The following is a 122379-nucleotide window of genomic DNA, read 5'->3' as shown; positions in this document are numbered from 1 at the left end:
AAAGATTGGCAGCTAAGGATGGTAAATACCCCATGACAATAAAAAGTGCTGTATATATAAAGACTGATATATAAAGACTGGTCTCTGATTTCAAATAAACGGTGAGAACATAAACCCTTGTGGTGCAAACGTCTCCAAATTGAAACTCCACCTGGCTTCTTGCTTAAGTAATGTGCAATCCCAGTCGCTGCCTCTTGGTCCAAGATGTATATGGTCTGCGCCCCTGAAATGAAGGACTTTGGGATCCCCATTATGCGCATGTCTGGTTACCGGGGGGTGTAGGTTGTTTCGTTCCGCCCCAATGTGTTCTAGTATCCGCCTACGGAATTGTCTTTTTGTTTCCCTATATATTTCTTATGACGGGCGCATAAAACCACGAATAGTGTATTCCTGGGAATTGTTCCAATTGTAGAAGTATTTTGATACGTTCATGGACTCACATGCGTTGCACTTAGTGCACTGAAAAGTGCCCCGTGTTTTGGCGGTAGTATTATTACCATTAAAATGAAAGATTTGTTTTTAGAACTTACAATTTATCATTGTGTATACGGGGTCTCGTGGCTGCTCTATTCCTCCGGCCCCCCCCCCCCTCGCTCTAGGATAGTAATATGATATTTTGTATGAATATAATCTCCAGTGAGCAGAACATGCGACAAACAAGACGTACGTCTCCCTGAGACGGCAAAGCAGGTCTCACGTGGTTCTTTCCTAAATGTGTTTATTTTCTGCATACAAAAAACAGAGAACAGAGAACAGTGTACTTGTGCTAGCGTTTGTTGGGGTGCGGTCACACACTGCAGGATTGTGGTAAAAACATTGCACAGTTCTTAGTTGATGTGGAAATTGACGCTTCTCAGTCGTGTAGGTTTTAGCCAACGTCTGTCCCCGTGAAATTCGATCCTGATAAATTAAGTGCCTTTTTTTTTTTGAATACTAAAAGGCACAAACTATTTAAACACTGCACTGACCGTAAACAATATTGGTGTATTATAAAAGCAAAGGTATTCCCAATAACCAACAGAAACATCTCTGTATGATACAAAAGCTATATAATATCATTTGAAAATACAACCAAATGGAATCTTTGTAGCATATTGAGGCAGTTACATCAATACATTCATTAAAGACCTTTTAGTCCCAGAAAACAACTCCACTCAAATGGAAAATAATTTGTATTCTAAGTCTGATGTTTTCACGTCTTATTGGTAATTGCTTTTTTCTATTAGTTGAGACAAAGGTCACATAATACATACATGTAAATATAACATTACATAATACATACATGTAAATATAACATTACATAATACATACATGTAAATATAACATTACATAATACATACATGTAAATATAACATTACATAATACATACATGTAAATATAACATTACATAATACATACATGTAAATATAACATTACATAATACATACATGTAAATATAACATTACATAATACATACATGTAAATATAACATTACATAATTAATGTAATAGGTTCACTAATATGTGACACATGTAGAAGCAGGGCTGCCCCCGGCAGCCCCCTATCCCACGGTGCATGGGGGTCTCTGAGGGGGCAGAGAAGGTATGGGCGTAGGGGGATATGTATGGGTCTGGGTGAGAGGTCACTAGTCATTATTGGGTTGCCGGCAGGGGCTCTGGGCCCCTTGACTTGCCACTCCTAGCGCAGTAAATGTAATTGAGGGCTTGTAACGAGTCTCATCGCTGCTATGTCTCTATAGTGAATATTCCACAATGCGTCGTTAGGAACTGATCTAATATTTCCAGGGGGATTTATTACATTCATTAGAACTCGGCTCGGCCTGAGAGAAGGAAGCAGAATAACACGGGACGAGGGACAGAGCCGCTAGCTTTGCTGCAATGTAACCACGGCATGTATATTGTTTTCATGGACTGTACCTGTTGCTAGCGGCTAATTGCAGCGCACACGCTGAGCAGCCTGTGAGCGCCCTGCATAGCGCGGTGTCATAGATTTAATCATAACGTGTTACCCGGAAGTAACAGTGCGAGTTACCTCTCGTTCTCACGCATGTCCTGGGCACAGAGTTATAACGTGTTACAGGCAGTAATACAGTGAGAGTTACCGCTCGCTCTCACGCATGTCCTGGGCACAGAGTTATAACGTGTGTTACAGGAAGTAATACAGTGAGAGTTACCTCTCGTTCTCACGCATGTCCTGGGCACAGAGTTATAACGTGTTACAGGCAGTAATACAGTGAGAGTTACCTCTCGCTCTCACGCATGTCCTGGGCACAGAGTTATAATGTGTTATAGGTAGTAATACAGTGAGAGTTACCTCTCGTTCTCACGCATGTCCTGGGCACAGAGTTATAACGTGTTACAGGGAGTAATACAGTGAGAGTTACCTCTCGTTCTCACGCATGTCCTGGGCACAGAGTTATAACGTGTTACAGGGAGTAATACAGTGAGAGTTACCTCTCGTTCTCACGCATGTCCTGGGCACAGAGTTATAACGTGTGTTACAGGCAGTAATACAGTGAGAGTTACCTCTCGTCACGCATGTCCTGGGCACAGAGATATAACGTGTTACAGGAAGTAATACAGTGAGAGTTACCTCTCGTCACGCATGTCCTGGGCACAGAGTTATAAGAGGGTTACAGGCAGTAATACAGTGAGAGTTACCTCTCGTTCTCACGCATGTCCTGGGCACAGAGTTATAACATGTGTTACAGGCAGTAATACAGTGAGAGTTACCTCTCGTTCTCACGTACGTCCTGGGCACAGAGTTATAATGTGTTACAGGCAGTAATACAGTGAGAGTTACCTCTCGTTCTCACGCATGTCCTGGGCACAGAGTTATAACGTGTGTTACAGGCAGTAATACAGTGAGAGTTACCTCTCGTTCTCACGCATGTCCTGGGCACAGAGTTATAACGTGTGTTACAGGCAGTAATACAGTGAGAGTTACCTCTCGTTCTCACGCATGTCCTGGGCACAGAGTTATAACGTGTGTTACAGGCAGTAATACAGTGAGAGTTACCTCTCGTTCTCACGCATGTGCTGGGCACAGAGTTATAACGTGTTACAGGCAGTAATACAGTGAGAGTTACCTCTCGTTCTCACGCATGTCCTGGGCACAGAGTTATAATGTGTTACAGGCAGTAATACAGTGAGAGTTACCTCTCGTTCTCACGCATGTGCTGGGCACAGAGTTATAACGTGTTACAGGCAGTAATACAGTGAGAGTTACCTCTCGTTCTCACGCATGTGCTGGGCACAGAGTTATAACGTGTTACAGGCAGTAATACAGTGAGAGTTACCTCTCGTTCTCACGCATGTCCTGGGCACAGAGTTATAATGTGTTATAGGCAGTAATACAGTGAGAGTTACCTCTCGTTCTCACGCATGTCCTGGGCACAGAGTTATAACGTGTTACAGGCAGTAATACAGTGAGAGTTACCTCTCGTTCTCACGCATGTCCTGGGCACAGAGTTATAATGTGTTATAGGCAGTAATACAGTGAGAGTTACCTCTCGTTCTCACGCATGTGCTGGGCACAGAGTTATAACATGTGTTACAGGCAGTAATACAGTGAGAGTTACCTCTCGTTCTCACGCATGTGCTGGGCACAGAGTTATGAGGAGAAATACATGGTTACATTAAATGAGCAGGGATATACATTAAATATAAAGGCATTGCATAAGAACAGTGAAAGATAATCTATTATAGGCGTATGTAACAGTTCCAGCCTCTCTCTCTCCGCATCTCCATATACTGACATAGCAAAGCATTTTAGATTTAAAAAAATGGCTAGCCAAAAAACAAGGGCTTAATTTCCCAATTATTCTTCACCGATAAAGGCATTGTATTGATTAAAGCTCTTATTTCCGACCGGTCCTTGGCTTACATGACATCTCAAATAAGGCACCCAGAAAAACCATTGGCCCAGATTAATCTGAGGGGGAGCATGAGCTCCGCAGATATTGTGCACTGGCCCAGATTAATCTGAGGGGGAGCGCGAGCCCCGCAGATATTGTGCACTGGCCCAGATTAATCTGAGGGGGAGCGCGAGCCCGCAGATATTGTGCACTGGCCCAGATTAATATGAGGGGGAGCGCGAGCCCGCAGATATTGTGCACTGGCCCAGATTAATATGAGGGGGGGCGCGAGCCCGCAGATATTGTGCACTGGCCCAGATTAATATGAGGGGGGCGCGAGCCGCAGATATTGTGCACTGGCCCAGATTAATATGAGGGGGAGCATGAGCCGCAGATATTGTGCATTGTACTTGAGCAGCTGGTTTCTCTTTCTGTCAATGAGCTTGTGCAGCAGGGACCCTTTAACAGGAGGGACCTGTGTATAGTACTATGGGTTTCCGGGCTCTCTAATTACGCAGGGGGGTCATTTATACTTTGCTTGAGCTTTCAGTTAATTCTGCAGAGCAATTGAGTGCTGCAAAGTGTGCGCACGTTCCCTTCTCCCAGCCTCCCCGGATCCGCACAAGCTGCCGATCCACACACGGCACAAGCAGGGCAACTTTAGCCAAGATAATTGCAAAAGGCACAAGTAGTGTAAGAGTAAAGGTCGGAGGCAGATAAAACTTGTACATTGTTCCATCAAAAGCTCGTTTCCACCCAAACGTGAGCGTGTGCAGCGTGCTGATCACCAGCGCAGCAAATCCAAGCTTCGACTGCAAGTACAAACAGAGTTAGGGTTTAAACCGGACACACTCCCATTGTGAGGACAAACAGCTGCGATCACGCCACGTTATCTCTCAGCAATGTCTCGTTACAAAGTGTCGGATAACATGTATATATAAATAGTATGAAACAATCCGGGGTTTTGGTGATCGGTAAAGATGGGAATTAAGTTGTCGCAGTTTTCACAGAATTGGCTTTTTCAGCCTTGAGAGGAATAAGAAGGTAATTGGAGTAGGATTTTATAGGAATTGCAGAGTAATGCTGAGTGACCCCGTGCCCCGTGTGATGCAGAGTGACCCCGTGTGATGCAGTGACCCCGTGTGATGCAGAGTGACCCCGTGCGATGCAGAGTGACCCCGTGCGATGCAGAGTGACCCCGTGCGATGCAGAGTGACCCCGTGCGATGCAGAGTGACCCCGTGCGATGCAGAGTGACCCCGTGCGATGCAGAGTGACCCCGTGCGATGCAGAGTGACCCCGTGCGATGCAGAGTGACCCCGTGCGATGCAGAGTGACCCCGTGCGATGCAGAGTGACCCCGTGCGATTCAGTGTGACCCCGTGCGATGCAGTGACCCCGTGCGATGCAGAGTGACCCCGTGCGATGCAGAGTGACCCCGTGCGATGCAGAGTGACCCCGTGCGATGCAGAGTGACCCCGTGCGATGCAGAGTGACCCCGTGCGATGCAGAGTGACCCCGTGCGATACTGGAGCGCATTTGTAAATCCTCCTAACGTTACATAGTACAGAGGGGATGTAAGTCAGTCTCACTGCGAGCGGAAATGTGACTTTCAGCAAAACGGAAGTAATACTAAAAAAGGAAGGGGGTTTGTGGCCATACGGGGTCACACTGCATCACGCGGGGTCAACCTGCATCACACGGGGTCACTCTGCATCACATGGGGTCACTCTGCATCACATGGGGTCACTCTGCATCGCACGGGGTCACTGCATCGCACGGGGTCACTCTGCATCGCACGGGGTCACACTGCATCGCACGGGGTCACTCTGCATCGCACGGGGTCACTCTGCATCGCACGGGGTCACTCTGCATCGCACGGGTCACTCTGCATCACACGGGGCACGGGGTCACTGCATCACACGGGGTCACTGCATCACACGGGGCACGGGGTCACTGCATCGCACGGGGTCACTGCATCGCACGGGGTCACTGCATCACACGGGGCACGGGGTCACTGCATGGCACGGGGTCACTGCATGGCACGGGGTCACTGCATGGCACGGGGCACGGGGTCACTCTGCATCACACGGGGTCACTCTGCATCACACGGGGCACGGGGTCACTGCATCGCACGGGGTCACTCTGCATCGCACGGGGTCACTCTGCATCGCACGGGGTCACTCTGCATCACACGGGGTCACACTGCATCGCACGGGGTCACTGCATCGCACGGGGTCACTCTGCATCGCACGGGGTCACTCTGCATCGCACGGGGTCACACTGCATCCCACGGGGTCACTGCATCGCACGGGGTCACTCTGCATCGCACGGGGTCACTCTGCATCGCACGGGTCACTCTGCATCACACGGGGCACAGGGTCACTGCATCACACGGGGTCACTGCATCACACGGGGCACGGGGTCACTGCATCGCACGGGGTCACTGCATTGCACGGGGTCACTCTGCATCACACGGGGCACGGGGTCACTGCATGGCACGGGGTCACTGCATCACACGGGGCACGGGTCACTCTGCATCACACGGGGTCACTCTGCATCACACGGGGCACGGGGTCACTGCATCGCACGAGGTCACTGCATCACACGGGGCACGGGGTCACTCTGCATCAGACGGGGTCACTCTGCATCACACGGGGCACGGGGTCACTGCATCGCACGGGGTCACTGCATCACACGGGGCACGGGGTCACTGCATGGCACGGGGTCACTGCATCGCACGGGGTCACTGCATCACACGGGGCACGGGGTCACTCTGCATGGCACGGGGTCACTCTGCATCACACGGGGTCACTGCATGGCACGGGGTCACTGCATCGCATGGGGTCACTGCATCGCATGGGGTCACTCTGCATCACACGGGGCACGGGGTCACTCTGCATCACACGGGGTCACTCTGCATCACACGGGGCACGGGGTCACTCTGCATCGCACGGGGTCACTCTGCATCACACGCAGTAACATTGCACATTCATATTTCTTCCCAGCATCGGTCTCAGACTCGGTGGAAATTCACACTAACGGAAGAAGTGCGCGGTTTTGGCGATGTGCGCGGTTTTGGCGACGTGCGCGGTTTTGGCGATGTGCGCGGTTTTGGCGATGTGCGCGGTTTTGGCGATGTGCGCGGTTTTGGCGATGTGCGCGGTTTTGGCGATGTGCGCGGTTTTGGCGATGTGCGCGGTTTTGGCGATGTGCGCGGTTTTGGCGATGTGCGCAGCATCAGAGGAGAAGGTTTTACATGCTGCAGCTGAGATGAAAATCCGTGTAGTTACATCTGATGGGAAAAGCTACAGAGAAAGTGAGGCCGGTTTTGGGGGGGTTACGGATTTTTTGGGGTGACACAAATGAACCTCACGGCAGATTTGACGTCTAAGGCCGCGTCCACGGATAGCACGATCAAAACGATGTGCCTCTATGAGGCTGTCCTTAGAGCGCGCGGCCGCAAGCGAGGGTGATGTGCGACGGCTGTTTCATGTGAGCGGTTCGCCCAGTGAGATCTTTGACATCACGGACACGCCCACGACACGCCCCCTCGTCACATCCAATTAGAGGGCACAAAACGCTCAATCTAGAAGCAAACGTGAAGCTACCAGCACGGACGCGCGCCCGCAGCCGCCACGGGCTCGGCCAAAGAGGGGATATGATAACTATATACAGATATATTCGGGGACAATACAAGGAGCTTTCAAAAGAACTATTCATCCCACGGGCAGTACTAAGGACTCGGGGCCATCGCTTAAGGTTGGAGGAAAGGAGATTTCACCAGCAACAAAGGAAAGGGTTCTTTACAGTAAGGGCAGTTAAAATGTGGAATTCATTACCCATGGAGACTGTGATGGCAGATACAATAGATTTGTTCATAAAAAGGTTGGACATCTTTTTAGATGGGAAAGGTACACAGGGATATACCAAATAAGTATACATGGGAAGGATGTTGATCCAGGGATTAATCCGATTGCCAATTCTTGGAGTCAGGAAGGAATTTATTTTCCCCTTATGAGATATATCATTTAATGATGACGCTGCCCGTGAGAGGCCGCGCGCAGGCGCTGCCCGTGAGAGGCCGCGCGCAGGCGCTGCCCGTGAGAGGCCGCGCAGGCGCTGCCCGTGAGAGGCCGCGCAGGCGCTGCCCGTGAGAGGCCGCGCAGGCGCTGCCCGTGAGAGGCCGCGCAGGCGCTGCCCGTGAGAGGCCGCGCAGGCGCTGCCCGTGAGAGGCCGCGCAGGCGCTGCCCGTGAGAGGCCGCGCAGGAGCTGTCCGTGAGAGGCCGCGCAGGCGCTGTCCGTGAGAGGCCGCGCAGGAGCTGTCCGTGAGAGGCCGCGCAGGCGCTGTCCGTGAGAGGCCGCGCAGGAGCTGTCCGTGAGAGGCCGCGCAGGCGCGGTCCGTGAGAGGCCGCGCAGGAGCTGTCCGTGAGAGGCCGCGCAGGCGCTGTCCGTGAGAGGCCGCGCAGGAGCTGTCCGTGAGAGGCCGCGCAGGCGCTGTCCGTGAGAGGCCGCGCAGGAGCTGTCCGTGAGAGGCCGCGCAGGAGCTGTCCGTGAGAGGCCGCGCGCAGGCGCTGCCCGTGAGAGGCCGCGCGCAGGCGCTGCCCGTGAGAGGCCGCGCAGGAGCTGTCCGTGAGAGGCCGCGCAGGAGCTGTCCGTGAGAGGCCGTGCAGGAGCTGTCCGTGAGAGGCCGCGCAGGCGCTGTCCGTGAGAGGCCGCGCAGGAGCTGTCCGTGAGAGGCCGCGCAGGAGCTGTCCGTGAGAGGCCGCGCAGGCGCTGTCCGTGAGAGGCCGCGCAGGAGCTGTCCGTGAGAGGCCGCGCAGGCGCTGCGGAAGCGGAACTCACCTGAATGAAACCGAACTCTCTCCAGTTCAGGGCATTTCCGATGGACGGTAAGGAAGTGACCGCGAGCAGCGAGAGGAATCCAAGCGCCAGAATGCCGAGAGAAACGTATATCTCCATCCTCCAAACTTCCTCCTCAACCCAAGCGTTTGTCACACCGTCTGAGACCTGCACACAGGAAACACACAGGGCGCTCAGAAAACACCCAACGCGCGGCACTGCCGGACCCAACGCACGGCACCGCCGGACCCAACGCCCGGCACTGCCGGACCCAACGCCCGGCACCGCCGGACCCAACGCACGGCACTGCCGGACCCAACGCACGGCACTGCCGGACCCAACGCCCGGCACTGCCAGACCCAACGCCCGGCACCGCCGGACCCAACGCACGGCACCGCCGGACCCAACGCACGGCACCAACGCACGGCACCGCCGGACCCAACGCCCGGCACTGCCGGACCCAACGCCCGGCACTGCCGGACCCAACGCCCGGCACTGCCGGACCCAACGCCCGGCACTGCCGGACCCAACGCCCGGCACTGCCGGACCCAACGCGCGGCACTGCCGGACCCAACGCGCGGCACTGCCGGACCCAACGCGCGGCACTGCCGGACCCAACGCGCGGCACTGCCGGACCCAACGCGCGGCACTGCCGGACCCAACGCGCGGCACTGCCGGACCCAACGCGCGGCACTGCCGGACCCAACGCGCGGCACTGCCGGACCCAACGCGCGGCACTGCCGGACCCAACGCGCGGCACTGCCGGACCCAACGCGCGGCACTGCCGGACCCAACGCGCGGCCCGCGGATGTATATAGGGCCCGCGGATGTATATAGAGCCCGCGGATGTATATAGGGCCTGCGGATGCCAGCCCGTGGTACCTGTTTAGCAGCAGCGTTGAGGAGCAGGTAGCGGCTGGACCTGCGCATTGGAAGACACAGGCTGTACACGGCGTGCAGGGCGGCACAGAAGAAGCTGACCAGTCCAATCTGCTTCCTGTGCAGCAGCCACTGGTCCAGCCAGTCTGGGAAGCGTCGGTACTTTGTGCCGTAGTGCAGCTGGTAAAACGCGGCTAGGATTCCCGGCAGGTAAACCAGAGACAGGAGGACGTAGGCGACACAGGGGATGGTAACGTTCACCAGCTCGATGGGAAGCTTGTAGAACTTGTTCTTCTTCTCCACCAGGTACGGGTGCAGGACCTGGCGCACAAAGTTATACAAGTAAAAGAAAAGGAAGAGGCAGAGAGCCAGAACTACCGGAACCTTCCAGAAGGGCAGCAACCGCAGCGGGACGCTCTCAATCTCCCGCGCAGAGCTCAGGGTTCCCATATCCACCGGAATAAAACCCATGCGGTGGGCAATGGATGCAACATACCTCCTGGCATGGGGGCTGTCAGAACAGAGCAGGACCTGCAATACAGACAATGGCACTGTGTGAGACGGGGCTGTGTGAGAGATGGGGCTGTGTGTGTGAGACAGGGCTGTGTGTGAGAGACGGGGCTGTGTGTGAGAGACGGGGCTGTGTGTGAGAGACGGGGCTGTGTGTGTGTGACGGGGCTGTGTGTGTGAGACGGGGCAGTGTGAATGTACAATTCCCTTTTAATAAAGACGTGCAGTAAAAGAATGTAGACAATCAAGCTTATAAAAATCAATCTAACTACAAGTGTCCATTTATTTAATGAAAAAATAATAATAAATGAGCCTACATTTAGCCTATAATAGAAATAATCCCCTCAGAACAGGGCATTACTGGCCAATAATGCCCTGGCTGGGTTACCTCGGCTTCGCCTCGGGCCTTCAACTCTTCCAGCCAGGGCATTATTGGCCAGTAATGCCCTGTTCTTCGGGATTATTACTTAATTATATTTACTAGTGTATCAGGGTGTGTCTATTCTGCCTGTCTTTCCCCCTGTTATGCAAGTTCCTGCTAGCTGCAGGCTATGACAGGTTAATTCTGTGGGCTTGTGACCCCCCACCTACATGCTCCTCTCTGATGGACAAGAGTGTGGTGGTGACTCATGGCCTGTGTAAGCCTATCAGGGATAGGTATAGACCATGAGCCCGCCCCTTCTGGTTCCTGATGAGGGTGCAGTGCCAAATGTATTCAGTCCTGCTCTGGAAGAGGAAAAGAGCAGTAGGGCTATGAGTCTCTCCCATCGCGGGAACATTTGATTAGACCAACAGATGCCCTGTACTATCTGGGGCAAGCATCATCCAGAGGCCTGGAACCTCTGAGATCCTGCACCGCTGTATGGAGAACATCTGCAGTGATTGCCAATAAAGACCCTTGTTCATTATACTCCTGTCCAAGTGTCCGTCCCTGGGCAGGAAGGAAGAAGTATGCAATAGTGGGGACGGATCTCCCAACATCCTGGAGCCCACTACGGCTGGAGGCGCTAAGCACCCTGAGAAGCAGCTCAGAGAAAGAACCTAAGCCAGTCCTGATCTCCATTCCACTGCAGATCGGCTCAGCTCTCCTGGCCCTAACAGGTACTCGCACCACACCCCAGGTAGCAGAAGCTGTGTATCTCCCACTGGGGGGGAACAGTGCTACATTTCATTTCCCTACACATGCATTATATGTGTGTATTGTATTGTATTGTATTGTATTGTATGTCTTTATTTATATAGCGCCATTAATGTACATAGCGCTTCACAGCAGTAATACACGTGGTAATCAAATAAATAACAGATAATATAAATAACAGGTCATGTGAGTAAGTGCTACAGGCATAAAAGTAACATTAAGGAAGAGGAGTCCCTGCCCCGAGGAGCTTACAGTCGAATTGGTAGGTAGGAGAACGTATAGAGACAGTAGGAGGGAGTTCTGGTAAGTGCGTCTGCAGGGGGCCAAGCTTTATGTATCGTGTTCAGAATATCCACAGTGCTATTCATATGCTTCTTTAAGCAAATGTGTCTTAAGGTGGGTCTTAAAGGTGGATAGAGAGGGTGCTAGTCGGGTATTGAGGGGAAGGGCATTCCAGAGGTGTGGGGCAGTCAGTGAAAAATGTTTAAGGCGGGAGAGGGCTTTAGATAAAAAGGGGGTAGAGGGAAGACATCCTTGAGCAGAACGCAAGAGTCGGGATGGTGCATAGCGAGAAATTAGGGATGAGATGTAAGGTATGTATGAGCACATGCACTATTATATATAGTTGTCTCACATACACATGCACAGATTTAGTGGTATATACTTTCACATTCGAATCCTCACTTTATTCATATTATAATAATATAATTACATTTGTATTCAATGATATTCATGTATTATACTGTACATATATTTGTACACCTATTCTTTGTATTATTAATAGCGTCCTAACATTTGTTTTAATTCAATTGTAGCTATATATATTTTTTAATAATATAATATTTATATTTTTAATACATTTTTTTTTAAAATCTTTGTGCTTTTTAATACCATTAATATTAAAACTTTTTTCAGTATAGATGGTATTGCAAAACTTGGTGCTGTCTGCAGATTAACTAATCTCTCTCCCCTGTTCTATTTCAGATTGTTGATAGTATGTTATATCTTCTGCAAGTAAGATCATCGAGTAATTTGCATAATTGCTATTACTGATATTAGTTATATTTATATAACAGTGTCATTGTTCCTCGTCCCTCCATATTCAAATGCAATTTCTACGTTGTCATTTAATTGTCACAAATTGTATTACACATTTGGTCTCTGTTTAGGCCATCGCTTAGTGTCCCGAACAGTTGTATAAATTTGTATTCATGCAACCGTCTCTCTTTCGGTGTTCTAAGATTACCTTTGAGTACGGCCACCACCAGATCGTAAATCTTGTGTCCAGAGTCAGAGAAATGCTCGTCGACAGGACTGAAAATTATGGTGATGAGTAAAGTATTCAACAGTACAACTGAATGCGGGACAAGACCATGCCAGGACGCAAGATGCAAAACCTGCGCAATGCTCCACACAGGGGGCACAATAAAAATACCACACAGGAATCGGGAATCCAAAATCAGAGGAAGGTTCACCTGTTCCTCCAGCAATGTCGTGTACCTCATCATGTGCATGAAATGCCCAGGGGGCTGCTACTACATAGGTGAGAGGGGACAGGGGCTTAACAAGAGAATGAATCTGCATCACACGCGGAACAAGAGACAGTCCCGTCGGCGAACATTTCTCTGACTCTGGCCATAAGAACGCATACTGCACAGGGGGGAGGGATAGACTTCAATCACAGATCAAATTCCAGGATGCACTGTTTTAAAGTAAAAACCTTTCTTTGGCTTCATTCATTGTAACACCGCCGGAAGAAGAGATCAGCGTAACACCGCCGGAAGAAGAGATCAGCGTAACACCGCGGGAAGAAGAGATCAGCGTAACACCGCGGGAAGAAGAGATCAGCGTAACACCGCCGGAAGAAGAGATCAGTGTAACATCGCCGGAAGAACAGATCAGCGTAACATCGCCGGAAGAAGAGATCAGCGTAACATCGCCGGAAGAAGAGATCAGTGTAACATCGCCGGAAGAAGAGATCAGTGTAACACCGCGGGAAGAAGAGATCAGTGTAACACCGCGGGAAGAAGAGGTCAGTGTAACATCGCCGGAAGAAGAGATCAGTGTAACACCGCGGGAAGAAGAGATCAGTGTAACACCGCGGGAAGAAGAGGTCAGTGTAACACCGCGGGAAGAAGAGGTCAGCGTAACACCGCGGGAAGAAGAGATCAGCGTAACACCGCGGGAAGAAGAGATCAGCGTAACACCGCGGGAAGAAGAGATCAGCGTAACACCGCCGGAAGAAGAGATCAGCGTAACACCGCCGGAAGAAGAGATCAGCATAACACCGCCGGAAGAGATCAGCGTAACACCGCCGGAAGAAGAGATCAGCGTAACACTGCCGGAAGAAGAGATCAGCGTAACACCGCCGGAAGAAGAGATCAGCGTAACACCGCCGGAAGAGATCAGCGTAACACCGCCGGAAGAAGAGATCAGCGTAACACCGCCGGAAGAAGAGATCAGCGTAACACCGCGGGAAGAAGAGATCAGCGTAACACCGCCGGAAGAAGAGATCAGCGTAACACCGCCGGAAGAAGAGATCAGCGTAACATCGCCAGAAGAAGAGATCAGTGTAACACCGCCGGAAGAAGAGATCAGCGTAACACCGCGGGAAGAAGAGATCAGCGTAACACCGCCGGAAGAAGAGGTCAGTGTAACACCGCCGGAAGAAGAGATCAGCGTAACACTGCGGGAAGAAGAGATCAGCGTAACACCGCCGGAAGAAGAGATCAGCGTAACACCGCCGGAAGAAGAGATCAGCGTAACACCGCCAGAAGAAGAGATCAGTTTAACACCGCGGGAAGAAGAGATCAGCGTAACACCGCGGGAAGAAGAGATCAGCGTAACACCGCCGGAAGAAGAGGTCAGTGTAACACCGCCGGAAGAAGAGATCAGCGTAACACCGCCGGAAGAAGAGATCAGTTTAACACCGCTGGAAGAAGAGATCAGCGTAACACCGCCGGAAGAAGAGATCAGTTTAACACCGCTGGAAGAAGAGATCAGTGTAACACCGCCGGAAGAAGAGATCAGCGTAACACCGCGGGAAGAAGAGATCAGCGTAACACCGCGGGAAGAAGAGATCAGCGTAACCCCGCCGGAAGAAGAGATCAGTGTAACACCGCGGGAAGAAGAGATCAGCGTAACACCGCCGGAAGAAGAGAAGAGATCAGCGTAACACCGCGGGAAGAAGAGATCAGTGTAACACCGCCGGAAGAAGAGATCAGCGTAACACCGCCGGAAGAAGAGATCAGCGTAACACCGCCGGAAGAAGAGATCAGCGTAACACCGCCGGAAGAAGAGATCAGCGTAACACCGCCGGAAGAAGAGATCAGTTTAACACCGCCGGAAGAAGAGATCAGCGTAACACCGCGGGAAGAAGAGATCAGCGTAACACCGCGGGAAGAAGAGATCAGCGTAACACCGCCGGAAGAAGAGATCAGTGTATCTCGAAAGCTCGCACAAATAAAAGCATTTCGTTAGCCACAGAACGGTATCGTCTATTCATTTTTGATTATTAAAGCTCGGCTAACACGGTACCGATACCTCTACATACATACATACATACATACATACATACATACATACATACATACTGTACATACATACATACAAATTCCCATGCAGGACCTTTATGGTTATATTTCAACATGCTCTCATCATTTTGTATTAGGTTTCACTAATTGTACCATCTGATTATGAGCGTGCTAGAACTATATGCAGCATGCCAGGCTAACTCACCATTTCTCGTGTAGTGTTGTGCTTTGTATGTGTGTTGCCAGTCTATGTCTTTTCCCATGGCTTATGGTACATATGGTACATGCAGTGGTATAGTTCTTTTATGATACATATGATCATTGTTCAGGTTCATTGCTATTTGCAATATGTTTAGATGACTGGCCGGTCTTGAGATAATTGGGCACTTTTGTTCCCAAATAATTCTCAGCCACACTGTGCCTGATCGACACTGTTCTTTACCCTGTATCTGTATATTTTGTCCTTATTTAATTCAGGAGGTGTAGAAGCAGTGTGTGTGATTGTTTCATTATTTGTTTAATTGTGCATGTGTCCTATGTAGACGTGTTCTAATTAAACATTATTTTTTATATTTTCTATTATATGTTTGCTTTATCATTATTAATATCTGAGTGCTTTTTTGGGATCTGTTTTCTTTGTGTGATATATTTAATATACCTAGCACCTACATTGCATTGTTTCATTAAGATTATGCTCAACCTAACCGGCCCCCTCCCCGGCCCCCTCCCCGGCCCGGCTCCCTCCCCGGCCCGGCTCCCTCCCCGGCCCGGCTCCCTCCCCGGCCCGGCTCCCTCCCCGGCCCGGCCCCCTCCCCGGCCCGGCTCCCTCCCCGGCCCGGCCCCCTCCCCGGCTCGGTCCCCTCCCCGGCCCGGCTCCCTCCCCGGCCCGGCCCCCTCCCCGGCCCGGCTCCCTCCCCGGCCCGGCTCCCTCCCCGGCCCGGTCCCCTCCCCGGTCCCCTCCCCCTGAACCAGGTCAAGCGGTTACTTTACTTTCTTGTGCATCTAAATCACACCCAGAAATGACCGAGCAGAAGGAAAGGGAGGAGGTCAGTGATTTACACCTTCACCTCTACATGGTCCTGAGATACGTTACTAAGAGACAACCTGACCTCAGGACCGGAGCTCATGTACAAAGAGACGACCGGAACTCAGGACCGGAGCTCATGTACAGAGAGACGACCTGACCTCAGGACCGAAGCTCATGTACAGAGAGACGACCTGACCTCAGGACCGGAGCTCATGTACAGAGAGACGACCTGACCTCAGGACCGGAGCTCATGTACAGAGAGACGACCTGACCTCAGGACCGGAGCTCATGTACAGAGAGACAACCTGACCTCAGGACCGGAGCTCATGTACAGAGAGACGACCTGACCTCAGGACCGGAGCTCATGTACAGAGAGACGACCTGACCTCAGGACCGGAGCTCATGTACAGAGAGACGACCTGACCTCAGGACCGGAGCTCATGTACAGAGAGACGACCTGACCTCAGGACCGGAGCTCATGTACAGAGAGACGACCTGACCTCAGGACCGGAGCTCATGTACAGAGAGACGACCTGACCTCAGGACCGGAGCTCATGTACAGAGAGACGACCGGAGCTCATGTACAAAGAGTCGACCTGACTTCCGGACCTCAGCTCATGTACAGAGAGACGACCAGAGCTCAGGACCGGAGCTCATGTACAGAGAGACGACCTGATGTTATCCTCCTTAGTGCAGCTAAAGGTCTCTGGGCCTGGCCCAGATTCTAAAGGACTTTACCAGGACACACAACAAGCAAAGTGCCACAAGTATCTCTTATTATTATTAGCTGGACACGGTCTCATAAAGCACATACGTGCTGCAGGTGGTAGGGGTGAGGAGCTTGTTCGTCTATCTGAACAAGCTCCTCACCCCTACCACATGCAGCACTTATCATCTGAGATCAGACTCCAAAAGACTGTTCATGGTCCCAAGGCTCAACAAAGTATCCGGCCGCTCCTCCTTCCCTTACCGTGCACCCCAAAACTGGAACAACCTACCAGAGACTCTCACATCCACCACCAGTCTAAGTTATTTCAAAACCAAAGCTGTCTCACATTTTAATCTGGTCTGTAACTGTTACATACGCTCATAATATAAATGATCTTTAACTGTGCATGCAATGTCTTGTATATAATGTATACTCTGCTCATTTATGTAACTGTATTTGTAACCATGTATTATTTGTCTTACTCTGTGCCCAGGACATACCTGAAAACGAGAGGTAACTCTCACTGTATTACTCCCTGGTAACACATTTGATAAATAAATAAATACAGGGTTCATCTCTAAGTAATAAATCTGAACACATTGATCAGAAGTTAAATATAGTGTGATGACATCACCGTATGACATCACCGTATGACATCCTGCACGTACCTGCTTATTACCGTCTTTGGGACCACACTGCAGAGCCCACGCTGATACCACATTAAACCCTTTGACCACAGTGCATTGTGGGAAGAGAGAAGCTAGATACTCTGCATTAGATTCTCCGTGGCTGTTGATCTCGCGGTTATTGCTGACGTCCACCAGGATTTTGTCCTGGAGCGCCCCGGCCAGCTCGCCCAGTGTAGGGTAGTGCTCTCTGAACAGCGCCAGAAAGAGCAGCTTCGCCTGCTTTACCGCGTCCTCCTGAAACGTCACCTGGACCGTCGCTGGGAACAGCCCCGCGCTGCGCTTCGGGTTCCGACTTCCAACCACCACCTTGAACCCCGAACACACCAGGCGCGTGGCCAGGGAGCGGGCGAAGTCGCCGGTGCCCAGAATCCCGAGGGTGTCCCCAAGGGATAGGGCGCATGGTCCGTCGGTGTCACCATGGTTACGTCCCAGCAGAGGTTTGTTCATGTCTGACTCGGACATACCTTGTTAGAGAAACACAGGGGGAAGGATTGTTATTACACGGTATGTCGTACTGCTCAGAAAGGTCCCCAGGACCCGGGCACTCAGCATTGTATGTTTTATATCAAAGTCTCATTTATTCAAAGTGCCGAAAAGCAAGAGAAAACGCAGCAAAGATCAGGAGGGAACCTGAGCAGAGAGGATTCTGGGAAGGAATAGTAACAATCACAGGATTATACACCGCCGTGTTTAGCACTTAATGCACAATCTATTTATAACATATACAGACATGTAGTGGCCTTACTAATAATACCCCTTACCTGTGCCTGGTATCTCTGCTCCGAGTCAGGGAGGGGGGTGGTATAGAGGAGTCAGTGAGGGGGTGTTATAGAAGAGTCAGGGGGAGGGGTGTTATAGAAGAGTCAGTAAGGGGGTGGTATAGAAGAGTCAGTGAGAGGGGGCGGTATAGAAGAGTCAGGGAGAGGGGGTGGTATAGAAGAGTCAGGGAGAGGGGGTGGTATAGAAGAGTCAGGGAGAGGGGGTGGTATAGAAGGGTCAAGGAGAGGGGTGTTATACAAGGGTCAGGGAGAGGGGTGTGTTATAGAAGAGTCAGTGAGGGGTGTTATAGAAGTCAGTGAGAGGGGGGTGTTATAGAAGAGTCAGTGAGGGGGGTGGTATAGAAGAGTCGGGGAGAGGGGGTGGTATAGACGAGTCGGGGAGAGGGGGTGGTATAGAAGGGTCAGGGAGAGGGGTGTGGTATAGAAAAGCCAGTGAGAGGGGGTGGTATAGAAGAGTCAGTAAGAGGGGGTGGTATAGAAGGGTCAGGGAAGGGGGGGGGGGTGGTATAGAAGGGTCAGGGAGAGGGGGTGGTATAGAAGAGTCAGTTAGAGGGGGTGGTATAGAAGAGTCAGGGAGAGGGGGGGTGGTATAGAAGAGTCAGGGAGAGGGGGGTGGTATAGAAGGGTCAAGGAGAGGGGTGTTATAGAAGGGTCAGGGAGAGGGGTGTTATAGAAGGGTCAGGGAGAGGGGGGTGGTATAGAAGAGTCAGGGAGAGGGGGTGGTATAGAAGGGTCAGGGAGAGGGGGGTGGTATAGAAGGGTCAGGGAGGGGGGTGGTATAGAAGGGTCAGGGAGAGGGGTGTTATAGAAGGGTCAGGGAGGGGGGTGGTATAGAAGAGTCACAGGGGTGTGGTATAGAAGAGTCGGAGAGGGATGTTATAGAAGGGTCAGGGAAAGGGGCGTGGTATAGAAGGGTCAGGGAGAGGGGGGTGGTATAGAAGGGTCAGGGAGAGGGGGGTGGTATAGAAGGGTCAGGGAGAGGGGGGTGTTATAGAAGAGTCAGTGAGGGGTGTTGTAAAAGGGTCAGGGAGAGGGGGGTGGTATAGAAGGGTCAGGGAGAGGGAGGTGGTATAGAAGGGTCAGGGAGAGGGGGGTGGTATAGAAGGGTCAGGGAGAGGGGTGGTATAGAAGAGTCAGGGAGAGGGGTGTTATAGAAGGGTCAGGGAGAGGGGGGTGGTATAGAAGGGTCAGGGAGAGGGGGGTGGTATAGAAGGGTCAGGGAGAGGGGGGTGGTATAGAAGGGTCAGGGAGAGGGGGGTGGTATAGAAGGGTCAGGGAGAGGGGTGGTATAGAAGGGTCAGGGAGAGGGGGGTGGTATAGAAGGGTCAGGGAGAGGGGTGTTATAGAAGGGTCAGGGAGAGGGGGGTGGTATAGAAGGGTCAGGGAGAGGGGTGTTATAGAAGGGTCAGGGAGAGGGGGTGGTATAGAAGGGTCAGGGAGAGGGGGGTGGTATAGAAGAGTCAGGGAGAGGGGTGGTATAGAAGAGTCAGGGAGAGGGGTGTTATAGAAGGGTCAGGGAGAGGGGGGTGGTGTAGAAGGGAGAGGGGGTGGTATAGAAGGGTCAGGGAGAGGGGGGTGGTATAGAAGGGTCAGGGAGAGGGGGTGGTATAGAAGGGTCAGGGAGAGGGGGTGGTATAGAAGGGTCAGGGAGAGGGGGTGGTATAGAAGGGTCAGGGAGAGGGGGTGGTATAGAAGAGTCAGGGAGAGGGGTGGTATAGAAGAGTCAGGGAGAGGGGTGTTATAGAAGGGTCAGGGAGAGGGGGGTGGTATAGAAGGGTCAGGGAGAGGGGGTGGTATAGAAGGGTCAGGGAGAGGGGGTGGTATAGAAGGGTCAGGGAGAGGGGGGTGGTATAGAAGGGTCAGGGAGAGGGGGGTGGTATAGAAGGGTCAGGGAGAGGGGGGTGTTATAGAAGAGTCAGTGAGGGGTGTTGTAAAAGGGTCAGGGAGAGGGGGGTGGTATAGAAGGGTCAGGGAGAGGGGGGTGGTATAGAAGGGTCAGGGAGAGGGGTGGTATAGAAGAGTCAGGGAGAGGGGTGTTATAGAAGGGTCAGGGAGAGGGGGGTGGTATAGAAGGGTCAGGGAGAGGGGGTGGTATAGAAGGGTCAGGGAGAGTGGGGTGGTATAGAAGGGTCAGGGAGAGGGGGGTGGTATAGAAGGGTCAGGGAGAGGGGGGTGGTATAGAAGGGTCAGGGAGAGGGGTGGTATAGAAGGGTCAGGGAGAGGGGGGTGGTATAGAAGAGTCAGGGAGAGGGGTGTTATAGAAGGGTCAGGGAGAGGGGGGTGGTATAGAAGGGTCAGGGAGAGGGGGTGGTATAGAAGGGTCAGGGAGAGGGGGGTGGTATAGAAGGGTCAGGGAGAGGGGGGTGGTATAGAAGGGTCAGGGAGAGGGGGGTGGTATAGAAGGGTCAGGGAGAGGGGTGGTATAGAAGGGTCAGGGAGAGGGGGGTGGTATAGAAGAGTCAGGGAGAGGGGGTGTTATAGAAGGGTCAGGGAGAGGGGGGTGGTATAGAAGGGTCAGGGAGAGGGGGTGGTATAGAAGGGTCAGGGAGAGGGGGTGGTATAGAAGGGTCAGGGAGAGGGGGGTGGTATAGAAGGGTCAGGGAGAGGGGGGTGGTATAGAAGGGTCAGGGAGAGGGGGGGTGTTATAAGAGAGCAGACACCTCTGTGAGGAAGGCCTCAGGTTTCTGATGCTGCGATTCTGTGTCCGGTTACAAACTGTAATTAGCGGCTAAAGATTCAGAAATCTGATGTCTGTCTGTGACCTTCAAGCGGCGTCCCAAGGTCACAGGACAAGTTCAACACAGAGAACAAGCAACCCACCCCCCCAGGCCAGGATACTAACACCCTCCCCCCCATCTGTGCCGGGATACTAACACCCCCCCGTGCCAGGATACTAACACCCCCCTGTGCCAGGATACTAACACCCCCCCCTGTGCCAGGATACTAACACCCCCCTGTGCCAGGATACTAACACCCCCCCCCCCCCAGGCCAGGATACTAACACCCCCCCCTGTGCCAGGATACTAACACCCCCCTGTGCCAGGATACTAACACCCCCCCCCCTGTGCCAGGATACTAACACCCCCCTGTGCCAGGATACTAACACCCCCCCCCCTGTGCCAGGATACTAACACCCCCCCTGTGCCAGGATACTAACACCCCCCCCCCTGTGCCAGGATACTAACACCCCCCCCTGTGCCAGGATACTAACACCCCCCCTGTACCAGGATACTAACCCCCCCCTGTGCCAGGATACTAACACCCCTGTGCCAGGATACTAACCCCCCCCTGTGCCAGGATACTAACACTCCCCTGTGCCAGGATACTAACACCCCCCCCCCCAGGCCAGGATACCAACACCCGCCCCCTGTGCCAGGATACTAACACCCCCCTGTGCCAGGATACTAACACCACCCCCTGTGCCAGGATACTAACACCCCCCTGTGCCAGGATACTAACACCCCCCCTCTGCCAGGATACTAACACCCCCCCTGTGCCAGGATACTAACCCCCCCCCCTGTGCCAGGATACTAACACCCCCCTGTGCCAGGATACTAACCCCCTCTGTGCCAGGATACTACCACCCCCCCTGTGCCAGGATACTAACACCCCCCTGTGCCAGGATACTAACACCCCCCTGTGCCAGGATACTAACACCCCCCCCTGTGCCAGGATACTAACACAACCCTGTGCCAGGATACTAACACACCCCCCCCCCAGGCCAGGATACTAACACCCCCTCCCATGTGCCAGGATACTAACACCCCTCTGTGCCAGGATACTAACACCCCCCCCGTGCCAGGATACGAACACCCCCCCCCCTGTGCCAGGATACTAACACCCCCCTGTGCCAGGATACTAACACCCCCCTGTGCCAGGATACTAACACCCCCCTGTGCCAGGATACTAACACCCCCCTGTGCCAGGATACTAACACCCCCCCCTGTGCCAGGATACTAACACCCCCCCCTGTGCCAGGATACTAACACCCCCCTGTGCCAGGATACTAACACCCCCCCCCCCCTGTGCCAGGATACTAACACCCCCCCCCCTGTGCCAGGATACTAACACCCCCCCCCCCTGTGCCAGGATACTAACACCCCCCCCCCCTGTGCCAGGATACTAACCCCCCCCCGTGCCAGGATACTAACACCCTCCCCCCCTGTGCCAGGATACTAACACCCCCCCCCCTGTGCCAGGATACTAACACCCCCCCCCCCTGTGCCAGGATACTAACACAATCCCCCCCCCTGTGCCAGGATACTAACACCCCCCCCTCTGTGCCAGGATACTAACACCCCCCCCCCCCCTGTGCCAGGATACTAACACCCCCCCCCCTGTGCCAGGATACTAACACCCCCCCCTCTGTGCCAGGATACTAACACCCCCCCCGTGCCAGGATACTAACACCCCCCCCCCTGTGCCAGGATACTAACACCCCCCCCCTGTGCCAGGATACTAACACCCTCCCCCCCGTGCCAGGATACTAACACCCCCTGTGCCAGGATACTAACACCCCCCTGTGCCAGGATACTAACACCCCCCTGTGCCAGGATAGTAACACCCCCCTGTGCCAGGATACTAACACCCCCCCCCCTCGTCCCAAGATACTAACACCCCCCCCTGTGCCAGGATACTAACACCCCCCCCCCCCCCGTGCCAGGATACTAACACCCCACCCCCCCTGTGCCAGGATACTAACACCCCCCCCTCCTGTGCCAGGATACTAACACCCCCCCACCCCCGTGCCAGGATACTAACACCCCCACCCTCGTCCCAAGATACTAACACCCCCCATGCCAGGATACTAACACCCCCCCTGTGCCAGGATACTAACCCCCCCCCCCCCCATGCCAGGATACTAACACACAAACATATTCAAACTGTCTGTCTGTCCTGATATCCTCCCCTGCTGTGTATTTAGTTCTATTTAGGTAAAAACATATTTCAAATTGTCTGTCTGTAATTCATCCCCCGCTGTCTTAATTTAATTCAGCTTTCACACTTGTGCAAGACAACACCCTTCTTAGAAAAACCATTTGCTTTAACGTCCCGCACATGTGCTAATAAGTTGGTTGGGCCAGCCAGGTGACTTTGTAAAAGTATATAAGTAAACTCATAGCAGCCTGTCATGGAACAAGAACTGCATTTCTGATTTACACCCTCCCTTGCAGCATCTGCCTGTCATTTCTTATTTTCAGCTGCATGGAGTCTGCACACACATACTGTGCCTGTGTGACATGTAACAATGTTGCATTTCTTGCCTCTGGGCATGTAATTAGTGAACTGCTACTGCAGCCTCTCCAGTCCTCCCAGGTAATGGGCTTTCCCATTTTCTCCCCTGTCCTTGCTGACAGTTAGTATAGTCTCACTTCCCATCTAGTGTGACCTTTACCCCTCACTTCCTTTTCACCCTGGACTCTGAGTGAGTAACTGCCTGCTATTTGCCCCAGCAAGGCCTTTTTGTTTTACACTGTCATCATTGATACACTGCACATCAGACAGAGAAGCACTCTCTATCTACATTACATCTACAAGCACCTATCTCCCTGTGATTTCCCTCAATAAAACCAAGAAAGAAAGAGAAAAGGACTTGTTTGTGCTTTGGAAGAGGTGAGACATGAGTTAAGCTACCTGGAGTCATTCATACATCATTCGTGACCCTGGCTTCAGGATAGTAAAACAAAGACCTGTGTTAGGGAATCACACAGGAGCTACTACTCAAAGACTTATACTATACAGAATAGTCTCTGCACCCCAGGACAAGCAGCAGCTTTACTCTGCCAGACAGGGCAGCAAGCTTTATACAGCAAACTGCACACAGCCTGCAAACTTACAGATAAGCAAGCAGATTTACACTGGACACAGCCAGCACCAACACTGCACCTAAGGCAGCAGCTTTGCAGACTGACAGTGCACCTTACACACAAACCTAATTGCCTTTCTCTGTCTGAGTTCACCCCCTGCACAGCCCCATAGTGAGGAGCCACCATCTCACCTACCCCTGCGCACTTCCCCACGGCAAGCGCCATCAAGGGCCACGCTACCGACACCTGCCAGAACACGGGTCAGAGCCACCGGACACCTGTGAGTACAGCTACCCCTACGCTGCAGGACACCGCTCGGCATCATCTGAGGCAGACGCCCACCGCTGACACAGGTAAAAGACCGCATGCCACACGCACTGGCTAAAGGCCTACACACACCTACATCATGGCAGAACTCAGAGCCTCACCAGACATCACGCAGGAGAGCGATCACTCAGACACGGAGACCGCTGCGCAACTGCAATAGGCGCAGGCAGAGGCAAGGCCCAAATGGACAGTCACACTGACACAAAAGGCCCGCGAAAAATATGAGACTGACATTGAAGTGCACCACGCTAAATTAGAGTTGGCCTGGGAAACAACCACACTTGGGATACGCAATGTCGCCGGCGCTGGCAATTCTGTACAACAGCTCGAGCAGACGATAACTCAATTAAAGATAGATCACGCACGCTACCAAGAGCTGTCAGAGGCATACGTCACTTACTTGGCCAGGGCTAACACCGGCGAAAGCCTGCAAGAAAGGGACTTACAGAGTAACATTGACTTGACACGTGACAGCCGCATGCGAACCACTATCACGGAGGCTGAGAGTAGGAGAAAGGACCTTTTGCTGGAAACCGCATCGCAGCACTCAAGCACATCCAGGCATTCTTCAAGGTCAGCAAGATCAGCGCAATCTCACGCGTCAAGCGCCACCAAGGCGCGAGCCACCGCAGAAGCCGCACGCGCCAGGGCCGCATACGCTCAGAAAGAGGCAGTCATGAAACTAGAAAGGGCCCGCTTGGAAGAGGAGGAGAAGACAGCCGCTGCCACCGCCGCTGCAGCCACTGCCACTGCTGCACGGAAAAAAGGCAGAGGTGGACGTCAACCTAGAGACCCTAAACCAAGAGAAGGAAGCCGCCGCCGCCATAGCCCAAGCTGAAGTCCATGAAGCAGCCGCGAGACAGGATGGCGGGGAGCAACTGTACAGACGGATAGCCTCAGAGTATCCAGCCCAACGCACTGAAGACTACGTAAGGAGCCTCTTCAGTGTAAATACCAGCGCACCATCTCAACATCTCAACACAGATGGAGCGACTCCACAGACACCGAAGACTTGCTAGGCCCACGAGGAGAAGACGCTGTTCCTTCAATGGTACATGCTGCCTGGGATAGCCACAGCCGCAACAGTGATCCACACGCCAGCGCGCACACGGATGCACCACAACAGGCTCGCAATCAAGGTACACCCACACGGGAAAACACAGCCCCTCACACCAACCAGCAGTCATCACGCGTCCACGCCAAGGAAGAGGCGACCGCACAGACCCTCCCAACAACTACCTCAGAACGGGACAAACACGCCGATGCCTCAAGCCTGACAGACATAGCCAAGTACATGATCCGGCGTGACCTGGTGCAAGCAGGACTCATCAGCTTCGACGACCGCCCTGAGAACTACCGGACGTGGAAGTTCACATTCAAAGACGCAATCAACAGCTTGGACTTCTCAGCAAGGGAAGAGCTCAACCTGCTATCCAAATGGCTGGGAAACGAATCCAGGGAGCACGCGAGGAGGCTTCAAACAGCAAACGCGAACCACCCCCAAGTAGGCCTTGACCTAGTGTGGGAAAGGCTAGAAGAGTGCTACGGTAGCCCCGAAGCAGTCAAGGATTCGCTCCTCAAAAGAATCGACAGCTTTCCCAAGATCACAACTAGAGACTACTCGAAGCTACGAGAGCTCGGAGACCTGCTGCAAGAGCTGGAGGTTGCAAGAAAAGACCATTCCTTAACAGGTCTCAACGTCCTAGACTCAGCTCGTGGAGTGAGACCCATCCTGGAGAAGCTACCCTTCAACCTCCAAGAAAGGTGGATTTCACAAGGTTCCAAATACAAAAGGGAGAAACAAGTCGTCTACCCCCCATTCTCATTCTTCTTGAGCTTCATCCGCGAAGCGGCAAGGACAAGGAACGATCCCAGTTTCATCTTGGGTGCGCAAACCACATACAGTGCAAGCAGCCTGAGGAATGAGAGACCAGTGACGAGATACGGTAACACCCAAACACCCATCTCGGTCCGCAGGACGGACTTGCCTCCCATGACCCAAACTACTCCCGATCATTCGGTCACCGGAGGCAAGGAACCAAGGGACCCAAACAGGGAATGTCCCATACACAAGAAGCCACACCCACTCAACAAGTGCTTTGGGTTCAGGATGAAGTCCCTAGAGGAACGCAAGAGGTTACTTGGAGAATTCAGAGTTTGCTTCAGGTGCTGCGGTTCCACGACTCACCTAGCCAGGGACTGTAAAGAAGAGATCAAATGCACAGTGTGCGAAAGTGACAAGCACGTGACATCGTTACACCCAGAGGCGCTGACACTCCACCAACTCAACAACCCATCCTCCGTAGCGGAGCATGGCGGGGAGAAAGAAGAAGGAGAGTCAACATCCATCACATCTCAGCGCACTGAGGTTTGCGGAAAAGAAGGTGACAAAATGTCCTGCTCCAAAATATGCCTTGTCGCAGGGCACCCCCAGGGACAACCTGAGAAGGCTATTCGGATGTACGCAATCCTCGACGACCAGAGCAACCGATCGCTGGTCAGGTCAGAGTTCTTCAACATGTTTAACATACAAGACAGTGCTTCTCCTTACACTCTCAGAACGTGTGCAGGGCGAATGGAGACCACAGGGAGAAGAGTGAATGGCTACACCATATGCTCAATAGACGGCAAAGTGAACATGCCCCTTCCCACACTCATTGAGTGCAGCCACATGGCCACAAACGGGGACGAGATTCCCACACCAGACATGGCACGCCATTACCCGCACCTCAAGGGAATAGCCAACTACATCCTGCCGGTAGAACAAGGCGCCAAGATCTTGCTGCTGCTCGGCAGGGACATCATGAGGGTACATAAAGTCCGTAAACAGCATAACGGACCCCACAACGCGCCATACGCCCAAAGACTTGACCTAGGATGGGTGATAGTGGGCAACGCGTGCACCAACAAAGAGCACGGGCAAGACTATGTCGACGCCCGCAGAACGGTAGTAACAGAATGTGGACACACATCTCTCTCTCTGAACCATGTCTTGGCCATCTCCAAGTGACCGAAGGGCCAAGTGAAGAGAAAAGACAAGGTCACAGCCCTGAGGTCAACAAAAACATCCTTGCATCGGGGGGACGTGACAATGACCTAGGATGCTTAGCGGTTCAGATAACCAAGGATGACGATTCGACTCCACTGAAGGAAGAAAGTAACCTCCCAAAGGTGACCGACAAAGGGGTCATCCAAAGACAATAAACAATCGGACGATCTTCTCGCGAGCAATGGCACGGCTAGGACGTACAGTCGTTCCTCTCCACAGAGTATCCAGCGATAAAGCAGCCAGCTGTCATGGCTGGCATAACCGCAAAAGATTGCGCCCTACATGTGAAGCCACAGTGTCAAAAAGACTGTCCTCTCACACGTCTAAAAAAAGACAATCACAGAGACATCTCATAAAGGGATTTACTAGGGCAAAAGAGACTGTTTTTCGTCATGTCCAAGGGGAGAACAACCAAAATACGTGGAAACGTTCTCTTGCAAGAGGAATGCACCAATGACTTAGGGTACACAGCGTTCCAGACCACAAAGGACGACGACAAGCAAACACCATTGATGGGAGATGGAGAATTCCTGATGTCAACGGTCAAGGAGCTCGTCAGAAACGGACCTGGCAGTTGGGCGAACCCGCTACCATTCCGTTCACCAAGAAGGGGCTTCCCAAACAATGGAGAACATGCCATCTCTAGGTTCACTTCGCACCTCTGCGACCTACAAAGGGAACCAGAGACCAAAAACAACTTTGTGGCCTTAATCCAGAAGATATTCCTTACCGGCCACGCAAAGCCAGCACCTCCAATGAAGGAAGGCGAAGAATGCCGGTACCTCCAATCATCTGGGGCCTACCACCCTCAGGAACCCGATCAAATCCGGATAGTGTTCAGCCCCAGCGCTCAGCTCCAGGGAGTCTCCCTGAACGACGCCCTCTTTACTGGACTAGACTCGACAACCAGTCTTCCAGGAGTGTTGTTCCGCTACCACAAGGAGCCAAAAGCCATCTCCTTCTGCCAAACGCCAAGTGATAGAGCGACAGGCTACCATGACTGGCATACCTACAAGGGGATGCACCCTGTGGGTAAAACTACAGAGACAAAAGGACTGTTCTCTCACAAGGCTAAAAGGAAACAGTGCCAGAGACTTTTACACAAAGACATTGTGGTGCAACCAGCAAACCTGGAGCTGTGCATCCACCCTGCATCCTTTGCCAAAGAACCTTGGCCAAGGGACCTTGATACCAGTGATACCGGCCGGTGTCACATCGCTATGTGGACATGGTCTCTTGCATTGTTTGAGAATGTGATGTTATTTTTGTTATGCATTGCACATATGTTCCACATATTCAAATTATATAGTGGTATCTCCAGATAGCAGATGGGGAGTGTCATGGAACAAGAACTGCATTTCTGATTCACCCCCCTCTCTCCTTTGCAGCATCTGCCTGTCAGTTCTTATTTTCAGCTGCATGGAGTTTGCACACATACTGTGCCCGTGTCATATGTAACAATGTTGCATTTCTTGCCTCTGGGCATGTAATCAGTGAACTGCTACTGCAGCCTCTCCAGTCCTCCCAGGTAATGGGCTTTCCCATTTTCTCCTCTGTCCTTGCTGACAGTTAGTATAGTCTCACTTCCCATCTAGTGTGACCCTTACTCCTCACTTCCTTTTCACTCTGGACTCTGAGTGAGTAACTGCCTGCTATTTACCCCAGCAAAGCCTTTTTGTTTTACACTGTTTCATCATTGATACACTGCACATCAGACAGAGAAGCACTCTCTATCTACATTACATCTACAAGCACCTATCTCCCTGTGATTTTCCCTCAATAAAACCAAGAAAGAGAAAAGGACTTGTTTGTGCTTTGGAAGAGGTGAGACATGAGTTAAGCTAACTGGAGTCATTCCTACACCATTCGTGACCCTGGCTTCAGGATACAGCCAATGCTCCTAAGTAGATATGTTTAAAGTAGAAATTAAGTTCAAAAAGAAGTGGAAAAGTGGACAACACCTACTGCTTCTGATTCCTACATTTGATCTACGTTGGAAAGGAGAACATCATCTATCCCAGACTGCACATCTCAGCACTTAACTATTGCTGTGATGCCGCCTTTACTTTTTATATTTGCTGTAACCTCACTTATTTTCAAATTATGCACTTCCTTCCACCAGTCTCCTTATGTCTCTAACTCTATTCATATATCTCCATCTCTCCTTTCTTCCCCACTTCTCAGTTCACATGAACTCCTTTCTTACCTGCGCCCTCTGTCACCCCCACAGCTATATCCCCTGCACTAAAACACACCCCTACAAATCATCCTCACACATCCTCTTTCTTTCCATGCTTCTCCTCGCTTCTGGGGATATCTCTCCCAATCCTGGTCCCTGCCTTATTTCTACATGCTCTCGTCCTCGCCTCCCACATGCAACTTCTACTCCTTCTGGTGTTAACCCCTCCAACCTCATACCCATCCCCTGTCACCCTCCCTCCTCTCTCCCTTTCTCCTGTGCCCTTTGGAATGCTCGCTCCCTCTCTAACAAGTTCCTCTCTGTGCATGACTTCTTTCTCTCTCACTCCCTGCTTCTTTTTGCTATAACGGAGACCTGGCTCACTCAGTCTGACTCTGCTCTGGAAGCTGCCCTCTCTTATGGTGGCCTTTCCTTCTCCCACACTCCGCGCCCTGATGGCAGGGGTGGAGGCGTGGGGCTCCTGCTCTCCTCTCTCTGCCGTTACTGAACCCTTCCTATTCCCCCCTCTCTTGCTTTTCCCTCCTTTGAGGTTCACACTGTCCAGATCTTCTCTCCTATCCCTGTCCATGTGGCGGTCATCTATCGCCCACCTACCTCTACTCATCCCCCTTCTGCCTTTCTCTCTCACTTTGAATCCTGGCTCTCTTTCTTTCTCTCCTCAGACTCCCCTGTTCTTCTCCTTGGGGACTTCAATTGCCACATTGATGACCCCTCTCTCCCTTGGGCTTCCCGCTTTCTTTCTCTAACCTCTTCTTTTGGCCTTCAACAGTGGACTGCAGCCAGCACCCACAAGGATGGCCACTACTTGGTTTTCACTAAAAACTTCTCGCTCTCCGAGTTCTCCATTTCCCATTTTCCTCTCTCTGACCATCACCTCATCTCATTCTCTCTATCTCGCTTCTCCCCTTCTCCACCTCCATCTACACCCCGGTTCTGCAGAAACCTGTGCTCTATTCACTTACCTGACTTTGAGTCCACTTTACGCTCCTCCCTCTCTCTCAGCTCTGCTACAGACCCTGACAACCTGGTCAAGAACTACAACTCTGCCTTGTCCTCCTCTCTTGATCTACATGCCCCACTTTCTCTCTGCCGCACTCGCCCTTCTAACCCTAGACCCTGGCTAAATTCCCACACGCGCATTCTGCGTTCCTCCACTCGTTCCTCTGAACGCCTCTGGAGGAAATCTCATACTCTCGCAGACTTCCTTCACTACAAATTTATGCAGTCCTGTTTCAACTCTGCCCTCTCGCAAGCTAAACAAGCCTACTTTTCTTCACTAATCAACATGCACAAGTCTAACCCATGCCGACTGTTCTCTGTCTTTGATACTCTACTCAAACCACCCTCAGCTGCCTCTCCTTCCTCCATCTCCACTCAGGACTTTGCTGACTATTTTAAGGAAAAGGTGGAATCCATACGTCAGAACATCCCCTCTGTTTCTTCCTCCCATCCTACACCTCTTCCTAACTCTCCTCCTGCCTCCCTTGACTCTTTTTCCACTGTCTCAGAGGAGGATGTGTCGCTGTTGATTGCCTCTTCTCCCTCTACCACTTGCCCTCTTGACCCCAATCCCTCCCATCTCCTAAAACCTCTTGCTCCTACTATAATCCCTACGCTCACACACATTTTTAACTCATCCCTCTGCTCTGGAACCTTTCCATCCTCCTTCAAACATGCAACAGTCATACCATTACTCAAAAACAGCAAGCTTGACCCTACCTGTCTTTCTAACTATCGACCTGTCTCCCTCCTGCCTTTTGCCTCTAAACTCATTGAACGTCTTGTATTCTCTCGCTTGCTCCATTTTCTCAACACCTATTCTCTCCTAGACCCTCTACAATCTGGCTTCCGCACTGCTCACTCCACGGAAACAGCCCTCACTAAAATAACTGACGACCTCCATGCTGCCAAAGATAGAGGTCGTTACACTCTGCTCATATTACTTGACCTCTCTGCAGCATTTGACACCGTGGACCACCCTCTTCTCCTTCACATTCTCCATACTCTTGGTATTCGGAACAAAGCTCTATCCTGGATCTCATCCTACCTCTCCCATCGTACTTTCAGTGTCTCTTCTGCTAACACCTCCTCCTGCTCTACCTATCTCTCTGTGGGGGTACCCCAGGGCTCTGTCCTGGGACCTCTTCTCTTTTCTCTGTACACACTCTCTCTAGGTGACCTAATAACATCTTTTGGGTTTAATTATCACCTCTATGCTGACGACACACAAATATACTTTTCAACACCCGACCTTACACCTGCTGTACAAACCAAAGTTTCTGAATGTCTCTGCTATATCATCCTGGATGGCCCTCCGCCGCCTTAAACTCAACATGGCTAAAACAGAGCTCCTCATACTTCCTCCCAAACCTGGCCCTACTACCTCCTTCCACATTACTGTTGGAACTACGATCATTCACCCAGTAGCCCAAGCACGCTGCCTAGGGGTCACACTTGATTCCTCTCTCACATTCGCCCCTCACATTCAAAACATTTCTAAAAACCTGTCGCTTTTTCCTCCGCAATATAACAAAGATACGCCGTTTCCTCTGTTACTCGTCTGCTAAAACTCTGACTCAGGCCCTCATTCTCTCCCGTCTTGATTACTGTAACCTCCTGCTGTCCGGCCTTCCTGCCTCTCACCTGTCTCCCCTACAATCTATCCTAAACGCTGCTGCCAGAATCACTCTACTCTTTCCTAGATCTGTCTCAGCATCTCCCCTCATGAAATCCCTGTCCTGGCTTCCAATCAAATCCCGCATCTCACACTCCATTCTTCTCCTCACTTTTAAAGCTTTACACTCTTCTGCCCCTCCTTACATCTCAGCCCTAATTTCTCGCTATGCACCACCCCGACTCTTGCGTTCTGCTCAAGGATGTCTTCTTTCCACCCCCTTTGTATCTAAAGCCCTCTCCCGCCTTAAACCTTTCTCACTGACTGCCCCACACCTCTGGAATGCCCTTCCCCTCAGTACCCGACTAGCACCCTCTCCATCCAACTTTAAGACCCACCTTAAGACACATTTGCTTAAAGAAGCATATGAATAGCACTGTGGATAATACTGAACACATGATACTGTACATAAAGCTTGGCCCCCTGCAGACGCACTTACCAGAACTCCCTCCTACTGTCTCTGTACGTTCTCCCTACCTACCAATAAGACTGTAAGCTCCTCGGGGCAGGGACTCCTCTTCCTTAATGTTACTTTTATGTTTGAAGCACTTATTTCCATGATCTGTTATTTATATTATCTGTTATTTATTTGATTACCACATGTATTACTGCTGTGAAGCGCTATGTACATTAATGGCGCTATATAAATAAAGACATACAATACAATACCCCCCCTCGTCCCAGGATACTAACACCCCCCCCTCGTCCCAGGATACTAACACCGCCCCCCCTCGTGCCAGGATATTACACCCACCCATGCCAGGATACTACCCCCCCCCCCATGCCAGGATACTAACACCCTCCCACCCCCCGTGCCAGGATACTAACACCCCCGTGCTAGGATACTAACCCCCCCCACGCCAGGATACTAACCCCCCCCCGAGCCAGGATACTAACACCCCCCCCCCGTGCTAGGATACTAACAACCCCTCACACGTGCAAGGATACTACCAACCCCCCCCTGTGCTAGGATACTAACACCCCCACTAACATTATACCGCTGCGTATTATACTGCTGTTTTATTGCGCTGTGTTAGCGCGCTGTTTTATTGCGCTGTGTTATCGCGCTGTTTTATTGCGCTATTTTATTGCGCTGTGTTATCGCGCTGTGTTATTGCGCTGTGTTTTATCGCGCTGTGTATTATCGCGCTGTGTATTATCGTGCTGTGTATTATCGCGCTGTGTTATCGCGCGGTGTATTATCGCGCTGTGTTATCGCGCGGTGTATTATCGCGCTGTGTTATCGCGCGGTGTATTATCGCGCTGTGTTATCGCGCGGTGTATTATCGCGCTGTGTTATCGCGCTGTGTTATCGCTGTGTATTATCACGCTGTGTGTTATCGCTGTGTGTTATCGCGCTGTGTTTTATCGCGCTGTGTGTTATCGCGCTCTGTATTATCGCGCTGTGTTATCGCGCTGTGTATTATCGCGCTGTGTATTATCACACTGTGTTATCGTGCTGTATTATCGCGCGCTGTATTATCGCGCGGTGTATTATCGCGCGGTGTATTATCGCGCTGTGTGTTATCGCGCTCTGTATTATCGCGCTGTGTTATCGCGCTGTGTATTATCGCACTGTGTATTATCACACTGTGTATTATCACACTGTGTTATCGCGCTGTGTGTTATCGCGCTGTGTATTATCGCGCTGTGTATTATCGCGCTGTGTTATCGTGCTGTGTATTATCGCGCTCTGTATTATCGCGCTGTGTTATCGCGCTGTGTGTTATCGCGCTGTGTATTATCGCGCTGTGTATTATCGCGCTGTGTATTATCGCGCTCTGTATTATCGCGCTGTGTTATCGCGCTGTGTATTATCACACTGTGTTATCGTGCTGTATTATCGCGCGCTGTATTATCGCGCGGTGTATTATCGCGCGGTGTATTATCGCGCTGTGTGTTATCGCGCTGTGTGTTATCGCGCTGTGTTATCGCGCTGTGTGTTATCGTGGTGTGTGTTATCGCGCTGTGTGTTATCGCGCTGTGTGTTATCGCGCTGTGTGTTATCGCGCTGTGTATTATCGCGCTGTGTATTATCGCGCTGTGTTATCGCGCTGTGTATTATCGCGCTGTGTGTTATCGCGCTGTGTGTTATCGCGCTGTGTGTTATCGCGCTGTGTGTTATCGCGCTGTGTGTTATCGCGCTGTGTGTTATCGCGCTGTGTTATCGATCTGTGTATTATTGTGCTGTGTATTATCACACTGTGTTATCGTGCTGTATTATCGCGCTGTGTATTATCGCGCTGTGTTATCTCGCTGTGTGTTATCGCGCTGTGTGTTATCGCGCTGTGTGTTATCGCGCTGTGTGTTATCGCGCTGTGTATTATCGCGCTGTGTGTTATCGTGCTGTATTATCGCGCGGTGTATTATCGCGCTGTGTTATCTCGCTGTGTTATCGCGCTGTGTGTTATCGCGCTGTGTGTTATCGCGCTGTGTGTTATCGCGCTGTGTGTTATCGCGCTGTGTTATCGCTGTGTATTATCGCGCTGTGTATTATCACGCTGTGTGTTATCGCTGTGTGTTATCGCGCTGTGTGTTATCGCGCTGTGTGTTATCGCGCTGTGTGTTATCGCGCTCTGTATTATCGCGCTGTGTTATCGCGCTGTGTATTATCGCGCTGTGTATTATCACACTGTGTTATCGTGCTGTATTATCGCGCGGTGTATTATCGCGCTGTGTATTATCGCGCTGTGTTATCGCGCTGTGTATTATCACACTGTGTTATCGCGCGGTGTATTATCGCGCGGTGTATTATCGCTCTGTGTGTTATCGCGCTGTGTGTTATCGCGCTGTGTGTTATCGCGCTGTGTGTTATCGCGCTGTGTGTTATCGCGCTGTGTGTTATCGCGCTGTGTGTTATCGCGCTGTGTGTTATCGCGCTGTGTGTTATCGCGCTGTGTATTATCGCGCTGTGTATTATCGCGCTGTGTTATCGCGCTGTGTTATCGTGCTGTGTATTATCGCGCTGTGTGTTATCGCGCTGTGTGTTATCGCGCTGTGTGTTATCGCGCTGTGTGTTATCGCGCTGTCTTATCGCTCTGTGTATTATTGTGCTGTGTATTATCACACTGTGTTATCGTGCTGTATTATCGCGCTGTGTATTATCGCGCTGTGTATTATCGCGCTGTGTTATCGCGCTGTGTGTTATCGCGCTGTGTGTTATCGCGCTGTGTGTTATCGCGCTGTGTGTTATCGCGCTGTGTGTTATCGCGCTGTGTGTTATCGCGCTGTGTATTATCGCGCTGTGTGTTATCGTGCTGTATTATCGCGCTGTGTATTATCGCGCTGTGTTATCTCGCTGTGTGTTATCGCGCTGTGTGTTATCGCGCTGTGTGTTATCGCGCTGTGTATTATTGTGCTGTGTATTATCACACTGTGTTATCGCGCTGTATTATCGCGCTGTGTATTATCGCGCTGTGTTATCTCACTGTGTTATCGCTCTGTGTATTATTGTGCTGTGTATTATCACACTGTGTTATCGCGCTGTGTATTATCACACTGTGTTATCGCTCTGTGTATTATTGTGCTGTGTATTATCGCGCTGTGTTATCGCGCTGTGTGTTATCGCGCTGTGTGTTATCGCGCTGTGTGTTATCGCGCTGTGTGTTATCGCGCTGTGTATTATTGTGCTGTGTATTATCACACTGTGTTATCGTGCTGTATTATCGCGCTGTGTATTATCGCGCTGTGTTATCTCGCTGTGTTATCGCTCTGTGTATTATTGTGCTGTGTATTATCACACTGTGTTATCGTGCTGTATTATCGCGCTGTGTATTATCGCGCTGTGTTATCTCGCTGTGTTATCGCTCTGTATTATTGTGCTGTGTATTATCGCGCTGTGTTATCTCGCTGTGTTATCGCTCTGTGTATTATTGTGCTGTGTGTTATCGCGCTGTATTATCGCGCTGTGTATTATCGCGCTGTGTTATCTCGCTGTGTTATCGCTCTGTGTATTATTGTGCTGTGTATTATCACGCTGTGTTATCGCGCTGTATTATCGCGCTGTGTATTATCGCGCTGTGTTATCTCGCTGTGTTATCGCTGTGTATTATTGTGCTGTGTGTTATCGCGCTGTATTATCGCTCTGTGTGTTATCGCGCTGTGTGTTATCGCGCTGTGTATTATTGTGCTGTGTATTATCACACTGTGTTATCGTGCTGTATTATCGCGCTGTGTATTATCGCGCTGTGTGTTATCGCGCTCTGTATTATCGCGCTGTGTATTATTGTGCTGTGTTATCACGCTGTGTATTATCGCGCTGTGTATTATCGCGCTGTGTGTTATCGCGCTCTGTATTATCGCGCTGTGTATTATCGCGCTGTGTGTTATCGCGCTCTGTATTATCGCGCTGTGTATTATTGTGCTGTGTTATCACGCTGTGTATTATCGCGCTGTGTATTATCGCACTGTGTTATCTCGCTGTGTTATCGCGCGCTGTGTGTTATCGCGCTGTGTTATCGCGCGCTGTGTATTATCGCGCTGTGTATTATTGTGCTGTGTATTATCGCGCTGTGTTATCGCGCTGTGTATTATCGCGCTGTGTGTTATCGCGCTCTGTATTATCGCGCTGTGTATTATCGCGCTGTGTGTTATCGCGCTGTGTGTTATCGCGCTGTGTGTTATCGCGCTGTGTATTATCGCGCTGTGTATTATCGCGCTGTGTGTTATCGCGCTCTGTATTATCGCGCTGTGTATTATCGCGCTGTGTTATCGCGCTGTGTATTATCGCGCTGTGTGTTATCGCGCTGTGTGTTATCGCGCTGTGTGTTATCGCGCTGTGTGTTATCGCGCTGTGTGCTATCGCACTCTGTTTTATCGCACTGTGTTATCGCGCTGTGTATTATCGCGCTGTGTTATCGCGCTGTGTTATCGCGCTGTGTTATCGCGCTGTGTTATCGCGCTGTGTATTATTGTGCTGTGTTATCGCGCTGTGTGTTATCGCGCTGTGTTATCGCGCTGTGTGTTATCGCGCTGTGTGTTATCGCGCTGTGTGTTATCGCGCTGTGTGTTATCGCGCTGTGTTATCGCGCTGTGTGTTATCGCGCTGTGTGTTATCACGCTGTGTAATCGCGCTGTGTATTATTGTGCTGTGTTATCGCGCTGTGTGTTATCGCGCTGTGTTATCGCGCTGTGTGTTATCGCGCTGTGTTATCGCGCTGTGTATTATCGCGCTGTGTATTATTGTGCTGTGTTATCGCGCTGTGTTATCGCGCTGTGTATTATCGCGCTGTGTGTTATCGCGCTGTGTATTATTGTGCTGTGTTATCGCGCTGTGTGTTATCGCGCTGTGTATTATCGCGCTGTGTATTATCACACTGTGTTATCTCGCTGTGTATTATCACACTGTGTTATCTCGCTGTGTATTATTGTGCTGTGTTATCTCGCTGTGTGTTATCGCGCTGTGTATTATCGCGCTGTGTGTTATCTCGCTGTGTGTTATCGCGCTGTGTATTATCGCGCTGTGTATTATCACACTGTGTTATCTCGCTGTGTGTTATCGCACTGTGTGTTATCGCTCTGTGTGTTATCGCGCTGTGTTATCGCGCGCTGTGTATTATCGCGCTGTGTATTATCGCGCTGTGTATTATCGCGCTGTGTTATCGCGCTGTGTATTATCGCGCTGTGTGTTATCGCGCTGTGTGTTATCGCGCTGTGTGTTATCGCGCTGTGTATTATCGTGCTGTGTATTATCGCGCTGTGTGTTATCGCGCTCTGTATTATCGCGCTGTGTATTATCGCGCTGTGTTATCGCGCTGTGTATTATCGCGCTGTGTGTTATCGCGCTGTGTGTTATCGCGCTGTGTGTTATCGCGCTGTGTGTTATCGCGCTGTGTGTTATCGCGCTGTGTGCTATCGCACTCTGTTTTATCGCACTGTGTTATCGCGCTGTGTATTATCGCGCTGTGTTATCGCGCTGTGTTATCGCGCTGTGTTATCGCGCTGTGTTATCGCGCTGTGTATTATTGTGCTGTGTTATCGCGCTGTGTGTTATCGCGCTGTGTTATCGCGCTGTGTGTTATCGCGCTGTGTGTTATCGCGCTGTGTGTTATCGCGCTGTGTGTTATCGCGCTGTGTTATCGCGCTGTGTGTTATCGCGCTGTGTGTTATCACGCTGTGTTATCGCGCTGTGTATTATTGTGCTGTGTTATCGCGCTGTGTGTTATCGCGCTGTGTTATCGCGCTGTGTGTTATCGCGCTGTGTTATCGCGCTGTGTATTATCGCGCTGTGTATTATTGTGCTGTGTTATCGCGCTGTGTTATCGCGCTGTGTATTATCGCGCTGTGTGTTATCGCGCTGTGTATTATTGTGCTGTGTTATCGCGCTGTGTGTTATCGCGCTGTGTATTATCGCGCTGTGTATTATCACACTGTGTTATCTCGCTGTGTATTATCACACTGTGTTATCTCGCTGTGTATTATTGTGCTGTGTTATCTCGCTGTGTGTTATCGCGCTCTGTATTATCGCGCTGTGTTTTCTCGCTGTGTGTTATCGCGCTGTGTTATCGCGCTGTGTATTATCGCGCTGTGTGTTATCTCGCTGTGTGTTATCGCGCTGTGTATTATCGCGCTGTGTTATCTCGCTGTGTGTTATCGCACTGTGTGTTATCGCTCTGTGTGTTATCGCGCTGTGTATTATCACACTGTGTTATCTCGCTGTGTGTTATCGCACTGTGTGTTATCGCTCTGTGTGTTATCGCGCTGTGTGTTATCGCTCTGTGTGTTATCGCGCTGTGTATTATCACACTGTGTTATCTCGCTGTGTGTTATCGCACTGTGTGTTATCGCTCTGTGTTATCGCGCTGTGTGTTATCGCGCGGTGTATTATCGCGCTGTGTATTATCACACTGTGTTATCTCGCTGTGTGTTATCGCACTGTGTGTTATCGCGCGGTGTATTATCGCGCTGTGTATTATCACACTGTGTTATCTCGCTGTGTGTTATCGCGCTGTGTGTTATCGCGCGGTGTATTATCGCGCTGTGTATTATCGCACTGTGTTATCTCGCTGTGTGTTATCGCACTGTGTGTTATCGCTCTGTGTGTTATCGCGCTGTGTGTTATCGCGCTGTGTGTTATCGCTCTGTGTGTTATCGCGCTGTGTATTATCACACTGTGTTATCTCGCTGTGTGTTATCGCACTGTGTGTTATCGCTCTGTGTGTTATCGCGCTGTGTTATCGCGCTGTGTGTTATCGCGCGGTGTATTATCGCGCTGTGTATTATCACACTGTGTTATCTCGCTGTGTGTTATCGCGCTGTGTGTTATCGCGCGGTGTATTATCGCGCTGTGTATTATCACACTGTGTTATCTCGCTGTGTGTTATCGCACTGTGTGTTATCGCTCTGTGTGTTATCGCGCTGTGTTATCGCGCTGTGTTATCGCGCTGTGTGTTATCGCGCGGTGTATTATCACGCTGTGTATTATCACACTGTGTTATCTCGCTGTGTGTTATCGCGCTGTGTGTTATCGCGCGGTGTATTATCGCGCTGTGTATTATCACACTGTGTTATCTCGCTGTGTGTTATCGCGCTGTGTATTATCGCGCTGTGTGTTATCGCGCTGTGTATTATCGTGCTGTGTGTTATCTCGCTGTGTGTTATCGCGCTGTGTGTTATCGCGCGGTGTATTATCGCGCTGTGTATTATCGCACTGTGTTATCTCGCTGTGTGTTATCGCACTGTGTGTTATCGCTCTGTGTGTTATCGCGCTGTGTGTTATCGCGCTGTGTGTTATCGCTCTGTGTGTTATCGCGCTGTGTATTATCACACTGTGTTATCTCGCTGTGTGTTATCGCACTGTGTGTTATCGCTCTGTGTGTTATCGCTCTGTGTGTTATCGCGCTGTGTTATCGCGCTGTGTGTTATCGCGCGGTGTATTATCGCGCTGTGTATTATCACACTGTGTTATCTCGCTGTGTGTTATCGCGCTGTGTGTTATCGCGCGGTGTATTATCGCGCTGTGTATTATCACACTGTGTTATCTCGCTGTGTGTTATCGCACTGTGTGTTATCGCTCTGTGTGTTATCGCGCTGTGTTATCGCGCTGTGTGTTATCGCGCGGTGTATTATCGCGCTGTGTATTATCACACTGTGTTATCTCGCTGTGTGTTATCGCGCTGTGTGTTATCGCGCGGTGTATTATCGTGCTGTGTGTTATCGCGCTGTGTGTTATCGCGCTGTGTGTTATCGCGCTGTGTATTATCGCGCTGTGTATTATTGTGCTGTGTTATCGCGCTGTGTATTATCGCGCTGTGTGTTATCGCGCTGTGTGTTATCGCGCTGTGTATTATCGCGCTGTGTTATCGCGCTGTGTGTTATTGCGCTGTGTTATCGCGCTGTGTGTTATCGCGCTGTGTTATCGCGCTGTGTGTTATCGCGCTGTGTGTTATCGCGCTGTGTTATCGCGCTGTGTGTTATCGCGCTGTGTTATCGCGCTGTGTTATCGCGCTGTATTATCGCGCTGTGTGTTATCGCGCTGTGTATTATCGCGCTGTGTATTATCACACTGTGTTATCTCGCTGTGCGTTATCGCTCTGTGTGTTATCGCGCTGTGTTATCGCGCTGTGTGTTATCGCGCTCTGTATTATCGCGCTGTGTTATCTCGCTGTGTGTTATCGCGCTGTGTATTATCGCGCTGTGTATTATCGCGCTGTGTGTTATCCCACTGTGTTATCTCGCTGTGTGTTATCGCACTGTGTGTTATCGCTCTGTGTGTTATCGCGCTGTGTTATCGCTCTGTGTGTTATCGCACTGTGTGTTATCGCGCTGTGTTATCGCTCTGTGTGTTATCGCGCTGTATTATCGCGCTGTGTGTTATCGCGCTGTGTGTTATCGCGCTGTGTGTTATCGCGCTGTGTGTTATCGCGCTGTGTATTATCGCGCTGTGTGTTATCGCGCTGTGTGTTATCGCGCTGTGTATTATCGCGCTGTGTATTATTGTGCTGTGTTATCGCGCTGTGTATTATCGCGCTGTGTGTTATCGCGCTGTGTGTTATCGCGCTGTGTATTATTGTGCTGTGTTATCGCGCTGTGTATTATCGCGCTGTGTGTTATCGCGCTGTGTGTTATCGCGCTGTGTATTATCGCGCTGTGTTATCGCGCTGTGTCTTATTGCGCTGTGTTATCGCGCTGTGTGTTATCGCGCTGTGTTATCGCGCTGTGTTATCGCGCTGTGTGTTATCGCGCTGTGTTATCGCGCTGTGTATTATCGCGCTGTGTTATCGCGCTGTGTGTTATCGCGCTGTGTATTATCGCGCTGTGTATTATCACACTGTGTTATCTCGCTGTGTGTTATCGCTCTGTGTGTTATCGCGCTGTGTTATCGCGCTGTGTGTTATCGCGCTCTGTATTATCGCGCTGTGTTATCTCGCTGTGTGTTATCGCGCTGTGTGTTATCGCGCTGTGTATTATCGCGCTGTGTGTTATCACACTGTGTTATCTCGCTGTGTGTTATCGCACTGTGTGTTATCGCTCTGTGTGTTATCGCGCTGTGTTATCGCTCTGTGTGTTATCGCACTGTGTGTTATCGCTCTGTGTGTTATCGCGCTGTGTTATCGCTCTGTGTGTTATCGCGCTGTATTATCGCGCTGTGTGTTATCGCGCTGTGTGTTATCGCGCTGTGTGTTATCGCGCTGTGTATTATCGCGCTGTATTATCGCGCTGTGTGTTATCTCGCTGTGTGTTATCGCGCTGTGTGTTATCGCGCTGTGTGTTATCGCGCTGTGTATTATCGCGCTGTATATTATCACACTGTTTTATCGCGCTGTGTTATCGCGCTGTGTGTTATTGCGCTGTGTATTATCACACTGTGTTATCTCGCTGTCTGTTATCGCACTGTGTGTTATCGCGCTGTGTATTATCGCGCTGTGTATTATCACGCTGTGTTATCGCGCTGTGTGTTATCGCGCTGTGTGTTATCGCGCTGTGTATTATCGCGCTGTGTATTATCGCGCTGTGTATTATCACGCTGTGTTATCTCGCTGTGTGTTATCGCACTGTGTATTATCGCGCTGTGTATTATCGCGCTGTGTGTTATCGCGCTCTGTATTATCGCGCTGTGTATTATTGTGCTGTGTTATCACGCTGTGTATTATCGCGCTGTGTATTATCGCGCTGTGTGTTATCGCGCTCTGTATTATCGCGCTGTGTTATCACGCTGTGTATTATCGCGCTGTGTATTATCGCGCTGTGTATTATCACGCTGTGTATTATCGCGCTGTGTTATCTCGCTGTGTGTTATCGCGCTGTGTGTTATCGCGCTGTGTATTATCACGCTGTGTATTATCGCGCTGTGTGTTATCGCGCTGTGTTATCGCGCTGTGTGTTATCGCACTGTGTATTATCGCGCTGTGTTATCGCACTGTATTATCACACTGTGTTATCTCGCTGTGTGTTATCGCGCTGTGTATTATCACACTGTGTTATCTCGCTGTGTGTTATCGCACTGTGTGTTATCGCTCTGTGTGTTATCGCGCTGTGTTATCGCGCTGTGTGTTATCGCGCTGTGTTTTATTGCGCTGTGTTATCGCGCTGTGTGTTATCGCGCTGTGTTATCGCGCTGTGTGTTATCGCGCTGTGTGTTATCGCGCTGTGTTATCGCGCTGTGTGTTATCGCGCTGTGTTATCGCGCTGTGTATTATCGCGCTGTGTTATTGCGCTGTGTGTTATCGCGCTGTGTATTATCGCGCTGTGTATTATCACACTGTGTTATCTCGCTGTGTGTTATCGCTCTGTGTGTTATCGCGCTGTGTTATCGCGCTGTGTGTTATCGCGCTCTGTATTATCGCGCTGTGTTATCTCGCTGTGTGTTATCGCGCTGTGTGTTATCGCGCTGTGTATTATCGCGCTGTGTGTTATCACACTGTGTTATCTCGCTGTGTGTTATCGCACTGTGTGTTATCGCTCTGTGTGTTATCGCGCTGTGTTATCGCTCTGTGTGTTATCGCACTGTGTGTTATCGCTCTGTGTGTTATCGCGCTGTGTTATCGCTCTGTGTGTTATCGCGCTGTATTATCGCGCTGTGTGTTATCGCGCTGTGTGTTATCGTGCTGTGTGTTATCGCGCTGTGTATTATCGCGCTGTATTATCGCGCTGTGTGTTATCTCGCTGTGTGTTATCGCGCTGTGTGTTATCGCGCTGTGTGTTATCGCGCTGTGTATTATCGCGCTGTATATTATCACACTGTTTTATCGCGCTGTGTTATCGCGCTGTGTGTTATTGCGCTGTGTATTATCACACTGTGTTATCTCGCTGTCTGTTATCGCACTGTGTGTTATCGCGCTGTGTATTATCGCGCTGTGTATTATCACGCTGTGTTATCGCGCTGTGTGTTATCGCGCTGTGTGTTATCGCGCTGTGTATTATCGCGCTGTGTATTATCGCGCTGTGTATTATCACGCTGTGTTATCTCGCTGTGTGTTATCGCGCTGTGTGTTATCGCGCTGTGTATTATCGCGCTTTGTATTATCGCGCTGTGTGTTATCGCGCTCTGTATTATCGCGCTGTGTATTATTGTGCTGTGTTATCACGCTGTGTATTATCGCGCTGTGTATTATCGCGCTGTGTGTTATCGCGCTCTGTATTATCGCGCTGTGTTATCACGCTGTGTATTATCGCGCTGTGTATTATCGCGCTGTGTATTATCACGCTGTGTATTATCGCGCTGTGTTATCTCGCTGTGTTTTATCGCGCTGTGTGTTATCGCGCTGTGTATTATCACGCTGTGTATTATCGCGCTGTGTGTTATCGCGCTGTGTGTTATCGCGCTGTGTATTATCGCGCTGTGTTATCGCACTGTATTATCACACTGTGTTATCTCGCTGTGTGTTATCGCGCTGTGTATTATCACACTGTGTTATCTCGCTGTGTGTTATCGCACTGTGTGTTATCGCTCTGTGTGTTATCGCGCTGTGTTATCGCGCTGTGTGTTATCGCGCTGTGTGTTATCGCGCTGTGTTATCGCGCTGTGTGTTATCTCGCTGTGTGTTATCGCACTGTGTGTTATCGCTCTGTGTGTTATCGCGCTGTGTTATCGCGCTGTGTGTTATCGCACTGTGTATTATCGCGCTGTGTTATCGCGCTGTATTATCACACTGTGTTATCTCGCTGTGTGTTATCGCGCTGTGTATTATCACACTGTGTTATCTCGCTGTGTGTTATCGCACTGTGTGTTATCGCGCTGTGTGTTATCGCGCTGTGTATTATCGCGCTGTGTATTATCGCGCTGTGTATTATCACGCTGTGTTATCTCGCTGTGTGTTATCGCGCTGTGTGTTATCGCACTGTGTATTATCGCGCTGTGTATTATCGCGCTGTGTGTTATCGCGCTCTGTATTATCGCGCTGTGTATTATTGTGCTGTGTTATCACGCTGTGTATTATCGCGCTGTGTATTATCGCGCTGTGTGTTATCGCGCTCTGTATTATCGCGCTGTGTATTATCGCGCTGTGTGTTATCGCGCTCTGTATTATCGCGCTGTGTATTATTGTGCTGTGTTATCACGCTGTGTATTATCGCGCTGTGTATTATCGCGCTGTGTATTATCACGCTGTGTGTTATCGCTGTGTATTATCGCGCTGTGTTATCACGCTGTGTATTATCGCGCTGTGTATTATCGCGCTGTGTATTATCACGCTGTGTATTATCGCGCTGTGTGTTATCGCGCTGTGTTATCGCGCTGTGTGTTATCGCGCTGTGTATTATCGCGCTGTGTATTATCGCGCTGTGTTATCGCGCTGTGTATTATCGCGCTGTGTATTATCGCGCTGTGTATTATCGCGCTGTGTTATCGCGCTGTGTTATCGCGCTGTGTGTTATCGCGCTGTGTGTTATCGCGCTGTGTATTATCGCGCTCTGTATTATCGCGCTGTGTTATCACGCTGTGTTATCGCGCTGTGTATTATCGCGCTGTGTATTATCGCGCTGTGTTATCGCGCTGTGTTATCGCGCTGTGTATTATCACGCTGTGTTATCGCGCTGTGTTATCGCGCTGTGTATTATTGTGCTGTGTTATCGCGCTGTGTTATCGCGCTGTGTATTATTGTGCTGTATTATCGCGCTGTGTTATCGCGCTGTGTTATCGCGCTGTGTATTATTGTGCTGTGTTATCGCGCTGTGTGTTATCGCGCTGTGTTATCGCGCTGTGTATTATTGTGCTGTGTTATCGCGCTGTGTGTTATCGCGCTGTGTTATCGCGCTGTTTATTATTGTGCTGTATTATCGCGCTGTGTTATCACGCTGTGTTATCGCGCTGTGTATTATCGCGCTGTGTATTATCGCGCTGTGTTATCGCGCTGTGTTATCGCGCTGTGTATTATCACGCTGTGTTATCGCGCTGTGTTATCGTGCTGTGTATTATTGTGCTGTGTTATCGCGCTGTGTATTATCGCGCTGTGTTATCGCGCTGTGTTATCGCGCTGTGTTATCGCGCTGTGTATTATCGCGCTTTGTTATCGCGCTTTGTTATCGCGCTGTGTTATCGCGCTGTGTGTTATCGCGCTGTGTATTATCGCGCTGTGTTATCGCGCTGTGTATTATCGCCCTGTGTGTTATCGCGCTGTGTGTTATCGCGCTGTTTTATTGTGCTGTGTTATCACACTGTGTTATCGCTGTGTATTATCGCGCTGTGTTATCGCGCTGTGTGTTATCGCGCTGTGTTATCGCGCTGTGTTATCGCGCTGTGTTATCGCGCTGTGTGTTATCGCGCTGTGTGTTATCGCGCTGTGTGTTATCGCGTGGTGTGTTATCGCACTGTATTATCGCGCTGTATTATCGCGCTGTGTATTATCACGCTGTGTTATCGCGCTGTGTGTTATCGCGCTGTGTATTATCGCGCTGTGTTATCGCGCTGTGTTATCGCGCTGTGTTTTATCGCGCTGTGTATTATCGCGCTGTATTATCGCGCTGTTTTGTTGTGCTGTGTTATCGCACTGCGTGTTATGACTCTGCGTGTTATACTGCTGTGTTATCGCGCTGCGTGTTATGGCGCTGCGTGTTATGGCGCTATGTGTTATGGCGCTGCGTGTTATGGCGCTGCGTGTTATGGCGCTGCGTGTTATACTGCTCTGTTATTGCGCTACTTGTTATGGCGCTGCGTGTTATGGCGCTGCGTGTTATGGCGCTGCGTGTTATGGCGCTGCGTGTTATACTGCTGTGTTATCGCGCTCTTATGGCGCTGCGTGTTATGGCGCTGCGTGTTATGGCGCTGCGTGTTATGGCGCTGCGTGTTATGGCGCTGCGTGTTATGGCGCTGCGTGTTATACTGCTGTGTTATCGCGCTCTGTTATGGCGCTGCGTGTTATGGCGCTGCGTGTTATGGCGCTGCGTGTTATGGCGCTGCGTGTTATGGCGCTGCGTGTTATGGCGCTGTGTTATGGCGCTGCGTGCTATGGCGCTGCGTGTTATCGCGCTGTGTATTATCGCGCTGTGTATTATCGCGCGGTGTATTATCGCGCGGTGTATTATCGCGCGGTGTATTATCGCGCGGTGTATTATCGCGCAGTGTATTATCGCGCGGTGTATTATCGCGCGCTGTTTTATCGCGCGCTGTTTTATGGCGCTGTGTTATTGCGCTGTGTATTATCGCGCGGTGTATTATCGCGCGGTGTATTATCGCACGCTGTTTTATCGCGCGCTGTTTTATGGCGCTGTGTTATCGCACTGCATGTTATACTGCTGTGTTATCGCGCTCTGTTATGGCGCTGCGTGTTATGGCGCTGCGTGTTATGGCGCTGCGTGTTATGGCGCTGCGTGTTATACTGCTGTGTTATCGCGCTCTGTTATGGCGCTGCGTGTTATGGCGCTGCGTGTTATGGCGCTGCGTGTTATGGCGCTGCGTGTTATACTGCTGTGTTATCGCGCTCTGTTATGGCGCTGCGTGTTATGGCTCTGCGTGTTATGGCGCTGCGTGTTATGGCGCTGCGTGTTATACTGCTGTGTTATCGCGCTCTGTTATGGCGCTGCGTGTTATGGCGCTGCGTGTTATGGCGCTGCGTGTTATGGCGCTGCGTGTTATGGCGCTGCGTGTTATGGCGCTGCGTGTTATGGCGCTGCGTGTTAGGGCGCTGCGTGTTAGGGCGCTGCGTGTTAGGGCGCTGCGTGTTAGGGCGCTGCGTGTTATGGCGCTGCGTGTTTTGGCGCTGCGTGTTTTGGCGCTGCGTGTTTTGGCGCTGCGTGTTTTGGCGCTGCGTGTTTTGGCGCTGCGTGTTATGGCGCTGCGTGTTATGGCGCTGCGTGTTTTGGCGCTGCGTGTTATGGCGCTGCGTGTTAGGGCGCTGCGTGTTATGGCGCTGCGTGTTAGGGCGCTGCGTGTTAGGGCGCTGCGTGTTATGGCGCCTCTCTTGCAGGGAGTCCCAGACTGGCCGTGTCTGCGCACGGCTGCTAATGGGGAATTTATAACAATAATCCTGCAAATTGTGGGACTGAATTACATGTCAATTATATATATATCTCCGGAGGATCGCAGCAACGTCACGGTTACTCGTGTGAAATATGAACCCTATAAGAAAAGCTGCACTCCCAGGCTACATGTGAAGGGTAAGGAATGACATGTGTGAGATATATATATCGCTCCCTTCTCAAAGACCCTTACAATATAGTTACATAGTTACATAGTTACATAGTTACACAGTAGATGAGGTTGAAAAAAGACATACGTCCATCAGGTTCAACCTATGCTAAATGTAGGCAACAGATACTTTATCCTATATCTATACTTACTTATTGATCCTGAGGAAGGAAAAAAGAAAACCCCAGAGTCATGTCATCCAATATTATCTCATAAGGGGAAAAATTAATTCCTTCCTGACTCCAAGAATTGGCAATCGGATTAATCCCTGGATCAACATCCTTCCCATGTTTACTTATTTGGTATATCCCTGTATACCTTTCCTATCTAAAAAGATGCCCAATTTTTTTAAAACAAATCTACTGTATCCCAGTCTCCCTGGGTAATGAATCCCACATTGTAATGTAACTGAATAAAAGAGACGCCTCACTGTAGAAGGCACAAATAGTTTGTTACAATGTAATATTTCAGTTCAGTCAGCGCTTCTGTGTAACTGTCACATTAACGCTTATTCTCAGGGGCACGGCAAGCCGGGCAAGAAACAGAATAAATGCATGGAGTGTGGGGGTTAATAACGGGAGTTAATAATGGGAGTGTGGGGGTTAATAACGGGAGTTAATAATGGGAGTGTGGGGGTTAATAACGAGTGTGCGGGGGTTAATAACGAGTTAATAACGGGAGTTAATAACGAGAGTGTGGGGGTTAATAACGGGAGTGTGGGGGTTAATAACGGGAGTTAATAACGGAGTGTGGGGGTTAATAACGGGATTGTGGGGGGTTAATAAAAGGAGTTAATAACGGGAGTGTAGGGGTTAATAACGGGATTGTGGGGGTTAATAACGGGAGTTAATAACGAGAGTGTAGGGGTTAATAACAGGAGTGCGGGGTTAATAACAGGAGTGCGGGGGTTAATAACGGGAGTTAATAACGAGAGTTAATAACGGGAGTGCGCGGGTTAATAACGAGTGTGCGGGGGTTAATAACGGGAGTTAATAACGAGAGTTAATAATGGGAGTGCGGGGTTAATAACGGGCGTGCGGGGGTTAATAACGGGAGTGCGGGGGTTAATAACGGAACATTCTCTTACCATTCACACCGGTTTCTGCAGGTTCTGTGGCACTGCCCGTTTCAGTGGCACTGCCCGGTTCGGTGGCACTGTCCCGGTTCTGTGGCACTGTCCCGGTTCTGTGGCACTGTCCCGGTTCAATGGCACTGTCCGGTTCTGTGGCACTGCCCGGTTCAGTGGCACTGCCCGGTTCGGTGGCACTGTCCCGGTTCTGTGGCACTGTCCCGGTTCAATGGCACTGTCCGGTTCTGTGGCACTGCCCGGTTCAGTGGCACTGCCCGATTCTGTGGCACTGTCCTGGTGTTGTGGCACTGCCCAGTTGTGTGGCACTGCTGGTTCGGTGGCACTGTCCGGTTCTGGTTCTGTGAAAGAAGCTGCGGATCACTCTCTCTGCTCTTAGAAGAATGTAATACACAAGCTCTGGGCTCCTCCTTTATCCCTGCCACATTAACTCCCTCCCTGCCAGTGCCCTGCAATACCTTGCTGAGTGCGGGGGAGGGAGCGACCCAGAGACTCTGTGTCAGATCCGTGGCACCTTACTGTTACCTAATTAGATTGTAAGTTCTGTGGGGCAGAGATCCTCTCTGCACACCCAAAATAATAATCGGATTTACAAACAATAATAACAGCGGGTAACGTTACTTTTATTACATAAACACAGCTGCACATTAGTGCCGGAGACGTAACCCTGTGAGTGCCGGAGACGTAACCCTGTGAGTGCCGGAGACGTAACCCTGTAAGTGCCGGAGACGTAACCCTGTGAGTGCCGGAGACGTAACCCTGTGAGTGCCGGAGACGTAACCCTGTGAGTGCCGGAGACGTAACCGTGTGAGTGCTGGAGACGTAACCCTGTGAGTGCCGGAGACGTAACCCTGTGAGTGCCGGAGACGTAACCCTGTGAGTGCCGGAGACGTAACCCTGTGAGTGCCGGAGACGTAACCGTGTGAGTGCCGGAGACGTAACCCTGTAAGTGCCGGAGACGTAACCCTGTGAGTGCCGGAGACGTAACCCTGTGAGTGCCGGAGACGTAACCCTGTGAGTGCCGGAGACGTAACCCTGTGAGTGCCGGAGACGTAACCCTGTGAGTGCCGGAGACGTAACCCTGTGAGTGCCGGAGACGTAACCCTGTGAGTGCCGGAGACGTAACCGTGTGAGTGCCGGAGACGTAACCCTGTGAGTGCCGGAGACGTAACCCTGTGAGTGCCGGAGACGTAACCCTGTGAGTGCCAGGTCATCGCGCTGCCTCACAATATAATAACATACAGCGCTATAAATATTATTATATTTACATGAATAGAATTCTTCTCTTCTGCCAGGTCCCAAATAACGGAAACATTACCGTAATGTGTGAGAAACTCCGGGGCGTTAATGTGAGAGAATCTAACCCTCTCAGTGACCACTTCAATGGCTAGTATTTTCCCATAAACATGAACACGTTGCTGGTTCCTCCAGCAGGGAACGGGTTACATGTGTTGCCAGCACCGTGCCACTCCCATGCGCCTGCTGGACACCCTCCTTCTGGGGTGACGTGGGGCTATCTTTATTCAAACACATTGTGCTCACAACAACATTACTCATACAATACTACATTACTCACAGAACAGAATATTACTCAAATAATACCCTATATCTCTCTGCATGTTATTATATCTCTGCGCGTTATTATATCTCTGCGTGTTATTATATCTCTCTGCGTGTTATTATATCTCTGCATGTTATTATATCTCTCTGCGTGTTATTATATCTCTGCGTGTTATTATATCTCTGCGCGTTATTATATCTCTCTGCTTGTTATTATATCTCTCTGCGCGTTATTATATCTCTGCGTGTTATTATATCTCTGCGTGTTATTATATCTCTCTGCGTGTTATTATATCTCTCTGCGTGTTATTATATCTCTCTCTGTGTTATTATATCTCTCTGCATGTTATTATATCTCTGCGCGTTATTATATCTCTCTGCGTGTTATTATATCTCTGCGTGTTATTATATATCTGCGCGTTATTATATCTCTCTGCGTGTTATTATATCTCTGCGTGTTATTATATATCTGCGCATTATTATATCTCTCTGCGTGTTATTATATCTCTGCGTGTTATTATATCTCTCTGCGCGTTATTATATCTCTCTGCGTGTTATTATATATCTGCGTGTTATTATATATCTGCGCGTTATTATATCTCTGCGTGTTATTATATCTCTCTGCGTGTTATTATATCTCTGCGTGTTATTATATCTCTGCGCGTTATTATATCTCTCTGCGTGTTATTATATCTCTGCGCGTTATTATATCTCTGCGCGTTATTATCTCTCTGCGTGTTATTATATCTCTCTGCGTGTTATTATATCTCTGCGCGTTATTATATCTCTGCGCGTTATTATCTCTCTGCGTGTTATTATATCTCTGTGTGTTATTATATCTCTGCGTGTTATTATATCTCTGCGCGTTATTATATCTCTGCGTGTTATTATATCTCTGCGTGTTATTATATCTCTGCGCGTTATTATATCTTTCTGCGCGTTATTATATCTCTCTGCGTGTTATTATATCTCTCTGAGTGTTATTATATCTCTCTGCGTGTTATTATATCTCTGCGCGTTATTATCTCTCTGTGTGTTATTATATCTCTGCGTGTTATTATATCTCTCTGCGTGTTATTATATCTCTCTGCTTGTTATTATATCTCTGCGTGTTATTATATCTCTCTGCGTGTTATTATATCTCTGCGTGTTATTATATCTCTGCGCGTTATTATATCTCTCTGCGTGTTATTATATCTCTGCGTGTTATTATATCTCTCTGCGTGTTATTATATCTCTGCGTGTTATTATATCTCTGCGCGTTATTATATCTCTCTGCTTGTTATTATATCTCTGCGTGTTATTATATCTCTCTGCGTGTTATTATATCTCTCTGCGTGTTATTATATCTCTGCGTGTTATTATATCTCTGCGTGTTATTATATATCTCTGCGTGTTATTATATCTCTCTGCTTGTTATTATATCTCTGCGTGTTATTATATCTCTCTGCGTGTTATTATATCTCTGCGTGTTATTATATCTCTGCGCGTTATTATATCTCTCTGCGTGTTATTATATCTCTGCGTGTTATTATATCTCTCTGCGTGTTATTATATCTCTGCGTGTTATTATATCTCTGCGCGTTATTATATCTCTCTGCGTGTTATTATATCTCTGCGTGTTATTATATCTCTCTGCGTGTTATTATATCTCTGCGTGTCATTATATCGCTCTGCGTGTTATTATATCTCTCTGCACGTTATTATATCTCTCTGCACGTTATTATATCTCTCAGCGTGTTATTATATCTCTCTGTGCGTTATTATATCTCTCTGCGTGTTATTATATCTCTCTGCGTGTTATTATATCTCTCTGCGTGTTATTATATCTCTCTGCGCGTTATTATATCTCTCTGCGTGTTATTATATCTCTCTGCGCGTTATTATCTCCCTGCGTGTTATTATCTCTCTGCGCGTTATTATATCTCTCTGCACGTTATTATCTCTATCTGCGTGTTATTATCTCTCTGCGCGTTATTATATCTCTCTGCGTGTTATTATCTCTCTGCGTGTTATTATATCTCTCTGCGTGTTATTATATCTCTCTGCACGTTATTATATCTCTCTGTGTGTTATTATCTCTCTGCGTGTTATTATATCTCTCTGTGTGTTATTATATCTCTGCGCGTTATTATCTCTCTCTGCGTGTTATTATATCTCTCTGCGTGTTAGTATATCTCTGCATGTTATTATATCTCTGTGTGTTATTATATCTCTGTGTGTTATTATATCTCTCTGCGTGTTATTATATCTCTCTGCACGTTATTATATCTCTCTGTGTGTTATTATCTCTCTGCGTGTTATTATATCTCTCTGCGTGTTATTATATCTCTGCGCGTTATTATCTCTCTCTGCGTGTTATTATATCTCTCTGCGTGTTATTATATCTCTGCATGTTATTATATCTCTGTGTGTTATTATATCTCTGTGTGTTATTATATCTCTCTGCGCGTTATTATATCTCTCTGCATGTTATTATATCTCTCTGCGTGTTATTATATCTCTGCGCGTTATTATATATCTCTGCATGTTATTATATCTCTCTGCATGTTATTATATCTCTCTGCGCATTATTATATCTCTCTGCGCGTTATTATATCTCTCTGCATGTTATTATATCTCTCTGCATGTTATTATATCTCTCTGCGTGTTATTATATCTCTCTGCGCGTTATTATATCTCTGCGCATTATTATATCTCTCTGCGCGTTATTATATCTCTCTGCATGTTATTATATCTCTCTGCATGTTATTATATCTCTCTGCGTGTTATTATATCGCTCTGCGTGTTATTATATCTCTCAGCGCGTTATTATATCTCTGTGCGTTATTATCTCCCTGCGTGTTATTATCTCTCTGCGTGTTATTATATCTCTCTGCACGTTATTATATCTCTCTGTGTGTTATTATCTCTCTCTGCGTGTTATTATATCTCTCTGCGTGTTATTAAATCTCTGCATGTTATTATATCTCTGCATGTTATTATATCTCTCTGCGTGTTATTAAATCTCTGCATGTTATTATATCTCTGCATGTTATTATATCTCTCTGCGTGTTATTAAATCTCTGCATGTTATTATATCTCTGCATGTTATTATATCTCTCTGCGTGTTATTAAATCTCTGCATGTTATTATATCTCTGCATGTTATTATATCTCTCTGCGTGTTATTAAATCTCTGCATATTATTATATCTCTCTGCGTGTTATTAAATCTCTGCATGTTATTATATCTCTCTGCGTGTTATTATATCTCTCTGCGTGTTATTATATCTCTCTGCGTGTTATTATATCTCTCTGCGTGTTATTATATCTCTCTGCGTGTTATTATATCTCTGCATGTTATTATATCTCTCTGCGTGTTATTAAATCCCTCTGCATGTTATTAAATCTCTCTCTGTGTTATTATCTCTCTCTTGCATGTTATTAAATCTCTCTGCATGTTATTAAATCTCTCTGCATGTTATTAAATCTCTCTCTGTGTTATTATCTCTCTCTCTGCATGTTATTATATCTCTCTGATTGTTATTATCTCTCTGCGCGTTATTATATCTCTCTGCGTGTTATTATATGTCTCTGTGTGTTATTATATCGCTCTGCGTGTTATTATATCGCTCTGCTTGTTATTATCTCTCTGCGTGTTATTATATATCCCTGTGCGTTTTTATATCTCTCTGCGTGTTATTATATCTCTGCACGTTATTATATCTCTCTGTGTGTTATTATATCTCTGCGTGTTAATATATCTCTCTGTGTGTTATTATATCTCTGCGTGTTATTATATCGCTCTGCGTGTTATTATCTCTCTGCGTGTTATTATCTCTCTGCGTGTTATTATATCTCTCTGCGTGTTATTATATCTCTCTGCATGTTATTATACCTCTCTGCGTGTTATTATATCGCTCTGCGTGTTATTATAGCGCTCTGCGTGTTATTATCTCTCTGCGTGTTATTATATATCTCTGCGTGTTATTATATCTCTCTGCGTGTTATTATATCTCTCTGCGTGTTATTATATCTCTCTGCGTGTTATTATATCTCTCTGCGTGTTATTATATCGTTCTGCGTGTTATTATATCGCTCTGCGTGTTATTATATCTCTCTGCACGTTATTATATCTCTGCATGTTATTATATCTCTCTGCGTGTTATTATATCACTCTGCGTGTTATTATATCTCTGCGTGTTATTATATTGCTCTGCGTGTTATTATATCTCTGCGTGTTATTATATCTCTCTGTGTGTTATTATATCTCTGTGTTATTATATATATCTGCGCGTTATTATCTCTGTGTTATTATATCTCTCTGCGTGTTATTATATCACTCTGCGTGTTATTATATTGCTCTGCGTGTTATTATATTGCTCTGCGTGTTATTATATCTCTGCGTGTTATTATATTGCGCTGCGTGTTATTATATTGCTCTACGTGTTATTATATCTCTGCGTGTTATTATATCCCTGCGTGTTATTATATCTCTCTGCGTGTTATTATATTTCTCTGCATGTTATTATATCTCTGCGCGTTATTAGTTATTATATCTCTCTGCGTGTTATTATATCGCTCTGCGCGTTATTATCTCTCTCTGAGTGTTATTATATCTCTGTGTTGTTATATCTCTGCGTGTTATTATCTCTCTCTGCGTGTTATTATATCTCTGTGTTATTATATCTCTGCGTGTTATTATATCTCTGCGTGTTATTATATCGCTCTACGTGTTATTATATCTCTCTGCGTGTTATTATATCTCTGCGTGTTATTATATCGCTCTACGTGTTATTATATCTCTCTGCGGGTTATTATATCTCTGCGTGTTATTATATCTCTCTGCGTGTTATTATATCTCTCTGCGTGTTATTATATCTCTCTGCGTGTTATTATATCTCTCTGCGTGTTATTATATCTCTGTGCGCGTTATTATATTTCTGCGAGTTATTATATCTCTGTGTGTTATTATATCTCTGCGTGTTATTATATCTCTGCGCGTTATTATAACTCTCTGCGCGTTATTATATATCTCTGCATGTTATTATATCTCTCTGCATGTTATTATATCTCTCTGCGCATTATTATATCTCTCTGCGCGTTATTATATCTCTCTGCATGTTATTATATCTCTCTGCATGTTATTATATCTCTCTGCGTGTTATTATATCTCTCTGCGCGTTATTATATCTCTCTGCGCATTATTATATCTCTCTGCGCGTTATTATATCTCTCTGCATGTTATTATATCTCTCTGCATGTTATTATATCTCTCTGCGTGTTATTATATCGCTCTGCGTGTTATTATATCTCTCAGCGCGTTATTATATCTCTGTGCGTTATTATCTCCCTGCGTGTTATTATCTCTCTGCGTGTTATTATATCTCTCTGCACGTTATTATATCTCTCTGTGTGTTATTATCTCTCTCTGCGTGTTATTATATCTCTCTGCGTGTTATTATATCTCTGCATGTTATTATATCTCTCTGCGTGTTATTAAATCTCTGCATGTTATTATATCTCTGCATGTTATTATATCTCTCTGCGTGTTATTAAATCTCTGCATGTTATTATATCTCTGCATGTTATTATATCTCTCTGCGTGTTTTTAAATCTCTGCATGTTATTATATCTCTGCATGTTATTATATCTCTCTGCGTGTTATTAAATCTCTGCATGTTATTATATCTCTGCATGTTATTATATCTCTCTGCGTGTTATTAAATCTCTGCATGTTATTATATCTCTCTGCGTGTTATTAAATCTCTGCATGTTATTATATCTCTCTGCGTGTTATTATATCTCTCTGCGTGTTATTATATCTCTCTGCGTGTTATTATATCTCTCTGCGTGTTATTATATCTCTCTGCGTGTTATTATATCTCTGCATGTTATTATATCTCTCTGCGTGTTATTAAATCCCTCTGCATGTTATTAAATCTCTCTCTGTGTTATTATCTCTCTCTTGCATGTTATTAAATCTCTCTGCATGTTATTAAATCTCTCTGCATGTTATTAAATCTCTCTCTGTGTTATTATCTCTCTCTCTGCATGTTATTATATCTCTCTGATTGTTATTATATCGCTCTGCTTGTTATTATCTCTCTGCGCGTTATTATATCTCTCTGCGTGTTATTATATGTCTCTGTGTGTTATTATATCGCTCTGCGTGTTATTATATCGCTCTGCTTGTTATTATCTCTCTGCGTGTTATTATATATCCCTGTGCGTTTTTATATCTCTCTGCGTGTTATTATATCTCTGCACGTTATTATATCTCTCTGTGTGTTATTATATCTCTGCGTGTTAATATATCTCTCTGTGTGTTATTATATCTCTGCGTGTTATTATATCGCTCTGCGTGTTATTATCTCTCTGCGTGTTATTATCTCTCTGCGTGTTATTATATCTCTCTGCGTGTTATTATATCTCTCTGCATGTTATTATACCTCTCTGCGTGTTATTATATCGCTCTGCGTGTTATTATAGCGCTCTGCGTGTTATTATCTCTCTGCGTGTTATTATATATCTCTGCGTGTTATTATATCTCTCTGCGTGTTATTATATCTCTCTGCGTGTTATTATATCTCTCTGCGTGTTATTATATCTCTCTGCGTGTTATTATATCTCTCTGCGTGTTATTATATCGTTCTGCGTGTTATTATATCGCTCTGCGTGTTATTATATCTCTCTGCACGTTATTATATCTCTGCATGTTATTATATCTCTCTGCGTGTTATTATATCACTCTGCGTGTTATTATATCTCTGCGTGTTATTATATTGCTCTGCGTGTTATTATATCTCTGCGTGTTATTATATCTCTCTGTGTGTTATTATATCTCTGTGTTATTATATATATCTGCGCGTTATTATCTCTGTGTTATTATATCTCTCTGCGTGTTATTATATCACTCTGCGTGTTATTATATTGCTCTGCGTGTTATTATATTGCTCTGCGTGTTATTATATCTCTGCGTGTTATTATATTGCGCTGCGTGTTATTATATTGCTCTACGTGTTATTATATCTCTGCGTGTTATTATATCCCTGCGTGTTATTATATCTCTCTGCGTGTTATTATATTTCTCTGCATGTTATTATATCTCTGCGCGTTATTAGTTATTATATCTCTCTGCGTGTTATTATATCGCTCTGCGCGTTATTATCTCTCTCTGAGTGTTATTATATCTCTGTGTTATTATATCTCTGCGTGTTATTATCTCTCTCTGCGTGTTATTATATCTCTGTGTTATTATATCTCTGCGTGTTATTATATCTCTGCGTGTTATTATATCGCTCTACGTGTTATTATATCTCTCTGCGTGTTATTATATCTCTGCGTGTTATTATATCGCTCTACGTGTTATTATATCTCTCTGCGGGTTATTATATCTCTGCGTGTTATTATATCTCTCTGCGTGTTATTATATCTCTCTGCGTGTTATTATATCTCTCTGCGTGTTATTATATCTCTCTGCGTGTTATTATATCTCTGTGCGCGTTATTATATTTCTGCGAGTTATTATATCTCTGTGTGTTATTATATCTCTGCGTGTTATTATATCTCTGCGCGTTATTATAACTCTCTGCGCGTTATTATATATCTCTGCATGTTATTATATCTCTCTGCATGTTATTATATCTCTCTGCGCATTATTATATCTCTCTGCGCGTTATTATATCTCTCTGCATGTTATTATATCTCTCTGCATGTTATTATATCTCTCTGCGTGTTATTATATCTCTCTGCGAGTTATAATATCTCTCTGCGCATTATTATATCTCTCTGCGCGTTATTATATCTCTCTGCATGTTATTATATCTCTCTGCATGTTATTATATCTCTCTGCGTGTTATTATATCGCTCTGCGTGTTATTATATCTCTCAGCGCGTTATTATATCTCTGTGCGTTATTATCTCCCTGCGTGTTATTATCTCTCTGCGTGTTATTATATCTCTCTGCACGTTATTATATCTCTCTGTGTGTTATTATCTCTCTCTGCGTGTTATTATATTTCTCTGCGTGTTATTATCTCTCTGCATGTTATTATCTCTGCGTGTTATTATATCTGCGCATTATTATATCGCTCTGCGCGTTATTATATCGCTCTGCGCGTTATTATATCGCTCTGCGTGTTATTATATCGCTCTGCGTGTTATTATATCTCTGCGTGTTATTATATCTCTGCGTGTTATTATATCTCTGTGTGTTATTATATCTCTGCGTGTTATTATATCTCAATAATAACTAGAGAGGTGTACCTAAGGCAAGGTACACTAAAGGATCCCAAATAATTGCGCACTGCAGACCTATTATGTAATAATGTGGTCGGAAACAGCTGAAATTCTAAATTAAAATCATTTTATTACATTTTAATAAAATAGATAAATATCCAAAGGAATGGCATATACCTAGAAACAAAGTCCCTCTAAATAGTGTTCCATATAAGTAAGTCCTGCTAATTGTGGTAAGGACACAAGATGAATAACAGATTGGTAGCCTAGTAAGATACCATGAAGGTTCTCAAATCTAAGTGAGATGTCCCTAGTGATACCAAGTAATCTAATGAGTGTATGAGGTACTAAATAATACCTCTACATGTAGTAATGAAGTAACGTGATAGTGCCTAGAGCCTTAAAACAAAAATGCTTTCAGTGTGTTAAACATACATTGTACACGCATAAGAGGTACAGTGCGCATGCGTCACAGACCGTATGAAAATACACCACTAGTAATCTAACGAGTGTTTGAGGTACTAAATTATACCTCTACATATAAGTATAGAGTGATGTGATAGTGCCTAGCAGGTTAGAGCAAAAATGCTCCTAGTGTGTTGAACATATGTTGTGCATATACACAAGGTACAGTGTTCCGGACTGCGCATGCGCCACAGTCCTTGTGAAAAATGCTACGGTAGCGGTCTCCAAATAAAAGGTAAGTTTAAAGGAGATTAGGGACTTCTCAAAAATACTAATAGCTGGTTGTGAAATAGCCGTAGTAGTGGCTAGTAAGTAATAGAAATCTTCATGCGGAGTTTGTTAGGACCCGTCTGCGCAGGCGCATAACATTTATTGCGCAGTGCCCAAAGTCAATTCCTATGATGCGTGTCAGGATAAGTATATATATACGCCAAGTGCGTCAGGACTTAAAATGAATGGATGTCGCATATGTTGTAATTTCTTAAACCCTATATTAGGGAATTGTTGAAAGCAGAACACTTCATGTCAATATAATGTCCCATATACAGGGCCTGCCCAGACTATAGAAATGTGTATTACATATCCATAGTTATTTTCATAGACTGATGCATAGTTTTAAAGGCGTAGTGAACGCTTTCCAAGTACCGTAATCATGTCTATTTAGACGCAATTACGTATGCGCATTCGAAATTACACCAGTAAAATAATCAAGTTATATATATTTAATTAACGAGGTAAACTTTGGCAAAATGACGCAGTTCTGTCGGCAAAGACCCGACGTACGTTTCGTTGCTCTACGCAACTTCTTCCGGGGTGGGCGTTGCCGCGTCCCTGTCGGCCCCTTTATACGTTGTGGTTGTCATAGCAACCCAAGGACGCTGAATTGTGCCGAACACGGTGGTGGTGCATATGTACTGCACCCTAATAATGTTATGTTATGCTTAGATCAGTCGGGAGTTCTGACACTACGATTTGTTGTATGAAGTTTATACAATAGCCAGAGAAAGTGGCGAGGCCAGAAGGGAGCCCAGAGATTTTAGAAAAACACTATGAAATACATTGTGAAAGTTACAGGAAAGAGGTATACACAAACCCTTCATTGATGCCAGATGGATATTGCGTGTGTAATGTATATATCCATCTGGCTTCACATTGCAAGAGTTTTCTGTCCCAATCTCCCTTACCAATATTGGGGGCCACATGATCTGTGCCTTGGAATGTGAGGGTGTTCACATTCCCTGCGTGTTGTTCTCCAACATGTCGGGAGACGGGGGTGTCTGTGGAATTCCTAATGGATCCCAGATGTTCTAAGACTCGTCGTCTTAGTTCTCTCTTTGTTTTTCCGACATATTTCATGCCGCAGGAGCATGTGATGAGATAGATGATTCCTATACTCTTGCAATTAATGACGTTTTTGATGGTGAAGGTTTTAGTGTTTTCTGTATTAGTAAAAGTTTTACTTTCCTTCATGAATTCACAAGCTTTGCAGTTATGGCATTTATAAAAGCCATTCATGGTGAGCCATGTTTAACTTTTTTTGTTTTGAGTAAAATGGCTGTGGACGAGATGATCTCTGATGTTTCCAGAGCGTCTCCAGACGACTGACGGTCTCTCCTTAAGAACCAGTTTCAGGTCTTCGTCACAAGTGAGTATATGCCAGTGTTTGTTAAGTATATAGTTGATGTCTTTCCACTGGCTATTATACGTACTTATGCATCTGATCTCTTTTTTCCCATTAGCTCTTGCTTTGGTTTTAAGGAGGTCCTCACGGGGTGTATTAACAGCACGGTGGTATGCTAATTTCAATTGTGTCTTAGAGTAGCCACGATTCAAAAAGTTATCTCTCATTTCTTTTGATTGTGCTTTAAAGGTAAGTATATCTGAACAATTCCGTCTGATACGAAGGTATTGACCCGTAGGTGTCCCTCTGATTAGAGATTTAGGGTGGAAACTATCCGCCCTTAAGTAGCTGTTAGTCGCTGTTTTTTTCTTGTAATTACAAGTAGAGAGATACCCATGCTCTGTTTTTGTAATTCTTATGTCAAGGAAGGTGATACTGTTTATGCTGATCTCTGAAGTGAGCCTGAGATTGTGCTCGTTTGAATTCAACAGAATCAGGAATGTTTCCAGTTTCTTTCTGCTGGCCTTCCATAGCAACATGATGTCATCAATATATCTAATCCACATGTCTACGTGGTCAGTATATTGAGACATTCCTTCAGAAAATACGCTAACCTCCTCCCACCATCCTAGGTAGAGGTTAGCGTATGTAGGGGCAGACGTAGTGCCCATGGCAGTACCTTGTGTCTGCAAATAGTACTTGGAGTTGAAGAGAAAATGGGATGGGCGCGCGTGTGCCTGCGAGGGGTGTGCGCGTACGCCTGGGAGGGGGGTGCACGTACGCCTGGGAGGGGGGTGCGCGTGCGAGGGGGGTGCGTGCGCCTGGGAGGGATGCGCGTGCGCCTGGGAGGGGGGTGCGCGTGCGCGTGCGAGGGGATGCGTGCGCCTGGGAGGGGGGTGCGTGCACCTGGGAGGGGGGTGCGCGTGCGCCTGGGAGGGAGGTGCGCATGCGAGGGGGGTGCGTGCGCCCGGGAGGGATGCGCGTGCCCCTGGGAGGGGGGTGCGCGTGCGCCTGGGAGGGGGGTGCGCGTGCGAGGGGGTGCGTGCGCCTGGGAAGGGGGGGGGTGCGTGCGCCTGAGAGGGTGGTGCGTGCGCCTGGGATGGGGGGTGCGTGCGCCTGGGAAGGGGGGTGCGTGCATTGGGAGGTGGGTGCGTGCGCCTGGGAGGGGGGTGCGTGCGCGCGCCTGGGAGGTGGGTGCGTGTGCCTGGGAGGGGTGCGCGTGCGCCTGGGAGGGGTGCGCGTGCGCCTGGGAGGGGGGTGCGTGCGCACGCCTGGGAGGTGGGTGCGTGCGCCTGGGAGGGGTGCGCGTGCGCCTGGGAGGTGGGTGCGTGCGCCTGGGAGGGATGCGCGTGCGCCTGGGAGGGGTGCGCATGCGCCTGGGAGGGGTGCGCGTGCACCTGGGAGGGGGCGCATCCTTTCCCGCATGCCCTGATTTACGTGATGTGCGTTCCTTGTAGCTTTGCGTCTCCTTTCTGTGGTTCCATATAAACAGTCTGTATAACATATCATTGGGAAAAACACCACTTCCTGCCCGTCCGGTTGGAAATGAAGCAGCAATTCCCCGTATTTCCACGCCGTGTAGCTGGCGCAGGGCGGAGTCGGAGGCGACACACAGAGGCGCGGTACGCAAACTAACGCAGCGGTAACAACACGTTCCAATTTGTGTCAATTTAGTTAAACACGGATTTTAATAACATGAAAACAGAAGAAAAACCCAAACGCAAAGCAGCATCTGTGTATAATTATTCTCTAACCACGCGCAGTAAGAGAAGCGCAAAGCGCTTCCATATCGCGCTGCTAAAAGATACAGATAAATAAATCAGCATGCGGAGTGAGGGTGTTATTGCCTAATAAATACAACACACAACAGCCACGTGTACAGCTCAGAGTATACTGACGGTGGACACGAGAATATGAGCTTGTTGTAAGTTTCTCCAAAACATGAATTTTATACAATCAAACAACCCTGTGAGCTCTTCCGTCTGAATGGTCACCTAACTCACAGGGAGGTTTATCAGCCCTGACCTGTGCTCACAGACAGGCGGACGTGTCGCCCTGTGCATTGGATACGCCCGCAGCCTTGCGCTGATAAGGCTGACACTGAAAGGGCCGTAATGCCCGGTAACGCCCAGCCACGCGTCGGATGATAATCTTGGTGTGATCCATGTGCAGGGTGAGATAACGCCCGAGGAAACGACTCAGCGTTACTCTTACAGGCATCGCCTTTAGTATTCACCAAATAGCAGATCCAAATGTCACTTTGCACTTGTAAACCTCCGTATAAATATTCATATCAAATCATTTTTTCCGGGTTTTTTTAAATATGGCGGCTCCGCCCACTTTCTAACAAATGCCTAAAAACTCAGATTCCCCGATCACTAGAATTTTCCCTCCGTTACCAGCGCCTGACCGACGCAGCGTGACCTGTGACCTGTGATGTAGACAAAGAAAGAGGGGTACCCTCCCTCAGCTTGAAGTGGGGTGGGGGATGGTGCTCCTCTGGGTCAAGGTAAGTACAATACACTATATACAGAAACGTTTGTGTTTTCACCCTTTATTTAACAGCAAACACCCTGAGAAAGTGTCATCACGCGAAACACGCGCGTCGGCGGCAATCAGCACACTTATGTGCACGCGCAGGGAACTCTACTCACGAGCGCTTCTATGCGAATCAACGTGCATGTGCCGCACACTTTTTGTGTGTATGGTGTGTAACGGGTATTCCACCCCACCCAATCTCATATGTAGTGTGGGTGAGTAGAACATGTAGTGTTACCGGTGTGGTGCGTATACCTGTAGGCTCACAGGAGGTCTGAGCCTCCGCTAATGAGAGCCTGGGGTGAATCCTCTGGAACGAATCTTCTTTTACAGCGCCTCCACCTATGTAGGATTCTATGGACGTGTAGAATGACCCTACATAGGAACCCAATTAGAAACCACACACACAGTCAGTGATTATAATAACTAAGGGCTTTACTATGAACAGAGAGTATATTTTAATCAGTTACATAACCTCATAACCTGTGTCCCTCTCATGAGGAGACACTACCCGTGGTGACGTCTCGGGTGACGATTCCCCGACACCAGGTGATCCCACCCAGTGTCCCAAGAACTCCACCCAATGTCCCGTACTCCTACAGAGATAGTCACTGGGTGACTGCGCAGTCACTAAAACCTCTAGGCCTGTTGGTGCACATATAATATTGATACCTTCCGAGCACTCCGATGCTCGGGCCTGCAACACTCTTCTCAAAGGGTCAGACGTCCGTCTGATCCTTTCCAGGTACTCTGCCGGTGGACCCCAACGAGGGTCCCACCGCTCCACGGGAACTGCAACCGATCACGGCAACACCAACCGCATGGGAACAGCAACCGCCGTTATCAGCTTTCTGCCTAACTACTTCTAGAGTGACAGCAACCCTAACCTAGGGCCTGTCCCTGAGGAACCGCAACCTGGGATGGCTTGGGGAAAACTCCTAGGGCCTGTGGAACATTAACCTGCCCCCCTTCCCCTAGCTACCCAGTCTCAACTGTAACTGCTAATCCTAACAGCCTAACGCACCTGCAGCCAACACTCAGCTCACACTGTCAGCCTGCAGACATTCACACACGCTGCACACACTGCGCCCAGCACATGCAGCGACACACACACAGCTGGCAATCGTACACAGCCACCTGGATCCCGCAGCAAATCATCCACTGCACACACGCTGTGCCTATTTGACAGTGCGCACAGCCCTCTCCGCTGTGGCACTGCCAAACCTGCACCTTACACACACTAAGGGCGACCTCCCTATCTAGGGCCGTCCCTTATAAATTACCCACTAACCTGGTGGGGAGTTGGGGCCTACCTGGAGGGTGAGGGTACCTATCTGGATGCAGGAGCTGCACTCACTCCCTGCATCCTTCCTTCCCCTTCAGCTCCGCTGCTCCAACTGACGTGACTCAAAGCCCGGGAAATGTATCTATTCTCCCTCCAGGGCAGTCCTACAGCCCTATTGGCTCCTATCAAGCACCTGGTGCCTGCCTCGCTATGCCTCATGGGAATTGTAGTCCCGAGGCCCCTACAATAACATTGGGGCCGCGTGCGTTCCTCCCCTCTGCCTACACTAACTCCTAATGGCCGCCACAAGCTCTCCCTATGCTTCCCTACCCTCGCGCGACCTCCTAAGAGCTGCCTTAGCTCCCTACCCCTATCTGCGCATGCGCGACCTATCTGGGGCTCTCCTGCCCTCGCGCGATCACTGCGCATGCGCGGGTCTCTCCGCAATGGCGGCGCCCTATCCGCCCGGCTCCGGGAGCGCCGGGAGCCCTGAGATGCGCGTGCGGCCTTGGCAACCGGCCGCACGCGTCCCCGGCAACCCCCGAGCCGGGACCTGACCGCCCTCTCCCCTGACACTGCCGAACGGAGCCGCCATTGGACGCGGCGGCCCCCGCGATCGGCAGTCAGGTGAGGGGGGTGCGGTAGCGCTGGAGAGACCTGGCTACACTCTTCCCCTGGTGAAACACCCAACGCCCTCGCTTGGGGAACGACATAGCATGGTACAATTTCACATACTGAATATTTTCGTGGCATAACCCGTACACATAACATATCGGCTTTAACCTCACCAAAACATGTCACATCACACCCCATAATTCCCGAGGCTAGCTGAGACCATTTGTGGGGTGCCCCTAACTGATCATGTGGGGGTACCTCACTTTTGCGTCCGTGAGCCTCCCCGGGGTGAATCTCTCGGAGAGCACACCCTAAAGCGACAGCTACTGGCTCTTCGCTACTTCCTCCCCCTGGTGGAAGGAGTAGCACAGTGTCTCTGAAGCAGACCTTTACCCGGTCATCCGCGGCAGGGATGCGGTAGACCAGGAGGCCAGGACCTTTCCCGCGGTCCACTACTTGAGGAATGGGGCGCTCCTTTTTGGGCTTGAAGGAGGCCAGTCTCCCTGGATCTTCCTTTACACAGTCCTTGTCCCTACGGACTTGCGAGGCTTCCACTGAGAAGCGAGCACTGGGGAATGTCTCGGTTTCACCTGGCAGGGGGGAAAAGTAGACACCTTACCCCTGCGGTGATTCACGGTGGCCAACAGGTCCTCGGGGACGCTGTCAGTTCCCACCTTGGTGGTATCGGGACCTGCCCCCGGCACTTCTGGGGCAGTCCACTTACGCGCTGAAAACTCGGGAGCGTTGGATCCCAGTCCTGGGACCACTTGTGTCGGAGCACACGGGCTCACACTCCGCTCAGGAACCGTAGCTTTGGCCTTCTTCACGGCCACCTCCATCGGAGTCTGTGGGGAACAAGGGGGTTCCTTACCACTCGGCTGGCTGACGATGAGCTTCCCTTCTTCCGGAAGGATCGGCGGTAGACACCGGTCCACTCTCTTCCCTGGACAGCTACCTTCTAATGAGGACACCTCCGCCAGGACGCGATGAAGAGGGGAGCCCTTCGCCCGGGCGACCAGACTTAAGGAGCCATCGTGCTCCGCGGTCACCTGGAGGCTCACCCCCGACACCCCTGGGGCAGTCGACTCACCCTTGTCGGCGTTAGGTACTGGTCCCCATTCTAGGACCGATGGTACCTCTGTAGTAGGTCTGACTGACCATCGTAGGGCACACGGGCCCACAGCAGGGTCCGCAACATCGGAATACACCTCTTCCAGGGTACACGGACCCTCAGCAGACTCTGTATCCTCTGCATCACCGCTGGGGTGGTTCGCCGGTAGGCGCATCGCCACCGATGGGACTTCCACCTTTTCCCCGGAAGATATCATGATCGTATCCTCCGCAAGGTAGTCACCAGATTCTTCTGAAATGCAGCCAGTGGTTGTGGGTACGAAGCTGGCGTGCTCCGGTACCTCCACTGCGGTCACGCTCTTCTCCGCCAAGGGTTCACTTAGCTCCTTAGCTGGCTCTGTAGGCTGGGGTACAATAGGCATCAAGAAAATTGCACCGCAACCATCACATCTGGGTTCCCACTCCAGTGCACCTCTAGGACAGTCACAGGTGGGGCTAAAGCACTGTGTACACGGCTCCCCATCTACCTCGGTGATCCTGAAGTCTAGTGGCACTTGGGACATGACGGCTCCCTCGTCATAGGCTTCTTGCAAGCAGGGGCACAGGAGCATAAGGAGATCTATTCCTGGCGCTCGCCAGGGCACATACACATTAGGGTGTATCCCCTGACAGTCTATCTCATCCTCATGCATCATCTCATCCTCATGCATCATCTCATCCTCAGAGATCAGAGTGTCTATCACAGCGTCCACGTAAGGTTGAAGATAACCGTGCTTGCTCCCCCTGGTGGAATCTAAAGGAAGGGCACTTTTTACAAGGAATTGTTTTTCGCTCTGCCCTGAGTCACTCGCAGCACAGGGGAGGGGCTCTGATTTTCGCACCAAACCCGGACAGAATGTTGCGACATCTTTCTGTGCAGGCTTGCAGTCAGCAGCACGTGCGCTCTCCTGATTTGGCGGGAGACGCCATTTTGCTGGGTCGGCATAGACTAGGGGGTACCCTTCTGAGTGGCCCCCGGGCATGAACAGTGCGGACGGTGCCTCTGCCAGGCATATATCCTCAGTGTGAGTTACAACAAACAGAATGGTTTTCCATGTGGACGTGGGATCTTGTTCTTCCTCTAAGACACATGCCCACGGCCACCCAGGAATCTTACACATATACTCCCGGACTTTAACCGCGGGTATAAGAGCGGGAATGCCTCCTACCGCCACTACCTGGCCAGGTTCCATATACTGCCGCAAAGCCCAGGCAAGGACCTCGTCTCTGGACTTCACAAACATGGCGACAAAAATAGGGACGGGACAATTTAGAAAAAATGGACAGGGCACCCCAGGTGTATCTCAGCAGCGCCTCCAAATGTAACGGGTATTCCACCCCACCCAATCTCATATGTAGTGTGGGTGAGTAGAACATGTAGTGTTACCGGTGTGGTGCGTATACCTGTAGGCTCACAGGAGGTCTGAGCCTCCGCTAATGAGAGCCTGGGGTGAATCCTCTGGAACGAATCTTCTTTTACAGCGCCTCCACCTATGTAGGATTCTATGGACGTGTAGAATGACCCTACATAGGAACCCAATTAGAAACCACACACACAGTCAGTGATTATAATAACTAAGGGCTTTACTATGAACATAGAGAATATCATAATCAGTTACATAACCTCATAACCTGTGTCCCTCTCACGAGGAGACACTACCCGTGGTGACGTCTCGCAGGACGATTCCCCGACACCAGGTGATCCCACCCAGTGTCCCAAGAACCCCACCCAATGTCCCGTACTCCTACAGAGATAGTCACTGGGTGACTGCGCAGTCACTAAAACCTCTAGGCCTGTTGGTGCACATATAATATTGATACCTTCCGAGCACTCCGATGCTCGGGCCTGCAGCACTCTTCTCAAAGGGTCAGACGTCCGTCTGATCCTTTCCAGGTACTCTGCCGGTGGACCCCAACGAGGGTCCCACCGCTCCACGGGAACTGCAACCGATCACGGCAACACCAACCGCATGGGAACAGCAACCGCCGCTATCAGCTTTCTGCCTAACTACTTCTAGAGTGACAGCAACCCTAACCTAGGGCCTGTCCCTGAGGAACCGCAACCTGGGATGGCTTGGGGGAAACTCCTAGGGCCTGTGGAACATTAACCTGCCCCCCTTCCCCTAGCTACCCAGTCCTGTCTGTATCTGGCTAATCCTAACAGCCTAACGCACCTGCAGCCAACACTCAGCTCACACTGTCAGCCTGCAGACATTCACACACACTTCACACACCCTGCACGCACTGCGCCCAGCACATGCAGCGACACACACACAGACAGCTGCAATCACACACACAGCCACCTGGATCCCGCAGCAAATCATCCACTGCACACACGCTGTGCCTATTTGCCAGTGCGCACAGCACTACCCGCTGTGGCACTGCCAAACCTGCACCTTACACATACTAAGGGCGACCTCCCTATCTAGGTCCGTCCCTTATAAATTACCCACTACCCTGGTGGGGAGTTGGGGCCTACCTGGAGGGTGAGGGTACCTATCTGGATGCAGGAGCTGCACTCACTCCCTGCATCCTTCCTTCCCCTTCTGCTCCGCTGCTCCAACTGACGTGACTCAAAGCCCGGGAAATGTATCTATTCTCCCTCCAGGGCAGTCCTACAGCCCTATTGGCTCCTATCAAGCACCTGGTGCCTGCCTCGCTATGCCTCATGGGAATTGTAGTCCCGAGGCCCCTACAATAACATTGGGGCCGCGTGCGTTCCTCCCCTCTGCCTACACTAACTCCTAATGGCCGCCTCAAGCTCTCCCTATGCTTCCCTACCCTCGCGCGACCTCCTAAGAGCTGCCTTAGCTCCCTACCCCTATCTGCGCATGCGCGACCTATCTGGGGCTCTCCTGCCCTCGCGCGATCACTGCGCATGCGCGGGTCTCTCCGCAATGGCGGCGCCCTATCCGCCCGGCTCCGGGAGCGCCGGGAGCCCTGAGATGCGCGTGCGGCCTTGGCAACCGGCCGCACGCGTCCCCGGCAACCCCCGAGCCGGGACCTGACCGCCCTCTCCCCTGATACTGCCGAACGGAGCCGCCATTGGACGCGGCGGCCCCCGCGATCGGCAGTCAGGTGAGGGGGGTGCGGTAGCGCTGGAGAGACCTGGCTACAGGTGTCAGCAACACAGTGGTGTGTGTGTGTGTGTGTATGGTGTCAGCGACACAGAGGTGTGTGTGTGTGTGTGTGTGTGTCTGTGTGTATTACGTGTATAATAAATAAATATGTTGGAATAAATTAATTATTAACATTGTACACACACACACACACACACACACACACATTTCAGCGGCGGTAGCGGCACAAAATCTTTATTTTCCTTATCTTCCCCCCTGTCGGCCGGTTCCACGCTCACTGCCGCACGCGCGGCACCATTAGAGATAGGCTGGCTAACCTCAGCCGACTATAACTGCCGCGCGCGCACTATAGAACAGCCCTTATACTGTGCTGTCTCCCAGAGCAGCTCAGGCTAAGTGCCTCTCTATTACACTGTGCTGTCTCCCAGAGCAGCTCAGGCTAAGCGCCTCTCTATTACACTGCGCTCTCTCCCAGAGCAGCTCAGGCTAAGTGCCTCTCTATTACACTGTGCTCTCTCCCAGAGCAGCTCAGGCTAAGTGCCTCTCTATTACACTGTGCTCTCTCCCAGAGCAGCTCAGGCTAAGCGCCTCTCTATTACACTGTGCTCTCTCCCAGAGCAGCTCAGGCTAAGCGCCTCTCTATTACACTGTGCTCTCTCCCAGAGCAGCTCAGGCTAAGCGCCTCTCTATTACACTGTGCTCTCTCCCAGAGCAGCTCAGGCTAAGCGCCTCTCTATTACACTGTGCTCTCTCCCAGAGCAGCTCAGGCTAAGCGCCTCTCTATTACACTGTGCTCTCTCCCAGAGCAGCTCAGGCTAAGCGCCTCTCTATTACACTGTGCTCTCTCCCAGAGCAGCTCAGGCTAAGTGCCTCTCTATTACACTGTGCTCTCTCCCAGAGCAGCTCAGGCTAAGCGCCTCTCTATTACACTGTGCTCTCTCCCAGAGCAGCTCAGGCTAAGTGCCTCTCTATTACACTGTGCTCTCTCCCAGAGCAGCTCAGGCTAAGGGCCTCATGCAGAGAGCAGCGCTATTTCAAATCTCGCCATTTTTTGGGGAAATTCGTGCAGAAAACTGCCGAAAATGGCGAGTTACGGAAAACGCGCCATTTTTTTTTTCTTTTTCAAAATCTCGCCGCGCGGCTGGCGAGAACCTACATCTCGCCAGTTTTAAAAATATCCTAATTCAGAGAGCCGCGAACGGCATCTAGCGGCTGTTCGCGCCAAGAAAATGGCGCGATTTGCTACTATTTGCCTCGCCAAGAAAAGTTGGCAAGTAGATGGAGCTCGCCGCCTATAGGAAAGGGAAAAAAAATGCACGATTTTTTTTTAACACATTTCTGCAGCGCGCATCTCTCCAATTCTAACTCGCCACACGCATTAATGCCAAACATTGCAGAATTCGCACATTTCTGCATATGGAGAATAAAACTCTCCAAAAAAGCTACTTTTTATTAAACTCGCCAATTTTTAAATTCGCTGCTCTCTGCATGAGGCCCTATGTGCCATGACTATACAACACTTACTGCCTCTCTATTAAGACTTGACTATTAATAGCCCCCAGCCAAGTCAAGCAACCAGTAGGGGTGTATATATCCATCTCACCAGTGTACTCTATTGCAGTATTCATACCATACTCCTATTACCACCTACTATAGGGAATATTTACCTTTATCCTGGATTAACACTTCCGGTTCTTTGTATTAGCATCACCTATTCCAGCTCAGGATATTTGTAGACCGTTTCCATTGTCCAGTTTCTGTTATAAGAGTTATATGTGGCTATCTTGAATATACTAAACCTGCTTATACTTCGGCAGGCTACCCATCTCTCCTATCTATTAAAGTCTAGTGGAACAGCACATATTAAACTTCACAGGACCTTTGGGACACATTTAAGGGTATAGTGATACTCACTACCCCTAAGGATCTGATACTGCCGCAGCTGAACCAGCTCACTATAGGGCACTGACCCAGAGTTACCCGGGAGGAACTGCCCCAACATCCGGGTGGTTCCCTTCTATCGCTGACCTGAGTGGGACTCACATTAGGAAGGTTTTTCTGTGTTAATATGCAGGTCTCCTCCCTGCACTGCACATCCTGGTATACAGTATAGGCTATGGGTATTCTGTTTTAATATCTCTATTATATCTACAATCAGATACCTTGTATACACAGTATACTCAATATATATATTACCTTCCATGGCATATGAATCCACATGTAGGCAATGCCTTTGGATTGAATAAGGTCCATGTATATTTTGAGCCCATTTGGCAATCAGGATGATCATGGTGGGAGATCTGTATATCTCTAGTCCCGATATATACTAACGGGACATTTATTTGTCATTATTGGTCACTGTACCAGAGGTTGTGTAGTATTTATAAAAAACAACAACCCCATTGATTTACAAAATCCTAACATTCATCATTGAATTTGAAGGATTTAGCAAAGCGCCGTTGTCAAAACTACATATATATTTTAATGATTCATCTAATAAAGTTATTTTAATTATGTCATAATGCACCCACTCAGGGGAAAGAGTGACCACAACTGGGGTTACTTTTCTGTATATTGTGCTGTGTGACCCGTGTGTGCTGTGTGTGCTGTGACCTGTGTTCTGTGTTCTGTGTGTGTGCTGTGCGATGTGTGCGATGTGTGCGCTGTGTGTGCTGTCTGACCTGTGACCTGTGACCAATGTGTGTGACCTCTGACCTATGTGCAATGTGTGTGCTGTGTGACCTGTGTGCGATGTGTGTGCTGTGTGACCTGTGTGCGATGTGTGTGCTCAACTCCAGTCCCTAACGCCCCGCAACTTGTCGGGATATCCCTGCTTCAGCTCAAGGATCAGTGCTGAAACAGGGATATCCTTAAAACCCGACCTTTTTGGGGGTCTTAAGGGCTGGAGCTGAGACCCCCGGGTCAGTCCGGTAAGCGAGGAATTCATTCTGTATTGTCCCCGTAAATCTTATCACTTATTATATTTCTCATATTCCAGAGGAAAAACTGCACCAGGATTTTCTAAAACTGCGAATGGATCAGAAGCTAAAAGTGATGCACGGCGGTCCAGTTCCAGAGCGCGGTTACGCCAGTTAACATCTCGTAAAACCTTAACGCCGCATTTCAGTCCAAAGCCTGTATGTGTTTCTCTAATAAGCCAGCGGCGCAGTATTAGGTAACACTTACTGCATATGTAACCCCCCCTAGGGCTGCAGCAGCACAGGGCACGGCCCCGTTACTGGTTCTCTCTCTATGGGACGTGACGCGGATAAGCGGCGCAGTATTAGGTAACACTTACTGCATATGTAACCCCCCCTAGGGCTGCAGCAGCACAGGGCACGGCCCCGTTACTGGCAGCAGCGTTTAGGATAGATTGTAGGGGAGACAGGTGAGAGGCAGGAAGGCCGGACAGCAGGAGGTTGCAGTAATCAAGACGGGAGAGAATGAGGGCCTGAGTCAGAATTTTAGCAGTCGAACAACAGAGGAAAGGGCGTATCTTAGTTATATTGCGGAGGAAAAAGCGACAAGTTTTAGAAATGTTTAGAATGTGAGGGGCAAATGTGAGAGAGGAGTCGAATGTGACCCCTAGGCAGCGTGCTTGGGCTACTGGGTGAATGATTGTAGTTCCAACAGTAATGTGGAAGGAGGTAGTAGGGCCAGGTTTGGGAGGAAGTATGAGGAGCTCTGTTTTAGCCATGTTGAGTTTAAGGCGTCGGAGGGCCATCCAGGATGATATAGCAGAGAGACATTCAGAAACTTTGGTTTGTACAGCAGGTGTAAGGTCAGGTGTTGAAAAGTATATTTGTGTGTCGTCGGCATAGAGGTGATAATTAAACCCAAAAGATGTTATTAGGTCACCTAGAGAGAGTGTGTACAGAGAAAAGAGAAGAGGTCCCAGGACAGAGCCCTGGGGTACCCCCACAGAGAGATCAATAGAGGAGGAGGTGTTATCAGAAGAGACACTAAAAGTACGATGGGAGAGGTAGGATGAGATCCAGGATAGAGCTTTGTTCCGAATACCTAGAGTATGGAGAATGTGGAGGAGAAGAGGGTGGTCCACGGTGTCAAATGCTGCAGAGAGGTCGAGTAATATGAGCAGAGTGTAATGACCTCTGTCTTTGGCAGCATGGAGGTCGTCAGTTATTTTAGTGAGGGCTGTTTCGGTGGAGTGAGCAGTGCGGAAGCCAGATTGTAGAGGGTCTAGGAGAGAATACACTGGCGACACACTTTATTCGAGCTCGGCTAGTCCCACGAATTCGGGTATACCCGGGTGTATTGAGGTTTGTGACTGTTTTCTGCCCGAGTGCATTGAGGTATTTTCCAAGCAGGGATTGAAGCATTTTATTCCCGCTGGCTGCAATACTGCACAGTATATATATATATACTGCATTACAATTCATGAATTTATGCCATCTGGTAGACACGCGAAGCATTGCAGCCTATTAAATCCTAATCATTATCATTTAACAGATCAGCCGCCCGTCAGCCAGGCATGAACCCAGGCTGGAAGGGCAAACGCAACGGGGCTTGTCAGAGGTGAGGAGCGGCGCATTCCAGGTATCTGCCAGGTACATACTGGGTATTTGCTCGAATAAAGTGTGTCGGTGCAGTAGGTGTTGAGAAAATGGAGCAAGCGAGAGAATACAAGACGTTCAAGTAGTTTAGAGGCAAAAGGCAGGAGGGAGACAGGTCGATAGTTAGAAAGACAGGTAGGGTCAAGCTTGCTGTTTTTGAGTAATGGTATGACTGTTGCATGTTTGAAGGAGGATGGAAAGGTTCCAGAGCAGAGGGAGGAGTTAAAAATGTGTGTAAGCGTAGGGATTATAGTAGGAGCTAGAGGTTTTAGGAGATGGGAGGGAATGGGGTCAAGAGGGCAAGTGGTAGAGGGAGAAGAGGAGATCAACAGCGACACATCCTCATCTGAGACAGTGGAAAAAGACTCAAGGAAGGCAGGAGGAGAGTTAGGAAGAGGTGTAGGATGGGGGGAAGAAACAGAGGGATGTTCTGCCGTATGGATTCCACCTTTTCCTTAAAATAGTCAGCAAAGTCCTGAGCGGAGATGGAGGAAGGAGAGGCAGCTGAGGGTGGTTTGAGTAGAGTATCAAAGACAGAGAACAGTCGGCGTGGGTTAGACTTGTGCATGTTGATTAGTGCAGAAAAGTAGGCTTGTTTAGCTTGCGAGAGGGCAGAGTTGAAACAGGATAGCATAAATTTGTAGTGAAGGAAGTCTGCGAGAGTGTGAGACTTCCTCCAGAGGCGTTCAGAGGAACGAGTGGAGGAACGCAGCATGCGCGTGTGGGAATTTAGCCAGGGTCTGGGGTTAGAAGGGCGGCAGAGACAAAGCGGGGCATGTAGATCAAGAGACGAGGACAAGACAGAGTTGTACTTTCTGACCAGGTTGTCAGGGTCTGTAGCAGAGCTGAGAGAGGAGAGGGAGGAGTGTAAAGTGGACTCAAAGTCAGGTAAGTGAGTAGAGCGCTGGTTTCTGCAGAACCGGGGGGTAGATGGAGGTGGAGAAGGGGAGAAGCGAGATAGAGAGAATGAGATGAGGTGATGGTCAGAGAGAGGAAAAGGGGAAATGGAGAAATCGGAGAGAGAGAAGTTTTTAGTGAAAACCAGGTCTAAGTAGTGGCCATCCTTGTGGGTGCTGGCTGCAGCCATTACCCAGGGGTCCCTCTGGAGGTGCCCACCAATCGCTAGTGGATTCGGCAGAGGTTCCCTCCATAGGATCTTGATCTTGGGTACTGATAAGAGTAGGAGTGTCTGTAGGTTCTGCAGGCTCAGAGTTATTAGTTACAGTCTCTGGTTCTGAGTCCTGCTCACCCACTTGGGGTATGGGCAGCAAATGATTACGATGCCAAACCTTTACCCTGCCATCTTTATCCTGTATGCGGTACACAGGGAGGCATCTGAGACTCTACATCAAAGTGTCCTTCTCTCCATCGATCCGCCAGCTTGTGCTTTCCGGGGATCCCTAAGTTACGCAGTAGAACAGCGTCTCCAGGCCGAAGTTCTCTGTAGAGTACCTTATGGTCGTATCTCTTTTTATTATTAGCATTCACTTGGGCTGCAGTCTTTTCGGCAAGTTGCTAGGCACGATGTAAACTGTCATATTGGGTACCCCATCGATAGACACCTTTAGACGAATGTCCACAGGGAGACGTGCCTCTCGCCCGAACATCAGGAGGTACGGTGTGTGCCCCGTAGATTCGTGCCGAGTGCAGCTGTATGCATGTACTAGTGACCAGACATGTTTGCTCCATTCCCCCTTTTTAGAGTCTTTCAGCGTGCCTAACATATCCAACAATGTCCGATTGAATCGTTCGAGAAGCGCATCTCCCCCGGGGTGGTAGGGTCTAGACTTTTGAATGTTTAGCAACTTGAGCAACTCCTTGGTAAGCTTACTCCGAAGTCTCTTCCCGGATCAGAGTGCATTCGGTTTGACAGCCCGTAGTGCATGAAATACTTCTCCCACAGCACTTTGGCCACTGTGATAGCTTTCTGGTCTTTTGTTGGAAACGCTTGTGCGTAGCGGGTGTGGTGATCAGTCACTACCAGCACATTGCCGATGCCTTTGGAATCTGGCTCTATACATAAGAAGTCCATGCAGACTAAGTCCATTGGGCCAGAGCTTTTGAGATGGCCCATTGGGGCAGCACGGGTGGGCAGTGTCTTTCTCTGAATACACCGTAGACATTTCCTGCAATGTTGCTCTACGGACTCCCGCATTTTAGGCCAGAAGAATCGATCTCTTACTAATCCAAAGGTTTTATCCACCCCCAGGTGTCCGTGATCATCGTGCAGGGATCGTAAGACAAGGCGTTGCAGATGCCGGGGCAGAAACAATTGTCGTCGGTCGGGGTGATTGTGATATGGGACGACCCGATAGAGGAGGCTGCGATCCATTTTGAATTTGTCCCATTCTCTCATGGGGAGGGCGACAGTATCAGTGGGAGCCCGTTACACCATAGAGGGGTCATTTTTATGGAGGGCCTCACGGACAGCGTTAGCCACTGGATCACTTATCTGTGCTAGTACCAATTCTCTCCAAGTGAAGATTTTGGGTGAGGCCCATGCCGTCGGGGTGGCAGTAGGCATCAGGAAGCGCCTGAGGTCGGCAGCCTAAGGAATCCACTCCTTGCAACTCGGAGAACGCCGCTCTATCGTTTGCAATGGCCGCGGTGGAACACATGCCTTTTATTCCTGGTCCAGGGATTTCTTCCCAGGGACCATCATCGCATGTCTCAGCCAGTCCCGTCTTCCGGATAGAGCGTCTGCTCAGTGTTCGATAATCCACACACAGGCGGACGGACCCATTCTTCTTCCGTACCACCACAATCGGAGAGGCCTATGTGCTTCGGGATTCGGTCACTATACCGGCCGTCTCCATTTCATTTCCTGTAATGTTATGTTGGGGTCCCATCGCAGCGCCCCCCGGTTCGGAAGCAGTGAGGTGTTATCTGCACTTTCCTGTAATGTTGGGGTCCCCTCGCAGCGGCCCCCCGGTTCGGAAGCAGCGAGGTGTTATCTGCACTTTCCTGTAATGTTGGGGTCCCATCGCAGCGCCCCCCCCCGGTTCGGAAGGCGTTATCTGCACTTTCCTGTAATGTTGGGGTCCCCTCGCAGCGCCCCCCCGCTTCGGAAGGCGTTATCTGCACTTTCCTGTAATGTTGGGGTCCCATCGCAGCGGCCCCCCGCTTCGGAAGGCGTTATCTGCACTTTCCTGTAATGTTGGGGTCCCATCGCAGCGGCCCCCCGGTTTGGAAGCAGCGGGGTGTTATCTGCACTTTCCTGTAATGTTGGGGTCCCATCGCAGCGGCCCCCCGGTTCGGAAGGCGTTATCTGCACTTTCCTGTAATGTTGGGGTCCCATCGCAGCGGCCCCCCGCTTCGGAAGGCGTTATCTGCACTTTCCTGTAATGTTGGGGTCCCATCGCAGCGGCCCCCCGCTTCGGAAGGCGTTATCTGCACTTTCCTGTAATGTTGGGGTCCCATCGCAGCGGCCCCCCGCTTCGGAAGGCGTTATCTGCACTTTCCTGTAATGTTGGGGTCCCATCGCAGCGGCCCCCCGCTTCGGAAGGCGTTATCTGCACTTTCCTGTAATGTTGGGGTCCCATCGCAGCGCCCCCCGGTTCGGAAGGCGTTATCTGCACTTTCCTGTAATGTTGGGGTCCCATCGCAGCGGCCCCCCGCTTCGGAAGGCGTTATCTGCACTTTCCTGTAATGTTGGGGTCCCATCGCAGCGCCCCCCGGTTCGGAAGGCGTTATCTGCACTTTCCTGTAGTGTAATGTTGGGGTCCCCTCGCAGCGGCCCCCCGCTTCGGAAGGCGTTATCTGCACTTTCCTGTAATGTTGGGGTCCCATCGCAGCGCCCCCCGGTCCGGAAGGTGTTATCTGCACTTTCCTTTAGTGTAATGTTGGGGTCCCCTCGCAGCGGCCCCCCGCTTCGGAAGGCGTTATCTGCACTTTCCTGTAATGTTGGGGTCCCATCGCAGCGGCCCCCCGGTTTGGAAGCAGCGGGGTGTTATCTGCACTTTCCTGTAATGTTGGGGTCCCATCGCAGCGGCCCCCCGGTTCGGAAGGCGTTATCTGCACTTTCCTGTAATGTTGGGGTCCCATCGCAGCGGCCCCCCGCTTCGGAAGGCGTTATCTGCACTTTCCTGTAATGTTGGGGTCCCATCGCAGCGGCCCCCCGCTTCGGAAGGCGTTATCTGCACTTTCCTGTAATGTTGGGGTCCCATCGCAGCGGCCCCCCGCTTCGGAAGGCGTTATCTGCACTTTCCTGTAATGTTGGGGTCCCATCGCAGCGGCCCCCCGCTTCGGAAGGCGTTATCTGCACTTTCCTGTAATGTTGGGGTCCCATCGCAGCGCCCCCCGGTTCGGAAGGCGTTATCTGCACTTTCCTGTAATGTTGGGGTCCCATCGCAGCGGCCCCCCGCTTCGGAAGGCGTTATCTGCACTTTCCTGTAGTGTAATGTTGGGGTCCCCTCGCAGCGGCCCCCCGCTTCGGAAGGCGTTATCTGCACTTTCCTGTAATGTTGGGGTCCCATCGCAGCGGCCCCCCGGTTTGGAAGCAGCGGGGTGTTATCTGCACTTTCCTGTAATGTTGGGGTCCCATCGCAGCGGCCCCCCGGTTCGGAAGGCGTTATCTGCACTTTCCTGTAATGTTGGGGTCCCATCGCAGCGGCCCCCCGCTTCGGAAGGCGTTATCTGCACTTTCCTGTAATGTTGGGGTCCCATCGCAGCGGCCCCCCGCTTCGGAAGGCGTTATCTGCACTTTCCTGTAATGTTGGGGTCCCATCGCAGCGGCCCCCCGCTTCGGAAGGCGTTATCTGCACTTTCCTGTAATGTTGGGGTCCCATCGCAGCGGCCCCCCGCTTCGGAAGGCGTTATCTGCACTTTCCTGTAATGTTGGGGTCCCATCGCAGCGCCCCCCGGTTCGGAAGGCGTTATCTGCACTTTCCTGTAATGTTGGGGTCCCATCGCAGCGGCCCCCCGCTTCGGAAGGCGTTATCTGCACTTTCCTGTAGTGTAATGTTGGGGTCCCCTCGCAGCGGCCCCCCGCTTCGGAAGGCGTTATCTGCACTTTCCTGGGGGACGCGGTTATTGTTCTGTCGTTTTCAGGAAGAAACTCGAACAATGAAAACTTTCAGAACCGAGATTTCTAGAAGCTGGAAAACAAAGGTTCATTTTGGGGGTAAATTGCTGCTTTAAAATGCAATGTCAGCCCCTGTATAAGGCTCATGGAGCCAGGGCTGGCCGGTCACAATGCAGCGTTGTTATATGGAAGAAACAGGTTCATTAATTCAATTTCATCCCAACATCGAGCAGCCGAATAGAAGCTTTCTTTGTGACCGCTGATAACATTTTTATCTGCTTGAATCCCCCTGCCCCAGGGACAGACCCCCGGACACATCCTCATTATATATTATGTATAGAGGAAAATTTCATTTTTTTAAGCCTTGGAAGAAAAAAATAGCAATTTTTTGAACGGACTGGTTCATTATAACAGTGCAACCAGCGGCGAGAGGGACGCCGAGCGTTTCAAACTTCACGTGTGCGCAGCGCATAGGACTGTCGCGTAGCGAGCGCTTTCTATGACTTCATAAAAAATACAGAATTTCTGCTTACATTTTTAAAAATAAATAAATCCCTTATTCTTTAAAGGCGCAATGCAAGCAGCAATTATCTGGATGTTTTAAACCCAGGTTGGACGCGGGGGGTCTCCAGAGCTGAACGCCATTCTTTTCCACTCCGGGGACCCCTGCACCCAGAGACACCTCAGAAGGGGGCGCCGGTATTGCTCTGCTTGTTAAAGCGCTCGCATCACGCGGGCCAATAGAAAGCCACATCGGATGACATCACAGCTTCCTATTGGGCCGCAGGGCGTGGGTGCTTTGAAAAGCCCCATTGCGTGATCCTTGCTTACGAGCCGGAGCGGCAGCCAGCGCTCCCTACAGAGGGGCGTTCCTCAGGGAGCGGGGGGTCCTGAGCCGCCATTAACCCGAGTAATGGCTAACGCTCGGAATACTAAACACCTCACAGTAATAGCAGGAGAGAGAGCAGCCCCCCAGAAAACATAAATCAATGACTATCTCTCCCTCAAAGTGGCAACCCAGCAGGTGAGAGCAGACCCGATGGGCCGGCAACAACGCACTCTATATCGGTCTGCGCCAACACCGTCCCTGCACCGCAGCGCCTGAGCGGGTGCATGGCTTTATCGAACGACGCATACGATGCCCGACATACCTCTGAGTCGCTGCCATCTTTAAGTGATTGCTCAGCCGAGTAGTAATGTTTGAGGTGAAAAGAAGCCGATTCCTTTATAGGAACTACCCCAAGTGGCGAAATCCTCCGATCTGCCAATGTGGCCTCACTAAAAAGGGCCTCCATCCTTCCCAAGGACAATTCCTCGCCCACTTCCTCCCTGACCATCTCCCCATGCCGTTCCACGGATTTTACATGTACCCCGCAATCGCTTCCCACGTTCATACAAACGCTATCCAAAGCCCCCTTGGGAAGCCCTCTAATAGTAATTGCCCTTTCTCCTTATTGAGATAGCACCCTAGCCACTCCTGCATCGCGTCTGCCCTTCACGCCAGTTTCAGCTGCTGCCGCTTCCCCCCCCCCTTTCTTTTAACGGAAACAATTGTGGGCCACGTGGTTCCTGCCACATGCTGAGCATCCGTGGCTAAATTTGCATGTTGCGCCGAACTTGCATGCGCTATCGTTGAAAAGCCTGCAGGCGTCCCGCTTTCCTCTCGCCGACAGCCCTGAGCTTTGTTTGTGACCTGACGGCTGCTGACCCAAAGGGACCCGGCCCACGGGGCACAATTCCGGACAGCCACAGATCCATATCTTTGTAATCCCACCTGACCTTATTTGCTAACGCACGCTGCCGAAAAACCTCATCATAACACAGCCCCCCCCCCCCCAATACATCTTGCGGGCCGGCTTGATAGTATCCGTGTAATGGAATAGCGCCGTGCGCCGCTGTGGGTCCTTTTCTACAATCACCGTGGCTAACTGGCGCACCCTGCTCACTTCCTTATCTCAGGACCTGCCCCGCCTCACCTCACCCTCCTTATATCCTGGCAGAAGCGAACATCTCGACGTGTCGTCTTTCTGAACCCGCGGCCCTCCCATACACATTGAGGCCTCTTTCTACCTATGGTCACCCACCCCTTTCTCCTCACCCACCCCTTTCTCCTCACCCACCCCTTTCTCCCCACCCATGGACATTGTCTGAACCCGTCTGAATTGATCTATCCGCAGCCGCCTTGCTCGCTAACACGAGCCCTGCATGGGCACTCAGACATTGTACCCCCCGCGCCTGCCCCATGGTACCACGATGACCCTCGCCCCGGCAGCAATGCTGCCGCTACTGAGCTATTCCCTGACCCAATCCCCCCACCCCGCTCCCCAAACCCGCTGCTCCGACCCACTCCCTCCACTATCCCCCAACCCCCTCCCCCAACCCACTATCCCCCAACCCTCTCCCCCAACCCACTATTCCCCAACCCTCTCCCCCGACCCACTATTCCCCAACCCTCTCCCCAGACCCACTATTCCCCAACCCTCTCCCCCGACCCACTATTCCCCAACCCTCTCCCCCGACTCACTATCCCCCGACCCACTATTCCCCAACCCTCTCCCCTGACCCACTATTCCCCAGCCCTCTCCCCCGACCCACTATCCCCCAACCCTCTCCCCCAGCCCACTATTCCCCAGCCCTCTCCCCCGACCCACTATCCCCCGACCCACTATCCCCCAACCCCCTCCCCCAACCCACTATTCCCCAACCCTCTCCCCCGACCCACTATTCCCCAACCCTCTCCCCCGACCCACTATCCCCCGACCCACTATCCCCCAACCCCCTCCCCCAACCCACTATTCCCCAACCCTCTCCCCAGACCCACTATCCCCCGACCCACTATCCCCCAACCCCCTCCCCCAACCCACTATTCCCCAACCCTCTCCCCCAACCCACTATCCCCCGACCCACTATTCCCCAAACCTCTCCCCCAACACTCTTCCCCAACCCTCTCCCCCGACCCACTATCCCCTGACACACTATTCCCCAACCCTCTCCCCCAACCCTCTCCCCCAACCCACTATTCCCCAACCCTCTCCCCCAACCCACTATTCCCCAGCCCTCTCCCCCGACCTGCTCCTCCCACAATCCCTGACATTGTTTCCAGACTATTTAGAAAACCCTTAAGCGCCGCCAGCATGCCCACCGCGACTAAATAACCCTGCACCTGCGTGGTGGCTGCACCGTCCCTCCTGGCACGGTCTGCCTTCACAATGATGAAGCATCCAAAGAGGGAAGAACCCGGGTCTCCCGCTGAGGCAGCTCCGTACCCTCACCAGCCCTCCTGGACTGGCGGGTGTCAGAACCGAACTGCCTCCGTGCATTCAAGCACAAGAACAAAAAGTGGGCAAGAGCCCACATTCTGTGCCCCAAAGGCGCAGTCCTTCCTCTCCGGAATCCCTGCTAAGTGGGTTATGAGCCAGCAGGGAACATGCTAGCAACCCTAGGAGCTACTGGGTTATTCACCTGATAGGGCGAGCTGGGGGCCCCAGACTGCGCGAATGTGCTGGTAACCACTGGGGTGGGGTGGGGAAGGGGGCAAGGTAGGCAAAGGCCAGTACAAGAATTGTGGGGCCTCCGCAGGGGCAATAGGGTGACTTGAGAGACCAGGGAGGCCAAAGGCCCCTGCGGAGGAAAAGGGTGCCTGGAAAGTGAAGGGACCCCCGCTGCTTAGTATTATTCTGATCCCACCTCCATTCCCACTGGCAAAGGAGACTACCCGGCAAACATAGCCCCTCCCCCCCTCTATGCCCACTACCCAGCCTTCGGGGGCATAGAATCTGCCTCTTTCCGCTGAGCAGTTCCCTCCTTCATGTGCTGGAGTGTCGGCATGGTGAGTTTGGTAATCATTCTCATGTGCTGTGGCAGGAGAGGAAGTTCTGCCCCCCAGGTAATATACCCCAGGGTCTCCAGGAGGGGGTAACACTGGTCATGGGATGCCCATTCCCTTTGGCTCATGGCTAATGTGCCCTCTCTGTCAACTTTTAAGACCCACCTTAAGACACACTTGCTTAACGAAGCATATGAGTAGGTCCGTGGCGGATACTATACACGATACATAAAGCTTGGCCCCCTGCAGACGCACTTACCAGAACTCCCTCCTACTGTCTCTGTACGTTCTCCCTACCTACCAATTAGACTGTAAGCTCCTCGGGGCAGGGACTCCTCTTCCTAAATGTCACTTTTATGTCTTGTCCCCTTTATGTGTTATTTATATTATTTGTTATTTATATGATTGTCACGTTTATTGCTGCTGTGACGCGCTATGTACATTCATACATTTGTAGCCGGGCTCCCCGCTTACCTCCGCTACGGGTGGGGGAGCTGCCGGCCTGGCAGGGAGCCGCTTCGGAGCTCTGTGGTGTTCCGAGATGCAGTGCGCCGCCATATTGGCTGTCTGCGCATGCGTGATAGGGCTCTGGCGGATGCGCTGAGAGACAGTAGAGTTGCGGTGGCCATTACCATGCTCCGCACAAGACTACATGTCCCAGCAGCCCCAGGGGCTGCACCACCACGTGGGCAGTGTTAGCCAATGGGAGCAGGGAAGCCACGGAGCGCAGAGATAGATACAATTGGCGTGCTTGACAGTCTTAGTGCGGTCCGACGGATCACCATCTCCAGGTTGTCCTGGTCTGTACCGGAGACCAGGAAAGGTACTCAACGTGCACCAATGGCCACACACACAAGGGGGTAGCGCTACTCCTCACATTTGGGTTGGCCTGCTGTGGCGGACATCGGGTTACAGGTGCCCCCTGGGCACCCTCAGTACCTGGGGGCGGGAGGAGAGGAAATCACTATTGTGGTGTTGGGTTATTGTATTGGGGGGGGCGTTGTGTTGTGGGTGTTCTTATATTATTGTGTCAATAAATCAATTGTAAATATACGGTCCTGAAAGCGGTTATCCCGGTGCTCTGGGATCCCTCTCAGGTGGAGGCCCTGCATCGAGGAGAACGAGAGCTCACCCCATACTCCCGGCTGTGGAGGCTCAGGCCTTCTGTGAGCCACAGGTAACGGCAGCACATGTAGTTCCCTTAGAGGGGGCTACACATACTGTACACACATACAGTCGGGTACTAAGAAATACCTTGCAACAGATCCCAAAACAATGTGATGTAATCTGGTGTGATCCCTTCATTAGCACATAACAAAACAACATGAATTCTGCACCATTTCTTGTTCCGTTTTTCCGATGTAACGTTGTTGGTGCCAATGTGGGAAGCTATGAACCTGTTAAACACAATACTGTTACGAGCACTGAGGCATCTCAAATTATGTGTCCACTGTTAAAGGTGTTATGAAGCTGAGTACTTTCTGTTAATTGCCGATCCAACATATGTTGCTAGATATGCTAATGTGTAACTGCAGCCAGGAGAAACAGGCGGCCCCCAGGGCCCAAACTAACAGGAACGCTATGAGCCCCCACAAGATGAAAAGATAACAGGGCTCTCTTGGTATCAGTAATCAATCCTTCTCAATCCAAACCTAATGCTGCCTGCGCTGTTTGCATTAGTAAAAGGATCAATAGACTGTGCCATGTTTACTGAGAATACAGTATCCCTGTAATATATACACATAGTGCTGCTGGGTGCGCACGGGGATAAGATAAGCAGAGCAGAATATATCTGTGTAACGTGCAGAGCAGAAAGATATATATATAAAATAAAAAATAAATAGACAATACCGTTCTGTGGCTAACGAAATGCTATAATTTGTGCGAGCTTTCGAGATGCACTGATCTCTTCTTCCCGCGGTGTTACACTGATCTCTTCTTCCCGCGGTGTTACACTGATCTCTTCTTCCAGGGGTGTTACACTGATCTCTTCTTCCAGGGGTGTTACACTGATCTCTTCTTCCAGGGGTGTTACACTGATCTCTTCTTCCCGCGGTGTTACACTGATCTCTTCTTCCCGCGGTGTTACACTGATCTCTTCTTCCAGGGGTGTTACACTGATCTCTTCTTCCCGCGGTGTTACACTGATCTCTTCTTCCCGCGGTGTTACACTGATCTCTTCCGGCGGTGTTACGCTGATCTCTTCCGGCGGTGTTACGCTGATCTCTTCTTCCGGCGGTGTTACGCTGATCTCTTCTTCCGGCGGTGTTACGCTGATCTCTTCTTCCGGCGGTGTTACGCTGATCTCTTCTTCCGGCGGTGTTACGCTGATCTCTTCTTCCAGCGGTGTTACGCTGATCTCTTCTGGCGGTGTTACGCTGATCTCTTCTTCCGGCGGTGTTACGCTGATCTCTTCTTCCGGCGGTGTTACGCTGATCTCTTCTTCCGGCGGTGTTACGCTGATCTCTTCTTTCGGCGGTGTTACACTGATCTCTTCTTCCCGCGGTGTTACGCTGATCTCTTCTTCCTGCGGTGTTACACTGATCTCTTCTTCCGGCGATGTTACACTGATCTCTTCTTCCGGCGATGTTACACTGATCTCTTCTTCCCGCGGTGTTACACTGATCTCTTCCGGCGGTGTTACACTGATCTCTTCTTCCGGCGATGTTACACTGATCTCTTCTTCCCGCGGTGTTACACTGATCTCTTCCGGCGATGTTACACTGATCTCTTCTTCCGGCGATGTTACACTGATCTCTTCTTCCCACGGTGTTACGCTGATCTCTTCTTCCCGCGGTGTTACGCTGATCTCTTCTTCCGGCGATGTTACACTGATCTCTTCTTCCCGCGGTGTTACACTGATCTCTTCCGGCGGTGTTACGCTGATCTCTTCTTCCGGCGGTGTTACACTGATCTCTTCTTCCCGCGGTGTTACACTGATCTCTTCTTCCGGCGATGTTACGCTGATCTCTTCTTCCAGCGGTGTTACACTGATCTCTTCTTCCCGCGGTGTTACACTGATCTCTTCTTCCGGCGGTGTTACACTGATCTCTTCTTCCCACGGTGTTACACTGATCTCTTCTTCCGGCGGTGTTACACTGATCTCTTCTTCCGGCGGTGTTACGCTGATCTCTTCTTCCCGCGGTGTTACACTGATCTGTTCTTCCGGCGGTGTTACGCTGATCTCTTCTTCCGGCGGTGTTACGCTGATCTCTTCCGGCGGTGTTACACTGATCTCTTGTTCCCGCTGTGTTACGCTGATCTCTTCTTCCCGCGGTGTTACGCTGATCTCTTCTTCCCGCGGTGTTACGCTGATCTCTTCTTCCCGCGGTGTTACACTGATCTCTTCTTCCGGCGGTGTTACACTGATCTCTTCTTCCCGCGGTGTTACGCTGATCTCTTCTTCCGGTGGTGTTACACTGATCTCTTCTTCCGGCGGTGACACGCTGATCTCTTCTTCCGGCGGTGTTACACTGATCTCTTCTTCCGGCGGTGTTACGCTGATCTCTTCTTCCGGTGGTGTTACGCTGATCTCTTCTTCCGGCGGTGTTACAGTGATCTCTTCTTCCGGTGATGTTACACTGATCTCTTTTTCCGGCGGTGTTACGCTGATCTCTTCTTCCGGCGGTGTTACGCTGATTTCTTCTTCCGGCGGTGTTACGCTGATCTCATCTTCCGGCGGTGTTACGCTGATCTCTTCTTCCGGCGGTGTTACGCTGATCTCTTCTTCCGGCGGTATTACGCTGATCTCTTCTTCCGGCGGTGTTACGCTGATCTCTTCTTCCGGCGGTGTTACGCTGATCTCTTCTTCCGGCGGTGTTACGCTGATCTCTTCTTTCGGCGGTGTTACGCTGATCTCTTCTTCCGGCGGTGTTACGCTGATCTCTTCTTCCAGGGGTGTTAAGCTGATCTCTTCTTCCGGCGGTGTTACGCTGATCTCTTCTTCCGGCGGTGTTACACTGATCTCTTCTTCCGGCGGTGTTACACTGATCTCTTCTTCCGGCGGTGTTACACTGATCTCTTCTTCCGGCGATGTTACACTGATCTCGTCTTCTGGCGGTGTTACGCTGATCTCTTCTTCCGGTGGTGTTACACTGAATGAAGCAAAAAAGGTTTAACTTAAAACCGGTGCATCTTGGAATGTATCTGACTGAAGCCTATCCCTCCCCCCTGTGCAGTATGCAATTTATGACTTAAGGGGTTAATTGGTCCCTGAATGTTAGTGATGTAAGAGTGTGTGTGTGTATTTGTGTAAATATAAATTTATAAAGTGCCCACAGTGTATAGAGCACTTTACAAAGGGTATGTGTAGAAGTGTATACCAATGGTGTGGGTAGGTGTAGAAATGTAAGAGGGTGTTGCATTACTTTTAATGTGTGTAGATACTATGTGGTCCCTATTGGTATATAGGGATGGAATTACATTGTACATATACATGTGTAAGAGACGGCTGTGTGTGCATTCATATAGCGCAGTATGTATAGACATGGCCTTTAGCACTCATGGGAAGAGAGTTCTCGTGTCAGTAGTAACTCATGAAACTGCGGTCTCGGTTTAGGCCATCGCTAAGTGTCCCGAACAGTTGCATAAACTTGAATTCATGCAACCGTCTCTCTTTCGGTGTTCTAAGATTTCCTTTGAGTATGGCCACCGTCAGATCGTTCATCTTATGGCCAGAGTCATAGAAATGTTCACTGACAGGACCGTCTCTTGTTCCGCGTGTGATGCTGTGGCGATGCAGATTCATTCTCTTGTTAAGCCCCTGTCCCCTCTCACCTATGTAGTAGCAGCCCTATAGGCATTTCATGCACATGATGAGGTACACGACATTGCTGGAGGAACAGGTGGTGAACCTTCCTCTGATTTTGTATTCCAGATTCCTGTGTGGTATTTGTATTGTGCCCGCTGTGTGGAGAATCTTGCGTCCTGGCATGGTCTTGTTCCGCATTCAGTTGTACTGTTGAATACTTTACTCCTGTCACGCTGTGCTCACCACAAACTAGACGAGACCCCGGTACTGAGATGGGAATAACAATAAACACCAGCCACAGGCACGGGGAGTGTAGGAAAGTCTTGGTAGCCGGGTCTGGGGTGGAGAGGTCAGGGTAGTCGTAATACTTGCCGAGGTCAGAGTAGGAGAGGTCCGGATCGTAGAGGGTACCTTAGCGGAGGTCAGGGTTGGAGAGAGGAGGATCGTCGAGGTGCAAAGCCGTGGTCCGGGTACGAGAAGAGCGGAAAGTCAAAGGCAGCCGAGTTCAGTATTCCAGATAAGCGGATGGTCAAAGGCAAGCCGGGTCGGTACACAAGGGGTTAATCTAGGAAGCAAGGCAACAGGACAGGGACAAGGCAGGATCAGCAGAGGCAAACACAGAGTAAGACAATCTATGCTCAGCTGAGCATATATAGGCTTGATTAGCCAATCCCCATGGGGGGTGGAGCAGAGGCGCAGCCTCTGGAAGCTTGTGATTGGCTGGAACCAATGAGCAGGTGCAGCTGCTTGTATCAGCTAATGAATATTGTTGCCACGGAGCTTGAGTGCGTGGCGCCACTGGGAGCGTGCAGCACGATCCGGAGGCGAAGCCCAAGTCTGCGGTGTCAGATGACATCACCGCTGTGCGCATGCGCGCTGTGCGTGTCAGGAGAGGAGTACGGGCTGAAGGTGTCCCACACGTGCAGGAGAGGAAGTGCGGGGTAGGCGTGCGTCTGTAATCCTCACATCGCCTCACCATAATATTCTTGAGATTAGGGGGTTGTCTGTATGATAATAAGGGTGTTTCAGGGAAGACCTGTTGCAGTCGTGTATCTTCCTGGAGAATGGGTTGCAGTTCCCTGGCGACCTTGCGTAGGGCTCCTAGGTGTGGGTTATATGTGACCACCAAAGGTACCCCGTCGCTTGTCTCTTTCTGTCTGTATTCAAGGAGATCACTTCTTGGTATTCTGGTGGCTTTGTGGATTTGCTGGTCTACAATTCAACGGTTATATCCACGGTTTATGAAATCCGATCTCAAGGCTGTAATCCGCTGGTCTCTGTCTGCTGTGTCGGAGCATATCCGGTTGTAGCGTATGGCTTGACTGTAGATGGTTGCATGTTTAGCGTGTGTAAGGTGGAAGCTGTTGACCCTCAAATAGCTGGCTCTGGCTATAGGTTTGCGGTATACAGAAGTCTGTAGTTGGTTGTTTTTTATGGTGATGGTGGCGTCTAGGAAATATACTTCGTCCAGAGAATGGGTGTGTTTGAGGTTGATGGTCGGGTGGAACATATTGAAGTTGTCATAGAACTGTAGGAGGTCCTGTTCAGCAGAGGTCCAAATCAGGAGGATGTCATCGATGTAGCGAAGGTATGTAAGGGGTTTCAAGGTGGCATGAAAGTCGCCTTCTCTTCCGACGCCAAATCTTATCCCGTGGAACGTGGCTTCGTGGGTTGCAAGGTGAAACATTTCATCTTCGCTGGGAACATAAAGGGCAGAATTGCAGCCCCGAAGTTTGTACACAATCTTATTAACAGAATATCTTTGCTTTTGGTTCTGCGTTCAATTTATTTGTGAACTTCTGAATGCAGACAGGTAATCCCAAAAGCTCCTGTGTCAGGGATAAGCTGCGATTGTTTGTTTAATGCTTGTGCCTGCTCTCACTGTTATGTGCCTGCTTCAGCGTTATGTGCCTGCTTCAGCGTTATGTGCCTGCTCTCACTGTTATGTGCCTGCTTCAGCGTTGTGCCTGCTCTCACTGTTATGTGCCTGCTCTCACTGTTATGTGCCTGCTTCAGCGTTATGTGCCTGCTCTCACTGTTATGTGCCTGCTTCAGCATTATGTGCCTGCTTCAGCGTTATGTGCCTGCTCTCACTGTTATGTGCCTGCTCTCACTGTTATGTGCCTGCTTCAGCGTTATGTGCCTGCTTCAGCGTTATGTGCCTGCTCTCACTGTTATGTGCCTGCTTCAGCGTTATGTGCCTGCTTCAGCGTTATGTGCCTGCTCTCAGCGTTATGTGCCTGCTCTCAGCGTTATGTGCCTGCTCTCAGCGTTATGTGCCTGCTTCAGCGTTATGCGCCTGCTTCAGCGTTATGTGCCTGCTCTCACTGTTAGGTGCCTGCTTCAGCGTTAGGTGCCTGCTTCAGCGTTAGGTGCCTGCTCTCAGCTTTAGGTGCCTGCTTCAGAGTTATGTGCCTGCTTCAGCGTTATGTGCCTGCTTCAGCGTTATGTGCCTGCTCTCACTGTTAGGTGCCTGCTTCAGCGTTAGGTGCCTGCTTCAGCGTTAGGTGCCTGCTCTCAGCTTTAGGTGCCTGCTTCAGCGTTATGTGCCTGCTTCAGCGTTATGTGCCTGCTTCAGCGTTATGTGCCTGCTCTCACTGTTAGGTGCCTGCTCTCAGCGTTATGTGCCTGCTCTCACTGTTAGGTGCCTGCTCTCACTGTTATGTGCCTGCTTCAGCGTTATGTGCCTGCTTCAGCGTTATGTGCCTGCTTTCACTGTTAGGCGCCTGCTCTCAGCTTTAGGTGCCTGCTCTCAGCTTTAGGTGCCTGCTCTCAGCTTTAGGTGCCTGCTCTCAGCTTCAGGCGCCTGCTCTCAGCTTTAGGTGCCTGCTCTCAGCTTTAGGAGCCTGCTCTCAGCTTTAGGTGCCTGCTCTCAGCTTTAGGCGCCTGCTCTCAGCTTTAGGCGCCTGCTCTCAGCTTTAGGCGCCTGCTCTCAGCTTTAGGCGCCTGCTCTCAGCTTTAGGCGCCTGCTCTCAGCTTTAGGTGCCTGCTCTCAGCTTTAGGTGCCTGCTCTCAACTTTAGGTGCCTGCTCTCAGCTTTAGGTGCCTGCTCTCAGCGTTAGGCGCCTGCTCTCAGCTCTAGGTGCCTGCTCTCAGCTTTAGGCGCCTGCTCTCAGCTTTAGGCGCCTGCTCTCAGCTTTAGGTGCCTGCTCTCAGCTTTAGGCGCCTGCTCTCAGCTTTAGGCGCCTGCTCTCAGCTTTAGGTGCCTGCTCTCAGCTTTAGGTACCTGCTCTCAGTTTCTTGTCTGCTCTTTTTTCGAGTTCCGCGGGGAGGGGAAGATGTTATCCCAGATTGTTTGCAGTACGCTCTTTTTGTTACCGGAACCTTAATAACTGCCCCTTTTTTGTTGCCCAGGTGAGAGAGGCTCTAACTCCGCAATAACTAACCCAGGTTGAGAAGAAGGTTACCAGATTTACAAGTCGCCACAGAACCATGCACTGCTAAATTATCCGCTTCATAGAACCATCAACTTCCAAGAAAGCAAATATGCAGACGTGGAACCAACATAAAGTAATATTTCTATGGGGAGATTAAGAATTGAAAGAGTGAGAATCTACAGAAATCTGACAGATCAAAAAGATCAGAATGTGGCACTTAATATGAGACTAAAAGGAGGGTAAATTCTGGGACCGTCGGTGAGATTTGTCAGATCTGTCACAGCGTCCGCAAATTAACCAGAGAATACAAAAGGGTCAATGACTCTCTCCTAGTTACTAACAAATACATGGTACAAGCATATTCCGCATCGCTACATATTATATGTACCAGACCCCTTTGTAAGCAAGGGAGGGGGGGGGAGAATCATTATCTGCCACCTGTCCTATGGATATTCTATCAAATATTACATTGTGACAATCGTGTACATTCCCAGTTCAAAGATTTCTACATGTAGCACCTGTTCCCCCTGCCACGGAAGATCCGGCCACTATATGGGTATTGTCCCCTGTGCTGTAGCTCACCTGCTGGTTCAGGAGGTCTGAGTGGCTCCGCAGTTGTAGTTTGGGAGCAGCAACAGGGCAGGCTTTCTCCATCTCTTTACTGTGCAGCGCCTCCATCCCATGAGGATCCTGCCGGATGCAGGATGGTCCCCACAGGCAATACTCCTCTCCAATAAGCACACACCATAGTGGGTCCAACGGCAGGTTTATTGTATAACAGCATGATCGTCCTCCAGCCCTGGAGAAGACCCCAGGGGCTTGAGGCCCCCAGAGCCCCTCCCAATCTCCTTGACCCTCTTGTAGGGAAAAGGGTATCACACTGTCCCACAATCAACCACACACAATTTGGTGGAGTGCCAGCTTTTATACCTGGGGGAAGGGCCTGTAACCCTGCCCCATAACAGGGCAGGTTTAAGTACTGACAGGCATCACACCGTATACATGTGACCCAGTCAGTACCCTCCCCAGGTATGACACTCCAACTGCCGGTTTAGGCCTGCCCCTGGATAAGGCTACATAGTACCCATCCAGGCTGCAACTGCAGGCTAGGCCCTGCGCAGGAGATTAACCCCAACACTGCCTGCTCCTATCAGGACTTATAGTGTTGACGCCAGTAGAAGGCTATAGCCAGGGGCACTTGGCTATGTCCTCCCTCTGGTGAAAATTCTCACGACCCCGCATGAGGAGCATAATTATGCACCATCAATTATTGTGCCGTCCCTCAGAATTATAAAACACATAGCATTACAATAATTGGCGGCATAACTGCTTCCTCTTAGCCAAGAGAACCTTTCGCCCGAGTGCAGTACCGTTCCTGATGTAATTACCTCCCGACTCAATATGCAGTATATCCCTGCTGTATCTACCTTTACAATTTGCAGTACCGCCCCTGCAGTATCAATAGTAATGGTCAGGGTCTGGATTCCGGACAAGCTTACCCTCCTTATCGGGCATTGTATCCCAGTAACTACTATGCTGGCGCACAATTGTTGCAGCTTGTTCAGGGGTGTATTCCCGTTCCTCCCACCAGTGGTCTACCTGGTTTTCCCGTATGATTATAAATCGGGTTTTCCCCACATGAGGCACAGTCCAACCATCCACCTCCCACAACAGGCTGACACATTACAGTACTCACAACAGGACACTGGAGATCCATGGACATCCTGGTGGACAGTGGCAGACGTGACAAGGGTCTATGCTCTCTGGTTAACCCCCTCCCAGGGCACTGGGGCATCAACAGGGGGTGTAACAGGGGATTGGACCGGCACCGCAATGTCCTGAGTCCCTTCTTTTACGAGGGAGGAAGAAGAAAGTCCCAATATCCCCATAACCTTGGGACAGTCTCGGCCGAGAGCCCTCAGCAGCAAAACAGCGTCCTCCCTATGTGGCAGTGTGTAGTCGGCATCGACAGTCTCAGCACCACTAGGGACAAATCGACCTCCGGAGCGGGAACGCTGAAGGTACCAGCCAGTACCTCAGAAGTGGACACCTCCGCTCCACCCAACTGGGCTGTTTCACCCGTGACGATCAGCTGGGCCGTGGCACCCACGACGATCAGCTGGGCTGTGGCACCCGCGATGATCGGCTGGGCTGATGTAGTCACAGGAACCACCTTTGATTATGTATGTTTTTTGTATGGTGGGGTGATAATGCTGGGTCCCGTTTGTAATTAAGATTTCCCCATTGCTACGGAGTGATGACGCTGCGATCTCCATGACTACAAGCATAGCTTGTAAACAAACCATCCAGGCATGGAGCCCGTCGCGTCACATCCGGTTCCTGACTTCCGGTGTCGTCACTTCCGGCCAATCGAGCCGCGGCTGTGAGCAATTTGAAACGCAATGAGAGGCACTATATCAAGGGGGTCCCAGCATTACTTTTTCACTCTCTGACGAAGCGCCAACGAGGCGTGAAACGCGTAAGAGCTCCCTCCATTTTCCTGACTGCACCATGATGTCCGAATAAAGAATATCTTTTAACCACAAGCTGCTTTCCTGATCATTTATGGCTGTGCTCTGACACACTGCCTCCAGCAGAATACCCACCTATCTACCACTTTTCCGGATGCACGCCACCAACAAGAAGAAACCAGGCTTTTTTCATGTGAGTTTATCCTTTATTCTATTTTGGAGGTATACACTAGGGTGGTTCAAGCGTGTGTGACATTGTCCTCATTAGGAGTGATGTGATGGAGCTTAACACTCTTCATTCACAACACCTCTAGGACTTCAATATACATGTCCTTTACACAGCGCTCACCTATATACCCAATACTCACCTGTACATTATTAGCCTGCATCAAGACATCTTCTATCAAGAATATTTGTATAGACATTGTTATCTTCATTATCCATAGTCATTTAGAGCACTATTGATGAACTCTGTTCTTCTACTGCTGTATAAACAAACCTAATAGTAGCTCATGACTGGATGATCTTATCAATTATTGGAATAAGGATTTCAGCTTATCTTCTATCAAGAAATATATACATTTTTTACATTTGACATATGGTGACAGCAACTGATTATGGATGTTTTATCTGAAGACTCTGACAATAGCCAATCCAAGTCCATGTCGTATGCACACATTTGCACAGACAATTCTAGACGCAGTAAACAAGCAGCACAGGTTTTTGAAGGACTGACATTACCAACTGATGATGATGATGACATTGACCTACCAATGTTCTTTAATAGATTCGAGAAAGCCCTATCAATAGACATACGACTATGGTGGGATATAACGACATTAGAGAATTATCGGTCAATGAATAGACTACCACGGGGATTACGTATTACCAAAACACCATCTTTTGGGTTCCCCACAAAAGAATTTGAGCTAAAAGAAGTAACCCAGTGTTACGAAACGCGTTGGATAAGAGGTGTCTATGCTCTTCTCCCCCCATCCTTTGTGATTCTGGACATTGTTTGGACACTGTTTATTTGCCTGGCGAAATATCTCTCCCCGCTGCCTTACAACTTTGGATTGACACGCACGCTGTGCGTTCCATGAGTAGCATTGCGGAAGCGGAGGTGCGACCAGTGACGTCATCGCCGAGCGCCCAACGAGGAGTGGCGGCAAATGCTGCAGTGTTCCATGGATGCTGAATCCTACGGCGTCTTTACTTACCTGTGAGCTGTATGCTGTGGGGCTCTCTCTACAAGGGACTCATCCATCTACCATCCCCCAACAGAGGACGCTGGAAGAGACTGATGAGACGTCTGCTGACCCAGTGAATGCTGAGATCCATCTGAGGGTGTCGCACAGCGTTATCTCCTGGTGTGGTAAACCTATATACCAACTGCTTGTTTATTCCCTACTTGATGTACGCAGAACTATTTATTTTTTAACCATAAAGTCACATTTTATACTTTAATACACTATGTGCGTTGTGCGCCTTGTTCTTTTGTTTTTTGTCTAGTGTCTGGGGTGTCGAGCCACCCCCAAGAAAGGCTGCAGACCCACGATTAGTGCAAGACCCACATCTAAGGTCCACAATATTGTTTGTTTAATCACGGTGCACTGTTCACTTGATATTTGTTGTTCACTAGTTATTAGCTGCGCACTATCACCTTTTTTTCCACGGTAGTTACACTGCCCTCCATCCGGATGGAGAGTGGAGATAGGCTGATCCCAGGCCTCCCGCACTGGCCAAAAGTAGGACACATCACACCGGGATGTGAGTTCCAGCCCTCCTCCGGGTCGTTGGCACTGGAGCTTTAGGTTATCTTGGTCTTGAAGGGTAGTGCATAGTATTCCCCCAGGTAGCTCAAGCAACTGGGCCAAGATATCATCCATTTCAAGATTGCTGACTGGGAGCTGGTCACACATTGGTCGTGCTGGAGCAAGGAACATGGGCATCTGGCTTTGGCGGGCTTTGCATCCGGTTACACCCCATACTGAGCTGTCGGCTCCTCGACTCATCCCTCTGGTGAAATCAGGAGTCCCAGTTGGAATAGAGGGGGCGCAGCTATGGACTTTGGCACCAATAACAGATATTTTGCAACCATGAGCTTGCATCTTGCAACTCACCACGCGGTTCCTCTGTTGTTCGGCGGGAACCACAATCAGACTCCAGGATCCTCCTCAGGGACCCTGAACTCTCCTCTTTAGTGTCTGTGATGAGCTCCATCTTGGGGGGGCTGTTTTTCAAGCGCCCACCCTGGCTGGCATGCTCCACAGGCACTCTCTTCCTCCCCAACTGCAAGCGGATAGTCCCAATGTGGGGAGCTTTCTTTCACGCCAGGTCCCCGGTTGAGCACCCTATCCCACTCACTGATCTAGCTCACAGTATTGGAGCACACGCTGCAGTCCCATCGCGGTGGGTGCTATCTTTCAAGACCTTCCCCGATAGGCATACTCACAGCGGCACCTGGCACAATATGGGGTGGTTCAGACACCACTCAGATCTGCATAATGTCCCGGACAAGGTAAAATGATGGCCTTGATACAGTGCGGTTCAGGCACCTCTCATGCGGAGCGGGTGGGGTTGCATCTTGACCGGGTACATCCGGGGGTACCCCGCTAGCAACCGACTGGGAACGCTCTGACCTGGATATGGTGAGTGCCCCCATTCAGTTCTCCTTCAGTGGGTTTCCCAGCCATACTTTGCTGCCCCTGTTGCTCTATCTCAGAAGCGCCTCCAAATGTAGCACCTGTCCCCCCTGCCACGGAAGATCTGGCCACTACATGGGTATTGTCCCGGTGCTGTCGCTCACCTGCTGGTTCAGGAGGTCTGAGTGGCTCCACAGTTGTAGTTTGGGAGCAGCTTTCCGACCGGTCACAAAACTTAATAGCATCTCCCTCAGTTCCACAAGTTTTCTCTCCAGAAGCCGATACACTAACTGTATCTATCTCCATCCCGAGAGAGGACCTTCCGCCTTTCTCTTTGCCAAAGGGAAACCAGATCGTTCCACTACTACCTCACTAGCACTCACAAGCAACCAGATCGTTCCACTACTACCTCACTAGCACTCACAAGCAACCAGATCGTTCCACTACTACCTCACTAGCACTCACAAGCAACCAGATCGTTCCACTACTACCTCACTAGCACTCACAAGCAACCAGATCCTTCCACTACTACCTCACTAGCACTCACAAGCAACCAGATCGTTCCACTACTACCTCACTAGCACTCACAAGCAACCAGATCCTTCCACTACTACCTCACTAGCACTCACAAGCAACCAGATCGTTCCACTACTACCTCACTAGCACTCACAAGCAACCAGATCCTTCCACTACTACCTCACTAGCACTCACAAGCAACCAGATCGTTCCACTACTACCTCACTAGCACTCACAAGCAACCAGATCGTTCCACTACTACCTCACTAGCACTCACAAGCAACCAGATCGTTCCACTACTACCTCACTAGCACTCACAAGCAACCAGATCCTTCCACTACTACCTCACTAGCACTCACAAGCAACCAAATCCTTCCACTACTACCTCACTAGCACTCACAAGCAACCAGATCATTCCACTACTACCTCACTAGCACTCACAAGCAACCAGATCCTTCCACTACTACCTCACTAGCACTCACAAGCAACCAGATCCTTCCACTACTACCTCACTAGCACTCACAAGCAACCAGATCCTTCCACTACTACCTCACTAGCACTCACAAGCAACCAGATCGTTCCACTACTACCTCACTAGCACTCACAAGCAACTGGGCCCAAACTGCTGTCCTGCAAATAAACAATCATCCCAATAATGGGCAACATTCGGGATCCCAAAGTCTTCCCCAACTACCCATTCTACAAATACCTAAAAATAATAGCATGAAATAGAACAACCCATACAGCAGGGGCAGCCTACTCCAGTCCTCAAGGGCCACCAACAGGTCAGGTTTTATGGATATCCCTGCTTCAGCATAGCTGGCTCAATCAATGACTTTAGGAACTACACCGAGAGGCGAGATCCTTAAATTGGTTAGTGGGGACTCACTAAAAGGACCTGCCATAGGTTGCGCCCACAATCCCCTCTCGCCCTTTTATGAACGTAATCCAAAAAACTCAAAAAGCCATTTAAAGAAGCAATTCAAACACGCAATTGTTTTTATTATTACCATAGGATTGAAGCCGAGGGTCTCCGGAGCGAACCCCCATTAATTTCCACTCCGGAACCCCCGTACCCCCGTAGGAGTGTTCGTAGCCTCTCTGCTCGACTCTCATATTTAACGTAATGGCGGAGTTAGGAATAGGAAGACATGATGTCATCAGACGCGCCTTCCTATCAGCCCGTGTGACGCTTAAACTTTGCAGAGATCCCGGCACCCCCTGTGGAGGTAAGTACCTCGGAAAGGAGGGGGCTCCGTTTCTGAAATTATTGGGGTTCAGGTCTGGAGAGCCCGACTTCAATCCAACGTAAAAAAATAAGAAAAGAAAAAAACATCTGCATAGATTTCTTATTTAAAAGCGACTGTCCCTCTCCCTGTCTCCAGTCCATCTCTGTCCCTCTCCCTGTCTCCAGTCCATCTCTGTCCCTCTCCCTGTCCCCAGTCCATCTCTGTCCCTGTCCCCAGCCCAACTCTCCCTCTCCCCAGCCCGTCTCTGTCCCCAGTCCATCTGTCCCTCTCCCTGTCCCCAGTTCAACTCTCTCCCTCTCCCTGTCCCCAGTTCAACTCTCTCCCTCTCCCCAGTCCATCTGTCCCTCTCCCTGTCCCCAGCCCGTCTCTGTCCCTGTCCCCAGCCCAACTCTCTCCCTCTCCCCAGTCAATCTGTCCCTCTCCCTGTCCCCAGCCCGTCTCTGTCCCTGTCCCCAGCCCAACTCTCTCCCTCTCCCCAGTCCATCTGTCCCTCTCCCTGTCCCAGCCCGTCTCTGTCCCTGTCCCCAGCCCAAGTCCCTCCCTCTCCCCAGTCCATCTGTCCCTCTCCCTGTCCCCAGCCCGTCTCTGTCCCTGTCCCCAGCCCAAGTCTCTCCCTCTCCCCAGTCCATTTGTCCCTCTCCCTGTCCCCAGCCCGTCTCTGTCCCTGTCCCCAGCCCAACTCTCTCCCTCTCCCCAGTCCATTTGTCCCTCTCCCTGTCCCCAGCCCGTCTCTGTCCCTGTCCCCAGCCCAACTCTCTCCCTCTCCCAGCCCGTCTGTCCCCAGCCCAACTCTCTCCCTCTCCCCAGTCCATCTGTCCCTCTCCCTGTCCCCAGCCCATCTCTGTCTCTGTCCCCAGCCCAACTCTCTCCCTGTCCCCAGTCCAACTCTCTCCCTGTCCCCAGCCCATCTCTGTCCCTGTCCCCAGTCCATTTGTCCCTCTCCCTGTCCCCAGCCCATCTGTGTCCCTCTTCCAGTCCCCAGCCCGTCTATGACTCTCTGCCTATAGTCCCTATGACTCTCTGCCTATAGTCCCTATGACTCTCTGCCTATAGTCCCTATGACTCTCTGCCTATAGTCCCTATGACTCTCTGCCTATAGTCCCTATGACTTTCTGCCTATAGTCCCTATGACTCTCTGCCTATAGTCCCTATGACTCTCTGCCTATGTAACGCTCTTTGCCTATAGTCCCTATGACTCTCTGCCTATAGTCCCTATGACTCTCTGCCTATGTAACGCTCTTTGCCTATAGTCCCTATGACTCTCTGCCTATAGTCCCTATGACTCTCTGCCTATAGTCCCTATGACTCTCTGCCTATAGTCCCTATGACTCTCTGCCTATGTAACGCTCTTTGCCTATAGTCCCTATGACTCTCTGCCTATAGTCCCTATGACTCTCTGCCTATAGTCCCTATGACTCTCTGCCTATAGTCCCTATGACTCTCTGCCTATGTAACGCTCTTTGCCCGGCCCTTAGAAGAGGATTACATCTCTGTGCGGTGGGATAGATACAGTATATTATTCCAGTCGTCCTTCCTCTTCCTTAACTTCAAAACAATAAAAGGTGACTATACTCTACACACAAACTGTGAAAAAGAAAAAATGTGCACAAGCGCTAAAGACTAAAACACCAGTGGGCAGGTGACACAGTCACTTTGAGCTTGGTATTGGACTTTTTGGGACACTTGGTCACATTTGAGCCCCATTGCAGCCGTTAGTTCTTGGCATACAGGACGTTTGTACTGTCCCTTTAAGGGCACGTGCACACTCGCGTGCAGGCACGCTGAGACAGCCTGTGTAACCGGAGGAGGAAGTGAGGAGAGCAGCCTCACGTGGAGGAGAGCTGTGAGCCCCACAAGCAGGCCTCCAACACTGCCACTGTTCCTGTTAACCCCTGGAGGGAGAGTCAGCACGAGAGTCACGGTGCAGCAGGAATCACATCTCTGCAAAGACATCAGCAGCAGCCGGAAGACTCTTTGTTGCATTGCCTGTATTTGCCTTGCTGCTTGTAAGTAGGGCTCTGATTTTTCATATCTGGATGACCAGCGGTGTTCTCATTTGTCCAAACCATTTTATGGCATAGTTCTTTTTATTTAATAAATAGTTTTTATAGTCACTAGGAGTCTCTATGTTATATGTGCAGTGTGTGTATTAGTGTAGACCTGTTTTAACCCTACAGTGTTGCACTATGATCTGTGTCTGTTTGTGTTTTTTCCCCTATATGGCCTGTCAAGCAAGTGTGCTGATCCCCTGAGGAGTACAGGATTATCCAATGAACTTTTGGCGCCAGGTTTTTCTTTGTTTTCACCTACACACAAACTAACACATATAAGACACACCGCCCACCCATACTCAGCTCTGTTACTCAATCCTGAACCACCCACCCATACTCAGCTATGTTACTCAATCCTGAACCACCCACCCATACTCAGCTATGTTACTCAATCCTGAACCGCCCATCCATACTCAGCTCTGTTACTCAATCCTGAACCGCTTGCCCATACAGCTCTGTTACTCAATCCTGAACCGCCCATCCATACTCAGCTCTGTTACTCAATCCTGAACTGCCTATCCATACACAGCTCTGTTACTCAATCCTGAACCGCCCATCCATACTCAGCTCTGTTACTCAATCCTGAACTGCCTATCCATACACAGCTCTGTTACTCAATCCTGAACCGCCCATCCATACTCAGCTCTGTTACTCAATCCTGAACCGCTCGCCCATACAGCTCTGTTACTCAATCCTGAACCGCTCGCCCATACAGCTCTGTTACTCAATCCTGACCTGCCCATCCATACACAGCTCTGTTACTCAATCCTGAACCGCTCGCCCATACAGCTCTGTTACTCAATCCTGCACTGCCCACCCATACTCAGCTATGTTACTCAATCCTGAACCACCCACCCATACTCAGCTATGTTACTCAATCCTGAACCGCCCATCCATACTCAGCTCTGTTACTCAATCCTGAACCGCTTGCCCATACAGCTCTGTTACTCAATCCTGAACCGCCCATCCATACTCAGCTCTGTTACTCAATCCTGAACTGCCTATCCATACACAGCTCTGTTACTCAATCCTGAACCGCCCATCCATACTCAGCTCTGTTACTCAATCCTGAACTGCCTATCCATACACAGCTCTGTTACTCAATCCTGAACCGCCCATCCATACTCAGCTCTGTTACTCAATCCTGAACCGCTCGCCCATACAGCTCTGTTACTCAATCCTGAACCGCTCGCCCATACAGCTCTGTTACTCAATCCTGACCTGCCCATCCATACACAGCTCTGTTACTCAATCCTGAACCGCTCGCCCATACAGCTCTGTTACTCAATCCTGCACTGCCCATCTATACACAGCACTGTTACTCAATCCTGAACCACCCACCCATACTCAGCTATGTTACTCAATCCTGAACTGCCTATCCATACACAGCTCTGTTACTCAATCCTGAACCGCCCATCCATACTCAGCTATGTTACTCAATCCTGAACTGCCCATCCATACACAGCTCTGTTACTCAATCCTGAACCGCTTGCCCATACAGCTCTGTTACTCAATCCTGAACCGCCCATCCATACTCAGCTCTGTTACTCAATCCTGAACTGCCTATCCATACACAGCTCTGTTACTCAATCCTGAACTGCCCATCCATACTCAGCTCTGTTAATCAATCCTGAACCATCCGCCCATACTCAGCTCTGTTACTCAATCCTGAACCGCTCGCCCATACAGCTCTGTTACTCAATCCTGAACTGCCCATCCATACACAGCTCTGTTACTCAATCCTGACCTGCCTATCCATACACAGCTCTGTTACTCAATCCTGAACTGCCCATCCATACTCAGCTCTGTTAATCAATCCTGAACCATCCGCCCATACTCAGCTCTGTTACTCAATCCTGAACCGCTCGCCCATACAGCTCTGTTACTCAATCCTGAACTGCCCATCTATACACAGCACTGTTACTCAATCCTGAACCACCCACCCATACTCAGCTATGTTACTCAATCCTGAACTGCCTATCCATACACAGCTCTGTTACTCAATCCTGAACCGCCCATCCATACTCAGCTATGTTACTCAATCCTGAACTGCCCATCCATACACAGCTCTGTTACTCAATCCTGAACCGCTTGCCCATACAGCTCTGTTACTCAATCCTGAACCGCCCATCCATACTCAGCTCTGTTACTCAATCCTGAACTGCCTATCCATACACAGCTCTGTTACTCAATCCTGAACTGCCTATCCATACACAGCTCTGTTACTCAATCCTGAACTGCCCATCCATACTCAGCTCTGTTAATCAATCCTGAACCATCCGCCCATACTCAGCTCTGTTACTCAATCCTGAACCGCTCGCCCATACAGCTCTGTTACTCAATCCTGAACCGCTCGCCCATACAGCTCTGTTACTCAATCCTGACCTGCCCATCCATACACAGCTCTGTTACTCAATCCTGAACCGCTCGCCCATACAGCTCTGTTACTCAATCCTGCACTGCCCATCTATACACAGCACTGTTACTCAATCCTGAACCACCCACCCATACTCAGCTCTGTTACTCAATCCTGAACTGCCTATCCATACACAGCTCTGTTACTCAATCCTGAACCGCCCATCCATACTCAGCTATGTTACTCAATCCTGTACTGCCCATCCATACACAGCTCTGTTACTCAATCCTGAACCGCTTGCCCATACAGCTCTGTTACTCAATCCTGAACCGCCCATCCATACTCAGCTCTGTTACTCAATCCTGAACTGCCTATCCATACACAGCTCTGTTACTCAATCCTGAACTGCCCATCCATACTCAGCTCTGTTAATCAATCCTGAACCATCCGCCCATACTCAGCTCTGTTACTCAATCCTGAACCGCTCGCCCATACAGCTCTGTTACTCAATCCTGAACTGCCCATCCATACACAGCTCTGTTACTCAATCCTGACCTGCCTATCCATACACAGCTCTGTTACTCAATCCTGAACTGCCCATCCATACTCAGCTCTGTTAATCAATCCTGAACCACCCGCCCATACTCAGCTGTTACTTAATCTCGAAATGCCCATGTTACTCCATCCCGACCCACCCATTGTTACTCAGCACAGTTACTCTCTTCGGCATTGAGTGGTTACAGTAAATACAGCAGCAGATTCCTGTACAAGGCACAGATTTCTTGCAGCAGGAAGATTGGGACGAGTTCTTTACAATCTCGTTCTCTTCTCTATACGGACCGCCCTCATATCCCCCCCCCTTACCTCTTTTCCACCCGCCCTCCTTTTCTATCTCCCTCCCCCTCTTCACTCTCTCCCCACCTCCATCCTTTTCTATCTCTCCCTCTTCTCTCTTTCTCGCTCCTTTTTTGTCTCTCCCTCCCCTTCTTCTCTCTCCTCCCTCCTCCCTTCTCTCTCCCCTCCCCCTCCTCTCTCCCTCCCATCACTTTCCTTTAATACCTAATATTGTCCCCAATTCTTTCCGCCTCTCTCTCCTTCTCCAGCGTTCTTACTGTCTCCTCACGTGCCAACTGAATTCCTCTCTTTGTTTCTTTGTCTGCTTTCTGTGTAAACTTTATAGCTATCTGACTCTCCTTATCTGCCACCAGGCTATGTGCATTATGATGTCACGTGCCAGATACATAACCTACCAAGTACAACACCCACTGACTGACGCCTTTCAGATACATTTTAATCACTCATAGATTGAATGTGTTTATATAAAAATGAAAAGAATCCCCAGCTGCACACCCCTTAGTGTATGCTGCAATGTGTCAGGTCTCATGGTGTTGAGCTATGGCCCTTGCAGACAGACACACAGGCTGTGTTATTACTATAGATATACTGTGTAACCCCCTGTATGGCCCTTGCAGACAGACACAGGCTGTGTTATTACTATAGATATACTGTGTAACCTCCTGTATGGCCCTTGCAGACACGCACACAGGCTGTGTTATTACTATAGATATACTGTGTAACCTCCTGTATGGCCCTTGCAGACACACACACACAGGCTGTGTTATTACTATAGATATACTGTGTAACCTCCTGTATGGCCCTTGCAGACACACACATAGGCTGTGTTATTACTATAGATATACTGTGTAACCTCCTGTATGGCCCTTGCAGACACACACACAGGCTGTGTTATTACTATAGATATACTGTGTAACCTCCTGTATGGCCCTTGCAGACACACACACAGGCTGTGTTATTACTATAGATATACTGTGTAACCTCCTGTATGGCCCTTGCAGACAGACACACAGGCTGTGTTATTACTATAGATATACTGTGTAACCTCCTGTATGGCCCTTGCAGACAGACACCCAGGCTGTGTTATTACTATAGATATACTGTGTAACCTCCTGTATGGCCCTTGCAGACAGACACAGGCTGTGTTATTACTATAGATATACTGTGTAACCCCCTGTATGGCCCTTGCAGACAGACACACAGGCTGTGTTATTACTATAGATATACTGTGTAACCTTCTGTATGGCCCTTGCAGACAGACACAGGCTGTGTTATTACTATAGATATACTGTGTAACCCCCTGTATGGCCCTTGCAGACAGACACAGGCTGTGTTATTACTATAGATATACTGTGTAACCCCCTGTATGGCCCTTGCAGACAGACACAGGCTGTGTTATTACTATAGATATACTGTGTAACCCCCTGTATGGCCCTTGCAGACAGACACACAGGCTGTGTTATTACTATAGATATACTGTGTAACCTCCTGTATGGCCCTTGCAGACAGACACACAGGCTGTGTTATTACTATAGATATACTGTGTAACCCCCTGTATGGCCCTTGCAGACAGACACAGGCTGTGTTATTACTATAGATATACTGTGTAACCCCCTGTATGGCCCTTGCAGACAGACACACAGGCTGTGTTATTACTATAGATATACTGTGTAACCTCCTGTGTGGCCCTTGCAGACAGACACAGGCTGTGTTATTACTATAGATATACTGTGTAACCTCCTGTATGGCCCTTGCAGACAGACACAGGCTGTGTTATTACTATAGATATACTGTGTAACCCCCTGTATGGCCCTCGCAGACAGACACACAGGCTGTGTTATTACTATAGATATACTGTGTAACCTCCTGTATGGCCCTTGCAGACAGACACAGGCTGTGTTATTACTATAGATATACTGTGTAACCTCCTGTATGGCCCTTGCAGACACACACACAGGCTGTGTTATTACTATAGATATACTGTGTAACCCCCTGTATGGCCCTTGCAGACACACACACAGGCTGTGTTATTACTATAGATATACTGTGTAACCCCCTGTATGGCCCTTGCAGACAGACACAGGCTGTGTTATTACTATAGATATACTGTGTAACCCCCTGTATGGCCCTTGCAGACAGACACACAGGCTGTGTTATTACTATAGTTATACTGTGTAGCTTCCTGTATGGCCCTTGCAGACACACACACAGGCTGTGTTATTACTATAGATATACTGTGTAACCTCCTGTATGGCCCTTGCAGACAGACACACAGGCTGTGTTATTACTATAGATATACTGTGTAACCCCCTGTATGGCCCTTGAAGACACACACACAGGCTGTGTTATTACTATAGATATACTGTGTAACCTCCTATATGGCCCTTGCAGAAAGACACAGGCTGTGTTATTACTATAGATATACTGTGTAACCCCCTGTATGGCCCTTGCAGACAGACACACAGACTGTGTTATTACTATAGATATACTGTGTAACCCCCTGTATGGCCCTTGCAGACAGACACAGGCTGTGTTATTACTATAGATATACTGTGTAACCCCCTGTATGGCCCTTGCAGACAGACACAGGCTGTGTTATTACTATAGATATACTGTGTAACCCCCTGTATGGCCCTTGCAGACAGACACACAGACTGTGTTATTACTATAGATATACTGTGTAACCCCCTGTATGGCCCTTGCAGACAGACACAGGCTGTGTTATTACTATAGATATACTGTGTAACCTCCTGTATGGCCCTTGCAGACAGACACACAGGCTGTGTTATTACTATAGATATACTGTGTAACCTCCTGTATGGCCCTTGCAGACAGACACAGGCTGTGTTATTACTATAGATATACAGTGTAACCTCCTGTATGGCCCTTGCAGACAGACACAGGCTGTGTTATTACTATAGATATACTGTGTAACCTCCTGTATGGCCCTTGCAGACAGACACAGTCTGTGTTATTACTATAGATATACTGTGTAACCTCCTGTATGGCCCTTGCAGACACACACACAGGCTGTGTAATTACTATAGATATACTGTGTAACCCCCTGTATGGCCCTTGCAGACAGACACAGGCTGTGTTATTACTATAGATATACTGTGTAACCTCCTGTATGGCCCTTGCAGACAGACACACAGGCTGTGTTATTACTATAGATATACTGTGTAACCTCCTGTATGGCCCTTGCAGACAGACACAGGCTGTGTTATTACTATAGATATACTGTGTAACCTCCTGTATGGCCCTTGCAGACAGACACAGGCTGTGTTATTACTATAGATATACTGTGTAACCTCCTGTATGGCCCTTGCAGACAGACACACAGGCTGTGTTATTACTATAGATATACTGTGTAACCTCCTGTATGGCCCTTGCAGACAGACACAGGCTGTGTTATTACTATAGATATACTGTGTAACCTCCTGTATGGCCCTTGCAGACACACACACAGGCTGTGTTATTACTATAGATATACTGTGTAACCTCCTGTATGGCCCTTGCAGACACACACACAGGCTGTGTTATTACTATAGATATACTGTGGAACCTCCTGTATGGCCCTTGCAGACAGACACAGGCTGTGTTATTACTATAGATATACTGTGTAACCTCCTGTATGGCCCTTGCAGACACACACACAGGCTGTGTTATTACTATAGATATACTGTGTAACCTCCTGTATGGCCCTTGCAGACAGACACACAGGCTGTGTTATTACTATAGATATACTGTGTAACCTCCTGTATGGCCCTTGCAGACACACACACAGGCTGTGTTATTACTATAGATATACTGCGTAACCTCCTGTATGGCCCTTGCAGACAGACACAGGCTGTGTTATTACTAAAGATATACTGTGTAACCTCCTGTATGGCCCTTGCAGACAGACACAGGCTGTGTTATTACTATAGATATACTGTGTAACCTCCTGTATGGCCCTTGCAGACACACACACAGGCTGTGTTATTACTATAGATATACTGTGTGACCTCCTGTATGGCCCTTGCAGACACACACACAGGCTGTGTTATTACTATAGATATACTGTGTAACCTCCTGTATGGCCCTTGCAGACACACACACAGGCTGTGTTATTACTATAGATATACTGTGTAACCTCCTGTATGGCCCTTGCAGACAGACACAGGCTGTGTTATTACTATAGATATACTGTGTAACCTCCTGTATGGCCCTTGAAGACACACACACAGGCTGTGTTATTACTATAGATATACTGTGTAACCTCCTGTATGGCCCTTGCAGACAGACACAGGCTGTGTTATTACTATAAATATACTGTGTAACCTCCTGTATGGCCCTTGCAGACAGACACACAGGCTGTGTTATTACTATAGATATACTGTGTAACCCCCTGTATGGCCCTTGCAGACAGACACACAGGCTGTGTTATTACTATAGATATACTGTGTAACCCCCTGTATGGCCCTTGCAGACAGACACACAGGCTGTGTTATTACTATAGATATACTGTGTAACCCCCTGTATGGCCCTTGCAGACAGACACACAGGCTGTGTTATTACTATAGATATACTGTGTAACCCCCTGTATGGCCCTTGCAGACACACACACAGGCTGTGTTATTACTATAGATATACTGTGTAACCTCCTGTATGGCCCTTGCAGACACACACACAGGCTGTGTTATTACTATAGATATACTGTGTAACCTCCTGTATGGCCCTTGCAGACACACACAGGCTGTGTTATTACTATAGATATACTGTGTAACCTCCTGTATGGCCCTTGCAGACACACACACAGGCTGTGTTATTACTATAGATATACTGTGTAACCTCCTGTATGGCCCTTGCAGACAGACACACAGGCTGTGTTATTACTATAGATATACTGTGTAACCTCCTGTATGGCCCTTGCAGACACACACACAGGCTGTGTTATTACTATAGATATACTGTGTAACCCCCTGTATGGCCCTTGCAGACAGACACAGGCTGTGTTATTACTATAGATATACTGTGTAACCTCCTGTATGGCCCTTGCAGACACACACACAGGCTGTGTTATTACTATAGATATACTGTGTAACCCCCTGTATGGCCCTTGCAGACAGACACAGGCTGTGTTATTACTATAGATATACTGTGTAACCTCCTGTATGGCCCTTGCAGACAGACACACAGGCTGTGTTATTACTATAGATATACTGTGTAACCTCCTGTATGGCCCTTGCAGACAGACACAGGCTGTGTTATTACTATAGATATACTGTGTAACCCCCTGTATGGCCCTTGCAGACACACACACAGGCTGTGTTATTACTATAGATATACTGTGTAACCTCCTGTATGGCCCTTGCAGACAGACACAGGCTGTGTTATTACTATAGATATACTGTGTAACCTCCTGTATGGCCCTTGCAGACACACACACAGGCTGTGTTATTACTATAGATATACTGTGTAACCCCCTGTATGGCCCTTGCAGACACACACACAGGCTGTGTTATTACTATAGATATACTGTGTAACCTCCTGTATGGCCCTTGCAGACACACACACAGGCTGTGTTATTACTATAGATATACTGCGTGACCTCCTGTATGGCCCTTGCAGACAGACACAGGCTGTGTTATTACTATAGATATACTGTGTAACCTCCTGTATGGCCCTTGAAGACACACACACAGGCTGTGTTATTACTATAGATATACTGTGTAACCTCCTGTATGGCCCTTGCAGACAGACACAGGCTGTGTTATTACTATAAATATACTGTGTAACCTCCTGTATGGCCCTTGCAGACAGACACACAGGCTGTGTTATTACTATAGATATACTGTATAACCCCCTGTATGGCCCTTGCAGACAGACACACAGGCTGTGTTATTACTATAGATATACTGTGTAACCCCCTGTATGGCCCTTGCAGACAGACACACAGGCTGTGTTATTACTATAGATATACTGTGTAACCCCCTGTATGGCCCTTGCAGACAGACACACAGGCTGTGTTATTAGTATAGATATACTGTGTAACCCCCTGTATGGCCCTTGCAGACACACACACAGGCTGTGTTATTACTATAGATATACTGTGTAACCTCCTGTATGGCCCTTGCAGACACACACACAGGCTGTGTTATTACTATAGATATACTGCGTAACCTCCTGTATGGCCCTTGCAGACAGACACAGGCTGTGTTATTACTATAGATATACTGTGTAACCTCCTGTATGGCCCTTGCAGACAGACACAGGCTGTGTTATTACTATAGATATACTGTGTAACCTCCTGTATGGCCCTTGCAGACACACACACAGGCTGTGTTATTACTATAGATATACTGTGTAACCTCCTGTATGGCCCTTGCAGACAGACACACAGGCTGTGTTATTACTATAGATATACTGTGTAACCTCCTGTATGGCCCTTGCAGACACACACACAGGCTGTGTTATTACTATAGATATACTGTGTAACCCCCTGTATGGCCCTTGCAGACAGACACAGGCTGTGTTATTACTATAGATATACTATGTAACCTCCTGTATGGCCCTTGCAGACACACACACAGGCTGTGTTATTACTATAGATATACTGTGTAACCCCCTGTATGGCCCTTGCAGACAGACACAGGCTGTGTTATTACTATAGATATACTGTGTAACCTCCTGTATGGCCCTTGCAGACAGACACACAGGCTGTGTTATTACTATAGATATACTGTGTAACCTCCTGTATGGCCCTTGCAGACAGACACAGGCTGTGTTATTACTATAGATATACTGTGTAACCTCCTGTGTGGCCCTTGCAGACACACACACAGGCTGTGTTATTACTATAGATATACTGTGTAACCTCCTGTATGGCCCTTGCAGACAGACACAGGCTGTGTTATTACTATAGATATACTGTGTAACCTCCTGTATGGCCCTTGCAGACAGACACAGGCTGTGTTATTACTATAGATATACTGTGTAACCCCCTGTATGGCCCTTGCAGACACACACACAGGCTGTGTTATTACTATAGATATACTGTGTAACCTCCTGTATGGCCCTTGCAGACACACACACAGGCTGTGTTATTACTATAGATATACTGCGTAACCTCCTGTATGGCCCTTGCAGACAGACACAGGCTGTGTTATTACTATAGATATACTGTGTAACCTCCTGTATGGCCCTTGAAGACACACACACAGGCTGTGTTATTACTATAGATATACTGTATAACCCCCTGTATGGCCCTTGCAGACAGACACACAGGCTGTGTTATTACTATAGATATACTGTGTAACCCCCTGTATGGCCCTTGCAGACAGACACACAGGCTGTGTTATTACTATAGATATACTGTGTAACCCCCTGTATGGCCCTTGCAGACAGACACACAGGCTGTGTTATTAGTATAGATATACTGTGTAACCCCCTGTATGGCCCTTGCAGACACACACACAGGCTGTGTTATTACTATAGATATACTGTGTAACCTCCTGTATGGCCCTTGCAGACAGACACAGGCTGTGTTATTACTATAGATATACTGTGTAACCTCCTGTATGGCCCTTGCAGACAGACACAGGCTGTGTTATTACTATAGATATACTGTGTAACCTCCTGTATGGCCCTTGCAGACACACACACAGGCTGTGTTATTACTATAGATATACTGTGTAACCTCCTGTATGGCCCTTGCAGACACACACACAGGCTGTGTTATTACTATAGATATACTGTGTAACCTCCTGAATGGCCCTTGCAGACACACACACAGGCTGTGTTATTACTATAGATATACTGTGTAACCTCCTGTATGGCCCTTGCAGACAGACACAGGCTGTGTTATTACTATAGATATACTGTGTAACCTCCTGTATGGCCCTTGCAGACACACACACAGGCTGTGTTATTACTATAGATATACTGTGTAACCTCCTGTATGGCCCTTGCAGACACACACACAGGCTGTGTTATTACTATAGATATACTGTGTAACCTCCTGTATGGCCCTTGCAGACACACACACAGGCTGTGTTATTACTATAGATATACTGCGTAACCTCCTGTATGGCCCTTGCAGACAGACACAGGCTGTGTTATTACTATAGATATACTGTGTAACCTCCTGTATGGCCCTTGAAGACACACACACAGGCTGTGTTATTACTATAGATATACTGTGTAACCTCCTGTATGGCCCTTGCAGACACACACACAGGCTGTGTTATTACTATAGATATACTGTGTAACCTCCTGTATGGCCCTTGCAGACACACACAGGCTGTGTTATTACTATAGATATACTGTGTAACCTCCTGTATGGCCCTTGCAGACACACACACAGGCTGTGTTATTACTATAGATATACTGTGTAACCTCCTGTATGGCCCTTGCAGACAGACACACAGGCTGTGTTATTACTATAGATATACTGTGTAACCTCCTGTATGGCCCTTGCAGACACACACACAGGCTGTGTTATTACTATAGATATACTGTGTAACCCCCTGTATGGCCCTTGCAGACAGACACAGGCTGTGTTATTACTATAGATATACTGTGTAACCTCCTGTATGGCCCTTGCAGACACACACACAGGCTGTGTTATTACTATAGATATACTGTGTAACCCCCTGTATGGCCCTTGCAGACAGACACAGGCTGTGTTATTACTATAGATATACTGTGTAACCTCCTGTATGGCCCTTGCAGACAGACACACAGGCTGTGTTATTACTATAGATATACTGTGTAACCTCCTGTATGGCCCTTGCAGACAGACACAGGCTGTGTTATTACTATAGATATACTGTGTAACCTCCTGTGTGGCCCTTGCAGACACACACACAGGCTGTGTTATTACTATAGATATACTGTGTAACCTCCTGTATGGCCCTTGCAGACAGACACAGGCTGTGTTATTACTATAGATATACTGTGTAACCTCCTGTATGGCCCTTGCAGACAGACACAGGCTGTGTTATTACTATAGATATACTGTGTAACCCCCTGTATGGCCCTTGCAGACACACACACAGGCTGTGTTATTACTATAGATATACTGTGTAACCTCCTGTATGGCCCTTGCAGACACACACACAGGCTGTGTTATTACTATAGATATACTGCGTAACCTCCTGTATGGCCCTTGCAGACAGACACAGGCTGTGTTATTACTATAGATATACTGCGTAACCTCCTGTATGGCCCTTGAAGACACACACACAGGCTGTGTTATTACTATAGATATACTGTGTAACCTCCTGTATGGCCCTTGCAGACAGACACAGGCTGTGTTATTACTATAAATATACTGTGTAACCTCCTGTATGGCCCTTGCAGACAGACACACAGGCTGTGTTATTACTATAGATATACTGTGTAACCCCCTGTATGGCCCTTGCAGACAGACACACAGGCTGTGTTATTACTATAGATATACTGTGTAACCCCCTGTATGGCCCTTGCAGACAGACACACAGGCTGTGTTATTACTATAGATATACTGTGTAACCCCCTGTATGGCCCTTGCAGACAGACACACAGGCTGTGTTATTAGTATAGATATACTGTGTAACCCCCTGTATGGCCCTTGCAGACAGACACACAGGCTGTGTTATTAGTATAGATATACTGTGTAACCCCCTGTATGGCCCTTGCAGACACACACACAGGCTGTGTTATTACTATAGATATACTGTGTAACCTCCTGTATGGCCCTTGCAGACACACACACAGGCTGTGTTATTACTATAGATATACTGCGTAACCTCCTGTATGGCCCTTGCAGACAGACACAGGCTGTGTTATTACTATAGATATACTGTGTAACCTCCTGTATGGCCCTTGCAGACAGACACAGGCTGTGTTATTACTATAGATATACTGTGTAACCTCCTGTATGGCCCTTGCAGACACACACACAGGCTGTGTTATTACTATAGATATACTGTGTAACCTCCTGTATGGCCCTTGCAGACACACACACAGGCTGTGTTATTACTATAGATATACTGTGTAACCTCCTGAATGGCCCTTGCAGACACACACACAGGCTGTGTTATTACTATAGATATACTGTGTAACCTCCTGTATGGCCCTTGCAGACAGACACAGGCTGTGTTATTACTATAAATATACTGTGTAACCTCCTGTATGGCCCTTGCAGACAGACACACAGGCTGTGTTATTACTATAGATATACTGTGTAACCCCCTGTATGGCCCTTGCAGACAGACACACAGGCTGTGTTATTACTATAGATATACTGTGTAACCCCCTGTATGGCCCTTGCAGACAGACACACAGGCTGTGTTATTACTATAGATATACTGTGTAACCCCCTGTATGGCCCTTGCAGACAGACACACAGGCTGTGTTATTACTATAGATATACTGTGTAACCCCCTGTATGGCCCTTGCAGACACACACACAGGCTGTGTTATTACTATAGATATACTGTGTAACCTCCTGTATGGCCCTTGCAGACACACACACAGGCTGTGTTATTACTATAGATATACTGTGTAACCTCCTGTATGGCCCTTGCAGACACACACAGGCTGTGTTATTACTATAGATATACTGTGTAACCTCCTGTATGGCCCTTGCAGACACACACACAGGCTGTGTTATTACTATAGATATACTGTGTAACCTCCTGTATGGCCCTTGCAGACAGACACACAGGCTGTGTTATTACTATAGATATACTGTGTAACCTCCTGTATGGCCCTTGCAGACACACACACAGGCTGTGTTATTACTATAGATATACTGTGTAACCCCCTGTATGGCCCTTGCAGACAGACACAGGCTGTGTTATTACTATAGATATACTGTGTAACCTCCTGTATGGCCCTTGCAGACACACACACAGGCTGTGTTATTACTATAGATATACTGTGTAACCCCCTGTATGGCCCTTGCAGACAGACACAGGCTGTGTTATTACTATAGATATACTGTGTAACCTCCTGTATGGCCCTTGCAGACAGACACACAGGCTGTGTTATTACTATAGATATACTGTGTAACCTCCTGTGTGGCCCTTGCAGACAGACACAGGCTGTGTTATTACTATAGATATACTGTGTAACCTCCTGTGTGGCCCTTGCAGACACACACACAGGCTGTGTTATTACTATAGATATACTGTGTAACCTCCTGTATGGCCCTTGCAGACAGACACAGGCTGTGTTATTACTATAGATATACTGTGTAACCTCCTGTATGGCCCTTGCAGACAGACACAGGCTGTGTTATTACTATAGATATACTGTGTAACCCCCTGTATGGCCCTTGCAGACACACACACAGGCTGTGTTATTACTATAGATATACTGTGTAACCTCCTGTATGGCCCTTGCAGACACACACACAGGCTGTGTTATTACTATAGATATACTGCGTAACCTCCTGTATGGCCCTTGCAGACAGACACAGGCTGTGTTATTACTATAGATATACTGTGTAACCTCCTGTATGGCCCTTGAAGACACACACACAGGCTGTGTTATTACTATAGATATACTGTGTAACCTCCTGTATGGCCCTTGCAGACAGACACAGGCTGTGTTATTACTATAAATATACTGTGTAACCTCCTGTATGGCCCTTGCAGACAGACACACAGGCTGTGTTATTACTATAGATATACTGTGTAACCCCCTGTATGGCCCTTGCAGACAGACACACAGGCTGTGTTATTACTATAGATATACTGTGTAACCGCCTGTATGGCCCTTGCAGACAGACACACAGGCTGTGTTATTACTATAGATATACTGTGTAACCCCCTGTATGGCCCTTGCAGACAGACACACAGGCTGTGTTATTAGTATAGATATACTGTGTAACCCCCTGTATGGCCCTTGCAGACACACACACAGGCTGTGTTATTACTATAGATATACTGTGTAACCTCCTGTATGGCCCTTGCAGACACACACAGGCTGTGTTATTACTATAGATATACTGTGTAACCTCCTGTATGGCCCTTGCAGACACACACACAGGCTGTGTTATTACTATAGATATACTGTGTAACCTCCTGTATGGCCCTTGCAGACAGACACACAGGCTGTGTTATTACTATAGATATACTGTGTAACCTCCTGTATGGCCCTTGCAGACACACACACAGGCTGTGTTATTACTATAGATATACTGTGTAACCCCCTGTATGGCCCTTGCAGACAGACACAGGTTGTGTTATTACTATAGATATACTGTGTAACCTCCTGTATGGCCCTTGCAGACACACACACAGGCTGTGTTATTACTATAGATATACTGTGTAACCTCCTGTATGGCCCTTGCAGACAGACACACAGGCTGTGTTATTACTATAGATATACTGTGTAACCTCCTGTATGGCCCTTGCAGACACACACACAGGCTGTGTTATTACTATAGATATACTGTGTAACCTCCTGTATGGCCCTTGCAGACAGACACACAGGCTGTGTTATTACTATAGATATACTGTGTAACCTCCTGTATGGCCCTTGCAGACAGACACACAGGCTGTGTTATTACTATAGATATACTGTGTAACCTCCTGTATGGCCCTTGCAGACAGACACACAGGCTGTGTTATTACTATAGATATACTGTGTAACCCCCTGTATGGCCCTTGCAGACACACACACAGGCTGTGTTATTACTATAGATATACTGTGTAACCTCCTGTATGGCCCTTGCAGACAGACACACAGGCTGTGTTATTACTATAGATATACTGTGTAACCTCCTGTATGGCCCTTGCAGACAGACACACAGGCTGTGTTATTACTATAGATATACTGTGTAACCCCCTGTATGGCCCTTGCAGACAGACACACAGGCTGTGTTATTACTATAGATATACTGTGTAACCTCCTGTATGGCCCTTGCAGACAGACACACAGGCTGTGTTATTACTATAGATATACTGTGTAACCCCCTGTATGGCCCTTGCAGACACACACACAGGCTGTGTTATTACTATAGATATACTGTGTAACCTCCTGTATGGCCCTTGCAGACAGACACACAGGCTGTGTTATTACTATAGATATACTGTGTAACCTCCTGTATGGCCCTTGCAGACAGACACACAGGCTGTGTTATTACTATAGATATACTGTGTAACCCCCTGTATGGCCCTTGCAGACAGACACACAGGCTGTGTTATTACTATAGATATACTGTGTAACCCCCTGTATGGCCCTTGCAGACACACACACAGGCTGTGTTATTACTATAGATATACTGTGTAACCCCCTGTATGGCCCTTGCAGACAGACACAGGCTGTGTTATTACTATAGATATACTGTGTAACCTCCTGTATGGCCCTTGCAGACAGACACACAGGCTGTGTTATTACTATAGATATACTGTGTAACCCCCTGTATGGCCCTTGCAGACACACACACAGGCTGTGTTATTACTATAGATATACTGTGTAACCCCCTGTATGGCCCTTGCAGACACACACACAGGCTGTGTTATTACTATAGATATACTGTGTAACCCCCTGTATGGCCCTTGCAGACACACACACAGGCTGTGTTATTACTATAGATATACTGTGTAACCTCCTGTATGGCCCTTGCAGACAGACACACAGGCTGTGTTATTACTATAGATATACTGTGTAACCTCCTGTATGGCCCTTGCAGACAGACACACAGGCTGTGTTATTACTATAGATATACTGTGTAACCCCCTGTATGGCCCTTGCAGACACACACACAGGCTGTGTTATTACTATAGATATACTGTGTAACCTCCTGTATGGCCCTTGCAGACAGACACAGGCTGTGTTATTACTATAGATATACTGTGTAACCTCCTGTATGGCCCTTGCAGACAGACACACAGGCTGTGTTATTACTATAGATATACTGTGTAACCCCCTGTATGGCCCTTGCAGACACACACACAGGCTGTGTTATTACTATAGATATACTGCGTAACCTCCTGTATGGCCCTTGCAGACAGACACAGGCTGTGTTATTACTATAGATATACTGTGTAACCTCCTGTATGGCCCTTGAAGACACACACACAGGCTGTGTTATTACTATAGATATACTGTGTAACCTCCTGTATGGCCCTTGCAGACAGACACAGGCTGTGTTATTACTATAAATATACTGTGTAACCTCCTGTATGGCCCTTGCAGACAGACACACAGGCTGTGTTATTACTATAGATATACTGTGTAACCCCCTGTATGGCCCTTGCAGACAGACACACAGGCTGTGTTATTACTATAGATATACTGTGTAACCGCCTGTATGGCCCTTGCAGACAGACACACAGGCTGTGTTATTACTATAGATATACTGTGTAACCCCCTGTATGGCCCTTGCAGACAGACACACAGGCTGTGTTATTAGTATAGATATACTGTGTAACCCCCTGTATGGCCCTTGCAGACACACACACAGGCTGTGTTATTACTATAGATATACTGTGTAACCTCCTGTATGGCCCTTGCAGACACACACAGGCTGTGTTATTACTATAGATATACTGTGTAACCTCCTGTATGGCCCTTGCAGACACACACACAGGCTGTGTTATTACTATAGATATACTGTGTAACCTCCTGTATGGCCCTTGCAGACAGACACACAGGCTGTGTTATTACTATAGATATACTGTGTAACCTCCTGTATGGCCCTTGCAGACACACACACAGGCTGTGTTATTACTATAGATATACTGTGTAACCCCCTGTATGGCCCTTGCAGACAGACACAGGTTGTGTTATTACTATAGATATACTGTGTAACCTCCTGTATGGCCCTTGCAGACACACACACAGGCTGTGTTATTACTATAGATATACTGTGTAACCTCCTGTATGGCCCTTGCAGACAGACACACAGGCTGTGTTATTACTATAGATATACTGTGTAACCTCCTGTATGGCCCTTGCAGACACACACACAGGCTGTGTTATTACTATAGATATACTGTGTAACCTCCTGTATGGCCCTTGCAGACAGACACACAGGCTGTGTTATTACTATAGATATACTGTGTAACCTCCTGTATGGCCCTTGCAGACAGACACACAGGCTGTGTTATTACTATAGATATACTGTGTAACCTCCTGTATGGCCCTTGCAGACAGACACACAGGCTGTGTTATTACTATAGATATACTGTGTAACCCCCTGTATGGCCCTTGCAGACACACACACAGGCTGTGTTATTACTATAGATATACTGTGTAACCTCCTGTATGGCCCTTGCAGACAGACACACAGGCTGTGTTATTACTATAGATATACTGTGTAACCTCCTGTATGGCCCTTGCAGACAGACACACAGGCTGTGTTATTACTATAGATATACTGTGTAACCCCCTGTATGGCCCTTGCAGACAGACACACAGGCTGTGTTATTACTATAGATATACTGTGTAACCTCCTGTATGGCCCTTGCAGACAGACACACAGGCTGTGTTATTACTATAGATATACTGTGTAACCCCCTGTATGGCCCTTGCAGACACACACACAGGCTGTGTTATTACTATAGATATACTGTGTAACCTCCTGTATGGCCCTTGCAGACAGACACACAGGCTGTGTTATTACTATAGATATACTGTGTAACCTCCTGTATGGCCCTTGCAGACAGACACACAGGCTGTGTTATTACTATAGATATACTGTGTAACCCCCTGTATGGCCCTTGCAGACAGACACACAGGCTGTGTTATTACTATAGATATACTGTGTAACCTCCTGTATGGCCCTTGCAGACAGACACAGGCTGTGTTATTACTATAGATATACTGTGTAACCTCCTGTATGGCCCTTGCAGACACACACACAGGCTGTGTTATTACTATAGATATACTGTGTAACCTCCTGTATGGCCCTTGCAGACACACACACAGGCTGTGTTATTACTATAGATATACTGTGTAACCTCCTGTATGGCCCTTGCAGACACACACACAGGCTGTGTTATTACTATAGATATACTGTGTAACCTCCTGTATGGCCCTTGCAGACAGACACACAGGCTGTGTTATTACTATAGATATACTGTGTAACCTCCTGTATGGCCCTTGCAGACAGACACACAGGCTGTGTTATTACTATAGATATACTGTGTAACCCCCTGTATGGCCCTTGCAGACACACACACAGGCTGTGTTATTACTATAGATATACTGTGTAACCTCCTGTATGGCCCTTGCAGACAGACACACAGGCTGTGTTATTACTATAGATATACTGTGTAACCTCCTGTATGGCCCTTGCAGACAGACACACAGGCTGTGTTATTACTATAGATATACTGTGTAACCTCCTGTATGGCCCTTGCAGACACACACACACACAGGCTGTGTTATTACTATAGATATACTGTGTAACCCCCTGTATGGCCCTTGCAGACAGACACACAGGCTGTGTTATTACTATAGATATACTGTGTAACCTCCTGTATGGCCCTTGCAGACAGACACAGGCTGTGTTATTACTATAGATATACTGTGTAACCCCCTGTATGGCCCTTGCAGACACACACACAGGCTGTGTTATTACTATAGATATACTGTGTAACCCCCTGTATGGCCCTTGCAGACACACACACAGGCTGTGTTATTACTATAGATATACTGTGTAACCCCCTGTATGGCCCTTGCAGACAGACACACAGGCTGTGTTATTACTATAGATATACTGTGTAACCTCCTGTATGGCCCTTGCAGACAGACACAGGCTGTGTTATTACTATAGATATACTGTGTAACCTCCTGTATGGCCCTTGCAGACAGACACACAGGCTGTGTTATTACTATAGATATACTGTGTAACCTCCTGTATGGCCCTTGCAGACACACACACAGGCTGTGTTATTACTATAGATATACTGTGTAACCTACTGTATGGCCCTTGCAGACAGACACACAGGCTGTGTTATTACTATAGATATACTGTGTAACCTCCTGTATGGCCCTTGCAGACACACACACAGGCTGTGTTATTACTATAGATATACTGTGTAACCTCCTGTATGGCCCTTGCAGACACACACACGGGCTGTGTTATTACTATAGATATACTGTGTAACCTCCTGTATGGCCCTTGCAGACAGACACACAGGCTGTGTTATTAATATAGATATACTGTGTAACCTCCTGTATGGCCCTTGCAGACAGACACACAGGCTGTGTTATTACTATAGATATACTGTGTAACCCCCTGTATGGCCCTTGCAGACACACACACAGGCTGTGTTATTACTATAGATATACTGTGTAACCTCCTGTATGGCCCTTGCAGACAGACACACAGGCTGTGTTATTACTATAGATATACTGTGTAACCTCCTGTATGGCCCTTGCAGACAGACACACAGGCTGTGTTATTACTATAGATATACTGTGTAACCTCCTGTATGGCCCTTGCAGACACACACACACACAGGCTGTGTTATTACTATAGATATACTGTGTAACCCCCTGTATGGCCCTTGCAGACAGACACACAGGCTGTGTTATTACTATAGATATACTGTGTAACCTCCTGTATGGCCCTTGCAGACAGACACAGGCTGTGTTATTACTATAGATATACTGTGTAACCTCCTGTATGGCCCTTGCAGACAGACACACAGGCTGTGTTATTACTATAGATATACTGTGTAACCTCCTGTATGGCCCTTGCAGACACACACACAGGCTGTGTTATTACTATAGATATACTGTGTAACCTACTGTATGGCCCTTGCAGACAGACACACAGGCTGTGTTATTACTATAGATATACTGTGTAACCTCCTGTATGGCCCTTGCAGACACACACACAGGCTGTGTTATTACTATAGATATACTGTGTAACCCCCTGTATGGCCCTTGCAGACACACACACAGGCTGTGTTATTACTATAGATATACTGTGTAACCCCCTGTATGGCCCTTGCAGACAGACACAGGCTGTGTTATTACTACAGATATACTGTGTAACCCCCTGTATGGCCCTTGCAGACACACACACGGGCTGTGTTATTACTATAGATATACTGTGTAACCTCCTGTATGGCCCTTGCAGACAGACACAGGCTGTGTTATTACTATAGATATACTGTGTAACCCCCTGTATGGCCCTTGCAGACACACACACGGGCTGTGTTATTACTATAGATATACTGTGTAACCCCCTGTATGGCCCTTGCAGACAGACACACGGGCTGTGTTATTACTATAGATATACTGTGTAACCTCCTGTATGGCCCTTGCAGACACACACACGGGCTGTGTTATTACTATAGATATACTGTGTAACCCCCTGTATGGCCCTTGCAGACAGACACACAGGCTGTGTTATTACTATAGATATACTGTGTAACCCCCTGTATGGCCCTTGCAGACACACACACAGGCTGTGTTATTACTATAGATATACTGTGTAACCCCCTGTATGGCCCTTGCAGACACACACACAGGCTGTGTTATTACTATAGATATACTGTGTAACCCCCTGTATGGCCCTTGCAGACACACACACGGGCTGTGTTATTACTATAGATATACTGTGTAACCCCCTGTATGGCCCTTGCAGACACACACACGGGCTGTGTTATTACTATAGATATACTGTGTAACCCCCTGTATGGCCCTTGCAGACACACACACAGGCTGTGTTATTACTATAGATATACTGTGTAACCTCCTGTATGGCCCTTGCAGACAGACACACAGGCTGTGTTATTACTATAGATATACTGTGTAACCCCCTGTATGGCCCTTGCAGACAGACACAGGCTGTGTTATTACTATAGATATACTGTGTAACCTCCTGTATGGCCCTTGCAGACAGACACAGGCTGTGTTATTACTATAGATATACTGTGTAACCCCCTGTATGGCCCTTGCAGACAGACACAGGCTGTGTTATTACTATAGATATACTGTGTAACCTCCTGTATGGCCCTTGCAGACAGACACACAGGCTGTGTTATTACTATAGATATACTGTGTAACCTCCTGTATGGCCCTTGCAGACAGACACAGGCTGTGTTATTACTATAGATATACTGTGTAACCCCCTGTATGGCCCTTGCAGACAGACACACAGGCTGTGTTATTACTATAGATATACTGTGTAACCTCCTGTATGGCCCTTGCAGACAGACACACAGGCTGTGTTATTACTATAGATATACTGTGTAACCCCCTGTATGGCCCTTGCAGACACACACACGGGCTGTGTTATTACTATAGATATACTGTGTAACCTCCTGTATGGCCCTTGCAGACACACACACAGGCTGTGTTATTACTATAGATATACTGTGTAACCTCCTGTATGGCCCTTGCAGACACACACACGGGCTGTGTTATTACTATAGATATACTGTGTAACCTCCTGTATGGCCCTTGCAGACACACACACAGGCTGTGTTATTACTATAGATATACTGTGTAACCTCCTGTATGGCCCTTGCAGACAGACACACAGGCTGTGTTATTACTATAGATATACTGTGTAACCCCCTGTAT

The 122379-nt window shown here is 48.9% G+C and overlaps 1 protein-coding gene across 4 annotated transcripts; it reads right to left on the bottom strand.

Annotated features, from left to right (window-relative positions):
- Window positions 1–701: 701 nt before the first annotated feature.
- On the bottom strand, window positions 702–63762 carry STEAP3 (STEAP3 metalloreductase). Of its 4 annotated transcripts, XM_075609935.1 has the most exons (7): window positions 49935–50060; window positions 48931–49007; window positions 48667–48876; window positions 17161–17645; window positions 9579–10106; window positions 8700–8864; window positions 702–4668 (listed from the first exon to the last, which is right to left on the bottom strand). In XM_075609935.1, exons 1-7 carry the CDS (start codon window positions 49979–49981, stop codon window positions 4384–4386), a joined length of 1797 nt encoding a protein of 598 aa, XP_075466050.1. In that variant the 5' UTR covers window positions 49982–50060; the 3' UTR covers window positions 702–4383. The 4 variants fall into 4 exon arrangements, with proteins under 4 accessions (XP_075466050.1, XP_075466052.1, XP_075466051.1 ...); XM_075609937.1 differs by lacking the exon at window positions 49935–50060 and adding an exon at window positions 63744–63762 and having other exon boundaries at window positions 48667–49007; XM_075609936.1 differs by having other exon boundaries at window positions 48667–49007; window positions 49985–50046.
- Between the last annotated feature and the right edge of the window lie 58617 nt (window positions 63763–122379).

The sequence above is a fragment of the Ascaphus truei genome, chromosome 7 (assembly GCF_040206685.1).
Source record: "Ascaphus truei isolate aAscTru1 chromosome 7, aAscTru1.hap1, whole genome shotgun sequence".
Classification (NCBI taxonomy): Eukaryota; Metazoa; Chordata; class Amphibia; order Anura; family Ascaphidae; genus Ascaphus; species Ascaphus truei.
This window is presented reverse-complemented; position numbering and strand designations above follow the sequence as displayed.

Excerpts from the sequence above, each read along its gene's own strand:
- STEAP3 (XM_075609935.1), bottom strand. The coding sequence starts at position 49,981 with ATGTTTCCGTTATTTGGGACCTGGCAGAAGAGAAGAATTCTATTCAT. Across the intron at positions 48,877-48,930 it reads AACACCAGGACAGTGCCACA|GAACCGGGACAGTGCCACAG; the intron begins GAATCGGGCAGT and ends GACAGTGCCATT. Across the intron at positions 4,669-8,699 it reads GAGAGTTCGGTTTCATTCAG|TCGAAGCTTGGATTTGCTGC; the intron begins GTGAGTTCCGCT and ends TTGTACTTGCAG.